General features: G+C 44.5%; 3 protein-coding genes, 1 long non-coding RNA gene, 3 other non-coding genes and 1 pseudogene across 16 annotated transcripts; 3 read left to right on the plus strand and 5 right to left on the minus strand.

Annotated features, from left to right (window-relative positions):
• Positions 1 to 14789: 14789 nt before the first annotated feature.
• LOC141503877 (U4 spliceosomal RNA) lies at positions 14790 to 14930 on the minus strand. Its single transcript, XR_012473159.1, has one exon. It is a non-coding gene; the product is annotated as a U4 spliceosomal RNA (small nuclear RNA).
• Positions 14931 to 19441: 4511 nt separating this feature from the next.
• Positions 19442 to 19582, minus strand: LOC141503878 (U4 spliceosomal RNA). Its single transcript, XR_012473160.1, has one exon. It is a non-coding gene; the product is annotated as a U4 spliceosomal RNA (small nuclear RNA).
• Positions 19583 to 22365: 2783 nt separating this feature from the next.
• Positions 22366 to 25320, plus strand: LOC141496975 (NAD-dependent protein lipoamidase sirtuin-4, mitochondrial-like; annotated as a pseudogene).
• A 10193-nt stretch (positions 25321 to 35513) lies between these two features.
• Positions 35514 to 35654, minus strand: LOC141503879 (U4 spliceosomal RNA). The gene has a single exon (XR_012473161.1). It is a non-coding gene; the product is annotated as a U4 spliceosomal RNA (small nuclear RNA).
• Positions 35655 to 37359: 1705 nt separating this feature from the next.
• On the plus strand, positions 37360 to 50503 carry LOC141501733 (NAD-dependent protein lipoamidase sirtuin-4, mitochondrial-like). Of its 4 annotated transcripts, none has more exons than XM_074206002.1 (4): positions 37360 to 37411; positions 42433 to 45574; positions 45746 to 45960; positions 48942 to 50503. In XM_074206002.1, exons 1-2 carry the CDS (start codon positions 37383 to 37385, stop codon positions 42914 to 42916), a joined length of 513 nt encoding a protein of 170 aa, XP_074062103.1. In that variant the 5' UTR covers positions 37360 to 37382; the 3' UTR covers positions 42917 to 45574; positions 45746 to 45960; positions 48942 to 50503. The 4 variants fall into 4 exon arrangements, with proteins under 4 accessions (XP_074062103.1, XP_074062104.1, XP_074062105.1 ...); XM_074206003.1 differs by having other exon boundaries at positions 42433 to 45556; XM_074206004.1 differs by having other exon boundaries at positions 42433 to 45418.
• Positions 50504 to 53695: 3192 nt separating this feature from the next.
• On the minus strand, positions 53696 to 58016 carry PLA2G1B (phospholipase A2 group IB). The gene is made up of 4 exons (XM_074200907.1): positions 57909 to 58016; positions 55483 to 55642; positions 54268 to 54395; positions 53696 to 53915 (listed from the first exon to the last, which is right to left on the minus strand). The coding sequence occupies exons 1-4, from the start codon at positions 57985 to 57987 to the stop codon at positions 53797 to 53799; spliced, it is 486 nt and encodes a 161-aa protein (XP_074057008.1). The 5' UTR covers positions 57988 to 58016; the 3' UTR covers positions 53696 to 53796.
• An 8743-nt stretch (positions 58017 to 66759) lies between these two features.
• Positions 66760 to 99261, minus strand: MSI1 (musashi RNA binding protein 1). 7 transcript variants are annotated; one of them, XM_074206006.1, is made up of 16 exons: positions 98785 to 99261; positions 97499 to 98676; positions 97300 to 97340; positions 96627 to 96708; positions 96435 to 96519; positions 92977 to 93018; positions 90570 to 90662; positions 84260 to 84308; positions 82827 to 82909; positions 82357 to 82474; positions 79584 to 79664; positions 78799 to 78855; positions 70432 to 70500; positions 69955 to 70142; positions 69481 to 69546; positions 66760 to 68543 (listed from the first exon to the last, which is right to left on the minus strand). In XM_074206006.1, exons 2-15 carry the CDS (start codon positions 97555 to 97557, stop codon positions 69505 to 69507), a joined length of 1089 nt encoding a protein of 362 aa, XP_074062107.1. In that variant the 5' UTR covers positions 97558 to 98676; positions 98785 to 99261; the 3' UTR covers positions 66760 to 68543; positions 69481 to 69504. The 7 variants fall into 7 exon arrangements, with proteins under 7 accessions (XP_074062107.1, XP_074062110.1, XP_074062108.1 ...); XM_074206009.1 differs by lacking the exon at positions 97499 to 98676; XM_074206007.1 differs by lacking the exon at positions 98785 to 99261 and having other exon boundaries at positions 69955 to 70109; positions 97499 to 98764.
• On the plus strand, positions 97710 to 105954 carry LOC141501737 (uncharacterized). The gene is made up of 5 exons (XR_012472298.1): positions 97710 to 98961; positions 103100 to 103276; positions 103851 to 104558; positions 105062 to 105249; positions 105889 to 105954. It is a non-coding gene; the product is annotated as an uncharacterized LOC141501737 (long non-coding RNA).
• Positions 105955 to 142820: the final 36866 nt, after the last annotated feature.

Below are 142820 nucleotides of genomic sequence, written 5' to 3' on the forward strand. Positions count from 1 at the left end.
ATGGGTGTACAAGAATATTTAAAATGGCAAAGATCCTACCTTCTAGGAGCTTACAGCTCTGGGGTGGGGAGAGAACCCTTCCTTCTGGAAAAAGACCATGACACCAGGGGAAGTGATGCCATGACAAATACATGTATTGGATTTGAGAGAGGGGCTTCTGTGCTAAGTTGCCAGCCTTGCTTTTTTCCTCCAGAGCCATCTGGGTTCAGTATAGCAGTAGATAGGTAAAAGGATACAGAAGAGGTAGGGAAAAACCAAAAGGATTCTAAGAAGGGAAAGAATATTCTGCTTTTCCATCTTGAAAATGAGGAAAAGGTGTCTAGAGATTTCCCTTAGATGCTCTGCAAAATCCCTTCCATCCCTAAGAGTCAATGAGTTTATGAATCTGTGATTCATCTTCCTCCCCAAGAATTCAAACCTCATTAAGTCATTTGAGCTCGATCAGGTGCACATGCTAATGAGATTAAGAGAGGGCCTGGATACTGCCCAACTCGGGGCTCACTCAGACTGGGTTGGCCATGCTGACTTCTTAGTTGGTCATGCTGACTTCTGGGTCTGGCTATTCATTCCTTCTCTAAGGAGACCTAGATTGTGTGATTGGTAGGAATGTGGAACAAAGGACCTAGAGAGGAGTCTCTGCTCAACCCACTTCCTTCTGACCCCCAAGTCTACCAGGTTCATTCACCAGACCACCAAGGAGAGGAACATCATCCTTGCCCTATCTTCTCTGCCCCACATGGTGACCATTTTGCCAAGGGGAGTTCTAGGCAGGCAGATTAACAACTAGGGATGTGATTGGAGTTGAAATGAATTTTTTTTTAAGCCTTTTTGTTGTTTTTTTTTTTCAAGGCAATGGGGTTAAGTGGCTTGCCCAAGGCTACACAGCTAGGTCATTATTAAGTGTCTGAGGTTGGATTTGAACTCAGGTACTCCTGACTCCAGGGCTGGTGCCACCTAGTTGGCCCTGAGCTCTATATCTAAAGAGGGCTAAAGATACATTAAATTTACAAACCACAGAAGATTTAAGATTTCTTTCTCTGCTTGTTGAGAAAGAAGCTATGGAGGGAACTGCATTGGCAGAGAATAGTTTGTGTGGTGATTCTACCACAAAAAGTTAGTAGCACTGGTTTTCTTGGTAATGTGTTCTCTGGTTACACATGTTCTTCATTAGGTAGTGGTGGTAACCTGTGGGAGGAGACCTTGGTAGAAGAGAAATCTTGCAATTTATTTTTGCCATGCTTTTTTATTATAAGCATCTTTTGGTTGTTTGTGTTCTCTCTTTAGCCTTTTAAAATAACCACATCAGTAGGGGCTTGTAGATTTGCAGTGAAAATACACAGAAATAACAGAAACCTGGGGAGGTGGACGCCTAGGTGTAAGGGGCAGCCCCACTTTACTTTTTAATTTGATACCAGTTAGGCCTTGTTCTGGTCACTGATTCTCACCTCTGCAGGTTCACTGGCTGAATTATGGACACGCATTCACAGAGGGTGGTATTACAAAGGATAATGGGTCCAGGTTGCCATGTCTTAGAAGTAATGACATTGGACAGATCACCTCCCTCATTTGTAAAATAAGGATAAGGAATTGGATAAAATGATCTCTAAGATTGATTCTATGAACAGAATTTAGGGACTGAGTCCCACTAATCAGACTCATCAGAGACTGACTAGTAAAGGGAAGAAGACTGTGATTTTACTCATTTTCACTGAGGAAATACGGATTAGGTAGGCTGGTCAGCATGTTTTTGTCCCCTGGAGAAAAGTCTGTTTAAAAAAACAAAATTACATCAGAAATTTAATCCATTCTTTAGTACCATAGACTGGGTAGATGTAGACTAGTTTTAATCTTGGGGTTGGTCCTCCAAATCATCACTTGAGTTTCAGAAATACAACTGAACCATAACATGTTATATTTAACCCTACAGTTGAGAGTACAAGGATCCTGGGATCCTGTTCCAGCACTCATTGTAACAACAAACAAATTTAGTATAAGAGCGCTTACAGACTACCCCTGTAGAAAATACAGAAAATAGAGTTAGCCACTAATCAATATAATCACTATGAAATTATACTCATTTGGATACTCTCTTGTTTCTTGTAACTCCCCAAATTTGTGAGTTTGTAGCTTTGCTACTTAACTGCAACCTTCTATGACTCAGTTTCCTCATCTGTAAGATGAGAAGATTGAATAAGATCCTCCTGGTTACTGACATCTAAATTGCCTAATCTGTCTAACCCCCATTCAGATAACTTCGGATTGTTCACCTTAGTTCTATAATTCTGATTTTGGAAAACTGTATCTCATGCCGGATGATATCTGCTAATCGCTCTGCGTCTCAGTTTCCCTTCCTGTAAAATGGACATGATAGCTCTAATTCCCTAGGTTGCCTTGAGAACCTTTCAATCTTCATTTTTGACTGACTTTAATCACCCTACGAATGGGAGTTGGGTTGGACATTTCGTCCTTGTTTATGTGGTTTCTTCTCAGTTTCTGTTTCAGAGGAGGCATTTTTTTGGATCAAATTTGGGTTGGGAAGGGGTGGAGTATCTTAAAGGGAAGCCTGCAGACCCCTCTACATTTGCCGTATCCTTAAAGTTTTCCGAGGAAGAAATGCAGGTCTGCTGTATCCATCCATCCATACTTCTCACTCCATGAACAGTGTAGCTAAGAATGAAATCCAGATGTCCCCCTGACCTCCCAGCCTGCCTCTGAAGTGGCGAGGTTAAGCCGCCCTCACAGCCAGAGGTTGTGGTTGATGCCACAGAAAAGCCCTTGTTTCGTGGGCAGAGTCTACCAGCTGTCTCTTATTCAGAGGCTTGGTCTTAGTGATCTTCAGCTGGTTTAGGGCAAATGACCTGGAGGAGGGCAGAGACTTCAGATTTTGGTTGGTTTCTTTTCTTTTCTTTTTTTTTTTTTTTTTAGGTTTTTGCAAGGCAACGGGGTTAAGTGGCTTGCCCAAGGTCGAGCAGCTAGGTCATTATTAAGTGTCTGAGACTGGATTTGAACCCAGGTACTCCTGACTCCAGGGCTGGTGCTTTATCCACTACACCACCTAGCCACCCCGGTTGGTTTAAGAGGGGAACAAGGCGGGGGGGGGGGCAGCTAGGTGGTGCAGTGGATAGAGTACTGGTCGTGGAGTCAGAAGGAGCTGAGTTCAAATTCACCCTCAGACACTTAATAATGACCTAGCTGTGTGGCCTTGGGCAAGTCACTTAACCCCATTGCCTTGCAAAAAACTTAAAAAAAAAAAGAGGGGAACAAGGCTCCTTGGATCAGATATTTTATGACCAGGTTGCAGCTCCCTTCCAGGTTCAGTCTAGTGGTGTCGACCATGAGACTTGCCCTAGTCTTTCCAGTTGCTGGTTGATTCTCTTCCACCTTTCTCCCCCATAATTTACTTTGAGAGGCATCATAAGTAGCTGGTGATCTGGTCTCAGTACCTGGAAGACCTGGACCCCAACCGTGTCCCTGACCCATTCCCAGCCATGTGACTCTAAGCAAGTCACTCAGGGTAACTCTCTAAGGAGTCCATTGTGGGAAGGGCTTTCTTCGCCTGGGAGTTCTCTCTACTCTATGAAATCATAACTCTACTTTCTAGCCTTATTTATTTTTGCATAACAGTACCTACATCCCAAGGTTGTTGTGAGGATCAAATGAGATAATTTAAAAACCGTCTTAGTACAATGTACTTTATAAATGTTAGTTACTATCAATCTTATTTACCTTATATATACTTCATGGTAGACTTGGGTTTCTAGATCCAGGGCTGGAGAGTGCCTCAGAGACCTCTCCTTTTACAGATGCAAAGGTGCAGAGGTGCAGAGAAGTTAAAATAACATGCTCAAAGTCACACAGACTATAGGAGCTAGAGCAGCCAAGAGGTCTAAAGTCATGGAAACCACATAGATTGGAGCCAGGATTTGGGTCTGAATTCCAAGTTTTGCTACTGGCTTCCTCTGTGACATTGGGGAAATGACTTATTTGTCTGGACTGCCATTGTTAAATGGCAAGATTGGATGGGTTGACCTCTTAAGTCTTTGCCAGTCCTAAATCTATGACCATATGACTCTTTTTTTTTAATTTATTTTTATTAAAGATATTATTTGAGTTTTACAATTTTCCCCCAATCTTGCTTCCCTCCCCCTACCCCCCCCACATAAAGCACTCTGTCCATATGACTCTTAAATCCAATGGTTCCCCCACTAGACCATGGTCACCTTTTCAGTCTCTCTTCCCACCCCAACAAAATGTATTCTCTTGGAACACAGTGTTTCCTTCTTGTCTTCATATTGTCTTCTTCATATCAATCAATAAGACTGGATTCTCTCTGAGGCTCCCCTCCAGCTCTGTGATCTTCTGAGGCTAAGAATTGAGTGGGAATCCTACCTTTGATATCTTCTGGCTCTTAACCCTGAGTAAATCACTTAACCTCTTACTGATTCAAGCAATTCTCTTAAGATAGAAACTGAATGTGGAGCAATACTGATAAGCAGAATTCTGGGCCTGGTGTAAGGAAGATCTGAGTTCAAATCTCTCAGATGCTTTTTTCTTGAATTTTTCATATTATGATGATAGCCTTGTTGTAAAAGTAAACAAAATTTCCCCCCCACACACACACACACAAAGATGAAGAAATCTCAAGAAAAATAAAGTGAGAGGAAAAAAGTGTACTTCAGTCTGCGTTCAGATACCATTGACTCTGTCTTTGGGATGGATCACATTTTTTGTCATAAGTCCATCAGAGAAGTTGCTTCAATATTTATTCCCACAGTTGCTAATGCTAGCTGTGTTTCCCTCCATCCTGTTCTCTCTACCCCCATTTATTCTGTTCTATTTCTCCTTTTACCCTGTCCCTCCTTAAAAATGAGTTGTATCTGACTCCCTTCTCCCATGATCTTTCCTTTTTTCTATCACCTACACCTCTACCTTTCCCCCTGTCCCCTTTCTCCCATCCCTTTCCTCTAGGGTAAAATAGATTTCTATACTCTATTGAGTGTGTATATTATTTTCTCTCTGAGCCATTTCTGATGAGATTGAAGGCTCCCTCATTCTTCCTCCCCTTCCCTTCTTCCACTCCATTACAAAAGGGTTTTTTTGCCTCTTTTACTGAAATATATTAGCCCATTCTACTTCTTCTTTCCCTTTCTCCTAGTACATGCCTTTCTCCCCCATTAACACCATCTTTATAATATCTTATAACCTTCAACTTCAATTCCCCCCTTGTGCCTCATCCATATATACTTCTTCTTCCTGCCCTAATAAATGAGAAGGTTCATATGAATATTATGTGCATCATCTTCCCATGCAGGAATACATGCAAATCAGCATCATTAAATCTCTCATCATTTGCTCTTCCCATCCACACTTTCTATGTACTCTACCAGAGTCCTCCACTTGGAGATCAAACTTTCTGTTCAGCTCTGGTCATTTCAGAAAATTTGAAAGTCTCCTGTTTCATTGAATAACCATCTTTTCCCCTGTAAGAGCATGTTCAGTTTTGCTGGGTAGTCGATTCTCGATTAAAATCCAAGATATTTTGCCTTCCGGAATATCATATCCCAAGCCCTATAAGCCCTTAATGTAGATGCTGCTAAACCCTGAATAATCTTGACTGTGGCTTCCCAATATTTGAACTGTTTCTTTCTGGCTGCTTGTAATATTTCCTCCTTGACTTGGGAGTTCTGGAATTTAACTGAAATATTCCTGGGAACTTTTATTTTGGGATCTCTTTCAGAAAATGATTGGTGAATTCCCTTAATTTTTATTTCACCCTCTGCTTCCAGGTTATTAGGGCAATTTTCCTGGAGAATTTCTTTTTTTTAAATTTTATTTATTTAAGGCAACAGGGTTAAGTGACTTACCCAAGGTCACACAGCTGGGTCATTATTAAGTGTCTGAGGCTGGATTTGAACTCACGTCCTCCTGACTCCATGGATGGTGCTCTAGCCACTGTGCCACCTAATTGCCCCTGAGAGTTTTTTGAAAAATGAGGTCTAGGCTCTTTTCCTGGTCATGACTTTCAGGTAGCTCAATCATTTTTAAATTATCTTGAATCTTGGACCTGTTTTTCAAGTCAGTAGACCTTCCCTCTTAACCTCAGTTTCCTTAACTCAGTATAATAAATAGCCCCCATTTCCTAGGGTTGCTATAAATATCAAATGCAATCATTCTTGTAATGTGTCTGACACTAAGTAGGCCCTATATAAATGTTAGCTATTTATTGGTACTTATAGGAGTTCCCTCACCAGGCTCTTCCTTACACTAATAAAATCAGATCCACACCCCAGTACCCAGCAGAATCCTTCCCTATATTAATGCTGGTTGAATCGAATTGACTTGACTCAACTCAAATTGAATTAAACTGAATAGAATTGAATTGACTTTCCACTGGCCTCCGCAGGTTTAATTCTCTTGGCTAGGGGAGAATTTCATAAAACTAAACTCTTGGGAAAGGTTACCAGAGCCAAGATGCCTAGGCTCTTGGCAGCAATGGATGACCCGGCTCTGTCCAGAGACAGACACCTACCTAGGCCCCCAGGCAAGGCATATTTTTAATCCAAAGAAAGCCTGCTTTGACTCCAGATAATGAAGGGATTGTTATATGGCTGGCCCCTCCTCCTCTCCCTCCCTGGGAAAGGCCACATCCAAAAGCAGATCTCACTTTCTCCAGGGCCAGTGGGTTCACCCAGACTCTCTGGATGGGGGTTCGAGGGGAATTGGCTGATGCTTCCAAGTAAAGATATGGGGAGGGAAAAGAAGGGGGAGCTTGCCCAGCCCTGGAGGCCCATGATCTAAGAAATGGATTATCTCACTCTGATCCCCTGACCCAGTCCAGAGCCAGCCCCCCACCCCACCCCACCCCATTGCTTCAGCCAGAAAACAAGGAGGGAAGAAGACTTGGCCAGTTGTCTGGAAGAAATAATTTCTAAGATTAGAAACTCAAGCCAGCTCACCCCAGGATCTGCAGAAAAAAGGAGTGGAGGCAGCCAGTGGTCTCCTAATCCCAATATTTCCATTAAATTACAAAAAGGAATCGTGGTATTGACCTTTGAAATGATCCTCTGAATATTAAACATAAAAGGATAGTGGAAGGGTGACTTATCCTGTGACCAGTTTTCTGTTGAATATTTTTTAAAAAGTTGATATAGGAGCGGCTAGATAGTACAGTGGATAGAGCACCAGCCCTGGAGTCAGGAGGACCTGGGTTCAAATGTGATCTCTCAGACATTTAATAATTACTTGACTGTGTGGCCCTGGGCAAGCCACTTAACCCCATTTGTCTTGCAAAAAACCTAAAAAAAAAAATCCCAGCTCCTCAAATTACCTCTGTGACCTCTTCTAAGTTACTCAGCTGCCTTGTGTCTCAGTTTCCTCATCTATAAAATGAATAAGTTGAACTAGATTCCCCCTTCCAGGTCTAAATGTGTGATTTCCAAGTCCTTTAATCTCCCTGAGCCTCAGTTGCATCACGTGGAAAATCAGAAGATTGAACTGGATGGTTTCTAAGGTCTCAGCTCTCCATCTGTGATCTTATGAATTCTTCTGGAAGAAGATAAGCAAATGGTATAATAGATGTCAAATATTTTACAAACCTCAGAGGTCTAGGCGATCTTATTGTTCCCATGTTTCAATCGTGTCAGACTCTTTGTGATTTCATTTGGGGTTTTCTTGACAGAGATATTGGAGCAGTTTGGGGTTTCTTTCTCCAATTCATTTGATGGATGAGGAAAATGAGGCAAACAGGATTAAGTGTCCTGCCCAGGATCATTCAGCTAGCAAGTGTCTGAGGCCAGATTTAGCCTCAGGTCTTCCTAACTACAGGCCCAGCACTCTAGTCTAGGTTCCTCTATACAAATGTTAGTTATGTTCATTATAATTATCATTATTATTAGTAATTAACTACTGAAACAATTCTAAAACTCTTTGGGAGGCACCTAAGACTCAGACTACCCAGAGCTAGGACATATGCCAATGAAAATGAGCCCTGACCCTCCCACACACCAGACAAGGATGAAATAAATGATAAGAGTAATTACTGATTAATGTAGATTATGCAAGGAAATGGTAGAAATTGTGCAACATATTTCTGACTCAAATGGATAAAGCTCAGGGTCTGGAGTCAGAAAGACCTGAGATCAAATCTGACTTCATGGGCCGCTAGGTGGCGCAGTGGATAGAGCACCAGCCCTGGAGTCAGGAGGACCTGAGTTCAAATCCAGCCTTAGACACTTAATCATGACCTAGCTGTGTGGCCTTGGGCAAGCCACTTAACCCCATTTGCCTTGCAAAAACTAAAAAAAAAAAAAAAAGATTTAGCAGAAGAGACCAAAGTCCCAGGAGAACAGGATTACATCCATGTCGATTCCCATCAACCTATCTGCAACTAGACACAGCATGTTTTAATCCATAGAAAGCCTCCACTGACTCCAGATAATGACTGGATTCATGCGGAGCTGACGGTAGGGGATCTCGCGTTTGAATCCCAGCTTTGTCTCTCTGTGGCCTTAGATAAGTCACTTCATCTTCTCCAGACTCGGTTTCCTTATCTGTAAAATAAGTGGGTTAGACTCCTGTCTTTTTGGTGATATGGTCCTCTGCATTCACCCTCTCCTCCATGTGTGGAAAACTCTTGGGAAAAGAGAAGGGGTTACAGAAATGTGATTTTTTTTTCCCCTTAGGAGGCACCTGGGATCAGACTGCCCACAGCCGGTGAGCATGCCAGCAAAGGCACCTCCCATGCTCCCACACGCCAGACCCCAATGCATCCTGTTCATCAGATTCTCGCTCCTTCAGACTATTCCCTTTCCCCTCATTAGCCTCCTGCTCCAGCCAAATACCACAGGGCACCAGCTCTTCCTTCCTGAGTTAATGGATACCCACCTACACCCCCCCACAGATGTGTACCCCACTTGTGAAGCGAGAGCTGAGAAAGGTGAGAACACTCCTCTCTACCAAACTCAGCTCCTCACTTCTCCATTTCCTTCTCTAGGACTCAGTTTTCTCAGTAATTAAAAAAGGGCCTAGATTATCTGTATGGTTGCTTCCATCTTTAAATCTGGGATAAAAATAAATTTTAACAAATTGTGCAATAGTTTGCAGAACTTAAAACAGAATGCCACCAGGACAGCAACTGGTCCTGGATCATTTTTCTACCTGAACTCCATTGAATAAGAGAATAGCTAGCAATTATAAGGCAAGTCAAAAAGCTATTTAGTAAATGATTCTATGAGCCAGATAATGTACCAGCAATATAAAGAAAAAAGGGAAGTCCTCAAGGAGCTTACATTCTAACAAGAGGCCATTGCCTAAGAGGAAGTTGAAGAAGACAGGGGTGGAGAGCTGATGAAAGTGCCCTTCCTGGAGCAGGGTGGAGAGAGTCCGGTGGTCTTGAATCTGGAGGGCAGCCCGGAGAGGAAGGAAGTCTTGGGTGACCCATGCCACCTCCTCAACCTGGAGGTTCTGGGAGGAACCTGAGAGAGGTCATAAGGCAGCTAACACTTCCCAGTGTTAGAAGTGGTCTAGGCATGAGGTAAGCTTCCAGGATGAAGAGGTTTCTATAGACTGATAAGACAAAGACAGGAGATGAGTCAACATTAAAGCTTGGAGAAGAATGAAGACATTCTTATATGACATTATTTATAATGGATGAATTATTTTTAATAACAACATCATTTATAATATTAATTATTATTATCATAATAAAAACTGCTGACTTTTATGTTGTGTGTTGAAATTTCCTTTTTTTTTTTTTTTTTGTAAGGGAATGGGGTTAAGTGGCTTGCCCAAGGCCACACAGCTGGGTAATTACCAAATGTCCGAGGCCAGAATTGAACTCAGGTCCTCCTGACTCCAGGGTCGGTGCTCTATCCACTGTACCACCTAGCCACCCTGTGTGTTGAAATTTCCAAAACAACTTACATCATCTCAATTGATCCTAGACAATACACTTAGCGGTCTCTCTCAGTTTTCTCATCTGTAAAATGGGGGTAATAATAATAATAATAACACCAGGGGCGGCTAGGTAGCGCAGTGGATAGAGCACCAGCCCTGGAGTCAGGAGGACCTGAGTTCAAATCCGGCCTCGGACACTTATTAACTACCTAGCTGTGTGGCCTTGGGCAAGCCACTTAACCCCATTGCCTTGCAAAAACCTAAAAAAAAATAATAATAGTAATAATAATAATAACACCTACCTTCTGGAATTATTGTTAAGTGACTCTTTTTAGATTTTTCAAGGCAATGGGGTTATGTGACTTGCCCAAGGCCACACAGCTAGGTCATTATTAAGCATCTGAGGTCAGTTTGAACTCAGGTCCTCCTGACTCCAAGGCCGGTGCTCTATCCACTACGCCACCTAGCCGCCTACCTTCTGGAATTATTGTGAGGGTTGGATGCGATATTTATAAAATGTTTGTAAACCTTAAAGTTCAAAATAAATTCTAATTATAAAGATTATCCTAAGCAGCTCACTAAGTAACTACTATTAAGCATTTGTCCCAAATGTTGGGGAGGATAAATGAATGAATAAATGGATAGATGAAGGAAGGAATGAACAAAAAAAGCATGTATTAATCATTTCCTTGTATTAGGGGCTCTCCCCTCAAAGATTTTACATTCACAGAGGGTAAAATAACACACAGAAGGGGTATGGTTTGGTAGGCTCTTTGTGTCCACAAGGGTCTAAATGTGGTAGGGAGGAGGCATGAATAGATATTTATAGAGTATTTTCACTTGCCTTTCTCCAAAGGAGACTTTGGATTCCTGGCAGGAAGGAGCCATAGGGTGGTCACTCAGCTCTCCCCAGAGAGAAGAGGTACTGGATTAAAATAAATTGTCCCTCCCACATTGTGGCTTTCCCCATCACAGTTTCCATATTTCATGGGGTGGTGTAAGAAATTAACTGGAAATTTGGGGGGCAGTTTTGTGGAAGCTGCAGATGACATGCAAAGGCCAACAGATGACACAGAAACTGTGACCAAATACTTAACCCAAATTTTACAATAATATCTTGTTTATACACTGTAAAAGAAAAAGAAAAAAATTCATACTTCTCTGGTATGAAAGGAAGGTCAAAAAAATTTTACGCAAATTTTTCAGATCAAGGGGTGTGCCCCTAACCCCTGAGATATGGAAGGGATAATTAAACATCTGTTCCCTTAAATATTGTCAGTCTTTGGGAAATAATTTTTAGGTTCAAGTTGAGCTCCTGATTGCTATTCATTAACGGGGAAGGAATGCCCCAAGCTAGTGAAAAATCCAAATCTTGGCTTCCTTCCCCACCAGAAACCAGTTTGACAAAGAACATGGGCAGCAAAGAGCAAATAAAACGATTTATCCAGGTGAAAGCAAACAGAAGTCAGAGAAAGTGTCCAGATGAGAATATATAAGAAATACACAATAAATGAGCTTTCCCATTGGGAAGAGATATCTTGGTTTAAGTCGAGAGAGAGAGAGAGAGAGAGAGAGAGAGAGAGAGAGAGAGAGAGAGAGAGAGAGAGAGTCCTAGATCTCACACTTCAGGAAATTCTCTGAAATCTCTAGAGTGATAAGCCAGAGATAGGTACATAACTGGAGGCAGCTAGATAACTCAGTGAAGACAGCAACAGTCTTGAGTTCGTAATCCAATCTCAGACACCTAGTTGTGTGACCCTGGAGAAGTCATTTAACCCTGTTTGCCTTAATCCACTGGAGAAAGAAATACCACTCTAGGATTTTTGCCAAGAAAACCCCATGCCCAGCATTGATTGGGGTACCATGATCCACAGGGTCATGAAGTTTCAGATACAATAGAATGAGGGACATCACTCCCCTACATACTGGCTTCTTCCCAGGCTTTCTGGACCATTGGGGCCAATTTAATGTCTGTAGTGTGTCAAATGATCTCTTGAAATTGGAAGCCAAAAGAGCAGGTGTGGAGAGCCTGGGAGCATTGAATGATCGATCTTTCCCTATCAGAAAAATCTCAAATATGTTTAAAGATACTCTCAAAAGAGACAGGTGTCCAGGAAGGGGTATTTGGATTTGAAAAGTGACTGGGGTGGGGTAACTGGAACTTTAGAGAATAGACTGACTCACTCCTTCCCTTTTCACAGATTTATGGAATTGATTCTGGTTCGAGAGCTGGAAGGGGCAGGATAGACAAGGCATCTACCTGGCTACAAGACAGAAAGAAGATAGACCCAGGGGAAGTGGGAGCGTGACTGGACCCAGTTCAAGAGAATGAATGGGCCATGGGAGACACCCACCGAATCTCCAGAGTTGGAAGGGACCCCAGAGAGCACATAATCCAACCCAGATTTGGCCAAGAATTCCCTCTACAACATATTTAACACATAGCCGTCCCCCCTTCATTTGAAGACCTCCAGAGAAGCCTGCTCCCACCCAAGGCAGCCTATACTATTTTGGGAGGGCATTCATTGTTAAAACACTTTCCATTGCCGGTTTGGTCTCAGTTTTTCCTCTTTGCAGCTTCCCCCCACATTGGGACTGGTTCTTCCCTGTGGGATTAAGTTGAACAAGATTTAGCCCCCTTTTCTAAGATAGCCCTTGAAATAACGGAAGACATGGGGTGGCTAGGTGGTGCAGTGGATAAGAGCAGCAGCCCTGGAATCAGGAGTCCTTGAGTTCAAATCTGACCTCAGACACTTAATAATTACCTAGCTGTGTGGCCTTGGCCAAGTCACTTACCCCTACTGCCTTGTAAAAGCTTAAAAAAAGGAAAAAGAAAAGGAAGAGTGGAAGACAGTCCTCATTGCCCCACTACCACTCCTGTGTCTACTTTTATGGTTATCCATCGTTTGAACTGTTTTGGGCTGTATCGCCCAACTCAAGGGCCTCATCCAGAATTTAATGTTTTTACTGATTACAATGTAACCCACATTACCAATGAGTATAATGATAAAATGTGATGTCCTAACAAAAGTCGAGCTTTTAGGACTGTGGGTTGGATGCATCTGTGAGTCAACCAAACGTCCCTATTTCACTTCAACCAGTCCCTCCTATGGCATGAGTGGAGGTCCTTAAGACACCGGTGCTGTCTTCATGGGCCTTCTTTCTCAGGAATGACTAAAGTACCAGATGCAGCCGGAGAACAATTTAAGACAAAATACACCAATGTTTGTTGGGTGGTGGTTTCAGTGGCATTTGAGTCTTCGGGATCCCATTTGGGGGTCTCCTTGGCAGAGTTGCTGGGGGGGGATTTGCCCTTTTTGCAGATGAGGAAACCAAGGCAAATGGGGATAAGTGACTTGTCCAGAGTCGCACAGCCGGTGTCTGAGGCCAGATTTCAACTCGGGTGGACGAGTCTTCCAAACTCAGAGCTGCACGCTATGGTGCCACCTAGCTGCCCCCTGTATGTTTGCATGAAGTCTTGCCTTGGAGGGGAGCTCTTTATTTTACAGATGGGGAAACCAAGGCCTGTAAAGATTAAATGATATGCCCAACGTCCTAGTATGCCAAATGCAGTTGTCGCCCTAGTACAGTGAGGGATGATGGGGGACCACGATGGGGAGGGAAGCGGAGGACGATCTCTGGATGCCCAGAGCTCACAAGGAGGAGGCGTTCAGGCCCCTCTCCTGGATTTCTCCGGCATCTCCGGCTGCAGCAGGGTCCTTATCCAGGGCCAAAACATCACCAGAAATCAATTTTTGGCCATCAGGGGAGTTAAAAGCCCCATTCAGCTTATTCCGAATGTAAGCAAGGGCATTTCCTTAGGACTGGACTTCATTCTCTGCAAAACGTGAGGGTTGGGCAACATGATTTCACTGATACCACGCACACCCTGGCTTTATCTGGACAACCGAGCAGTCTCCTAAGCGGTCCGGGGGGCATCGGCTGAGGGTGCAAACTCACCTGGGATGCTTCCTCTATCCGACCGCCCAATCTAATCTGGCCTCGCTCGGCTGCCCGGCTGCCCTGGCCCCATGCACATCCCCATCCTTTTCTAGTCTTGTTCTAGAGGCCAGGATGACGGCTACTGCCAGGACACCTGGGCCTGCGCTCTCAGAACCCGCAGCCCCCAGACCCGCACTCCCAGCGGGTGCCGCGCCGCCTTGTTCCCCCCGCTTTGTATTTCTTCTTCAGCACTTCGACACACGCTGGGCGCTTATTGCACGCTTTTCTTTCCTTTCCATGGTTTAATAGTTTTTATTTTTCCCAACTCCATGCAAAAACCATTTTAACATTTCTCCAACTTTTGAGCTCGACTTTGTCCCTCTCCCCATCCCCCACGATCCCACTCAAGTCCAGCAGCGTGGCGTGGGCTGTGCAAGCACGCTCCCCTTCATTCATTCACCCAGGCCTTGAAGCGAACTAGCGGAAGGGGCCCGTAACGCGGCCTGGCCCGGGCCACCCTCGTCCAGAAGCGTCGGTGGAGGCACAAAGGCCTTCCCTGGGGACCCTCGCCCCGCGTTCCCGCCAAGTCCCCCTTCCTCACGCCTTTTGAAATTCCCGTTGCCGCAATGTCCAGAGACCCACGTGGTCGCGTGTCCCGGCGGCCTCAGTCCGGGCCCAGGGCGGCCGCAGCGGCGGCGCCGAGGCCAGACGAGCTGGGACCCGGGCCCCGCGGGCCAGAGCGGCACCAGCGGCGGCGCCGAGGCCAGACGGGCTGGGACCCGGGCCCCGCGGGTCAGGCGACAGAAGAATCCGGAGCGCCGAGAAAGCACACAAAAATCATGCCGCGCGTGCATACTGAATCCTGAAGTAGAAAATTACAAACACCAACGAAAAAGCGTAATAAACAATGAATTGTTCAAGAAATTCCTGTTTTTGTCACACGAATGACTCAGTCTCCGTAGAGACTGTCAAAAATTGCCAATGCCGACTATATTTCAAGTCGTCATGGCGGGGTATTGGGAAAAGTTTTCAATTAGCAATAATCGCGCCTCGGATAAACCTCATTGGCTACGATACTGCCACTGCGCAAAGCTGACGAGAGCCGGCTTGGGCTCCGGTCCCCCACAGCTGGTGACCGCCTTCACAGAGAGGGTCAGAAGCGGACCGCCGCCGCGTGGCTCCTGCCGGCTCTTTGTTGGGGTTCGCTCGGATTTGGGGGCTACGGGTGCGGGAACTTTCTGTTCACGGGCACATGAGCATTTAAAAATCGAATTTGAGCGAAAAGCGGGCCGACGGGCGCGAAGGATTCTGGGGACTCTATGCAAATGAGGATGACGCGTCCACCCTGCCCGCGCCGTTTGAGCTTCCCTCGCCGGAGTTGAGCCTGGAGCGGGGGCCGCCGGGGCGAAGACGCGGAGCATGCTGGGAAGTGACCTGGGGGCGGGGGGGGGCAATCAATGCAGTAGGGTCCAAGGGCAGAGGTGGGGGGCAAACCTGCGCAGCCACGCGGCCTCCTTCCCTTCCCCCACCCCAGCCCCCCAAACCCGAGGCCCGAAGCCAAGCGCCCACCCGATGAGCCGGGCTTCGGCCAGGGGGCTGCAAAGCGGCCATCCTGGGACAACCTCCACCTCAGAACTAAAATTAAATCAGTTCTTTTTTTAATTTATTTTTATTTTTTTTTTAAATCAGTTCTTTATTCTCCCCATGACAGACCACATGTATCTAAAACTAAGTTAAATTTTAGTTGGCCTCCAGTCCCCCCACAGCAGGTGACGGCCTTGACAGAGAGGGTCAGAAGCAGACTGCTACAGAGGGGCTCCTGCTGACTAACTAAAAAAAAAGTTATAATGACTTAAATTAACCTTTCGAATTCAGATTACACAGTTCTCTGGTATGTCATGCAAAAAGCACTGATTATGTTTATCTTTTTTTTTTTAGGTTTTTGCAAATGGAGTTAAGTGGCTTGCCCAAGGCCACACAGCTAAGGTCATTATTGTCTGAGGTCAGATTTGAACACAGGTCCTCCTGACTCCAGGGCCGGTGCTCTATTTGCTGCACCACCTAGCCGCCCCTATGTTTATCCTTCTTTTTCAAAGACCATGACATTTGGGAGGTGATGCCATGACATGTGTGAGTCGAAGTTAAATGAGGGGGTGCTGTGCTAAGTCACCAACCTCACTTTTTCCTCCAGGCATCAGAGTTCCCTGACCTGGTTCAAGATGACTGAAGATGGCCCTGGATACAGTAGGAGACCTTGGTCCTTTAGAGCTAGGTCTTTTCATCAGCACATTTTGATTGAGTCAAAACCCATCCAATGATTAAGGTTAAGTAAGAGAGAAAGGGGCAGACTATTGGGACTAGTAGCAATAATTACACATCAGCTGAACCTCATTGGCTTGATATTACCAGTACAAAAATTTAGGTTGATTTTATTGTTTGGGAAATGCACTCCAAAAAAGGAATTATTTTATCTCAAAATGCACCCAACTGTCATTATTGGTAATGAAAGCTGAAAATTATGGTTAACATTTCTTTTGAGTTTATTTTAAACATTGGGATAATGAAGCAAAGCCTTATGAGGGAAGTAGCATGTTAATCAAGTTCTCAGAGAAAAGCCACAAGGGAAATATGCCCACTGGAAGCTTAGGGAAAGAGCTTTTGGTGGGACCTTGCAATTGGGTTGATTTGAGTTCCCTCTCTTTCTTATAGGCCCTGATTCTAGAAAGCTAGGTGGTGCAATGGGATAGAGCATCAATGATGTAGTCAAGAGGCTGCCCACTAGCTAAGTGAACATGGGCAAGTCATTTATTTAATCCTAATAATCTTGTGTCAAGGACCATGTCAAGTCATCCCAACTCATATTTGGCCATTGAATCCAATGGCTCCAGAGAGGACTGAGCCCTGCCTTCCCTCACTCAAATACAATCCACATGCTTGTCATAGCATCACATCCCTGATGACATGTACTTCTTTGAGAAGTGTAAACCCTAAAATTGTAAGAAACTTAAAAACATAGGCTTAAAATAACAAAAAAATATAGATTAGACATGAAGTTTTGTTCTTTAGAATTTACCAGTAAACCCATTGGAGACCATCCAAGATGATCATAAGAAACTGAGGGAGACATAGGCAAAGAATATGGGAAAATCATTCACTCTCCTTGGTGACTGAACCATGGAAGTTGCATGATATCTCTGCCAAGATGGCTCCTAAAAGAGTATCATCTTTGTATAAATCTCTTGCCTCTTCCTGTGAGGATGGTCTTGCATCCTGAGTATTATCCTTCTAGGTTTATGATTAAAAAACAAAGAGACTTTTGGAGTCTTCATTTTTAACTTGGGAGCAAGATGACCCAGATAAGCCTAGTATTCTCTAATAGAAATTAATCTTCTATCATAATATAATTTTTTTAGGTTTTTGCAAGGCAAATGGGGTTAAGTGACTTACCCAAGGCCACACAGCTAGGTGATTATTAAGTGTCTGAGACCAGATTTGAACCCAGGTACTCCTGACTCCAATGCTGGTGCTTTATCCACTATGCCACCTAGCTGTCCCTATCATAATATAATTTCGAGAAATTATTATTCTTTTAAGGAAGAGAGGACAAAGATCATCATGGCTCCTGATTCTAGAGCAAGAGGGGGCTTTATCGAGGTTGCTGAGGTCCCTTCTAATTACATATGAGGAAATATCTATCCAGGCAGATGTTCCAGAAGTTTTAATGTACAAATGTGGGCTTTAAGAACTTAAAAGTTTTGGACCACTCTATAATGCAATTGCATAGTAAATTTTTAGCCATTTTTGGCATTATAAAATACTCTAATGTGGCAAAAAAAGGACGCAGGACCTGCAGGCAGGAAAGTTGGATTCAGATCCAGTCTCAGATCCTTAAATGCAACCCTGGGAATATTTGTTTCATAACTGCTCAGAGGCTCAGTGTCCTCATCCGGATAATGGGGACGATACCCAATATTGTCCTTGGAGATGTGTACCCGAGGACTGGGATGAGACAACACTGGTAGAGAAGGCTTGGAAAACCTGAAAGGAATGCCCTTCCTAAACCTAATTTCAGCCGTCTGTAAATAGGGCCGGGCGAGAAGAATATTTACTTGATAGGGTTAGTACGAGGAAAGCCATTTTACAAACTGGAGACTCTACAACAGTGAAAATTAGGGACAGTAATAACTTAGCTCGACTTTTCTCAAGGTTTTAAGGCTCAGAGTCTCCTTATTTGTAAAATGGGAATAGTAACAATACATGCATGACCTACTGGTAGAAGATGATAAGGAGTCAAAGAGGGAGGGAGAGGCTCTAGGACCATCCATGTGTTACAGATGAGGAAACTGAGGCAGGCAGCAGTGAAGTGATTTGCTCAGGTCACTGACTTCATGAACAGGAGCGGAGATCTGGACTCTGGACGTCCTGACTCCAGACCCGACACCTGAACTCACTGCGCCACATCTGATGTGTGCTGATGGCCAGGCTTGTCCCCCCAAACAGCTGTTCCATGGGATATAATACAATCAAATTAGATTCAAGGTAATTCAGTCTCAGATGGAATATGTCATATGATGTAATAACGTAATACACTATGATACAATTCTGTATTAGATTTGACACATCATTAACTACGACACAGCACAAGACGAAACTTCACGCAAAGTTTGTGTTCTCCCAAATGCAACTTCAAGGTCACATGCAGGTGATGGGGCCCCGTGGGCGCCCCTCATAACGGATCTAAGCCCAAACGTGAGACGCAGAGAAGCGGGGCGGTCTGGGCTCCGAAGCCCGAGCCGGGTGGCCCGCTGGCTTCTGGGAGTCGTAGTTTCGCGCCCGCGGCCCCCCACTCGGTTCAGGGGTTGGCGGACTACAAGTCCCAGGAGGGGGAGGGGCGCCCTGGGCGGTGCTGTCCCGGGCCCGAGGATGCCTGAGCGGCTTTGGGCCCCCGTGTGGAATGGAAGCTCCTGGAAGGAAAGGCCTCCCCTCCGCTGGGGGGCGCTGGGCCGCCCCGGGAGCCCCCCGCAAATGCCGGGGACCTCGGCATAGGAGCCGCAGGACGTGCTTTTAGCCCCAGAGAGACCCCGGGGCCCGACTCCGCCTTCAGTCCCACGAGGCTGACAAGGAGGGGAGGGGTCGGGGTCAGCTAAGCCCGGGTCCGTGAAAATAAAATGGGGGGATAGGGCGCATGGGCGCAAAGGCTTCTGGGGACTTCTAGGCAAATGAGGGCGAGCGGCAGCCCGGCGCGCGCCGTTTGACTTTAAGCAGAGGAGAGCCGGGATGCGGCCGGGGGGCGGGGGCTCTCCCTTCCCCCACCCCAGCCCCCCAAAGCCGCGGCCCGAAGCCCAGCACTCGCCCGGCGAGGCGGGGCTCCTGCGAGGAACAAAGCACCCCCGAGTCTGCGGGCGCCCCTGCGGATGGGGGGCTGCGGCCGGGCAGCGCCCCCACCCCGCGCCAACCTTTGCCAACTCGGGGAGGAAGTTTGGAGAAGACAAACTCGCGGCACCCCAGGCGGGAAAAAGCTGTCTGCGCAAGTGATACTTCGGAAAACGCGAGATCGAACCAGAATTGGGAAGTCAAACTCTTCTTTTCGGACTCAGCAGCCCAGTCTCCGTAGAGACTGTCAAAAATTGCCAATGCCGACTATATTTCAAGTCGTCACGGCGGGGTATTGGGAAAAGTTTTCAATTAGCAATAATCGCGCCTCGGATGGACCTCATTGGCTACGATACTGCCACTGCGCAAAGCTGCCCTCCCTGCGCTCGGACCCGGGCCCACTAGCGCGGCCGGCGCTCTAAGTGTAGGCTGAGCTGCGCCTGCGCGCCGCGCACCCCCGGACCCCCCGGCTCCCCGCCCGGGGCGCACGCCCGCTCGGGGCTGCGCCCACGGGGGGGGCCGCCCTTGACCCTGGCCTCTCCGGAGCTCGCCCGAGGCCCCGGGAGAGCGCAGCAAAGCCTTCTGGGGGAGGCGGTATGCTAATCAGGCGCCCAGGGAAAGGGGCCCGTCGGAAGCCCCTGCCGTGGGCTCCGGCTCCCGAGCTCTCCCTTCCATTTACACATGAGGAAACTGAGGCTGGGGGCACCGTTTGGGGGTCCAGGAGTTGTATGCAATGGTGGACTTGAACTTCGAGCTGCCCTAAAACTTGGGGATCACTCTGCATGATGTCATCGCACTGTCCCCTTGCAGTCCTTTTTGGCACTTTCCGCAGGAGTATAATGCCACACACAAAGCCAGGCCTGCAGACGGGAGAGCCGGGGCCACGTCCGGCCCCAGACCCTCCATGGACTTTGTGGGCGCCGGAATGTCTCCTAGAACCTCTCTGAGCCTCAGTGACCTCGTCTGGAAAAGGGGATAACTACGTCACTCTTGGAGGCCTACCTGGAAGGAGAGGGATTTGTATAGAGGCCTTTCAGACCTGAGAGCACAACCCTTCCTTAGCCTTAACTTGGGCAGTCTGTCAGTACCCACAAGGAGAGTCTTGATCTGCTGTGCTTAGTATGAGGAAATCCATGTAGAAACCTGAAAGACTGAAAGTGTTCTCTCCATCCTTCCCCGGGTTCTGACGATCTGAGTTCAGGGTCCTCCTCTGCAAAATGGGAATGCTAGCAACACCCAAACAGCCTACTTTGAAGAGTTTGCTATGAGGACCAAAAGAACAATCCTGGGAGACAGATGCTATATGATTACCTCTTTTAAAGAGAAGGAAACTGAGGCAGGCAGCAACGAAGCGATTTGTTTAGGGTCACAGAGGTAACAAGCATGAATCCACATTTGAACTCTGGACTCTAGCCCCAACGCTGTACTCATTGTTCTACATCTTATATGTTCTCATTGAAAGACTTGTCCTATAGAGCAGAAATTTCTCATAAAATATATGATATGAAATATAAATATGATAATATGAGTAATGTAGTACACTACTATTCAACATAATTCAATACAATACTATACAATCTAAATAGAACATAAATCAATGATACAATGCAATACAAAATAGAATAATATATGTTATTATAACATAATATCTTAGTTTTGTGAGACCTCAGTGTGGGTAGCCCTAAAGCAGGGGATCCTAGAAACCCCTAAAGCCAGCATAGACTCTGTCACCACTTCATAAACCTAAACACAAAAACTACAAACTTTCAGGTAGCAGAGAGGTAAGACAAGACTGAATTCCTAAGCCCACTGACTTCTGGGAATTGTAGTTTTCCAGTCCTGTCCCCTTCTTGGTTCAGTGGTTGTTGACTACAACTCCCAGGAGGAGGTGGGGACCACCCGCCCAGCCATTGGCTTGATGCTTGGGGCAGTAGATGAGTGTGATTATTGCTTTGGAATTTTGTGTTTGTCTCATAATATTTAAACTATTATGCTTGAGGTATCCATAGATTTCATCAGTAATTCAAAAGGGTCCAAGACACACAAAACTTTTAGGAACCCCCATGGCGAAATAGATTACAAGACAGCTCAGAAGTCTCATAGTTCAACTCTGCACTGAGAGTCTTAAGGCCACCTTCTAGAGTTACATACACATATACAGAGGTAACATATTTTCTGCTATATTATACTGCTGTATATCATAATTATTATAAAATTGTCAAATATTATGTGGTATGTGTGCATCCATTAGAGCAAATGGTCAAATAACCAATAAGCATTCATTTTGTCCCTACTGTGTACTAGGAGCACAAAGAAAGTCAAAGGCTCTCAGGGAGCTCACCATCTAATAGGAGAGACATGCAACCAGTTATGCAGAAGATGCTACACACAGAAAAAAGATGTAGATGATTGAGAAAAGCTTTCCATAATTTCAGTTGCAATGACAGAATCCTGTTTTCTTCATTTTAAAAGGAATAAATGTCTCTAAAGTAAAGAAAAACAAATTGATATGGACAAGAGGAGCTGAATCCTTAAGAAAAAAAATTGAATAGTCTCCCAGAATGAGTGCAATTTCTCATCCTCTCTCTTGCCACCTCCAGCCTCTCCCCCAGCCATTTCATGGATGGATTGCTTTCAGAGTCTCATCAATTTTACCTTCCCCAACCTACCAGGTTTAGGAAGTTTTCTTAGAATCTTTCATATTTCCCAAACTGTGTCTAATGTGTTTTCTCTCTCTCCCTAGAATGAGCAGGAGCCCCCTGAGCATCTTCACCTGTGGAGCTCCCACACAGCAGTGGGCACTTTTGTACCCCCTTGTCCTCCCTGGACCAGAGAAAGTCAAAGAGTTACAACACTTCATCTCCCTCTCCAAGAGACTCCTGGCAATGATCAGAGTTGGAATCTCCATTAAGTCAGGTATCCTGGATTACAGATCCCGGATTATACTACTTACAGAATGGTAGGGGCTCTATGCCCGGACAGACAGGCGCCCCATCCAACATGTGGATTTTGTTCAAAGTGCTAAAATCCACCAGTGTTACTGAGCAAGAAATTTTGTTGGCTAGCCTTGGTTCTCCTCTCACCAGCCTCATGCTGCGCACTGGGCCTTGAGCAGCTGGGAGAGACTTGGAAAACTCTAGTGGTTGGCGACCCAGAATGTGGATGCTCAGCAACTGCAACAGGTCTAAATCTAGAATCTAGAATCCAAATCGAATAGGAAGTGGTTTAAATGTCAGAGAACTTTCCAAAGGTGAACCTTAGTTTAGTCCTTCAGGGGATAGAAAAAAAGAGACCATCCTCTAATAGATCCATATTTCTCTGCCCCCCCCCACCCCAACCATTCCTCAAATACCAGGGGAAAGAAAATGTTCTCATTTATACCAAATGGTTCTCTTTAAGCATCTCCTGATCACTCATAATTCCTTCACCTAATGAAAAGGACTTTGTCCTGACCCATCCCACCCATCTTTCCAAGGGGCTTTGTCTAAGAGTCTCATCACCATCACTGCTACCATCACAACCAACCATCATCTTTATCATATCACCATCTTCATCATCACCATCATAATAATCACAGCTTGTTCCCCAGTCTCAGTGTCCTCCTAAATTACTTTATTTATTTTTTTTTTATGTTTTTGCAAGGCAAATGGGGTTAAGTGGCTTGCCCAAGGCCACACAGCTAGGTAATTATTAACTGTCTAAGACCAGATTTGAACCCAGGTACTCCTGACTCCAAGGCCGGTGCTTTATCCACTATACCTTCTAGCCGCCCCTCCTAAATCACTTTAAACTGCACTAAGATTTCTGGAAATCTCTATATGCTACTTCAACATTTGCAAAGTAAATATAGGTTATATTTCCTTTTAATTCTCACACTAAGCCAGGGAGATAACTGCTAGTGTTAACTCCATTTTACAACTTAACCAGGGTGACACAGAGTCAGAAAGATTAAAAAGGAATTTTTAATAGACTTAAACAGCATCCCATTGGTCAGATGAGAAAACTAAGGCTGTTTTGCCCATTACATAACTAATAACAAGGATTGGTTTGAGGACCCAAGTGGGACTCTCTTCTGCTTGACTGACCATGTCTCAAAAGACTTTTGCTTTTCTTTCTTTTTCTGGGATGCCTATATGTAGAGGATTGGAGGAAGGTAGAATATAATTGATTGCACCTCAAACAAGGGACTGCAATTTTAAGTGCTTTTGGCTTGCTTGGTTAAAGCATTTCATTTGTCCCAGAGGTCCTACCAATAGGAAGGTCTCGAGTAGCCTCCCATTAGGGAGGCTCAGCTCTTCCAGGATCAACCCCAGACCTGGGACAAGCTCATTTATGTAAATATCCAAGGAGTTCAGATCTTGGAAGAGGAAGAATATATATAGATCTGAAATTGTGTTTTATTCTAGGGAACCCAGTCTGTATTTTAACATTTTCTTATTCAAAACTCCTTTAAATATTTTTTGGGGGTAGTCCTCTCTGAAGGCAGGGGGGATTATGCTGATTTGACTGGTTCTTTCCCTCTTTTTCTTAATCTCTCTGTCTCAATCTCTCTCTATTCCTATCCCTCAATCAATCTCTCTCTCTTTATCTCTCTCTCTCTCTCTCTCTCTCTCTCTCTCTCTCTCTCTCTTCTCTTCCTCCTCCTCCTCTCACCTCCCCAAAACTAGAAATAGATTGCTATATTAAATAAAGTTGTTTCTGGCAGTCTGGTGCCTAATTGTGGACTGTGGTTTGGCTAATAATAGGTTTTTCTTCAACATCCCCTACTCACAAGTCTGTGAGGAGAATCATTTGAGATAATCTGTGCAAAGCCCTATAGAAATGTGCACTATTAGAAGAGTGGGCTAGCCAAGGAAAGTGAGAGGCACTTTGGTTTGAGAAGAGTCAGGGAAGCCAGGAAAGAAAACATATTGAAGAAGGAAACCTCTGCCCTTCAGAAGCTGAGTAGGGGACAGGATCATACATAGGGAGCTCCCAGGACCTTCCAGTCCCGGAGAGCTGCCTGTAGATTTTGCTAAAGATAGTGACACAAGAGGGTCTGAGGAGCTGACATCTGAGTGAATGAGCTCTTTCCAGTGGTTCTGACCTCCAAGAGCTGTAGCTAGAGTGAGACCAAAGGGACTCTGTTCCAGGGCACCTGCCTTGTGGGGGGGAGAGATGTGCTGGGCTCCTCCCCCAGGCTTCCCCCAGCATCACGTCACCATGGCATTCCTCTTCCAGAGCTGCCTTCTTCCCTGTCCTCCAGAGTTGAAAGCTGCCCCTTTTCTTCAGAGGAGGACTCAGACTATCTCTGGGGTCACCTGGGGCATGTCTTCCAGAACCAAATTTTCCACAGGTCCAGATCCATCGAATTAGTGAACTTTCCAATGTGAATCTCCAAGTTTGCTGCTTCTGTCTCTCATCTAGGGTTCTCTTTTTGCATTGTGGAGAACAGAGGTGCTGCAGGTCAGATTTGAAGCCCTGAACACCACCTGGTGGGGCTGAGGCCCATGGGTGGCTCCAAATGGTGACCCCCTAGGATGTCTTCCTGACAGATGAACAGGTACAAAGTTTCCAAGTCCCATCCTGTACCAGGTGTGGAGGACCTCTGAAACCAGATGTTGTTTTCTTTGGGGACACAGTGAACCATGACAAGGTGGACTTCGTACACATGCGTGTGAAGGAAGCCGATGCCCTTCTGGTGGTAGGATCTTCCTTGCAGGTACCTTGTGTCTCCCCTAGGGTCAGTCCGAGGGGGATCTGTCAGTCCCTGGATAGGAAAGCCTGGTTGGGTTACCTAGAAGGTAATTCACCTACTTTGACTTTATTTCCTGCCTCTAGCTAGAGGACATCATCATCAGCTGTCCCCTCTGCATCTTCTTCTCTCATGCAGGTGTACTCTGGCTACAAGTTTATTCTTGCAGCCCATGAGAAGAAACTTCCCATTGCAATACTGAACATTGGACCCACAAGGTCAGACCATCTGGCCTGCCTGAAGCTGGATTTCCGATGTGCAGAGCTGCTGCCTTTAATAGCCCCACGCTGACCAGGGCTCATCGCTCCTCACCCCCAAGGAGGACCTTTATTACTGGACCTGAGCTACTGAAGGTAAACCCTTTTATAGGTACTAAGTGCAAGGGAGCATTAAAGGAGCCTGGATTGAGGACTTTAACCCCATAAGTTAAATGCAGAAATAATGAGGTAATGAAGTGTAGTGGCCTGAGGTAGGACATCCATTCCTGCAGCTAAGACCCTGGTAGCTAAATGTTAGAGTGGATAGAATATTGAGCTTGGAGTCAGAAAGACCCAAGTTCACATCCAGTTTTAGATATTTCCTAGATGTGTGACCTTGGACAAGTCATCTAACCCTGTTTGCCTCAGTTTTTTCTTCTGCAAAATGAGTTAGGATAGGAAATGGCAAATTACTCTAGTGTCTTTGCCAAGAAAACCCTAAAGGGAGTCATGAAGAATTGGATACAACTGAACACCAAAGGCAAGATCTTGGTCACTTTGGTTCTAGAGTCAGTGAAAAGTGCTCTCTGATCTCAGATCTCCCCTTTATTTATGATCTATGTCATCTTGGGTTTTCTCATCATTTAAGAGGCTACACTCATTGATCTGTGATTCTATGATCCCATGATATTTATTTTTGTTGTTTTTCCAATATATTTTTATTTCATCAAATATTTTTAATTACATTAAAAATTTTTTAAACTTAGAAAAAATTTTGTTTAAAGTTCTCTCCCTACCTGCCTCCTTGAAAAGTTACTTACTTTTGGGGTGGCTAGGTAGCACAGTGGATAGAGCACTAACCCTGGAGTCAGGAGGACCTGAGTTCAAATCCAACCTCAGACACTTAATAATGACCTAGCTGTGTGCCCTTGGGCAAGCCACTTAACCCCATTGCCTTGAAAAAAAAAAAGAAAGAAAGAAAAGAAAAGTTCCTTACTCTGATATAGCTCACATATGTGAAATCATGTAAAACATATTTCCATAGCAGTTGTGTTGCAAAAGAAAGTACAACATAAAAAAATCCCAAGAAATATAAAGTAAAAGAAGTATGCTGCAAACTGCTATTCTCTCTCAATTTCCAATTCATTGCAATCACACAAAGAGCTGCTAGAAATATTTTTTGCAAGTAGATCCTTTTCCCCTCCTCCCCCCAAACTCTTTAGCCTACAGATCTAGTAATGATATTAATAGCCAGGTCAAAGAATAGCCACCATTTTATAGCTTTTTGGCATAGTTCCAAGTTGCTCCCCAGAAAAGTTGGATTAGTTCACAATTTCACCAAGAGTGCATCATTGTTCCAATTTTTTCATGTACTCTCCAATATTTCTTTTTTTTCCTTCTCTATCATATGGTATGAGATGGTATCTCAGAATTGTCTTAATTTGTATTTCTCCAAATAAGTAATGATTTAGAGCATTTTCTTATAAGAGTAGAGAATAGCTTTGATTTCTTCTAAAAACTGTCCTTATTCTTTGACTATCAGTTGGGAAATGATTGTATTTTTATAGATGTGACTCAGTTTTCCATCTATTTGAGAAATGAGGTCTTTGTCAGAGAAAGTTGATTTAAATTTTTTCCTCTGCTTCTGCTTTTCTTCTAATCTTAGCAGCATTGATTTTGTTGTACAAACTTTTTTAATTTAATAAAATACAAATTGTCCATTTTGCAATTTTTTTCTTTCTCTTTTTGGCCATAAATTCTTCCCTGATCTATAGATTTGATAAGTAAATTATTCCGTGCTCCCCAAATTTGCTTATGGTATCACCCTTTATGTCTAAATCATTTATCCATTTTGATCTTACTTTGCTATACAGTGCGAGAATGTTGGTCCATACCTCGTTTCTGCCAATGTGCTTTCCAGTTTTCCCCAGTAATTTCTGTCAGTGATTTCTTGTCCCAAAAGCTTGGATCTTTGGGTTTATCAAACCCTAAATTACTGTGGTCATTTCCTACTGTCTCTTGTGTATCTAATCTATTCCACTGATCCACATCTCTTTTTTCTTAGCCACTACCAGATTGTTTTGAGGATTACCAATTTGTGATACAGTATGAGATCTGGTAGTGCTAGACCCCATGGCATTTATCTACTAAGGCTGAAATAGGCTGCAGTGTACAATAGTGGAGGAAGTTTCCCACTCTGGGACTATCCTGGGATGAGGAAATGACAGAATCCTTTGAATATTCCCATGTTGATAGGGAAACAATTCTAGATTCTGGTAAAATGTTTTGTTAAAATTTTATTTATTTAAGGCAATGAGGTTAAGTGACTTGCCCAAGGTCACTCAGCTATGAAATTATTAAGTGTCTGAGGTCACATTTGAACTCAGGTCCACCTGACTCCAAGGTCAGTGCTCTATCTACTTCGCCACCTAGCTGCCCCCTCTCCTAAACTCCTAAACTTTTTTTTTTCTTTTTTTAGATTTCTGCAAGGCAAATGGAGTTAAGTGGCTTGCCCAAGGCCACACAGCTAGGTAATTATTATGTGTCTGAGGCTGGATTTGAACCCAGGTACTCCTGATTCCAGGGCCGGTGCTTTATCCACTGCGCCACCTAGCCACCCCCCTCCTAAACTCTTTAGTCACATTTCACTATTTTCATCTAATAAGGCTAGGTTTTTTTCATTTATAGTTGACCTTTCAGGCCATAGTGGATAAAAGATTACTTATTCCAAATAGTGGCATTAACTGTGTTAGAATGACTTAAACTACTCTGAGGTTAGAAATAACAGTGGCTTCTAAGGCCCCTTCTTAAGGATCCTATCCACAAGTCCTGGTTCACCCTGGTCTTGTCTCTTTTCAGAATTCCTCCCAATGTGTCCTTCCTACCACAATCCTGACCCCAGCCCCACCTCAAAATGGCAGATGTTGTTTCTCAGCTAATAGGGGCAACTCATGACCACATTCAACCCTCCTGGTTCAAACCCTGAGGGCCAATACAATTGGGAGGCTGTATTCTCTACCAGTGACTTGGAAACTCCATGTTGTTTAGAGACCGGACACAAGGAACAGCTCCATGCCCCAGCAGCAGTAACTGAATTTAAAGTGGACAACTCTGGTTGCAAAATGCACCCCCTTCTCAGAGCTGACCTTTTTCATTCTGGGTTGGCAATGGCTTACAAGCTTGGAATGGTCTCCGTGGGGATTTGGGCAGTGGTCTTGCTGCCCCTTGAGGCAAGGGTAGGTTGAACCCTAATTTAGTTTTATTACCTCAAATAGTTAAAATTATGTTTTAACTGCCATTTCAGCTCAAAGATATTTATTGGAATGGCATAGCAAGCAAAGTCATTACAAAACACCTTCCCCATAAAATCTCATTATCAAACTCCAGCTCTCCTGCAGATGCACACAGCATCCTTGGGACGTGTCAACAAGCAAAGCATACTCCTTACCAGGAAAAATGTCTCTGATGAATGAAGATTGTTATTCTGCTGCTCCACCAAGCAGTGTACCACTTCAGTTATTGGCCTAGTGCAGCTCCTGTGCTTGTATACTCTTTTTTTTTTAAGTTTAAAAAGGTGTCATTATGAAAAAAGTTAGTACAGTAGTCATAATGGAATGTGCCTTTTCAATCAATCAATAAATGCGCCATTTCAATCAATCAATAAAATTTTTAAAACTATCTTTAAGAAAGCAAAATTTAAAGATTCAAAAATAGGTAGATGAATTTTTCATTAAATAAGGAATAATGGAAAATTCTTTTTCTCCAGCACATCAGATGAAAAACATTTATGGGATTGTATTGTATTTCAATCCTTAAAAAGAGAAGATTTGTCTTTGGTCAGAGACCAGGGTCAACCACCTGCCTTCAACCCCCCAACTGCAGGAGGAGAAACAGTGAAATTCCACTTGGGCACTCATGTTCCTTGTTTCTGCTCAGAAAGCAGTGAACCTTCTCAGATCCAGAGAATCAGTGGGGACAGCTCAGACTTTCTAAACAATCTAATCAGCAAAGGAAAGAATCCAGGCCTCAGTCTAAATGGAAGTCTTCTGTCTGAAATGAGGGCAGGCAATCTGAGCCTCTTGGATGCACACCTGGGAAACCATGTGCCTTTCCTGAGATCACCAGTTTTTCAGAAGCACACTGAATGTTTTACCCAAACAAGTGAATATATTCTACAGGCATCGAATGAGTAAATGTCCTGGCAGCCCATGCAAAGTGTGGCTGTTGGCAAGCTGCAGTGTAGCCAGGCTGAAGTTGGGGAAGGGAAGGGAATGCCGAACTCGGAATGATTGGACAATGAGTCCACAAGAACAAAATGATCATAATTTAGGATTCCTGGGTCCTTCTATTGTTGTTGATACAGAGAGAATAAAACTTTTCCTTTTCACCTCTTTATCTGCTGGATATTATTTTGTTAAAATCCAACTTGACTTTCTGATATTTAGAAGAATGAGCCAGCATTTTAACTGGTCAACAGAGATCCACCTTGAGTTGGTAAAGAGGTGGATCTAGGGTAGAGCTGCTCAGAAAGCAGAGTTGTCAGGGAGACAAGGTAGGCTCAAAACCTTAAAGGCTGCTCTTTTGAGTCACAAAATGTGAATGAACCCTATCTTAATCTCTGTTGAATATTTCATCCTAAAATGTAAATTAAAAAACATATTCTTTGAAACTATCAAAATCCATCATCCTGCCACCTTCTTCCCTTCTCCATCAAGAAAAAGAAAAGAAATTCCTGTTAAAAATATAACAGGGGGCAACTAGTTGGTGCCACGGATAGAGCACGGGCCCTGGAGTCAAGAGGACCTGATGTGGTCTCAGACACTTAATAATTGTCTAGCTGTGTGAGCTTGGGCAAGTCACTTAACCCCATTGCCTTAAATAAAATATTTAAAAAATATGTACAAATAAGGGGGAAAAAATTCCCAAATCAGCCGTGTTGTTGTTCAGAGCTTTCAATGATGTCTGGCTCTTCATAATCCTATTTTAAGGTTTCCTCGGAAAAGATACTGGAGTGGTTTGCCATGGCCTTCTCAAGTTCATTTGACAGATGAGGAAACCGAGGCAAACAGCGACTTCCCCAGGGCCACACAGGTAGGAGCTATCTCCAGGCTGGATTTGAACTTAGGAAGGGGGGTCTTTCTGACTCCAGACTCTTTCCAGTGTATGGGGCCCCCCAAAAGCCTCAGTCTGCACTGAGTCTCATTGTTTCTCTGCATCCACTGTCAGCTTTCCCCAACAGGCAGGGGCTCCTCTCTCCAACGCTGTGCTGGGAGCCCTTTCTGGGCCTTCCCTAGGCCAGCGGAGACCCCTGGATGTTGCTCCTTCTGTCCCCTGCCCTCCCTCCTAGGTAGGCAGCAGCCAGGCACGGGTCGGGGAGCTGGCACGGCCCACTCGGGAGACAGAGCACCCCGCATTACCCAACCTAGCCACAAACTCAAATTCCTTCTTGGGGGGAGACTGGTCACTTGTTCATCTCCACCACAAACAAAACAAAACCAAGTTTTAAAGATCAGCTCTTGGGGCGGCTGGGTGGCTCAGTGGATAGAGCCCCGGCCCCGGAGTCAGGAGGACCCGAGTTCAAATCCGGCCTCAGACACTTGGCCGCCCTTTCTCTTCTCCCCTCCCCCACGCCCAGAGCCCCTCGGGGAGCCCCCAGGCCCCTGGCGCCCCCTGGCGGCCGCGCGGGGCTACCACGCTCTCCTAGGAAGGCCTGGCTGCGGCACAAACCAGGGATAGGAAGGGCATGCAGCGGGCGCCTAATCAATGCTCCCCGCGTTGGCGGGGGCGGCCCAGGGACCATCCGGGTCATAACTCCGCAGGGAAGCCGAGGCCGGCCTCCAACCCCCACCCGGAAGGTCCCCGCTTCCAGACTCCTTGCTCCCGGGAGCAGCGCCTTTTCTCTGCGCCTGCGCACAACTCGAGCTTCCCCTCCCCCTCAGGCCGCCACGGGGGATCCAGGTCATGTGACGCTCCTACCTGAGGAATTAAAAGTCCTGCTTCCGCGAGGTCTGAAGAGGCGGAGGGGGCGGGTGAAACAGCCCACCAATAGGAAGAAGCGACTTCGGCCACGTGAGCACGAGCGAACCAATAGGTTTCCTTGGTCCCCGCCCACTCCCTCCAGAATCGCGCGCACGAGCGGGATCACGTGTCCCGGGAAGGTAAATATCGCCACGTGGCCCCCCTCCCGGCGGCCCACCTCCCTCTGAGCTCCGCCCCCCCATCCGGCCCTGTCTTTGGAGAGCCGCCCCTAAATGGCCACAGTCGCCCCAGGGCGGCCCCCAGTGATTCTGTTCACAAAGCACCTTAAGGTTCGCGTAGCAAAATGATCTCGCTGGATCTCGCCCTCCCGGGTTGGCAGCTCCTGAGCCCTCCACCGCCCTTTCTCCTTGGCACGACGTGGTCGCGGGGGGGGGGGGGCGCAGGGCAGGTAGAGACCCCGCCCGGGGGTGGGGAGCCGATGGTGGCGTCACCCCGCCCCCCCAAGAAGCCTCCGGGGTCCCCGTTGCCCCTCGAGTGAAAGGGAGAGGCCTCCCTCTCCTGACACGAGGACTGCGCCTCTGTGAGGGCGGGCATGGTCCAGTGGCATCGAGGCTGAGGTCAAACATAGACTCGGGTGGTGGCAACCAAGCAAAAAATGGCATCAGTGCCATGGCATAGCATTGTGCTGCGGAAAATGATGGAGGGTCGCAAAAGGCTGGGCAGATGGGGCGGCTAGGTGGCTCTGTGGATCTGGAGGCAGGAGGACCTGAGTTCAAAGGCGGCCTCACACACTTAATAATTCCCTAGCTGTGTGGCCTTGGGCAAGTCACTTCACTCTATTTGCCTTGCAAAAACCTTAACAATAAAGTCTGGGACGACACTTGTGAGCTGATGCTAAATCAAGCAAGCAGTGTTGGCCACAGGCCTGGGTTTCTCTCTTGCCCAGGGGAGCTGGTTGAGTATGGCTTCAGGGGGATCTTTTTTTTTAATTTAATATTTATTTATTCTCATTTTGTACAAATAATGTTTTTTTATACATTAATAAAATATTCTTGTTTAAGAGTAAACATAATACCCCCTCCCCCCAAAAAATAGAGACTCGCTTGAGTGATAAAGTAAAAGGGAGAGGAAAAAATTAAAATTAAAAAAATAATAGTAATAATTGTAGGTATGGCCAGGTGGCACAATGGACAGAGCACCAGCCCTGGAGCCAGGAGCACCCAAGCCCATATCCGGCCCCATACACCCAACAATCACCCAGCTGTGTGACATGCAAGCCACCCCAACCCCACTGCCCTGCAAAAACCAAAAAAGGAAAATAAAAAGACCTAAAATAAAATAAAATAGAAATAATAGTATGAGCGGCTGGGTGGTGGACAGAGCACTGGTCCTTGAGCCAGGAGTACTCAGGTTCAAATCTGGCCTCAGACACCCAACAATCACCCTGGTATGCGGGCCCCAGGCAGGCCACCCAGCCCCATTTGCCCTGCAACACCCCCCCCCAAATAATAATAATAAAAAATGTGCTTGAGTCTGTGTTCCAACACCACCAACTCTGTCGCAGGTGGATCACATTCTTTATGATAAGTCCATCACAAACGTTAGTTCTATATTTTTCCACCATTGCCACTGCTGGTCGCAACTCCCTCCTTTCTTATTTCTCCACTACCATGTACTATATTTTCTCTCTCCTTTCACTGACTCTGCTGTAGGGTCGCTGAGTGGCACAGCAGACAGATCCCCAACCCTGGGGCCAACAGGCCTCCAGCCCCACTACCACCCCTTAGGCCCAGAATCCACCTGGCCCTATGGTCCTGGGCAGGCCTTCCAATCCCAGCCCCTTGCAAGAAGTAAAAAAGAAAATGTGTTATATCTGACCACTCTCCCCCCATGGTCCATCCTCTCCTCCTTCATTCACATCCCCCCTTCCCCCTGTCCCCCACCTCCTTCTTACTCCAGATGCCTGTACCCCATTAAGTATATATGCTGACTCCTCTCCTAGCCTCCTCTGATGAGGGCAAAGATTCCCTCATTCCCTTCAGGGGGATCTTAACTGAGAAAAGGAATCTTAAGCTCCAAAGGGCTCTCAACCTCCATGGAGATCCCAATTCATAATCTCCATGGAGACCCAAAAGATTCTCAATCCCTTTGGAAATCACAACACACTCTGCTTGCCTATAAGCACATACACTAATAAAAGGTATGCTTCCCTGCAAGCAAGTTTAAAAGAAATGTAGTAAGTTAGGGAACAATGTTTACAACTAGTGTTTCTGACAAAGAACTCATTTCTAAACTATATAAAGAATTGTCAAATTTATAAAAAACAAAGTCATTCCCTGATTGATAAAATATGGAAAGGTAATTCTCAGATAAATAAATCAAAGCAATCTATAGTCACATGAAAAACTGCTTTAAATCATTATTAGAGAAATGCAAATTAAAACAAACGAGGTACCACTGCACACTTCTCAATTTAGCCAATATGACTAACAAGGAAAATGATCAATGTTGGAGGGGATGTGGGAAAACTGGACACTGATGCATTGTTGGTGGAGCTGTGAGCTGATCCAACCTTTCTGGAGGGCAATTTGGGACTATACCTAAAAGGGCAATAAAAAGTGCATACTATAGCAATGCCACTCCTGGGTCTATATCCTGAAGAGATCATGAAAAAGTATGAGGGACAGCTAGGTGGTGCAGTAGATTAAGCATGGACCAGAGTCAGGTGGACCTGATTCAAATTCAGCCTGATACTTTAAATACTTACTTAGGCGTGTAACCTTGAGCAAGTGACTTAACCCCATTGCCTTGCCAAAAGAAAAAGGTAAAATTCCATGAGTAAAAAAATATTCATTGCAGCTCTTTTTTTTTTTTTTAGTGGCAAAGAATTGGAAATTGAGAGGATTCCCATCAATTGGGGAATGGCTAAATAAATTGTGCTATATATTGTGATGGAACACTATTGTTCTATAAGAAATCATGAGGAGGGTGGCTAGGTGGCACAGCAAATAGAGCACCAGCCCTGGAGTCAGGAGGACCTGAGTTCAAGTCTGCTCTCAGACACTTAACAATTACCTAACCCCATGGCTGAGCACAAACTAAAAACAAGAACTCATGAGGGATGGGATTTCAGAAAAGCCTGGAAAGACTTGCACAAACTGATGTTGAGTGAAGTGAGCAGAACCAGGGGAACATTGTACACACAACATGGGGTCAAGATCAACCATGATGGACTTGCTCATTTCATCAGCACAATAATCAAAGACAATTTTAAAAGACTAATGATGGAAAAATACCATCCATATCCAGAGAAGGAATGTAGAGTTTCAATGCAGACCAAATTATCTTCAATTTTTAAAAGTTGTCTTATATATGATGTTGGTTTTTTTCTTTCTAATGTTTTCTTCTGTTTGGATTTGATTCTCCCCTCACAACATCATCAGTATGGATCTATGTTTAGCATGGTTCTAGATGCAGAGCCTAGAACAGATTGTTTTCTGTTGGGGGGAGGGAGGGAAAGAAGGGATGGAGAAAAATGGAAAACCTAATAGCCTTGCAAAAATAAAATGGTTAAAAACTACTGTTGCATATAATTGGAAAAACAAAGTATTTAAAAAAAAAAAGAAATCATAAGGGATGGGAGACCAGAAAAGCCTGGAACAACTTAGATGAACTGATGCTGAGAGAACTAGAACATCATACACTCTACCGGGGCGTTGGGTGATTTGTTCACTTCAGCACTGCAATAATCTAAAAGAATTATGATGGAAAATGCCAACCATATCAGAAAAACTGCATTTTCCATTTTTATAAGTTGTTTTATGTAGTGTAACTTCTTTTCTCATGATTTATTTTCTTCCATTTGGATTTGGACTCTTCTTTCACAGTACTGATTACTATGGATGTGTGTTTACCATGATGGCCATGTAGAGCCTATGTTGGATTGCTTTCTATTGGGGGAGGGGAGAAGAGAAAAAATGGAAAGAATCTAAAAACTTTACAAAACTCGTGAATTCTATCGGTGCAGAGTGTTACAAATAAAAATATTAATTTAAAAATTGCATCCACAGAATCACGTTAGTGACAACTTAGGAAAGGAGTGACTCCAATGTAGTGATCCAGCCTTTCCACACCCAGTTTTTTTGGGTCTAGTGAAAGCTAAAGACTTAATATTATCGGATCACAACAGAATAAAAATAGCTTAAAAGTTTTGAAAACGAAGTAAGAAAACATCTCCTACCATTCAAGCTTTAAGACTATCGGTTGTGAAACCTTGACAAATTGAAATGAGCCTATGACTCTTCCACGTGAAAAGCTGATTCAAATGTTCATTTCAAATAAAGCACAACAAAAAAAATAGGAAGAAGACCTATTTTTCAAACTGAAGATCGCAGTCTCCGTAGAGACTGTCAAAAATTGCCAATGCCGACTATATTTCAAGTCGTCACGGCGGGGTATTGGGAAAAGTTTTCAATTAGCAATAATCGCGCCTCGGATGGACCTCATTGGCTACGATACTGCCACTGCGCAAAGCTGCCTTCCCTGCGCTCGGACCCGGGCCCACTAGCGCGGCCGGCGCTCTAAGTGTAGGCTGAGCTGCGCCTGCGCGCCGCGCACCCCCGGACCCCCCGGCTCCCCGCCCGGGGCGCACGCCCGCTCGGGGCTGCACCCACGGGGGGGGGCCGCCCTTGACCCTGGCCTCTCCGGAGCTCGCCCGAGGCCCCGGGAGAGCGCAGCAAAGCCTTCTGGGGGAGGCGGTATGCTAATCAGGCGCCCAGGGAAAGGGGCCCTTCGGAAGCTGGGGAGCTTTCCGTGGCCCCTGCAGTGGGCTCCGGCTCCCGAGCTCTCCCTTCCATTTACAGATGAGGAAACTGAGGCTGGGGGCACCGTTTGGGGGTCCAGGAGTTGTATGCAATGGTGGACTTGAACTTCGAGCTGCCCTAAAACTTGGGGATCACTCTGTATGATGTCATCGCACTGTCCCCTTGTAGTCATTTCGATGGACTTGTCTTAAAGGAGTTCCCAAATAATAATATATTAGAATTATATTATATATATATCATATTTTGCTGAACTTCTCTTAAAGGAGTTGCCATACAATAATATTTTATAATTATGTTTTATATATATATATATATCATATATATGCTGGACTTGTCTTAAAGGAGTTCCCATCTAGTTATATTAGAATTATATCATATTTTGCTGGGCTTGTCTTAAAGGAGTTCCCATACAATATTTTATAATTATATACGTCATATCTTGCTGGACTTGTCTTAAAGGAGTTCCCATAGAATATTATATTATCATTATTTTATATTATAGTATATCATATTTTGTTGGACTTATCTTAAAAAGAGTGCCTATATAATAATTATCACATTGTAGCATATCGTATTTTGCTGGACTTGCCTTAAAGGAGTTCCCATATAATAATGTTCTATTAGAATTATCTTATATCATACGCTAACTATATTCTCTATAATTAGATCATGAGATAATATGCAATAGATTTCGACTGAACAGAATTCAGGAAGAAGCTAGGCTTCTAGGAACAACGTGGAATACAACTCAATCCAAGCTTCGACATCATTCAGCCCACGGGACGAGTCAGTATAATGAGCACAGAGCAACAGGGTGCGGGACAAGGCGACGCAGCAGGACGCAGCGGGAGCGGAGGCGCGCCACGGAGGTCCCCCTGTGATGCCCACTCTGTGGCTCTCATTCTCTGACCCCTTAGGGCAGGTCCAGCAGCCGGCCCGTCAGCCGTGGCGGTGATGGCTCTGGACTCGGGAGTCCGGCGTTCAAGTGCGGCTTGGTGCCTGCCAGCTCCGTGAGCCGGGCGCACCGCGTCCCCGCGGCCTGCCTCAGTTTCCCCCGCTGTCAAACGCGGCGGTCACCCGGCCCCTGCCTCGCAGAGTGGCGGTGGTCCCCGAAAGGCGAGCGTTCAAGTGCGGCTCCTGACGCTGACCCCTGATCCCCAAAGCCCGGGGAGGATGGAGCGAAGGCTTTACCCTTCCCGGGCCCAGAACCCTCCGAGCGCGCCCCGAGCCCCGCCCGAACCGGACCCGAACCGGACCCGAACTCCACCCACCGAGCAGAGGGGCGGGGCGGGGCGGGCCTGACTGGGGCAGGGGCGGGGCGTCCCGCTGCCTTCTGGGAGCTGTAGTTTTCCGCCCGCTCCTCCCGTCCGGGCTCAGGGATTGGCGGACTACAAGTCCCAGGAGGGGGCGGGGCCCAGGCAGCCCCGGCCTGAGCTGTCCATGGCGCCGCTGGTCCCGGGCGGCCGCAGGTGAGTGGGACGGGGCGGAGGGCGGGTCTGTGCACGCGTGGAATCATGCTAAGCCTGTTTCCACCTGGTGAACGAGCGAGGGGGGCTTCCTCCTGAGCCGGGGGGCCTGCAGCTCCTCCAGATCCGCGCAGACAGCTGGGGCTCCGGGGGCGACACCCCTTACCCGCCAGGAGGCCTCCTGACCCCCAGGAGGGGCTCCGGGAACCTGGGGGACATTGCAGCCGCATTCCTGGGGGGCCAAGGTGGGCGGAGCTGGGAGGAGCAGAGCGGGGGGCAGGGTCAGACCGGCTCCCTGGGGACTCTGCGCAGTCCCTCTGTCTCTGTCTCTATTCCTGTCTCTCCGTCTCTTTCATATTTTATTTTTTCTCAATCACATGTAAAAACAATTTTAAACAACTTTTTACGTTCTAAATTTTCTCCCTCCATCCCGCCTCTCCCTTCTCAATGAAAAGGCAGGTCACTAGTCACATGCAGTCATGCTAAACCTATTTCCACGTTGTGAATGAAAACACAGACCAAAACAACAGGAAAAATTAAAAAAGTTTTAAAAAATAGTCTTTATTCTGTATTCAGACCCCAGTTCTTTCCCTGGACATGGACAGCATCTTTCATCATGAGTCTTTGTGATTGTCCTGGATCATTGTATTGCTGAGAAGAGCTGGGCCATTCACCAGTGAACCATCTCATGATGTTCTTCTTACTGTGCCCCATGTCCTCCTGATTCTGTTTATTTCATTTGCACCAATTCATAGAGGTCTTTCTAGGTTTTTCTGAGAGCATTCTACTCATCTCTTCCTATAATACAATAGAATCTCATCAAAATCATATACCATATACTTTATTTTTCTTCCTTAAGGAAACAGTTTCTCTTTCATCACTATACCATGGAAACAATGTAAAGACTAACAGACTGCCTTCTGTGGGGGTGGGGGAGGGAAGCAAGATTAGAGGAAAAAATTGTAAAATTCAAAATAAATAAAATCATAAATCATGACCCTAACTGATAGGCACCCCCCCCACAATTTCCAATTCTTTGCCATCACAAAAACAGCTGCTATAAATACTTTGTATATATGGATCCTTTTCTCTGCACTCTTTATTTAAGGTTTTTGCAAGGCAATGGGGTTCAGTGGCTTGCCCAAGGCCACACAGCTAGGTAATTATTAAGTATCTGAGACCGGATTTGAACCCAGGTACTCCTGACTCCAGGGCCGGTGCTCTATCCACTGAGCCACCTTAGCCGCCCCTCTCTGTACTTTTTTTCAAGGAAAATGCTACACCCAAGCCATATGGAGTAATAGATAGAATGTATTCATCTTGAAGGTACAATTTCACAATTGATTATTTTATTACAAACACCTAGCAAGGAGCTGCCCAGATTTACCCACTAGTATAAATGCCTGTTGACTGATTTGATTATTGATAAGATCAAAGGTTTAAATCAGAGGCTCTTAATCTAGGTTCCAGGAACTTGGCTTTTTTTTAATATATATTTTGATATCTATATTTTTAATAGAATTCTTTCCTTGGTAATCCTGTGTATCTGTCATTACATTTAAAACATTATGCTTGAGGTATCCATAGATTTCACCAGTATTCCAAATGGATCAAGGCACATAAAACTTGACTAAATAGATACAAGGTAGCCCCAAAATCTTAGTGGGGTATTGAGCTTTAATATTCAACTCTGCCTTTATATACATATATGCTTATAAACACACATTGCATAATATAATTTTATATAATTATGTGTTGAAATATTATGTGAGTATATATGTATTAGATCAGTCAACTGGCCAACAAACATTCAGCCAGGAACACAAAGAAAGACAAAAGTCAGTCCCTGTTCTCAAGGAGTACACAGTCTAATTAGAGAAACATGTAAGGGGTATCTAGGTGACACATTGGATAGAGCACCGGCCCTGGAGTCAGGAGTACCTGAGTTCAAATTTGGCCTCAGACATTTAATAATTACCTAGCTGTGTGACCTTGGGCAAGCCACTTACCCCTATTGCCTAGCAAAAACTAAAAAAAAAAAAAAGCAAAAGAGAAACACAAATAGCTATGTATACAAAGTTAAATACAGGATAAAATAGAGGAAAGCTTTCCATGTTAGGGACTGTTGTGTATGGGAGCACTGTAAATTCTCTTCACCTGGTGTCCTTGAGCGCTAGGGCCTTATCTTATTAAGTGCTGTGAGAGTGGATTAGAGACTGGGGAAGTATTTAAGCACTGGTATTTGGTTCAATAAACAGACCTTGGAGACCTTGGTGTAAAGGAAACATTTGTCTTCCTTGTCTCCAGCCCTTCCAATGTTCGCCTGGGGAAGATTGAGAGAGAGAGTCCAGAAAAAAGGACTCAACATTTCCTTAATCTAATTCCAGGGATGGAACCCTATTTGTCCTGCATTTTAAAAGGAATAGATACCTATAAAGTAATGAAAAGCAAGTTGTTCTTGTCAAGAAGGGCCAAACCCTTAAAAAAAATTTAGAATAAGAGGACTTGTCTATCCTCCTTTTTGCTACTTTCTGGGTTAGAATATCACGTTACAAGAAGTGCCCAACCTCAGTTCTGCTGACATGGATGAGAGAGAATGTAAACTGTGTTTTTGTATTTGCCTTTCTTACTGCCCCCAGTGACAGGGCCTGGCACCTCATAAATGCTTACAGATTGATTTTTTTCAGAACATTTTAAGTTTGTAAAACTCTAAAGAGTTTGTCTAGGGTGAACAAGTCCTTGAGTATTAAGACTTGTGGGGGCCGCTGATAAAGCACCGGCCCTGGAGTCAGGAGTACCTGGGTTCAAATCTGGTCTCAGACACTTAATAATTACCTAGCTGTGTGGCCTTGGGCAAGCCACTTGACCCCATTTGCCTTGGAAAAAAAAAAAAACCTTAAAAAAAAAAAAGACTTGCAATAGTGAGATTCCAAATGACTGAAATTCGTATCTGTTTTCTAGGGTACCCTTTCACGAGAGTGAGAACACTGAGAAAGCAAAACAAAATTTTGAAATAATTTTATTGATATTTTTAAAAATAATTACCTCTGCCAAAAACTCATCCCTTATAATAAAAAGGGGATCAAAGAAAAAGGCATCAAAAATAATAAGAAAATTCAATTTTTAAAAAATTTTATTTTGTTGTTGTTCTTACATGGGACTAATTATCTTTCTGTATCTCTTCTGTTCTTTTTCTCAGAGAACCATCCCTTATAATAGAGAATTCTTTAAAAAAAAAAAAAGAAAAAGTGGAGGGAAAAAGGGGGGGGAGCAACAAACAGTGATCAATACAGGGAAATTCCAATTTTTTTTAAGGTTTTTTTTTTGCAAGACAAATGGGGTTAAGTGGCTCGCCAAGGCCACACAGGTAGGTAATTATTAAGTGTCTGAGACCAGGTTTGAACCCAGGTACTCCTGACTCCAGGGTCAGTGCTTTATCCACTGTGCCACCTAGCAACCCCTCCAATTTTTTTTTAAATAAAATTTACAGCTACTTTTTGTTTTTCCATTTTCTCTATTTTTACCTATATCCCTGTCCTTTCCTTCCTCTTAACTTGTTTAATCAGTTTAATATTTGTACTTTCTTTTATATCATCACTGCTAAATGGAAGATGCTAACTATTCATTTTGGTGAAATGGAGAACCACCAGGCCTTACCATTTGCTCTGATAGCTGACTAACCCCTGCACTGTCCTCTTGGCTCTTCATGTAACCTAAAGGACCCTCGAGCCTGGCCCCGGATTTCCCCTTGTATCCCCAGTAATTACTTCCTCTGGGCTTTTTTTAATCCTTTCTCCTACTAATTTTTCTTTTACATACTATTTCACCCAGTAAGATTGTAAGTTCCTTGAGCACAGTGCTTTTTTCTATATGTTTTCCTGACTATGAACATGGTACTTGGGGCACAGTAAGCATTTTTCATTAAAGGCTTTTTCATTCACCCATCCATCCATCATATGTTATTTTAGCTAAAATTTATAATTTGTGTCTATTTCTGAGTTAACAGTTTTCCCCCATGGATTCTCCCTTCTGTTGACTCGGGTAGGCATCTTGATTCTATTGGTAAACTGTCTCTGAATCTCCAGGGAGGGTGGTTTCCTTCTGGGAAGCTTTCCCCTGGACAGATAGCTCAAGACTCACAGATGGCTTTTCCTAGTCTCTTCCTAATCTCATTCTAAACTTTTGGGTTCAACTTACTTTGGACCTTGTAAAAATGTTTACACATTTTTGTTCTTAGGAGTTAGAGTTAGAAGGGACCTTAATCCAACCCTCTCAATTTCTAGAGAAAATGAAGACTTCTAAAGCTCCATGACTATTCCAGGGCTCCTCAAGTAACAAGATTAACAGAACTGGTATTTGAACTTGTCAACCAACAATCATGACTCTTAAAAAAGACATTTGGATTAGTTTTATCACAAGTAATTTGTTTTATTACAAGAGAAATCAGAAAAATATGCATGCCAGGTTCCCTCTTGTACAGAGTAAAAAGGAAGCCAGTGATAGCCTTCAGTATTGAAGGTTACACTGGGAAGGGCAGCCCCCCCCTTCCCCAAGTGGACATGGCATGGGTGGGGAAAGGGATCAAATATGGAAACAGATTCTGTTTCCATTCCAAATCCAATGGTTTCTCAAATCAAAAGTTCCTAATCTGGAGACATATATCCTCCAGGAGTATGAGAAGTTTATCAAAGCAATATGAACCATTAATAAACAGTTAGTCCCTATTTTTTTTTTGTAAGGCAATGGGGTTAAGTGACTTGCCCAAGGCCACACAGGTAATTATTAAGTATCTGAGGCTAGATTTGAACTCAGGTACTTCTGACTCCAGGGCCAGTGCTCTATCCACTGTGCCACCTGGCTGCCCTCAGTCCCTGTTTTGTGACTTCACTTATTAATTCACTGATTAATTGATTTCAGAGTCTCATGGATTTTACCCTCCCCAACCTGTCAGCCTTGGGAGGCTTTATTTGAATTATTTGTATTTCCCAAACTGTGTCTAATGTGTTTTTTTTATCTCTCCCTAGAATGAGAATGAGCCCCCTGTGCATCTTCACCCCTCGCATTCTTCACCCACGGGGCTCCCACACAGCAGTGAGCACTTTTGTACCCCCTTGTCCTCCCCTGGACCAGGAGAAAGTTAAAGAGTTACAACACTTCATCTCCCTCTCCAAGAGACTCCTGGTAATGACCGGAGCTGGAATTTCCACTGAGTCAGGCATCCCAGATTACAGATCAGAAAAGGTGGGGCTCTATGCCCGGACAGACAGGCGCCCCATCCAACACGTGGATTTTGTTCGAAGTGCTAAAATCCGCCAGCGTTACTGGGCAAGAAATTTTGTTGGCTGGCCTCAGTTCTCCTCTCACCAGCCTAATGCTGCACATTGGGCCTTGAGCAGCTGGGAGAGACTCAGAAAACTCTATTGGTTGGTGACCCAGAATGTGGATGCTCTGCATAGCAAAGCGGGAAGTCTGCGACTGACTGAACTCCATGGATGCATGCATAGGTGAACTTGGGCTGGGCATGATCCAGGGCTGGAGAGTCACTAATGGAAGGCTATTTGAGACCTTCCTATTTGTGGGACCTCTGGGACAAAAGAAATCTAGTTAATCTCCCCCACATATACCCCAGAAAAAGAAAGGGAAAAAAATAGTCTTTTAAGACATAGTCAATCAAGTAAAAGATTCCCAGTTTGGTCCCCAAACCAATCCTTGTTATTAGTTATGTAATGGACTAGTCAGCCTTAGTTGTCTCATCTGACAAATGGGGTGTTGTGGAAGTCTATTAAAAATCTTTTTAGGGGCAACTAGGTGGCACAGTGAATAGAGCACCAGCCTTGGAGTCAGGAGGACCTAGGTTCAAATCCAGTCTCAGACACTTAATAGTTACCTAGCCGTGTGGCCTTGGGCAAGCCACTTAACCCCATTGCCTTGAAAAATCTAAAAAAAAAATCTTTTTAATCTCTCTGATACTAGCTATGTGACCCTGATCAAGTTGTAAGCTGGAGATAATGGCAGCAGTTACTTCCTGGGTTGGTGTAAGGATCAAAGGAAATATAGCATATAAAGTACTTTGCAAATCTTGAAGCATTATATAGAGGGTCCCAGAAATCTTAGTGCAGTTTATTTTTTTAAATTTTATTTATTTAAGGCAGTGGGGGTTAAGTGACTTGCCCAAGGTCACACAGCTGGGCAATTATGAAGTATCTGAGGTTGGAGTCCTCCTGACTCCAGGGCCAGTGCTCTATCCACTGTGCCACCTAGCTGCCTCCTTAGTGCAGTTTAAACTGATTTAGGAGGGCACTGAGACTGTGGGGAGTAAACTGTACTAATGCTCATGATGATGAGGACAATGATGAGGATAATGATGAAAATGAAATAATTCTCTTAAAAAACCCTTTCCTAGGGCCAGCTAGGTGGATAATTACCTAGCTGTGTGGCCTTGGGCAAGCCACTTAACCCCATTTGCCTGGAAAAACCTAAAACAAACAAACAAAATGACTCCTAAAAATGACTCTTGGGAAGGTGGGTGGGATGGATCAGAGTAAAGTCCTCTTCTTTAGGTGAAGGGATTATGAATGATACTTAAAGAGAACCAATTGGTTTAAATGAGAACATTTTCTTTCCTCAGATATTTGAGGGGTGGGGCAGAGAAATATAGATCAATCATACCACAATCTCTTTTTCTGCCCCTGAAGGGACTAGACTAGAGTTCACTTAAATTACCTCCTATTTAGGGGCAGCTAGGTGGCATAGTGAATAAAGCACCAGCCTTGGAGTCAGGATTACCTAGCTCTGTGGCCTTAGGCAAGCCACTTAACCCCATTTGCCTTGCAAAAACCTAAAAAAAAAAATTACCTCCTATTTTATTTGGATTATAAGAACTGTGGGTGGGACCTCATTGATTCCTGGAGGAAGAAGATAGAGATATGGTGTTACAATTGTGTCTGTATGCTAAGGAATCCAGGCTGTATTTTAAGATATCTTTTTTCTTATTCAGGGACAGTCATCTCTGAAAGCAAGGGGAAGTACACCAATTTGGCAGGCTCTCTCCTGTTCTCTATATCTCAATCTTTCTGTCTCCCTTAAGTTTTCTCTTTCCTCTCCCCAAAGCTAGAAATAGATTGCTATATTAAATAAAGTTGTTTCTGGCAGTCTGGTGCCTAATTGTGGATTGTGGTTTTGTTAATAATAGGTTTTTCTTCAACATCCCCTACTCACAAGTCTGTGAGGAGAATCTCTTGAGATAATCTGTGCAAAGCCCTATAGAAATGTGCACTATTATAAGAGTGAGCTAGCCAAGGAAAGTGAGAAGCACTGGTTGAAGAGGTTTGAGAAGAGTCAGGGAAGCCAAGAAAGAAAACATTTTGAAGAAGGAAACCTCTGCCCTTCAGAAGCTGAGTAGGGGACAGGATCACATATAGGGAACTCCCAGGACCTTCTGTTCCACATCCAGTCCCAGAGAGCTGCCTGGAGACTTTGCTAGAGACAGTGACACAAGACGGTCTGAGGAGCTGACATCTGAGTGAATGACCTTTTTCCAGTGGTTCTGACCTCGAAGAGCTGTAGCTAGAGTGAGACCAAAGGGACTCTGCTCCAGGGCACCTGCCTTGGTGGAGAGAGATGGCCTGGGCTCCCCCCCACCCCCGGGCTTCCCCCAGCATCACTTCACCATGGCATTCCTCTTCCAGTGCTGCCTTCTTCCCTGTCCTCCAGAGTTGAAAGCTGCCCCTTCTCTTCAGAGAAGGACTCAGACTATCTCTGGGGTCACCTGGTGCATGTCTTCCAGAACCAAATTTGCCACAGGCTCAAATCTATCGAATTAGTGAACTTTCCAAAGTGTATCTCCAAGCTTGCTTCTTCTGTCTTCCATCTAGGGTTCTCTGTTTGCATTGTGGAGAACAGACTCCTTGAGAGGTGCTGCAGGACAGATTTGAAGCCCTGAACACCACTTAGGGGGCTGAAGCCCACGGGGTGGCCCCAGATGGAGATGTATTCCTGACAGATGAACAGGTATGAAGTTTCCAAGTCCCATCCTGTACCAAGTGTGGAGGACCTCTGAAACCAGATGTTTTCTTTGGGGACACAGTGAACCATGACAAGGTGGACTTTGTACACATGCGTGTGAAGGAAGCCGATGCCCTTCTGGTGGTAGGATCTTCTTTGCAGGTACCTTGTGTCTCCCCTAGGGTCAGTCCAAGGGGGATCTGTCAGTCCCTGGATAGGAAAGCCTGGTTGGGTTACCTAGAAGGTAATTCACCTACTTTGACTTTATTTCCTGCCTCTAGCTAGAGGACATCATCATCAGCTGTCCCCTCTGCATCTTCTTCTCTCATGCAGGTGTACTCTGGCTACAAGTTTATTCTTGCAGCCCATGAGAAGAAACTTCCCATTGCAATACTGAACATTGGACCCACAAGGTCAGACCATCTGGCCTGCCTGAAGCTGGATTTCCGATGTGCAGAGCTGCTGCCTTTAATAGCCCCACGCTGACCAGGGCTCATTGCTCCTCACCCCCAAGGAGTACCTTTAGTACTGGACCTGAGCTGCTGAAGGTAAACCCTTTTATAGGTACTAAGTGCAAGGGAACATTAAGGGAGCCTGGATTGAGGACTTTAACCCCATAAGTTAAATGCAGAAATAATGAGGTAATGAAGTGTAGTGGCCTGAGGTAGGACGTCCATTCCTGTAGCTAAGACCCTGGTAGCTAAATGTTAGAGTGGATAGAATATTGAGCTTGGAGTCAGAAAGACCTGAGTTCACATCCAGTTTTAGATATTTCCTAGATGTGTGACCTTGGACAAGTCATCTAACCTTGTTTGCTTCAGTTTTCTCTTCTGCAAAATGAGTTGGAAAAAGAAAAGGCAAATTACTCTAGTGTCTTTGCCAAAAAACCCCAAAGGGAGTCATGAAGAATTGGATACAACTGAACACCAAAGGCAAGATCCTAAGCTTTTTTTTTTATTTTTATTTTTAGTTTTTGCAAGGCAAATAGGGTTAAGTGGTTTGCCCAAGGCCACACAGCTAGGTAATTATTAAGTGTCTGAGGCTGGATTTGAACCCAGGTCCTCCTGACTCCAAGTCAGGTGTTTTATCCACTATACCACCTAATTGCCCCCTGAGACTAAGCCTTTTAAGGGTGTCTGGTCACTTTGGTTTTAGGGTTAGTAAAAAGTGTTCTCTGATCTCAGGTCTCCCTTATTTATGGTCTATGTCAGACTTCTCTTCTCTTTTCTCATTATTTAAGACTCATTGACCTCTCTCAGGTTTCTTGTATTTCCATGATCTATGATCCTGTGACATTTATTTTGTTACTGTTTTTCCCAATATATTCTTATTTCATTAAATACATATAAAATTTTTTAAACTTTTAAAAAATTTTGTTTCAAATTCTCTATCTTCCCTCCCCCTCCTCAAAAATCTAAGCATTCTTTTATACCTTATCCATGTTAAGTATGTGAAGCTTATTTCTGTGTTAGTCATATTGCAAAAAAAAAAATGTAAACCAAGAAAAAAGTCCCAAGAAAAATAAACACTGCTTCAATCAGTGTTCAGACTCAACAGTTTTTTTTTTTTTTGGAAGTGGATGGCATTTTTTATCATGAGTTCTTTGGAATTGTCTTGTATCATTGGTCAGAGTGGCAAAGTCCTTTACAATTGATCTTCATTATAAATGTTGCTGTTACTGTGGGTACTGTTTTCCTAGTTCTGTTCACTTCACTTTGTATCAGTTCATGTAAATCTTGTGAGATTTTTCTGAAATTATCCTGCTCTAAGTATTTTATCACAAGCTCATATCACAACTTGTTCAGCCATTCTCTCTCAGTTTTCAATTCTTTGTAATGACAAAAAGAGCTATTATATTTTTGTACAAATAGTTCCTTTTCCTTTTTTTTCTGGACTTTTTTGGGATACAAATCTAGTAATGATATTAATAATTGGATCAAAAGGGCCACTAGGTGGCGTAGTGGATAAAGCATTGGCCTTAGAGTCAGGAGTACTTGGGTCCAAATCAAGTCTCAAGACACTTAATAATTACCTAGATGTGTGGCCTTGGGCAAGCCACTTAACCCCATTTGCCTTGCAAAAAACCTAAAAAAAAAATTGGATCAAAGGATAGGCACCATTTTGTAAACCTTTGGGCATAATTCCAAATTATTCCTCATAATGGTTGGATCCCAATTTTTCCATATCCTCTCCAATATTTGTCTCTCCAATATTTGTCTTTTTCCTTTTCTGATAGAATCTGATAGATTCTGGGGTTAGAAATAATAGATTTGCTAATCTGACAGATGAGGTGGTACCTCAAAGTTGTCTTAATTTGCATTTCTCTCATCAGTAGTGGTTTAGTGCATTTTTTCATATGACTAGAAATAGCTTTGATTTCATCTTATGAAAACTGCCTATTCTATGACTGTTTATAATTGGGAAAATGATTTGGATTCTTAACACTCTGACTCAGTATGCTCTCTATTTGAGAAATAAGGTCTTTATCAGAAAGAGTTATTTTAAACTTTTTTCCTCCAGTTTCCTGCTTTCCTTCTAACCTTGGCCACGTTGATTTTGTTGTACAAAGCCTTTAAATTTAATATAATCAAAATTATCGATTTTGCAATTTTTTTCTTTCTCTTTTTGGTCATAAATTCTTCCCTGATCCAAAGGTTTGACAAGCAAACTCTTCAATGCTTCCCTAATTTGCTTAGGGTATTACTCTTTATGTCTAAATTATGTACTCGGGGTGGCTAGGTGGCACAGTGGATAGAGCATCAGCCCTGGAGTCAGGAGTACCTGAGTTCAAATGTGGCCTCAGACACATAATAATGACCTAGCTGTGTGGCCTTGGGCAAGCCAATTAACCCCATTGCCTAGCAAAAACTAAAAAACAAAACAAAACACCTAAATAATGTACTCATTTTGATCTTCCCTTGCTATATAGTGTGAGATGTTGGTCCTTACTTAGTTTCTGCAATCTGCTTTCCAGTCTAACCAGTAAGTTTTGTCACAGAATGTTTATCAAACACTAAATTATTGTGGCCATTTTCTACTCTTTTGTGCATCTAATTTATTCCACTGGTTCACATCTCTTTTTCTTAACCAATATCAGGTTGTTTTGATGATTACCAATTTGTGATACAGTGTGAAAACTAGACACTTAACTACTAAGGCTGAAATAGGCTGCAATCTACAGTAGCAGAGGGAGTTTTCCCATTCTGGGAATTTTCAGGGATGAGGAAATGATAGAATCTTTTGAATATAACTATGTTGACAGGGAAACAATTTTAGATTCTCCTCAACTCTTTATTATATGTAAGCAGGTTGTGTTTTTTTTTTTCATATATATTAGAAAGATATTATATCTTTCAGGTCACAGGGGATAAAAAGACTACTTATTCCAAAGTGTGGCACATCTATATTTCAGGTTAGAAATAACAGGGTACTATCCGGTGGCTTCTAAGGACCTTCTGTCTTTAAACATGTGACCCTGACATCCTTTCCAAGTCCTGTCTCACCCTGGGGTTTTTTCTCATCTTTTCAGAATACCTCTGGAATACCTTCCAACCACCTCAATATGACAGATCCTATTTCTTGGCCAGTAGGGGCAACTCATGACCATGCTGATCCCTCCTGGTTCAGACCCTGGGGGCCAATATCCAATTGTGCGGTTGTATCTGCTACCAGTGCTTTGGAAATTGCACATTGTTTGGAGACTGGACATCAAGGAACGTCTCCATGTACCAGCAGCAGCTGAATTTAAGGTGGACAGCCCTGGTTGCAAAAGACACCCCCCCCTCAGAGCTGACCTTTTCATTCTGGTTTGGCTATGATCCTAGTACAAGCTTGGAATGGTCTCCATGGAGATTTGGGCAATGCTGCCCCTTGAGGAAAGGGTAGGATGAACCCTAATTTAGTACTACTACCTCATATAGTTAAAGTTATGTTTTAATTGTGCCATTTTAATCAATCAATAAAATTTTTTAAAATCTTTAAGAAAGTAATTTTAAAAATTAAAAAATGAGAGCAGATGAATTTTCATTAAACAAGGAATGGAAGACTCCTTTTCTCCAGCACACCAGATGCAAAGCATATAGGGGGTCATATTCTGTTTCAGTCCTTAACAAAAGGAGAGTTTGTGGTGGAAATCACCAGAGATTTCTCTTTGGTCAGAGACCAGGGCCAACCACCTGGCTTCAACCCCCAACTGCAGGAATAGAAACAGTGAAATTCCACTTGGGCACTCATGTTCCTTGTTTCTGCCCAGAAAGCAGTGAGCCTTCTCAGATCCAGAGAATCAGTGGGGACAGCTCAGACTTTCTAAACAATCTAATCAGCAAAGGAAAGAATCCAGGCCTCAGTCTAAATGGAAGTCTCCTGTCTGAAATGAGGGCAGGCAATCTGAGCCTCTTGGATGCATACCTGGGAAACCATGTGCCTTTCCTGAGATCACCAGTTTTTCAGAAGCACACTGAATGTTTTACCCAAACAAGTGAATATATTCTACAGGCATCGAATGAGTAAATGTCCTGGCAGCCCATGCAAAGTGTGGCTGTTGGCAAGCTGCAGTGTAGCCAGGCTGAAGCTGGGGAAGGGAAGGGAATGCCGAACTAGGAATGATTGGACAATGAGTCCACAAGAGCAAAATACCTGGAACCTAGGATTCCTAGGTCCTACCACTGTTCTTTTTTCTAAATTTTATTTATTTATTTAAGACAGTGGTGGTTAAGTGACTTGCCCAAGGACACAGGTAATTATTAAGTGTCTGAGGCTGAATTTGAACTGAGGTCCTTCTGACTCCAGGGCTGGTGCTCTATCCATTGAGCCACGGAGCTGGCCCCCTACCACTGTTCTTGATATAGAGAGGATCCACTTCTTTATCTGCAGAATATTATTTTTTTTAAAATGCAGCTTGACTTTCTGATATTTGGAAGAATGTGCCAGCAATTTAACTGGCCAACAGGGATCCATCTCCAGTTGATTAAAAAAAAGGTGGGTCTCAGGTAGGATTGCAGAAAGCAGAGTTGTCAGGGAGACAAGGTAGGCTCAAAACCTTAAGGCCTGGCCCTTTGAGTCACAAAACGTGGCTTCTGACTACCTTGGAATATTGACTTGACTATATTGGATACTTCATCCTAAAAACAAATTTTTAAAAAATACATATTTTTTTGAAATAAGAATTTTTTTGAAAGTTTTTGAAATTGAAAAATAGAAATATTTTTGAAATAAATTTTGAAAAAAAAATCCAATTTCTTTTCACTTGCAAATTCTTATCTGAGCCATGGTAAACCATGATTCTAGAGGACCAACTGGGAAATTTGCTGCCCACTTGCCCAGTGACTCCAAATATAGAACCAAGACCTAAGTTTTGGACAAGGTCAGTGTGAGAATGAGTTTTGCTAGCCTGGTCATTCTTGTTATGAGGTCCAGTTTTTGTTGGTGGTGGTAATGGTGGTTCAATAGGAAATAGGGAGAAGGAAAAATAAATGGCAACTATGAAAAAATAATAAAATTAAATTTCTTTAAAAAGGAGGGGACATAACCTCTCGAGGTGGGGTTCATTTTAGTCTTGTCATTCCCTGTCTGGTGCCCTGGGAGGTCAATAATCATTAGGTCCTGGGGATGCGAGGAAAGCCCTAATCCTGGGCAGGAGTTCGCCCTTTAATGGAGGCCTAACAGTAATAACCAATATTTATAAAGTGGTTTAAGGTTTGCTGTTCAGTCGTGACTGCCTCTCCATGGGCCCTTCGGGGTTTTCTTGGCGGAGAGTGGCTTACCTTTCCTTTGCATTTGACAGAGGAGGAAACCGAGGCAGAGGGTGCAGTGACTTGTCCAGGGTCACACAGTGTGAGGCTGGATTTGAACTCGGGAGACTGCCTGGTGCTCTAGGCGCCCCCTAGCGGCCGCTGGTAGAAATAAGAAAGGAAAAGGACACGTGGTGGGCGCTTAGTGGGAGATTCCGCCGTGATCCCGGGGGGCAGCTGAGGGCCGCCGGGGTCACGTGAGGGGCAGTACCCTTTAGCGGGAGCTGCCACAGCACCCAGCCCCCCCATCACCCCTCCCCCGTCTCGGGCGCGCGCATCTGCTCCCTGCGCCTGCGCACAGCTCACGCTTCCCCCTCCTCGGGCTGCCCCTGGGGAGCTCGGGTCACGTGGCCTCCCTACCGGCGGAGTAAAAGCGGAGAACCCCAGCGGTCCGAAGAGGCTGAAAAGACGGGCCAATAGGGAGAGGCGTAGCGGACCACGTGAGGAAGAGCGACCCAATCGCCTTTGGAGAGCCCCGCACGAGATTGGATCACGTGGTTCGGGAAGGTAAATATCGCCACGTGGCTCTCCTCCCTCCTCCCCCCCAGCAGGTTCTCCTCTCATTGGACGCCGGTCCCAAGGTGCCCCGCCCCCTCTAATTAACATTCACCAATCACTTCAAGGGTCCCGGGCCGGAGCCCCGAGTCCCCCCCGGGCCGGAGCCCCGAGCGCCGCCGGGCTGTTCCCTTGGGACGTGCTTGCATCTTGTCCCGTTTGTCATTCAGTAGCCCCCCCGGGGGGGGCAGGAGGGAGCCCCCCGGCAGGAAGCTTCTGGGGCTCCCGGGGCTCCCGGAGGGCTGAGGGAAGCCTTGCCTGGCCTTTCTTTATCACCTGGCTTCATCCAGGCCTGCCCTCCTAGGAGACGGGCCTGCCTTGACTCAGCAATATCCGTCTAGGACCCCAGAGGAACCAGTAATCTAGATGTGTGTTCATAGAAGCTCCGATCCCTCTGAAATAGGAGGGAGAGGCAGGGTGAAACTGCGGCTTTTCTAGGCTGACCTTGGGCTTCCCGAGGAGCATCATGTTACATGACAACAACCATCTTGCACCAGCCCTGGGGAAAATTTGCCTTCACCCTGGGAAAGTGCACCTTTCTGTGTCAACCTTGAGCTGATCAAAGCATATTGGGGGGGGATGGCTAGGTGGTGCAGTGGATAGAGCCCCGGCCCTGGAGTCGGGAGGACCTGAGTTCAAATGCGACCTCAGACACTTAATAATGACCTAGCTGTGTGGCCATGGGCAAGCCACTTAACCCCATTGCCTAGCCAAAAACAAAAGAATCAGCCTGTAACTGCATAAAAATATTATTTGTCCCTTATATTTCTGAGTCTTGAGTCTTTCTCGAAAATTCATTCAATACTGGAACCCTAAACTTCAGCAGCTCTTTTGGCAACAAATCAGAAACAGGGGATCCCTCTTTTGGGAAATGGCATGATTGTGATGGAATACTATTGTGCTGTTGAAAATAAAAGAAGATTCAGAAAAACCTGGGAAACACAATAGTATTCCAACGCAATCATTTTTTGGACATGGACCTTGTGTTTGCATCATTGAATGTTCCTTTTAAGGGCTTAGTGTTTCTTGGGGACAATATTCAAAAAATCACTTAAATTTGTCTTGACTAAAGTCCAGTTTGATGGAAACAAAGAGTTCATAAAGGTAAGTGTGGAATGAACCCAAAAAGGTGAATGGGAGCCATTTTGGAATTGGTTTTGAATGTCAAGGTGAAGGTTTTGGAGAATAGAGAGGCAGAAGCAGGAGAACTGAAATTAAGGAAGATTTTTATACCTGTCAAAAGGATGGATACTAATCGAGAACCAGATTGGAGGCTCGGAGACTGTTAGCTTTGACATTGGTGTAGTTTAGAGGGGATCAGGGCCAGAAATAAGGTAAAGACTGAGAAATGTTATTAGAACCAAGAAAGACAGAATTTGATAACTAATTGGGTGGGGATGAGGCCAGAGAGTGGGATGAGCTAACTTATTTCAGATTTTGAAAAATTGAAAAGATGTGAGACCCTTGGACATCATGGTTATAAAGTATCATGAGTTATCAAATATTCTTCTTTTTTTTTGCAAGGCAGTGGGGTTAAGTGACTTGCCAAAAGTCATACAGCTAGGTAATTAAGTGTTTGAGGCTGAATTTGAACTCAGGTCTCCTGACTCCAGGGCTGGTGTGATATCCACTGCACCACCTAGCTGCTCCTCAAATATTCTTTCTAACATGTTTTCTCATTCATTCATTCATTCATCCAGCTCACTCTTCAGATGTCACTTTTCCCAGGTGGAAACCAAAATTAAAGGATGCTCTCAGTTGCTAAGGCTGGTGCTCTCTACAGCCATGTGGGTAAGGTCAATGTTAACACCATCCCCCCAATTCTACCTCTTTGAGATGTCAGAACCTACAAAAGACTGGGTGGCAGCAAAACCTTTTGAGCACAATTGCTATGGGTCTGTGGGTCAGAGGAGGGGAACAAAGGGCTAGAACACAGGAAGCCTGTCAAGAAGTTGCTTTAATGAAGGTGACCATGTGTGGCTCTGAGGAAGGCGGCTGCCCCTGACGGGCTGGGGAAGGCGTCGAGTGTTTCTGGCCAGTCTAGCAGTATTTCTTGGTATCCAGGTCCTTGTTTTCTGGGTTGTATGGTGCCTTGGAAAAGCAGTTGGCAGCATTTCGGTCACAGTTGCAGATAAAGGTCTCACATTCATTATTTTTGCCTGGAGAAGGGAACAAAGAAAGAGCGCTGAGGTATCTGTCAAATGAACCAGCATGCTCTCTGCACTAAGAACCTGGAGGGGCCTTAGAACAGGGAAGGTCAGAGTTCAGGGGGGTTTTAGAATAGGAAAGTCAGAGATGAGGGGAACTTGGAACTGGAAAGGTCAGAGATAGGGGGGTCTTAGAACAGAGAAGGTCAGAGATGAGGGGGGTCTTAAAACAGGGAAGATCAGAGCAGGACAGGGCCTTGGAGAACATCAAATCCTGCCCTCTCAGTTTTGGAAATAGGGCTCTTTCTCCCCCATGGAAAGTGGCCGGGCCCTCAGAGGTCTGGCAAGACTTGGGGGTACTTACTGCTACAGGTGATCTGATTGTCAGAGCAGCTGTAGGAATACATCTCAGTGTAGGGGTTATCAAGGATGAACCTGCAGTCCTTCAGTTTCTTGGCTTCAGTATAACATTGATCGTGCGTCTGGCAGCACCTGAAGGGGAAAATGAACACTCGGTGCCAACCCAGGAGTCACAGGTATAAGCTGGGGGTACCTAGGTGGCCACTTTTCCCAGGCCCTTGCCCTAACTTCATAGGCCCTAGGAGCCTGTAAAGGCCATTCCTCCAGACACTCTGTAATTCCATGCCAAGACCCTTTGCCTTTCCTCTTTGCCCACCCAGGGTTCTGGCTCTCCAGTGGGCCATCCCCTCCTAGCATTTTAGCGGTGGCAGCTACAGAACAGAGAACAATAGATTGGAAAGATGTTAATTCCTGGGGGCTGGAGTGACCTAAGGACCAGACCACAGGTGAGCAGGTAGCAGTTGAGGGTTAACTCTCCCCTCTGTTTGAAAGGAGCTCATTGATTGAATGATTGGTTGATTAAGCCACTCTTCCCCAGTGGCCAACCTAGTAATACACCTATCAGAATTTAACTGTTGATCTTACTATTATCTTATTTTTATATATCAGGAAACTGAGGCTGAAGGAGGTTTAAGTGACCAGGATCATAGCACTAGTAATTGTCTGAGAAGGGATTTGAGCATCTGTCTGCCTGTCTTCAAGCCTTTAGTTGTCCCACCACTCTACCTGAGCAGGGATTAAAAAGCAAAAAGTACAAAATCTTGGGGCAGCTAGGTAGCACAGTGGATAGAGCACCCGCCCTAGAGTCAGAAGGACCTGAGCTCAAACACTTAATAATTGCCTAGATGTATGACTTTGGGCAAGTCATTTAACCCTGTCACCTTAAATAAAAATTTTTTTAAAAAGTACAAAATCTTAATCTTATAGCTGGGGGGGGGGGCAGTGGATAGAGCACTGGCCCTGGGAGTCAGGAAGATCTGAGTTCAAATCCAGCCTCATTAATTATTAATTAATAATTACTCAGCTGTATGACCTTGGGCAAGTCAACTTGACCCCATTGCCTTGTAAAAACTAAAATAAATAAATAAATGAACAAAAAAAAATCTTATAGCTGGAAGGAACCCAAGATTGGAGCAGTTCAGCTGTGATCCTGTTTACTGACTCCAGGGCCTGAGACCTGAAGCCCATCCATCCTCCTTCTCTTCCCCTGGCTACTCACCTGTCCAGTTGATCCACAGGGGTACCGCTCCCTCCCAGGCCACAGTAACATCCATAATTGTTGTAGTCCAGCAAGGGGTTACTGCTAGGAATGACACATTTGATCATATTTCGGAACTGCCACAATGCCCGGCTTCTAACCTCATAGGCAGCGGTGCCCACTGAAGAAGAGAAGATACAAGAATAAATCATCCTGTTAGCTTGACAGCAATTGAGATCAAGGTCACTGATTTAGTCCATAGGATCATGAGGCTTACAGCTGAAAAGTCATCCTAGAAGCTACTTATAAAGTGGCTTTAGAACTTTAGGTATCCATGAAATTATTGTGGAAAAAAAAAACCCAAACCAAAAAAGTCAATTTTAATAACTATTTCAACAGAATCAGTTTCCCTTGAAATCTTTTATATTTTATTTTGTGCATTTAAAAACATGGTTCTGATGGGATGTCAAGGGGATTCTCTAAATTGGGACTGGCCCCCAGTCACACAGCTAAAGGTGCTGTTTGGTATATCGAAAAGCTTATTGAATCCCGAGTCAGGAGCATCTCAATCCTGACCACCATGATATGGTTGCTTAGTTGTATCCAACTCTTTGAGACCTCATTTGAGATTTTCTTGGTAAAAATATTGGAGGTGTTTGCCTATTTCCTTCTCCAACTCATTTGACAGGTGAGGAACCTGGGGCAAATAGGGTGAAGTGACTTTCCCAGGGTTATACAGCCAGACTGACTTGCACTTAGATTATTATTATTATTATTATTTTAGTTTTTGCTAGGCAATGGGCTTAAGTGACTTGCCCAAGGCCACACAGCTAGGTCATTAGGAAGTGTCTGAGGTCACATTTGAGCTCAGGTCCTCCTGAATCCAGGGCTGGTGTTCTATCCACTACACCATCTAGCCACCCCAGATTATCTTGACACTTAAGTTAGCTCGCTACCCACTATATCCACTGCCTCCTCCCAATTATTTAATTATTCAGATGCATACCTATAGCTCTTATTTCTTTTCTTTTTTTCCTTAGGTAATGGGGTTAAGTAACTTGCCCAAGGTCACACAGTTAAGTAAATATTAAGTGTCTGAGGCCAAATTTGAACTCAGGTCCTGACTCCAGGGCCAGTACTCTATTCACTGCACCATCTGGCTGCCCCCAATAACTTATTTCTACTGTACTCCGAAGTTTCCAAAGGTAATTTGACTTTCCTCACAATTGCCCTGTGAAGTGGGTTTTGCAAATGTGATTTTTCACATTTTTATGTTACAGAAGAGGACAATGATGTTGTGAATGTCTTAGCAGTTCTCAGTATTTCAGTGATCCAAGACAAATTCAAAGGACCAGGATGAAAATTGTATTCCCCTCTAGAGAAAGAATTAATGGAGTCTGAATGCAAATCAAAGTTGACTTTTTTTTTCCCACTTTGTTTTGGGATTGGGTATTTTGTTTTGTTTTTTGGTCTATGTTTTCTTTTACAATGTGGCATGACCACACATGTATAACCTATATCAAATGGCTTGCCTTCCTAGTGAGGGAGATGGAGAAAGAGGGAGTGAATTTGGAACACAAAATTTAAATAGGAATTCTGAAAATGGTTTTTATATAAATGAGGAAAAATAAAAGAATTTTTAAAAAGGGCAGAAAAGGACATTGAAGGTCAGAGAGATTATGGGACTTTCCTGTGGTCACATAATTCATAAGGTCTGAGGTAGGGTTTGAGCTCAGGTCAAAGGATGATGATGATGATGATAAAATCTAATAATTATATGATACTTAAGCTTCATAAAGCACTTTACAAACATCATCTAATCCTCCTGATGATTCCAGAATTGGAAGGGACCTAGAGATCCTGATTTTACTGGGAAGGAATCAGAGGGAGGGGACATGAGTTATCCAAGGTAAATGAGTCAGATTGAGCCAAGATTTGCAGGTGTTCCTGGGATCATTAGGACCTGGAGCTGGAAGGGCCCTACATGATAGTCTAGTAACTCTGGATCAGAAGACTGGTTTACATCCTAGAGCTGCCACTTACTCTCTGCATGGCCTCTCTAGCCCTTGGTTTCCTCATCTGTCAATAAGTGTGTTAGCTTCAATAAGGTCTCTTCCTGCCCCAAGTCTGTGAAGGTGAAGAAATTGGGGTAAAAGAAGCCACAAACCAGTGCCAAGAGGTCCTTCTCCCTCTCTCTGCAAATTTTGAACCCTTTCCCCTGAAAACCACTTTGTCTTTGTTTTTGTTTTTTTTAATAAGGCAAACGGGGTTAAGTGGCTTGCCCAAGGCCACACAGCTAGGTAATTATTAAGTGTCTGGGACCGGATTTGAACCCAGGTACTCCTGACTCCAGGGCTGGTGCTTTATCCACTATGCCACCTAGCCTCCCCTCACTTTGTCTTTGGACCCAGCCAAGGTTCCTGGGGGGAGTTGATGCAATGCCTTACCTGACAGGAGAACGGCCAGGAAGAGGAGTTGCATGTTGTTCTCAGGTAAAGTGAGCAAAAATGAAGACCTGTTTGCCATGGAGCCTGCCTTCTTATAGCAGATGCCCCTCACCCCAGTGATAAATGAATAGTGTTTATTCTTCTCTCTGCCAATTCTTTTTGCTGACCTTGACCAGTTCTTCTGGGAAATTCTTAAGCCAGGGTCCAGGCTAGGCTCGATTAAAAAGAAAAATTACACATGCAATCAATATTGGTAGATCCTGGTACTTATCTATAACATATATGTAGAGATACACATGTATATGCCAACAGGGATGGGGATGGCACTAGACCTGGAGATTTTAGTGCAGAGAGAATTAAGTCCCTTTGCCCCTGCAAGCCAAAGAGCATCTCTTTCATAGAGAACTGACCTATCCACTATAGCACTTACTCAGGTTTTACACACTACCTGCCTCTAGTTCACAATTAAATAAATTTTAAAAATAAAATGAAAATAAAATGCATATCGAGACCTACAGTTTCTCATAAAATCTCTTTTTTCCTGTTCCATTATGTATATGGAGGAACCTGTTTTGTTTGGTGTTTTTCAAATTCAGGAAAAAAAATATTTAAATTAAAAACAAACTCAATGCCAATCATTTTGGAGAGGGAAATTACCTATATGAAATACTCAAATAGCCTCTCACCATCCCCCTTCCCTCATCTTTTTCTGACTCTCAGCCCTTTTTCCATGAGAGGACTCTAGCCTCTGAGCCTTGAAACTTGGCTCCTTATAGCCTTGAGAAGACTAATTTTGAAGTAGCAAATACCCTCCTATCACATCCAGAAAAAGAGAAAAAAAACCCCAAAACCTCAGGATCCCCAGGGAACCCTGGAGAAAGGCATTTCCCAGAGGCCATTTTAACCATGCCCCTTTCCATCAAAGAAAAAAGGGTGAGATGAGATCCTTAGAGTCAAAATGCAAAATCTAGGCTCTACTACAAGTCCCCTTCTCTGCCTTGGTCAAAGAAGAAAAGTCTTCCAGTTTACCCCGATTGAAAGAGAGCTGGGGACAGTTAGGTGGCACAATGAATGGAGCACCAGCCCTGGAGTCAGGAAGACCTGAGTTCAAATCTGCCCTCAGACACTTACGAATTGCCTAACTGTGTAAACTTGGGCAAGTCACTTAACCCCATTGCCTTGCAAAAACCTAAAAAAAAAAAGGAAGGAAGGAAGAAGGAAGAAAGAGAGTATAGAGCTGGAAGCAGTGTGTTCAACCAGAGAGGAAGAAAGGACCAATGACTTAAGCATCTAGAATTTCCCACTTTCAGCTCAGATTCTCAACAAGGGTTGGATTCTAGGTCTCATGATTACAGATTGGCCAGAAGGAGAAAATACTCAAGGAGGCTAGAGAGCCTTTTAGAACAATGAGGGCTTGTCTGGACAGCCCAGTCCCTTTAGAGAACAGTCTGGGAAAGTTTCTATGATGCAGCCACATTTGTGGGGACATCAGGATGGTCCTGTTCTCCACATTTCAGCCTGAAATCCCCACATTCACCTGTTCCCAGGACCCCTAGGACTCAAGACCAGGGTGGACCTCAAAGGTCATCTAGTCCAGCTCCTTTATTTTAAACACTTGATAACTGAGGTCCAGAGGGGAACATGGCTTGAAAGTTTTCTGCCTCTGAAATCTAAGACCATTTAGATTCAACTCTAGTTACCTTAATGTTCATAAAACCCTTTACAAATATTATCTGATTCAATCCTCCTAACAATTCTGTGAATTGGTGTTATTATCATTATCATTTTTACAGATGAGGAAGTTGAAACTAAGTGAAGTGACTTGCCCAGGGTCACACAGTTAATAAGTCTTTGAGGTTAGATTTGAACTCAGATCTTCCTCTATCAGCAGGCAATCTCTCTGTCACAAAACTTATGTGAAAACCAGGTTTATTACAAGAGGAATGAACAAGCATGTGGAACCCAAAGAACTCACAGTCCTTAACACCTGACTCAATCTATCAACATTTATTAAGTGCCTACTGTACTAGCTATTACTAAGCTCTCTAGGGATAAAAAAGAGGCAAAATACAGACCCTGGCCTCAAGGAACTTACAATCTATTGGGAGAGAGACTACATGCATAGAAATATATACAAAGCATATATGAGATAAAAATAGGAAATCATTAATCAAGGGAAGATAGAATTTTGTTTTGGTGAGGCAATTGAGGTTAAGTGACTTGCCCAGGGTCATACAACTAGTAAGCATCAAGTAACTAAAGTCACATTTGAACTCAGGTCTTCCTGACTCCAGAGCTGGTGCTCTATCTACGCCACCTCTACTTGTTCCAGAAGGCTGTAGAATTAAGAGAGTTTGGGGAAGATTTCCTATAGAAAGTGGGATTTTAGTTAGGGCTTAAAAGAAAGTCAGGGAGGTCAGTAGGATGGGCTGAGGAGAGAGAATATTCCAGGCTTGAGAGGCAGGCCTTGCTTCCAGGCCCAATGCTCTCCTCCCTGTTCCACCCTTTGTCTCTATCTTTCCTTGGGGGGGGGGGGGAAGATATTAATAAGCTTTTTCATTTCTCTGTAAATATTAAGAAATATTTACTAGTGAATGATTCTCATTAATATTTTCTCTCAATACTCAGAAAGACTTGTGAGGCAGCTAGGTGTCTCAGTGGATAGAGCACCTGCCCTGGAGTCAGGAGGATCTGAGTTCCAATCCAGCCTTAGACACTTCATAATTACCCAGCTGTGTGGCCTTGGGCAAGTCACTTAACCCCACTGCCTTGCAAAAGCCTAAAAAAAGAAAAGAAAACAAAACAAAACAAAAAGAAAATTGGATGAAAATTAAGAGTCTAAAATTAAAATTTGCAACCAAATCATCTAACAAATAGTGACTTGTGTCTTCTTTCCTATTGCTTGCTGAGTTTAGCATCATAATAAGAAATGGTAGTTCCTTCCCTCTGGGACTTGCTAAATTAAGACCTCCTCTCTGCTCAACCCTTAAGAGGTAGATTTAAGGATTCACCCTTCTCTATTAAAAAAAGGATTAAGATGCCCTTGTTTTGGGGAGAGATGTCTTTGTTTATTCTTGTAGAATAGTTAAGCAAAATATGGTCCAGAAGGGAATGAGACAGCATCTAGACAACTATTCTGTGATGTTAACCTCAATATCTATTTTTACATATTGTGATTCCTAAGACCAATACCAGTCCTGGAGTCTGGAGGACCTGAGTTCAAATTTAACCTCAGATTCTTACTTGCTTCATGACCCTGAATGAGTCACCTAACCTTGATTGCCTCAAAAACAAAAACAAAAATAAAAACAAAACAAACAACATAAGACTCCAAAAATCATTAACCCTATCTGTTTTGGGGACAAGAGGCATCAAAAGGCTCCAAGGAGGACTTCTCTTTAAGCCAGAAATATCTTGGATATGAATGATAAATATAATGATTTCTGGCAGACTTGAGCCTAAAATGGAAAGTATTCATGGGTTGTGGGTTTTTTTTTTTTTTTGTATACTCTGATGTTCCTGAGTCTCAGTTTTCTCATGTATAAAATAAGGAGATTAGACAGGTAGGTCTCCTTCCCACTAAACCCCTGGGATCTAGGGATTGATGATGTTTGTCCTTCCTTCTTGAATAAAGACCATGATATCAAGGAAGAGGACAAATAAGTGAATTGGATTTGGGGGGGGGGGGCTCATTTTTTCCTCAGGAGGCACCTGGGTCCATTGGACAGATATGAATCAGGATGACTGGAGATGACCCTGGATAGGAGGCAATCAGGGTTAAGACTTCTAGTAAGTATCTGATTCTGGATTTGAACTCAGGTCCTACTGATTCCAGGGCCAATGCTCTGTCCACTTATAAGATAGGCAGATCAGAAAAGTGAGACTCTGGAGGGGAAATGGTCAAGAAACAGATTCAGGATTTGAACCCACGGCCCTTGGAGATCAGAATCTCTCTGGTTAGTTGCACAATGGAATATACTGGGAGTGAGGGCAGGGTTGCACCTTCAGTTCCTCCTTCCAACTTCTGCCCAGCCCCACCTTGGCCCTCCTCAAAACAGGTGTTTTGACACCGAGTCTCTCCCAGCCTGGGAAGGACAAAGTCTTTAGTGGAAAGAACAGCTAAGGACAAGCTTATTACCCTAACCAGATGGTGGTTTACCCATGCCCCCTCCAAGGTCTCAGTTTCATGGACTCAAGGTAGTTACCACTAAGAATTTTTTCTTGATTGCCTCATTGTAGATAAGCTTTGACAGCCTTAGAGGTGCCTTCCAACTCTGAGCTTCTGGGATGTTCTGGCCCCCCAAATACACATAGATCAGCACAGTATTATGAATTGTTGTTATTATTAAAATATCAATAATTGCTCATTAATGGATGGGTACTGTATTGGGGTCAGAAGACTTGGGTTTGAATATCTACTAGGGGAAGGGGAATAAAATAAGATTTATATAATATTGACTGTATGTGGGTACTTTTTGATTTTTTTTTTGGCAAGGCAATGGGGTCAAGTGACTTGCCCAAGGTCACACAACTAGGTAAGTATTAAGTGTCTGAGGTCAGATTTGAACTCAGGTTCTCGACTCCAGGGCCAGTGCTCTATCCCCTTTTTACAAATATTATTTCATTTGATCCTCACAACAAAGTAAGTGATTTATAATGCCAGTTTTACAACTGAGAAAACTGGAGCAAACCAAGGTGAAGTAAGTAATTTGGCCAAGGTCACAGAGTAGATAGTAAGTTGAATTCTGATGTCAAATTTGAATTCAGGACCTATCTACTGTGTTGCTTCTATCTATCCTCTTTATTACCAATGGGAACTTGGGGAGGTCAGCTAACCCTTCTATGCCTCCTCTCACCTGTGTATTTATCATTCATATCCAAGATATTTCTGGCTTAAAAGGAAGTCCTGCTTGTCAGAATTCCAGTGGGTCCATATACCTGAGGTCTCTTCCTCACACCATCCTCCACTCAGCTGTTCAAGTCATTTATCTAAAGTTCAAGTCTGTCCCTGGCCCTACCCTGGCCTCCCCCACCACACAATAGGGCCTAGTGGCTCCCCATGGCCTCTAAGATCAAGTATTCCCTCCCATCTAGGACCATCTCCAGTCTTCCTGATTCATCTCTGGCCACTGGACCCAGATGGCTCCAGAGAAGAAAGTGAGGCTGGAGACTTAGCACATCCTCAATCAAATCCAGTTCACGTACTTGTCATGGCATCACCTCCCTGATGTCATGGTCTTCTTTGAGAATGAAGGCTAAATAACAAGATCAATTATAAAATCCTGTTTGGCATTCAAAGCCTTCCTAACCTGGGACAGCCCCATCCCCCAGTTTTCCACAATCCCCGCCTTCCCCTATCATGGCCTCTTTGGTCCAGATACTGGAGCCCTTGGCTGTTCCTCCATGACACACCTTTCAGTTCCAAACATTTTTACTGCTTTTCTAGAATGTTTGGAATGCCTCCCCTCCCTATCTCTGTTCCTTCTTCCCTGGCTTCCTTCAAGTACCAGGCTCAAATGCCATCTTCTACAAGAAGCCTTTTGCATCCCACTTGATTGTTGCTCCTTCCATCTGTTATTTCCAATTACTTCGCTGTCTTGTTTGTTCCCAGTTGTCTGTCTATTTCCCCCATTAGACAGGATCTCCTTAAGGCTAGAGATAGTCTTTGTAACTTTAGGCTTAGCACAATCCTGTGCTACATATAGGAGCTTTGGCATACAGTAGGAGCTTAATATGTTTTTGACTGTTTGCAGAAAGGCTGTGTGTCACAGTGGGTTGTTGTTTGTCCTTTGTTCTCAGTGAGGACCATGACATCGGGGGGTGATTCCATAACAAGCACATGAATTGGATTTGAGTGGGGGGGGGCTGTACTATGTCACCAGTCTCCTTTAGAGCCATCTGGGTCCAATGGCCAGATACGGATCAGGACGACTGGTCCATCGACCTGGATACCATGGGAGATCTTGGCCTTTTTAAGTTAGGCCCATTCGACGAATAAAGTTGAGAATTGACCTCAAAGCCAAATCTTGCCCCTCTTACTTCCTGACAGTGTGACCACTCTCAGAGTGACTTACAGAGAAGATACTTTCTTTGGTGGAGGGAATCTCCCACCTGGGAGTTCCCAGTACCTAACAGTTTGTTATTTAATCGATTTACCTTGCATTGTAAACTCCTTGAGGGGCAAGGCATTTTTTTTAATTTAGTGGTTTTTCCTTGTGTTCACCAAAGAGCCTGGTATATGTTGTAATAGACAAGATTAAGGTAAAAAAAGGTTTATTTAAGTATTGCTGGGGCTAGCATAATGAAAATTTTTGTCTTTCATTCTTGAAAAAAACCATAACATCAGGGAGGTGACTCCATGAAAAGGGGTGTGTTAAGTCACCAGTCCCACTTTCTCCTCCAGAGCCATCTGGGTCCAGTGACCAGATGTGGATCAGGACGACTGGAGATGACCCTGGTTGTGAGGCGGTCAGGGTGAAGTGACTTACCCAAGGTCACACAGCCAGTAAATGTCTGAGGCTGAATTCAAACTCCCATCCGCTTGACTTGCCAGTGTTCTATCCACTAGCAAAAGCTAAGGAAAAGAAAGAACAATAGCACAACAGCAGCCAGTACGAGTAGTAGGGAGGGATACAAGGTGCATGAGAGGTTATCTAGGGGATCATGCTCCCCCAGAGCAGGCTGTCCTCCCAAAAGAAGATGAGCCTGTAATAACAGACTTTTTTTAAGTTTTTTTTTTTGCAAGGTAAATGGGGTTAAGTGGCTCACCCAAGGCCGCATGGCTAGGTAATTATTAAGTGTCTGAGGTCAGATTTGAACCCAGGTACTCCTGACTCCAAGGCCGATGCTATCCACTGCGCCACCTAGCCACCCCCATAATTGACTTTTAATGAAGAGAGTGGACTTGGAATCTAAATCTAGGAAACCCAAAAACCAAGCCTCATGTTGGTGCCAGGGTTCTAGGGCCTCAGGACCATTTGCTCAATCATTAAAGGATTCAAAGTGAATGGTCAGGAGGGAGAAGGTACAGGCTCTCCCTAGAGCCTGGAGCCCTGTTATCTGCTCTGACGTGGCAACCCTCAGCCTCTAGCTGAAGAAGAGCCAGAAAGAATTCCGAAGGGAAATGAACCCAATAACCTTCTGATCAGGAATGTCAGCAACCTAGGAGCACCTTATCATGCTGCCCTTAACAAATGTTTATTGGTTGATTGTTCTGGAAGACCTCTAGGCACTGACCCCTTCCACCAACCAGGGCTGACAAGTCCCTCCTTCTTCCCCATAAGAAAATCAAATTGATTCTCTTCTGTATAACTACCAACATTTTGCATAGCCTCCCGAATTGTTTGTTTCTGGAAAAAAAAACGTTGAGTTTCCTTAGAAATCCTTTAAATTTTATTTAAAGATCTCTATGCCACTAGCTGCCCTTGAAAAATGAGAAGAAATCTCATCCTTCAAGGACACGGGGCGGGGGAGGGTATGGTCTGTTATCTCTACAATACCAGCTGTCCAAGAAATTTTGATCTGTTATAGCTGTGGACACCACCATTGAGTCTTCCATAGCAACAAGATGGAAGGTGGTGTTGTTGCTAGCCTGGCATTCCGATTTCCAGCCAATCAGATCATTCCCCACACCTAAGCTACTTCTGACTCTGGAACCATTCATGCTGTTTTCCCTTTCTCTGATACCACCTTCTAATTTTGGGATACTCCGGTTGTCCATAAAATAGTCTGTCCACCTTTATTCAGGTTTGCTGAGGAGCTAAAGACCCCACTTTATTGATAACTGCCAGTCTTAATGATAAATTGCACACAATCAGAATTTTATGCCTCAGTTTACCTAAATTTCAATCTTGATACCCATCACTTGGGAGCTCCCTAGTCAACAAAGACTTATTGAGAGGAGAGACTGTTTTGTTTTCAGTACAGGGTAATGGACAGAGCACTTGAATTTGGAATTAGGGTCCAAAACTCCACCTTGGATATTATCACTGTGATTCTGGGCAAGTTACTTTAAAACTCTCTGGGCCTACCTCAGTTTCCTCCCTCATAAAATGATGGCATTGGACTTGATGTCTTTTTTTTTTAAGTTTTTTGCAAGGCAATGGGGTTAAGTGGCTTGCCCAAGGGCACACAGCTAGGTAATTATTAAGTGTCTGAGACCAGGGACTCCTGACTCCAGGGCTGGTGCTCTATCCACTGTGCCACCTAGCTGCCCCCGACTTGATGTCTTCTAAAGACCTCCCATATTGCTCTAAATTTATAATCCTAAGCATCCCTGGGGTTTGATACAGCAAAGGATGCACCAGCCGGCTCTTAATAAATGCTTACTAAATGAATGAATGAATGAATGAATGAATGAAGTCTGCTCTCTGGCAAGAAGCTTCCTGGATGATTGCAGCTCTGCTGGCATCAGAGATAACTCAAGAGAGCTTCTCAACCCCAAGCCCTTTGGGTCCTCTCTGGATTCAGAGACACTGAGGAAGAGCAGGTGGTCCCTGAGGAACCCTTTTCTAAATCCATGTTACACAGAAGAACCATAGTCATAGATCGGCACCATTTTTCAAATAATTTATTAGGAATTTAAAACTGAAAAATCTTGGAAAGAGGGTTACAGATGGGGAGAGAACAGATACCAGAGAGTGGGGAATTTACTGGTTTCAAAACACCACTTAACATCTTTTTAAAAAAAAACCAGGAATGAATCATAGAACAGAGTTCTGGCCCCAGCCCCAAGCCCTAAGGAGGAGAGGGGAACAAAGAGGACAGGGGGTAGGGAAGGATGGGGAGGGGGGGAGGTAGAACCACTCAGGGGCTCCCCTCAGACGTGTAGAAAATCAAAAATAAAAACCAATAAAATGTAGCTTCTCTTTTATTAGGAAATATTTTTTTTTTAAAAAAAAGACATACAGCCGCGCGTCTCAGTAACAAAGATTATTGCTTCGTGATCTCAGCACTGACAGGTTAAGCACCTCACACTGATAATTAACTCTCCGAAGGTAGTTGGGGGATGCTGAGAGGGAGGGCATGGGGGATACCCCTAAGCCTTGGACCTGCCCAACCCCCTGGGGTGGAAGTTGGGGTGGGGGCAAGGGGAGGGGGCAACTGGCAAGCCCCCATCCACCCACCCCAATCAGGTCTTTGGTTCATGGAAATCTAGACCTAGATCCTCCCTCTCTCCCTGGTTGAGGTGCTGGAGTGGGCACCAGGGTAAGAGTGTGAGGTGGGGGTGGGGAGGCCCAAAGGGCTGCCAAGGGGCTCCGACCATGACCTTGGAGAGAATGGCCACATGGCCTGTCCAGGTGGGAGGCTGCTGTGAAAGAATGTGGGGGATCCCTGAGAAGCCCTTTGCTTGCCCCTGGAGTCACCCACCCATACCCCTTCCAACACCTACCTCCCCATAGTGAGCCCAGGGCAGGAAACATGAGGGTCCAGCCTATTGAGGGATTGGAAGATGGGGGGGGAAGTCCTTTGGAGAGTTAATTCCTTTCAAATGTGTTAAGGTGGGAAGTCCCCCCCCCACTTCCATCTGAAGTTGGGGTTTGGGGCAGGGATGGGGGGTGAGTAGCCCACAGGACTCCCCCTGGGGCTCCAGGGTGAGAGAGAGGGGTACCTCCCTTTCCCAGGCCAAGTGGAGGCCCTAACAAAAATCTTACAGTAACCATGTGGGGAGGGGGTTCACGGAGGGGCCCGTTGAGTGGGGTGAGGTGAGGCCCCTCCCCCACCCTAGCAAGGAATACAAAGGGGGATGAGGGGACGGGGGGCTTCACCTCATAGTATTTACAATATCATACAGGAGACAGACATCTCCAGGGCTATACCTGACCCCACAGCCCAGCCCTGCTCGGCCAGAACCTGGGCTGCCACAGACCAAAATATACACTTGTTCTCTTGTCGGTGTGGGCACCCTGGCCCCCACCCTGCAGCCCGGAGCTTCACATTCACAAACTGAGAAACAATTTTAAAATGTCTCTCTCTCTCTCTCTCTCTCTCTCTCTCTCTCTCTCTCTCTCTCTCTCTCTCTCTCTCTCTCTCTCTCTCTCTCTCTCTCTCTCTCTCTCTCTCTCTCTCTCTCTCTCTCTCTCTTTCTCTCTCTCTCTCTCTCTCTCTCTCTCTCTCTTTCTCTCTTTTTTATCAAAAAAAAGGAAAAAGAAAAAAGGAAAGAGATTAGAATAAAAAAATTAAAAAAAAACTTAATAAAACAAAGACTGGAGGGAGGCTTGGGCCCCAAAGTGGACCCTGCACATCTCCCCACCATCATCCTAGCTAAACACAAGCACTTGAGCCATTTTAGGAGACCTACAGGATGGGGTGAAGAGAGAAGAAGGAAGGGAAGAGGCAGAAAAACCCAATGGGAGAAAACCAGGAAGCTACCATCTACTCCAAAATAAATAGAAGCCAAGGGAAGGGTATGGGATGGAGGGGGAGAGGTGGTTAGTAAGGGCAGTGAGATGATGTCCATGGGATGGGCTGGGAGGCAGAGGTGGGAGGGATGGGGCAGGCGGGGAGCCTGGCAGCCTGCAGGCAGTGTGCAGCTTGGCGAGGGGTTGGGATGATGGGCCGAGCCTCCTTCCCTTTTCCCCTTTGGCTGGGCTGGTCCTGCAGCTCACTGTCCTCAGGCAGCTGCCGGTGAGGGCTCTGGGAGATGTACAGCAAGAGAGTAGGGAAAGGAGAACCAGTTACACCCTATCTCCTCAGCAATGTCTCTCCAACCAGTGGTCTTTTCCTACCTTCCTTTCTTGGGGCCCAGTTCCCCCCTTTCTAAATAGCAACACATTTTTTAGCCTGTCCTTGTAATCCCTGAATTTCAGATTTTAAGACTATCCAAAGTCATAACTAGGGCTGGGTGATGGGGCTTTATCCCAGAATATTGAAATTTATTAGGTGTAAAGCTTCTATGTCACCATAGGAACAAGATATCTCCTGCACAAGTAAAATTGTCTTTATTAAGATATTACTTCTATTTAAGTTATTACTTCTGATATTATTTTCACATCCTGAATTATAATGCTTGAACAGTGCTCTCTGCCTCTGACATCAAAATGACCACTTAGGACTCTAAGATTATCCTCACATTTCTCTTTTTCACTCCCCACATTTTCCTTTCCCCCAACTCTCCAATCTTTCCTCACAAGCAGCCTATAGTTGTACTCCCTGTTCTTTTTTTTTGCATGGAAATGGGGTTAAGTGACTTGCTCAAGGTCACACAGTTGGGTAATTATTAAGTGTCCAAGGCCGTGTACTCCCTTTTCTGTCAACAACTGACTTGTATGACCTTCCAGCTTCAGATGGATGTTCTAGCTTCAAGGTCCAAAGGTTTTTCCATTATAACATCCTTCCTACTTTCCGCCCCCTCCCCCAGGCATCCTCTGAGCAAGAATCATTAACTTTAAAGCTGGATGACAAAATATTAGAAGTAGATGCCTGGAAACATGCATCTCACTCTCTATATCTCTGCGGGTCCCTTCTAAATCTGACACCCTCTGATTCCAGGCATCCCCCTACTTCTTCCAAGCTCTGTTCCTTTGCCCAGACTCCCACTCCCCAGCTCTGTATTTCTTCACAGGCATCTTACCTCCTGCCTTCTTGATCCCCTGACTCAGTGGTACCCATTGGTGAAAGCTGTTGCAATCAAGGGACCCTAAAAGAGAAAGAATCCAAAATTCTAAATGCGACAGACTGAGAAAGTTAGAGAAGAATATCTCATGATGCCCTCTTTCCTATGATGCTATTTCAGTAATGATTCATTTCTTTTTTTAGAGGGGATAGAGGGCATGTTTCATTAATTTGTTTCTATTCTATAGTCCTTCCCAAAGACTACCCTCCCTCCCTCCCAAAGAACCTTCCTTTATTATAAGTCGATTAAACAAAAACAAATCAGCATAACCAATAGAGTTAACAACAGCATTGCCCACCCCAAAGAGCATAATCTACCCTTAATGGATTTCTAGCTCTTTCTTGACCATGGAATTCCCCTTTTCCTTCAATTCAAGTAGGATCCCATTCCCCAGAGCCCCCAATAACACTAGAACCAACTCAGAAGACTCACCCCAAGGCTGTGGCCAAAGCCAGTGCTGGGGGCAGGGCTAGCGGCACTGATGTAACTGCTGACCCCAGAATCTTGGTTGGCCGCCCCATAGAGCTCGGCCATGGGGCCGGGGCTCGTGGTGCCCAGAAAGCCCCCCGTACGGCTTGGTGTCGAACCTGGAGGGGGAGCCAGCGCCCAGGGGTGAGATCCTGACAACCCAGAGAAAAGAGCCCAACAGGCTAGCCCCTTCCCCAATACACCATGCCTGCCCACCCACCGCCCACACCACCCACTGCCCACTTCTCCCAGAGGAGAAGTGGGCCCCAGACAACCCAAAGAATAGGGTTAATGCCTCTTGCCCTTCCAAGAATGGGAAGGAAAACACCTCCCCCCTCCCCAGGAGAGAATTACACCTCTCTTTTTGTATCCCTCACTCTTGCAGTGAGTGTTTAATAAATGCTTCATTCATTCATCCCCTACACCCAAAGTTGGTCTCACCTGTCCCTCGGACAACAGCAGCTGCAGCGGCTGCGGCGGCCATCGGTCCATAAGCAGTGAGCGGGATTGCTGGAAAAAAGAAAAGACACCATTCCCTGAGACCGCTCTTCTTCTTCAGAACATCATCCCTCCAGAGACCGGGGAAACTGAGTCCCAGTCTGGCAGGGTCTTGGGCAGCTGCCCAGGTCCTGGCTGGGGAAGAGCAGAAATGGAAGGAGAAGCCGTATGATGGAAGAAAGAGAGAATTCCAAGAGTCACTCCGTTAAGGGGACACATGGAAATGGCCATCTCTGTTCCCAGAGAGGAGTCTCCATTTTTTTTCTAGTGTGGAGAAGACACAAGTTACAGATGCATCCTAGCCAGCTCCTAGAGAAGGGTCCACAGTAATCTCTTTTGGCTTCCCAGGTGGTGTAGTAGATAGTCAGGAAGAACTGAGTTCAGATTCTGTCTCAGGCATACCTATGTGACCCTGGAGAAGTCACTTAATTGCCATCAGCCTCAGTTTCTTCAACTGTAAAATGGGGATGATAATACTACCAATCTCTTAGGGTTGCTGTGAGATAATATTTGTCAAGTCCTTAGCACAATATCTAGTACATAGTAATTCTTAATAAGTTCTTATGCTCTTCCGATGGTCTCCTCTCTCTCCCACGATGCCTTATGATGCCTATGCTTCATAGATCACCTCCTGCCCTGCCCTGTTCTGCGGGCTTACCTCATCTTCTTCACTAGCCAATAAACTGCCCAGGGACAGGTCTGTCTTTTAAATCTCAGAGCAGGAAGGAACCTAGAAGGTCATCAGGGAAGACGGCAGGAGATGATGGAAAGAACTCTGGATTTGGAGTGAAGAGGTGGGTGTGGGTTCTGATCCCCACTCTGCCACTTACTCTGGGCAAGTCACAGCCTCCCTGGGACTCAGTTTCCATATCCATAAAATGAGAGGGGGTTGTGTTAAAATTTCTTTTTTTTTTTTTTTAGGTTTGTGCAAGGCAAATGGGGTTAAGTGGCTTGCCCAAGGCCACACAGCTAGGTAATTATTAAGTGTCTGAGACCAAATTTGAACCCAGGTCCTCCTGACTCCAGGGCCGGTGCTTTATCCACTACGCCACCTAGCCGCCCCTGTTAGATTTCTTTTAATGGTCATTCTGGCTGTAGCACTCTGCCCAACCTGACCCCTACCCAACTGAGCAATGTTTGAACTATTCTCTACACCCCATATCAAGTTGGATACATAATAGGTATTTTCTTTTTTTTTTTCTTTTTTTCTTTTAGACTTTTCCAAGGCAAATGGGGTTAAGTGGCTTGCCCAAGGCCACACAGCTAGGTAATTATTAAGTATCTGAGACCGGATTTGAACCCAGGTACTCCTGAATCCAGGGCCAGTGCTTTATCCACTGCGCCACCTAGCCACCCCATAATAGGTATTTTCTATACTGCACACAGTAGGTGCTCTAGAAAGATTTTGGCTGAATGGTTTGAATTGTGGATTTTAAATTCCTCTGCAAATAATATGGCACCAGGGGAAGAGACTTAACTATAAAGAGGGTTCTATGTCGGCATCTGATCCTTTCCCATTTGGATCTGAAGTCAGAGGAATCAGTCTTTCACTTACTATATGTGGGGCCATGGGCAAAGCCCTGAAGCTTCCACAGTCTCAGTTTCCTCATCTGTTAAACCAGATGGCCTTTGAGCTCTTCCTCCCACCCAACTCTTGACCTGGGACCCTATGAAAGCCACTTCTTGGCTTGAGTTTGGGAGATGCCCAGTGTTGACTGAGGCACGAGTGCCCTCTGCTGCCCAAGCCTTCCCCCTGCAACTTCTAAACATTTCAAACTACACAAGACATGGCAGTGAGACTGACTCATCTGTTGAATGGGGAGCATCCTCCACAGGGCTCGGGTACAATTTTTTGCCTCCTTCAGTCCTGGCTCTCACATCTAATAATAACAGTCACATCGATAGATGGATATATATCTACCTCACTGGAGTCTTATGACAACTGTATGAGATGGGCATTACAAGTATCTATTGTGATCCCCATTTTACAGATGAGAAAACTGAGGCAAAAAGAAGAGTCTGATTTCAGGAGTTTTCCTGAGACTAGGACCAGAACTCTATCCACTCCATCATCTAAGCTGTCTCATGAGTTGCCAAGTTCCTCTAAGTGTGAAAGGTGGGGTTTGAACCCAGTCTCTTTCCTAGTACACTGACTTCTTCCCTGTTGCCTACAAACCTACGCACATAGAAAACCCTCAACTAGATCATCCCGGCTAGCTCTTGTCACATAACTCTCTTCTCTTTTGTGCCTAAACTCTTGGGGGAAAGCCATAGAAACCTACTACTTCTTTCTTTTTTCTTAAGCAATAGGGAGTAAGTGATTTGTCCAGGGTCACACAGCTAGTAAGTGTCAGAGGCCAGGTTTGATTTTAAGTTCTCTTGACTACAGAGCCAGTGCTCTACCCTCTGCACCACCTAGCTGTGCCTCCTCTTATTCTCTTCTACAATCATTGTGGTTTGGCTATTGACTTCATTGTTCAACTGCAAAGTTACTAAGGATCTCTTTGTTGCTAGTCTGAAAGACCCGTCTCCATCCTCTTTCTTTGATCTGTGCAGTCTTTGACAGGGTTGGTTGATCACCTTCTTTTCTGAGATATTCTCTTCTCTCTAGGTTTTAGTGATTCTTTTTTTCCCCTCCCATTTCTTTTCCTATCAGTTGAACTGAGGTTCCTCAATCTCTTTTGTTGCTTCTTCCTCCAGATTATGGCTCCGGCGGTTGGCACTGTCCTGGGACCTCTTCTCTTTTCTCTTTTGGGAGTCTGTTTGAGTGGTTTCCATGTATTCATTTATCAGTTCAATGGCAATGATTCCCAGATCTATGTATTCACCCTACAGATACATGTCACCAACTGTCTCCTGAACTTCTCAAGCCACTGGGCTTCCAAGATGTCCCAGAGGCTTCCAAAACTGAATTCATTATCTTTCCTCCAAAACTCTCCCCTCTTCTACATTCTCCATTACTGTTGAAGGCCCCTTTTCCATCTCAGTCACCCTTGGCTCACAACCTCAACGTAAATCTTGAGTTCTCAGTTTCAAACACCTCACATATAATAGCAACAATGATGATCATGATAATCAGAATTACCATACAGATAGCTCTATTCATATATTTGCATATGGAATATAAAATACTTTATAATTTGCATATATTATATAGTATGTAGACTATTTTAAAATGTTATTTCATCTGCTTTTCACAAAGAGCCAAGAAGGTAGATGGTATCATTATTCCCATTTTACTAAAGAGAATATTTAGGCAAGTAGAAGTTGAGTTTTCCAGGTCACACAGGGAGTATCTCAGGCAGAATTTGAACTCAGATCATGCTGATTCCTCAGTCTACTCCTCTATCCACTATGCCACCTACCTGCTATATATCCAATAAACTGTCATATCTGGTAATTTCTATTTTCATAACATCACTCCTTTATTTCATTGTTCTACTCACACAGCCACCACCTTGGTTAAAGCCCTAATCATCTTTCACCTGAATTAATCATTAGTCTTCTATTTGGTCACCTTGTCTCCAGTCTCTCCCTACTTCAATCTGTTCTCCACACTGCTGCCATGGTTTTATTCAAGTGTAGTTTATACACTTTCTTTAGGACCACCACTGGCTCCCTATTATTTCCTGCTGAAATGTAACGCTTTTGTTTGGCATGTCAAGTTCTTTATAACTTGGGCTTCTCAATGGCGCAGTGGATAGAACGTGGACTCTGAAGTCCAGAAACTGAGTTCAAATCCATCCTCAGACACTTACAGGCCTTGAGACCCTGGACAAGCTGCTTAACCCTGATTGTCATACATCCAGGGTCATCTTCAGTTTTCCTGATTCGCATCTGGCCACTGAACCCAAATGACTCTGGGGGAGAAAGTGAGGCTGGTGACTTAACACAGCCCCCCCCCCCATTCAAATCCAATTCACGTATTTGCCATGGTATTACCTCCCTGATGTCATGGTCTTCAAAAAATGAAGGCCAAACATCATCAACACGGCCTCCTGCTAACTTTCCAGGCTTTGTAGTTGTATAATTGCTTTTACTTTCTCTCCCATCTACCTCCTCTATGACTGGTATACTCCCAACTCTTATTTCCTTACCTTTGTAGTCACTCCCTGTCTCCCACACCTGGAATTCCTTCCCTTCTCACCTCAGACTTTTAGCTTCCTTGGCTTCTGGCAAGACAGCTCAAATCTCACCTCCCTCAGGCCTTTCCAGATGCCTTCCCCTTCTATCTACCTGGACCTTAGGGAAGTGATTGTTTTCATGTTGTCTACTCCATTAGATTTCAAGTTCCTTGAGGGAAGGGCTATTTTCTGCCTTTATTTCTATCTGTAGCGTATCAAATCCATTCAATTATTCTTTTTTTTTTAGGTTTTTGCAAGGCAAATGGGGTTAAGTGGCTTGCCCACGGCCACACAACTAGGTGATTATTAAGTGTCTGAGACCGAATTTGAACCCAGGTACTCCTGACTCCAGGGCTGGTTTAACCACTGTGCCACCTAGCCGCCCCATCAATTATTCTTTCGATAAACATTTATTAGGCACCTACTAGGTGTCCAGCACATAGTTGATTCATTGACGGATTATTATACAGTACAGTCCAATACTCAGGTCACTGGCCTCTGGTTCCAGGCATAGTCTTCTGCAAGGTTTTTCAAATCCAGCCCTGATGATGGGTATATAAAGATTAAAAGTCAAGTCCCCACAAGGGCACCAAATCTGGGGCTTGGATGAGTTTGTTTGTAATGCAAGTAACATTTTCTCTTCATGCCTTCTCATCTCAGATGCTGTTTCTGGCTTTCTTTGACTCCTCCATTGTACATTTACCAATCAAGTCTTCTTTGGGTTATTCCAATAGCTCGGAGGCACTATAATCCTAATTGATTGGTCCAATTCTTGTAGTCTTCTCATAAGAATGTCTTTGTAACTGTAGCCCTTACCCTAAGATCTTGTACATAATGGACATTTAATAAATGTTTGTTGAATCAAATTAGAAAGCTATCGGGCCAACATCCTTTTTCCAATAGCATGTCTTCCATGAAAGAGATGATCTCTTTTATAGTACCTTCTTATGAGCTAGTCTTCAAGGTTAACTCCCTGTATTCTAATTATAGCCACCACGTGCTTTCCCATAGCACTTTGGGTGACCTGTAACTTTGACTCATGGACCAGATTTGGAGTGAGACAGTATTGTAGCATCAGAACACAATCCAGGCTCTTCCAGCAGTGAGATGCTGAAGATTGATGAAAACACCATACACTTTCCCCAAAATGATTTCCTCTAACCTTCTTCCTAATCGTATTTGGGCTCTCAGCTCACTCTTGAAGCACCCATCCTTATTGTTCAGGAGGATGCAGATTTAAATGACTGCCCATTCAGTTGCACACCTACACCAAGGGAAAAAAACGCTTTTTTCCCCCTTCGACTTTTGTTTCTCCTACACGGATTGATAGATAAATCTCTTTTGTACTGCCATGAATTTCTGTGTATACTATCATGAGAGTATAGGCAGCTAGATGGCACAATGAGTAGAGCGCCAGTCCTTTAGTTAGGAGAACCCGAGTTCAAATTTGACCTCAACACTAGCTGTGTGACCTTGGCCAAGTCACTTAACTCTGAATGCCTGGCCTCCAGGGCCATCTCCAGCTGTCCTGATTCATATCTGGTCATCAAACCCAGACGGCTCTAGAGGAAAAAGTGGGGCTGATGATTTAGCACAATACCCCCTTACTCAAATTCAATTCATGAGTTTGTTATGGTATCATCTCCCTGAAGTCTTGGAATTCTTTGAAAATGAAGGACAAACATTATCATTATCATCAGGGTTCAGTGGATCCATATTAGTACAGTGTCATCTGTATAAATAGGAGTATTTAGAGTCTCCTTTTTTGGTTAGTTTTTGTAAGGCAATAGGGTTAAAGTGACTTGCCCAAGGTCACACAGCTAGGTAATTATTAAGTGTCTGAGGCCAGATTTGAACTCAGGTCTTCTTGATTCCAGGGCCAGAGCTCTATCCACTGTGCCACTTAGCTGCCCCAAGTCTCTCTGTCTCTCTCTCTCTCTCTCTCTCTCTCTCTCTCTCTCTCTGCTGTTCAGTCTTTTTTTCATTCATGATCGACTTTTTTTACCCCATTTGGGATACTCTTGACGGAGAAACTGCAGTAGTTTGTCATTTCCTTCTCCAGCTCATTTTCCAGATAAAGAAACTACGGCCTGTAAGATTAAGTGACTTGCCCAGTCTGAGGCTGGATTTGAACTCAGAAGCTGACCCCAAGGGCATCATTTTCTCCATTTCACCATCTAGCTCCCCTTAGAATCTTAGAGAATCCTGGTTTCATCTGGGTTCTGTATAGGATATCTTCCAGGACACTGGTAAACATTAGGATAGCCACCTCAGTTTTCAGCCTTGACTGATGTTAAAACCCAGTGGACTAAAGAACAAGGTTTTCATAGCTGCACCTCTCTTAAATTTTACTATATTTGTGGGAGGAATCTTGCCTGAAGGCTACATTTTGTTTTTAGTGGGTTACATTCTTATTTGAAAAACCCAACAAAAAAGAGACAGTGTAGCAGCATTGGGACCACAAAGATTAAGAATTTTCTTGATGGGGTGGCTAGGTGGTGTAGTGGATAAAGCACTGGCCTTGGAGTCAGGAGTACCTGGCTTCAAATCCGATCTCAGACACTTAATAATTACCTAGCTGTGTGGCCTTGGGCAAGCCACTTAACCTCATTTGCCTTGCAAAAACCTAAAAAAAAGACTTAACTCAAGAGCTTCCTTGGAATCATGAAGACCTAGGCTTCAGGTCCCACCTCTGACACAAACTAGCTAGATGACCCTCTAAGACTATAAATTTTATTGCGGTTGCTAATTTGTAGCACTAGAATTTCCTACTCTATTGAAATCCCATCCCCAAAACAAATGACACAAAGGGATCTTGCTTTCTACATGTTTTCATCAATCATATGATTTTAAGGATGTGGTTTTGGGGAAAAAAATCATCTGTGAAAACTTGTCTATCCCTTTGTCCCTGACTTATGTTTTCATCAAAGATGCCTCCTCTATATAAGTCTAGACCATAAAAGTTTTCTAAAGATGAGAAGACAAACATTATGGGTCAATACTGATGACTTCCCAAGGAGCTTTTCTATGATTGGTGATGGTGGTGGGTGAAGACATGGGTAAAAGCACATTTATAATTTCCTTGTAGAATAATATCTGAAAAAAAATCATTGAAATGACAATGATCTCTTTCAGGTAATGAATTCCCTGTGTTGGAAAAGGAAGGAAGAGCCTCAAAGATCATGCCCCTTGGTATGGGCCACTGCCAATCCTAAGGCTGCAGTGGCTGTATTTTGATTCTATTCACTTGATCATTTTTCACTCTCAAACTCTCTTTCCCATCACTAGCCCATTTTTTAAAGATACTTCTTGCTTAGGGGCAGCTATGTGGTGCAGTGGAATAGGGCACCAGCCCTGGAGTCAGGAGGACCTGAGTTCAAATCTGACCTCAGACACTTAATAATGACCTAGCTGTGTGACCTTGGGCAAGTCACTTAACCCCACTGCCTTGCAAAAAAAAATCAACAAAAAAGATATCTTAATAGATACTTCTTGGTTAAAGACTGCCCTGAGCACCCCAAAGCCTGGAGGAATTGAGCTGTGGAAGAAAGATCTCATCTCAAAGCAGCAGCCACACGCACAAGCTTCACACAGGGTCAGGGGCCAGGGAGGCTAGAGTTTTGTGAGGTATGAGGATGGGTAGGAACATAGATTGAGCGAAGAAGTCACCTGAATTCTATCTAGCCCTGGACACACACACACACACATACACACGCACATACACACACACACACGCCCCCTTCCTGGCTCTCCTTATCTCCCAGATCTCCAGATTAGGGATAAAGTCCCAAGGTTTTCTACTTCAGATGCTCTAGATGGAGTAATGGAATTTCAAAATCTAAAGCTCCCATTACCTTCCCTCTCCAGTAGGCACAGGCTCTATCCCTACGATGTTGAGATCTGCATAGAGCAGGTCCAGTTTTTCCTTGGGGAAAAGTTGGGTCACCCCCAAAGGCCATCCTCCTCTGGGAAATTTCTTGTTTTCTTTGCTTCTGGGTAATGCCTGTTCTACTAGAGCTGGGAGTAGAGTATGGGAGGGGAGAGTCCTTCCCCACTCAGACACTACTGGGTCAAGTAGATAAGGGCAGGGTTAATGTGTCCAGTCTCATTGCCTCTGGAATGGTCCCTGGGTTCCCTTCTTTCTCCCCATCCAGACTGTGAGGTGTAGGAAATCCAAGGGACTGACCTGTGAGCTCAGGGAGGACGGGGGCGCTCGGGAGAGGGGTCCGCTCTACACGGAATTCTAAAAGGAAATGTACAAAACAGCTTAGGAAGGTAGAGGGGCCTTGGGGCAGGGCCCGGCAGAGACACACACAAGGACATTCACAACAGCAAGACCAGTCCATGCACAGTGTCCAGAAGCCTAGGCAGGGGGAGGACTGCCCCCAAGCAGGCAAGGCAAGAGGAAAAAGACTGAGAGTAGCAGAGATGAGCACAGAGTTGCCACCTGCCCCCAGGCCTTAGGATGGATTTCAAAGCCCTAAGCTTAGGATCTCACTGGCCTTCAGTGAGGGAAGAATCAACTGGATATATCTTTAGCCAACAAGTCAGGAATGAAAAGCTACTTTCCCCTCCATTTGGGGGAAAGGAATCAAAGAAGACGAATAGTGAATTTCAGTTTGCAAATTTGTTCTTACAAATATATCCCAGCTCTGGGTCCAATATCCTGCTCTGGGGGAGGTGACAACACTGAATCCCTAAGACCCGGAGACAGGGGTACCATGCAGGATCACTACCATCACCACCCCTAGCATCCCAACCCAAGGACCCTTCTTCCCTAGATGGAAGACAGGGGTGTCCTTCCTCAGATATACCCTTCCTTTCAAGTTCCCAACAAGTAGGTCCCCAAACCATGCAACCCCTTATAATCCATCCAAGCTACCCTACCCTGGGGGATGGAAGAGGACTTAACCTCAGCAAGGAAGTTGGGACATGCTGGTAGAGGGCAGGGGGAGGTCAAATGAGACTTACCGGGGAACTGGTAGGTATAGCCAGGTGCAATGCCTGTGTAACTCCGGCTGGCATAGGTTGCAGCTTGGAAACCTGGATAACCTGCAGGTAAATTAGACTGAATCAGTCCCTGAATAGGCCCGCAGGATCTGGTCATTATTGGATCTGGTTGGATTAAGGTCCAGCCCAAGGAGCAGAGGCAGCATCACAGAATCTCTGAGTAGGATGAGATCTCAGAGGTTCCAGAGCTCAAACCACCTAACTGACCAGGTAATCTGGTCTCATAGTCTGAACATAAGGGAAGGGGAATCCACTTCTTCCTTAGACCTTGGGAGAGGGACCATATCCTCATTCCACTTAGAACTACATCTAACCATAAATAAGTTGGGTTTTTTTAAATCAAAACTAAATTGCCCTCTTATCACTTCTGCCTTCTGGGGCCAAACTGGACATATCTAATCCGGTATGAAAATTATAGACACCTCAGATACTGCCTCTACCTTCTTCAGTCCCTTCTTCAGATGAACTATCTTTGGTTCCTCCACTCCATCCTCAAACACAATGAACCATGTTGGATATCTCTCTCCTTAGACACTCTAGTTTAATAATATCTTTCATAAACATGAAAATATCAAGACCTGAACACAAGTCACCAAATGGGATGTGACCAGAGCCACCAATATAGAAAAGGGATGCCATCCATTCCTAGGCTCTCCAGCTAAAGGGAAGACTTGCCTAAATTGTTAATGTGTTCATGGCCATATTTGATCTCATAAAGATGAATCTGTTTTTTAAAGGTTTCTGCAAGGCAATGGGGTTACACGCCTTGCCCAAGGCCACATGGCTAGGTAATTATTAAACATCTGAGGCTGGATTTGAACTCAGGTATTCCTGACTCCAGGGCTGGTGCTCTATCCACTGCGCCACCTAGCCTCCCCCTAAGACGAAATCTTCTCGACAGCAAGTCCAGTCCTCTATTCACTTTGGTGCTATCTTGATGCCCATCAACAACAACACAGTTGTCAGAGATCAATGTTATCTACATTTATCTGGTCAAAGGCACAGTCCTGACTGTACTAATGGTCATATTTGTGGATGGTGATTTGTATTTTATTATCTTATGAAAAACAGTGAATTTCTGATGCATAATTCTAACAGGTCCTGTCTAGGATATTATAATTCTCTCATTTGACACTAGGAGGTGAAGGATATCATTACCTCCATTTTATAGATGAGGAAAGTGAGATAAATCAAAGGCAAGTGACTAGCCTAGGATCACATAGCTAGTAAAGCTCTGAGAAAGGATTTGAACTCTTCCTAATTCTTAAATTCAATTTACCAAGTCACCTTTAAAGCTTGTAATGCATCGCACAATTTTTACCAATTTCTTGCCTAATCTACATTAAGTTTAGAATGTTTTTAATGATTACCTAACAATTAATTGATTAATGATAATAATAATGAACTAAGATTTATATAGAAGAAGCTAAGCAACACAGTGGATGGAGTGCTGAGCCTGAAGCCAGGAAGACTCATCTTCCTGGATTTAAAACTGGCCTTAGACACTTCCTAACTGTATGAATCTGGCCACATCACTTAACTCTATTTGCCTTAGTTTCCTCATTTGAAAAATGAGCTAAAGAAATGGCAAACTACCATCTCTACCAATAAAACCCCAAATGGGGTCAAAAAGAGTCAGATCTGCCTGAGATCCAATAATTTTACAGATGAGGAAACTGAGGCACAGGGAGGCTGAGTGACTTACTGGAGGTCTCAAAGATATTTCAAGGACATAAGATTCTAATCAGCTTTTTCAAAAAATATTCAATAAAGGGGCGGTTAGGTGGTGCAGTGGATAGAGCACAGACTCTGGAGTCAGGAGTACCTGGGTTCAAATCCGGCCTCAGACGCTTAATAATGACCTAGCTGTGTGGCCTTGGGCAAGTCACTTAACCCCATTTGCCTTGCAAAAAGCAAGCTAAAAAAAAAATCCTAGTGGACTGGCTTTGCATCTCCAAGCTAGCCCAGTCCGTTGCCCACAGTAGGTGCTTAAGAAATCCTAGTGAATTGAACTTTTTGCTATCCTCAGTGTATCACAGCATCTGACCATAGCGGGTGTCTAGCCTATACATGTTGACTTTCTTTGCATCCCTAGACCCTAACGGCGCACAGTAATAAATGCTTGCTGATCTATTGGTGAGTGGCTTCTCTAGGATCAAAGCAGCAACCCAACCTAGTATTCCCGGGCTCTTGAGTCATCCAATTGGATGGCACTCTCTCCTAAGAAAGGAAAGTCATAAACAAGGCTAGTCCCTTCCCCCCAACCTGGGGTCTCCTACAGTTCCCTTCCTCTAGGACCCTCACAATGAAGAGGGAACAGGTGGCTTGAACTGAAGCTCTTAAGATGATCAGCAGAGGGCAGCATTGGCCCAACCCTCTATAAGACCATTTAGCTTGGGGCTAGACAGTGGATTACTGGCAGTTGGGCAGCTTGGCAGCTCTTACCCTAATGCATGATAGGAAGGGGGAGGCCAGCAAATAGAGGTCAGCCTCTGGCAGCTCTCAGGGAAAGGGACCCTGGATTTACAGTCATGCTACCTGGGTTCCAATCCCTACTGTCACTTCTCCATGTGACCCTGGACAAGTCAGCCGAGTTATATATTCCCTCTCTGAATCAAAAGGTGCCTGACCTGATGGTCTTGGAAGTGCCTCTCCAGCTCCAAATCCTCTGATCTTATGAAATCCCCCAAACCTCTTCCTGCCCAGAATTCAGAGAGTGAACATCCCCACTTACCCAACATGCCAATGCCCAGCATAAAAGCATCCATTCCATAGGGCATGACTCGGGACCTCCCCCTTGCAGAGCCTGTGGGTGACATCACCTCCTTTGGCTGGGCTTTCTTACATTCTACCTGTGATGGAAAGAGTCTGGGTCAATCCTCTCTCCAGTACTGATCTGTCAGGAGGCCCTACCTCCCACCACCAACCTCAAGGGCTACCTCTTACTTTGGCTCATGGAATTCTCTTCCCTATCACATAATACGGCCATCCCTACAGCTCCTCAAACTTGTTTCTTGATAGGTAGGTCAAGACCTGAACCTGAGACCCATAAGGGTTTTCTACATTTCTATAGGTTTGACTCGGAGCCTCTGTCCAGGCCTTTGTCCCTGACCCCGTGGTGCGTCCTGAGTGAGTGTCCTTTCAGAAGAACACCTGGCATCTCCCACTCTTAGGGGTCCTCCCACACCCCAAAAGTCAACTTGCCATCTTGTTGTTGATCTCGTGGAAGTGAATTTCACACACTTTCTCCACAATGTCTTCACTCTCAAATGTGACAAAGCCAAAGCCTAGAAGAGGGAAGCAGATAGCCCCAGGGATGGGGGAGTGACACTGAGATCAGAGCCCACATCCAGGGAAAGTGGGTATACTGTCAGGGTAGCGAGATGTTAGCAAAGTAACAGTCTGACAGGGGATACTCTAAAGACTCAACGGAAAAAAAAAAAGAATGAAAGAACCAATGAAAATCTATTAAGCATTGTGCAAGGTACTGTGTTAAGGGCTAGGAATACAAATACACAAAGCAAGGCAGGCCTTTCGAAATGCAGCCGATCCATTGCTTCTCCAGTGTCTTGACGGGACCAAAGCAGAAACCAAACTTAGGAATCCTAGGCTTGGAGGGAAACTTTGGGGAAGACAATATGGAGAGGGAAGTGTTGGCCAAAGATGGAGGTGTTTTGGGCAGGGAAGTGACAGAGTTGGAGAAGTAAAAGAACAAACCACACTGCTCAGCCTGTGATTTTTGCTTTCATGATTATCATGGTTAGAAAGGGCTTCAGAAGCCATCGTAACCCAAGAGGTCATGACCATCTCCAACAGGCGGTCAGCCAGCCTTGGAGTAATAATCCCTACCTTCTTCAAGAAGTTTTTTCCAAATTATAAAAGTTAGTATCTTCCTTCTGAAATTAGCCCTGGAAAGTTGCTTCCCTCGTTAGAATCTAAACTTCTCGAGGGCAGGGGCTGTTTCTGCCTTTCTTTGTAACCCCAGTGCTTAACACAGTGGCTGGCACATATTAATATATGTCGACTAATTGAAGACCTGAAAGGATGGGGAACTCACTCCTCCTCAAAGCAGTCCAGTGCTATTTGGGGTTGAACACAGAAAGTTACCACCCTGTTCTGTTTCCTGGACAACAGTCCCCCTTCCCAGGGGTCTGGCTGGATAAGCCAGCTTGGGCACTTCTCAGAAGGCCTCTGATGGTATCCTGAGAAGACAAGGTCCCTGGGTAAAAAGTAGCCCAAACCTAGTGGCTAATAGGGTTCAGAGGTCATAAGAGAGGATCCAGAAGGTTGAGTCATTGGAGGGGAAATGGAGTCAGTCCGTCCCCGGGGTGGCCCATCCTTGGGTTCAGATTACCAGGGACAAGGTAGAGGCCTCCACAGGCTGGAGCCATGTTGGGGAGCAAGGGCAGGGCCTGCTCCTCTCGGGTATCTGCAACCGCTCAGAGGTTTCTAGCACAGGAAACCGGGTGGACAAAAGGCCTCTGTGCTAGCAGGCCCAGGGAGAGGATGCAGATCCTGAGGGGTAGGATGTCAAGAGTAGAGATGAAAAGGCAGCTGTGACCTGGAGGCCCCTGCGATGACCATGGGGCCCCCTGACCCTAGGCCCTGAGAGGGTGGGGGAAGGGCTCAGGCCTTACCTCGGTGTCGATTGGTGGTTTTGTCAAACATTAGCATGGCATCATCCACCTGGAAGACACAGGAGCCCTTGAATATAGCTCCCCATTCCTTTCCCCCTATTCTTTCATCCTGGAGCATTTCAGATGGGTGTTTGGGCCTGGGGGTCTGGCTAGAGAATGGGTCACCCCCCCACCCACTCATTTCTCTACTTCCCTACTGGGGACCCATTCAATCCACTGGCCAGAGATGCTCAGGGGCATTGAAAGAGAGAGCCAGAAAGGGGCCCCTGGGAGCAGAGAGGAGAAGGGGGGTGGGGGAGAGAGGGCCTCATCCTTTGTAGCCGAAGGCTGGCAGCCCACTCCAACTAGACTCTGTTAGCAGGATACTTTCCTCTAATTGAGGTTTCCTCTTTGCTAGAGGCAGTAATTAGGGCAACTCCAGAGCAGAGATGAGGCTTCTGCCTCCCACTGAAAGGGGTTGGGGGGAGGGAGAGAGTAAAAGGAGGGGGGAGGGGAAGAGTCCAGGCTATCCATCCCAGTCCCAAGTTTCCATCAATAGGCCTTCCCAAGTCACCCCAAGGCAATGGTTCCTAACCTACAATCTGGGGGGGAAAACATTTTGATAACTATTTCAATAGACTTGGTTTTCCTTGTAATGCTATTTTATTCTTCTGCATTTAAAACCATTATTCTGAGAAAGGGTCCCTAGGCATCATCAGACTGAAAAAAAGGGGGCACACCACATTCATAAAATGTTAATAATCCCTGCCTTGAGACATTTCTTTCTATAATAAGGGGGTTATTTTCTCTGGCAGCCAAGTTTAGATTTTCTGGAGCCCCAATCACCCCACCCTGCCAACATCAAAATTCATAAAGAAATGAAACTCAGCTCTGAATCAGGAAAACCTGAGTTGTATTGTAACCTTCCCTATTCCCTAAAGGCAAGGGGGGGGGTCCCCATCTCCTTCTCTCACCAGGGGCTCACCAGCAATCCTCCCACATACACATTTCTTTTTCTCAAGGGTCCTGTAGCCCTCCCGCAGAGATATTTCCCCCTCTCCTCCAATACACGCATACTCATTCTAAACTGAGGAAGGACTCTATGAACATGACCCAGCTTTAGTCACAGATCGTTAATCATTCAATCCAATCATCCATCACTCCACATTTATGAAACCTGGCACAGTGCTAGATACTAGAAATACTAAGACATGAATGAAACAGCTCCTATCTGACCCCCAACACTTCCCTTCCCTCTATTGGAAAAATCCAGTACTACCCCCAGAGTTGCTAGACACATCAGCACAGAGGAACCCCCTCATCCCCAGGGAAATAAAGCGACAACCTAGACCGCAGGGACCTAAACAGACACACTGGTCAGTGCTTTTCTCCCCCAGGACACCATCTTGTAGTCTAATCCCAACACCAGCCAGGGAATCAGGCCCAGGGTATGAACAGGAATCAGTTTTAAGAACTGAGAGGTCCCTTAGGGTGACCTCCTTGGTTCTGCAGAAGCAGCAATTGAGGTGATTAAGGTTGCCCATTCAGTTAGTGGTAGACTACCCTCTCCAAAAAAAGGAAAAAGGCAAAACCAACTAAAATGTTTTTAAAGGCTTGGTGGCCAGTAGAATCCTTACTTGAATCACAGATTTCAAAACTAGAAAATGTAGTCCAACTGTGCTCATTTTTACAGATGAGGAAACTGAGGCACCTAACTAGAGGGTAGTATAACCCTGATTCAAATTCCAAACCCCCTGCCAGGCTCCCCAGGACCAAGAGGAGCTGTTGATTAGGACTTGGCTGGATTAGATGACTTCTGACATGATATCCAAATAGAGAAATTTGATGATTTTGTTTCTCCAAGTAATCAGCACCGCTGTCGTCTAATCAATACCGCTTTTCAATCTTGCCTCTGTTTCTTTTCTCTTCTCTATTTTCTTCTACTTTCTGTCTCTGTCTCTCTCTCCAGAAGACCCTTTGGGTCTTGATTATAGGGAGATAACAATAGCTATTTTTCTTTTAAGGTTTTTGCAAGGCAATAGAGTTAAGTGACTTTCCCAAGGCCACCCAGCTAGGTCATTATTAAGACCAGGTACTCCTGACTCCACGTATCCACTTCGAAGCTCCTAACAATAGCTATTACCTACCTATTGATCTTTAAGAGATTATCACTAATTTGGGGAAGGTCAAGTATAGAAAAGGGTGATTTAAGGAAGAACCTATAATCCAACCTCTCTTTTTCATTCAATTCAGTTCATCAGCTTTTAAGAACTCAGTGGGGGGTAGCTAGGTGGATAAAGCACCGGCCCTGGAGTCAGGAGTACCTGAGTTCAAATCCAGTCTCAGACACTTAATAATGACCTAGCTGGGTGACCTTGGGCAAGCCACTTAACCCCATTGCCTTGCAAAAAAACAAAACTCAGTGGGACAGGTCCCAGGACAGGGCTGGGGAATGGAGGACAAATGAAACAGTCCCTGGCCACAAAGAGCTATTTTTTTTTTTAGTAATTTGATACCCTTGAGACTTGCCCAAGTGTCCAACAGGGATATTTTTTTTTAATGTTGTTTTTGAGAGGCAATGGAGATGACTTGCCCAAAGTCACACAGCTAGTAAACAGCAAGTGAATGAGGCTGGATTTGAATTTAGGTCTTCCTAGAGCTCCCAAGACTTGTGCTCTATCCACTATGCCACCATCCAACAGGGATTGGAACCAGGATTCTAACAAAGGTTTTCTATCTCCAAATCTAATGACCTTTCTACTTGCTACTTCACAAATCCCCCAACAGTAAAGGGTCTCCTAGCTGTGTGAACCTGGGTAAGTCACTTAACTCTGCTCACACCCAGGGCTCTCTCCAGTCTTCCTGCTTCATATCTGGCCACTGGACCCAGATGGCTCTGGAGAAAGCTGAGGCTGGTGACTTGCACAGCATCTCATCACTCAAATCCAATCCACTGCTTGTCATGGCATGGCCTCCCTGATGTCAGGGTCTTCTTTGAAATAACTAAGGACAATCATTTTGGAGGGATAAAGAGCCAGGTTTGAAACCCATCTCCGTCCAACTGCCCTGATCTCCTAGGTTGGAGCCCTGGCTTTCCAATGTTTTCTTCTGTGATCCTAGGCAAGTCACCACTTGGAGTCTCCTCTATAACTGAGGGTTTTGGAACAGCTGACCAATTCTAAATCTCTCATCCTATAATCTCTCTTTTGCCTCGGTTTCCTCCCCAGTAAGAGAGGGTTGGGATAGATGACCTCTAAACTCTCCTCCATTGCTCCCCTGAGTCTCTTTCTTCCTCTGTCAGAAGAGAGGCTGATCTTTGGTTGTTTCTCCCAGGGGCAGGCCAGGACCCAACTCAGGAGATGGGGTTCAGGGGAATCTCTCTCCTGCCTCAGTTTCCTCCCCAGTTAGGAGAGGGTTGGCATAGATGATTCCCCCGGGGTCTCAGCTTCTCCCTCTGTCAAGGTGCTGATCTTTGGTTGTTTCTCCCAGGGGCAGGCCAGGACCCAACTCAGGAGATGGGGTTCAGGGGAATCTCTCTCCTGCCTCAGTTTCCTCCCCAGTAAGGAGAGGGTTGGCATAGATGATTCCCCCGGGGTCTCAGCTTCTCCCTCTGTCAAGGTGCTGATCTTTGGTTGTTTCTCCCAGGGGCAGGCCAGGACCCAGGCCGGGAAGTGGGGTGGGGGGGTGGGAGGAGGGGGTCAGGGGAAGTGGCCGGGTCAGCGGGGTGGCCTGGGGCCCAGGTCGAATTCCAAAGCCTCCCCGGGCCCCCTCCCCTCCCCCTCCCAGCAGGCCAGGCGAGGGGAGGCCGCGGGGGCTTCCATGGGCTTCCCAGGCAGTGTCCTTAATAGGCTCCGGTCGCCATGGGAACCGGGGGGCGGCGGGGGAGGGGCGGGCGGGCGCGCGGCCGCCAAGTCCGGCGGGCCCGGGGCCACTAAGCAAGATTGGCAGGCGTCGCCCCGCGGCCCATTGTTCCCCCCGCGGGGCCCTTGGCATCCCGGCCCCCGCCCCCCGCCCCGGCCCCCCGGGCCCGGCTCGCATGCCAGCGCCGATTTAGGGCCGAACAAAAGAGGCCGCCGCTGCCGGCTTCTCCCGGGGCCCGGTCGCCATGGCAACCCCGGCCCCGGGGGCGGGCGGCCTCCGCTCCCAGCTGCTGGATCCGATTAGCGCCAGCCCCGCCGCTCCGCGCCCAGACACAAAGACACCCCGCGGCGGGCGGCCCCCCAGGGTCACCCACCTGAAGCCCGGCCCGGGGCTCCCGCCCACCTCGACCTACCTGCTCGCCCCGGGCCACACGGTGGGGGCGCGGGGCCGGGCACAAAGAAAGGACCCGACCACCGAGGGGGGGCTTAGCATAAGGCCCCGAGGGGCCCGGAGGCTGGCCGCGCCTCCCAGGAAAGGCCAAGGACATCAAAGGGCCGGGCCAGGGAGGGCCTAAACCGGGAGGGCGGCCCTGAGGAGGGGTCTGCCAACATTCAGCTGGCAGAGCCACCTATCTGACAGATCAGGACACTGAGGCCCAGAGAAGGACTCGTCCGGGTTGGCCATCCCTTCTGGAAAAGGCCATGAGCATCAGGGCCAGAAAGGACCTTGAGGATACAGAAGGCTGCAGAACAGAATGTCAGCCCTAAAGAGGGACCCTCCAACATTCAGCGTCTGACACCATAGCTAGCAGAGCCAGAAGGGGCTCCAAACACCTATCTGACAGATCAGGACACTGAGGCCCAGAGAAGGACTTTTCCGGGTTGGCAATCCCTTCCAGAAAAGGCCATGAACATCAAAAGACCTAGGGCCTAGATTGGCACAGCCAAAGAGAACTTGAGGCTACACGGGGACACTGAGGCCTAGAGAAGGGAACAGACTTTTCCAGGTTGGGGATCCCTTCTGGAAAAGGCCATGAACATCAGGGCCAGAAAGGACCTTGAGGATACAGAAGGTTGCAAAATAGAATGTCAGCCCTAAGAAGGGACCTTTGAACATTGAATGATGCAGTAGCTGGCAGAGCCAGAAGGACACTAAGAGATCCAGTCCAGTCACCTCATTTGACAGATCAGAACACTGAGGCCTAGAGAAGGGAACTGACTTTTTCAGGCTTCCCACTCCTAAACTTCTGCCCTAAGAGGAGTCCTTTCTGCTGCCCCTTAGCCAAGAAGTTTCCTTCAGGGGGATTTAGGAGGCTGACAAATGGCACCCCATTGAGGACCACTCTTGATTGTTCCTTCTTGCCCTTTTTAGGGACCCACCAAAAATTATTCAGGTATAAGCCCAAAATATCCAGTAGCTCTATTCAAATCTTGTGCATGCAGGTAAAGGAGACCTCATAGCCTTTCCTCCGACCCTTCCGTCTCCCTTTCCCAAGCCCATGGCCAAGAATCGGTAAAAGTTAGGGACTCCGTGTTTTAAGAGTTAGGACGTCCTTATGGGTCTGATCTCGAAGAAGTCTATGCTTCCTCCTGCTAGCCTAAAAACACACACATACACCACACACTCACTCATAAACACTTATTCAATTTTAAGGTGAGTTCAATTTAAATTCATCCGGAAAGAACTTCCCAGGCTCGTTTGAGAAAGTAACTGGAGATCCTGCAGGGGCTTGGAGAATTGGAATTTGGGGCCAGATTAGGAATCAAGGATGCTCTTCAGCTTTTTAGAAAGTCAGGTCAGGGGGTTCCCCACCCTTCCTGACTGAGTGGGTGGAAGAGAGCAAAGTAATGAGTATAGTTATCATCACTAGGAAATATGTGTGTGTGTGTGTGTGTGTGTGTGTGTGTGTGTGTGTGTGTGTGAGATGGGGGGTGGTAAAAGACACAACTAGCTGGACAACAACCTAGACAGGTGTCAACTCCTAAGAGGGAGAGGAAAGATCACATTGAACCAGCCACAAGGCAATAGCAAAAGAAAACATGGGAGAAGATAAACAAGAGAAAAAGCATCGAGGAAGGACCAGTAATGGGAACAGCTATTGTGTGATATTCTCTCCCCAGGGAGATGTCCAGAGTTGGAGGCACAAAGAAACTGGCCTAGATCCCAAAGGGGCCCCTGCCCCTGGGAGGGGTGTGTGTGAGACAGGGATAAATACCTGGACCCTGCCTGGCTGGGGACTTTTCCATTCCTATTTCTAACAGAAATAATATTAACACGGTGGGGTCTCACCAGTCAGCTTAACAAATATTTCTTGAGGGTCTATACTGCCTGGTATCTCTACCCTTTCTCAACCAGAGCGCTATTGCCCTGGATGGCTAATGAGGATCTACTTCCTTTAGCTTTGAACCCCCTCCTCTTCCCCCAGTGACAAACCCTTTCAAAGTCCCTCACCCCAAGCATTCAGACCCACCTTCCCAAACTGCTCAAAATACTGCTTCACGTCTTCCACTGTGGTGTTCACCGACAGCCCCCCTACAAAGATCTTCTTGGTCCGAGTCACCATCTGTTAGGGGGAGGGGACAGGGAAGTGGGCATCTGAGTCGTTCAGCCCAGAGCCAGCAGCAGGGGTTGGCCCCCCTGCAGGCACAGCAGCTGACATTCAATAGATGGTCCCAGGCCACAGCATGCACCCTTGCCTCCCCCCCCAAAAAAAAAATTCACTTCAAGGCAGCTGCATATCCCAGTAGGCCTCAACTCTTTTCTTCCTTTCCTGTACCCGCCTAACGAACCGTCTCAGATGCTTTGCTCTCCCTGGCTTCCCTCACGGCTCCCAATTACCAGACCGGTATCCTCTCTTATAGAAGCCCAGCCCTGGAGGTTGCATCCTGAAGCTGCGTCCCACGGGGGTCTCACCAAGGAGATGGTCTATACCTAGGCCTACCAGAAAATTCTGAAATGGGAATATCCCTGTACCCACCACTGCCACTTCGGGGAGGGGGGGCCAAGACCCCTCTCAACATCCCCTCTCCACCAGACCCTCCCACGTTTCTCTCAGCCACCAACCTCTGGCAGCCCCTTGGCCCCAGGCCTGCTTCGGGAAGAACACATGGTCTTAATTACTCCAGAAGCCCATGGCTAATCCAAGACGGTTGCCAGCCAGTCCGAACTCTAAAGCACCTTCTGTCACTGAACTACTTAATGGAATTAACCCAATTCTGACCATGTGCTTGCTTCCTGGTGTGGCTAACCCGAGATACCTGCTCACTAACTGTTTTGAGTTTCTGGGCCTGCTCCCCTCCCAGACCAGTTCCTGGCCTGCTTCCAAAATTGCCCCCTTCTTTTTTCAGAGTGGAGCCTTCTCCCTGGCTCTCAAGGTATACTGGCTCCTAATGCAAACCCCCAAAATTAAAAAAGGGAGAAACTGGTGTTTCCAGAGAGGGTGTGACTTGCTCCAAGGTCACACAGAGAATTGCTAGTGTAGATACATATATGTAAATATATAAAATCACATATGTGTATATATATACATATATATATACACTCCTATATATAATTGGAATAAATATATATTTAAACATAAATATAAATAACTGGACTCAAAGTCAAGAATTTAGCTCAATTACTATCATGAGACCTCTAGTCTCAACCCACAAGTATTGCAAAGACTATAGAAGTCCTTAGAGGCCCTAGGAAAGGGAGGGATGATATAGGAGGGCATGGATGAATGGGGGCATGTGCTATTTCTTAATTCAAAAAAAGTTTTAAAAATAATTTCTTCCCAAAATATTAACCATCAATCCAATCAATTAATAGCAATTCCAAATTATTTACATTTTCATGAATGGGGGAAAATTATCAACCCATAAGGGTGTTCTTGCTCATATTCTATTTTTCATCTTTTATAGGTAGAGATTTTGAGGTTCTGTGCTTGTCAAGTCCAGAATTCCACATTTTCCCATTACCATCCTTATTCAAGACAGAAGGTTCTAGCTTCACCAACTCAGAAATCAGATTTTTACCCCCAACCCATCTCCTAATTCAGAACAATTCACCAGAGGCCCAGTGGAATGAGGACACCTGGGAACCGGGCCAAATTCACCTGAGTTGAAAGACAACAGGTGACAAGGTGTCTGGGACCCAGAAAGGGGTGGGATTCATTACTAGACTTCAGGCTACTCCTCTGCTTCATTCTTCTTTCTCCTAAGTCCTAACCAGAAAGATCAGTGGCATATACCTATACCCTATAGTCCAGAAAGCTCAGACTTGGGGTTCAATTGAGTCATACCTTTATCTACTAGTAATATTAAACACAAAACTCTCCAACCCCCAAAGTTACCTCATATCTGTCCTCCTTCTTACAATATAAATTTTTGAAGGCAGGGAAGGTTTGATATTTTTCTTTGGATCCCTAGCACCTTTCTTATTTATTCATTGATCCTAGACCTCAGTTTCCCACAAAGTATGGGCTTCTTCCATCAATCAAGCAAAGAATCTAGGAGGCATGGTGCCAGGCTTCAGAGACACAATACCAAAAGTGAGTCCCTCTTCTAATCCCCAAGCTTATTAGAACTCCATGGCACAATTTTCACCTGTGGCTTTCCCCCTATGTCAGAGAAAGAACAAGAATCCTTCCCCATCATGTTGGTCCATTCTGCCACATGGTCCATCCTAAGCTCAAAGGGTCGTCGGTAAGAATTGAGAGGAAGTCATAAGAAATATTCACTCCTAAGCTAAAGGACCATGACCCCCTATATCAAGACAAGAAGAAAGCTTCTTATGTATGGGGGAGAGGGGAGAAGGGAGGTATTGTTGAGCTCTAGTAACTGTACATTGGATCTGGGGGGATGTGTTCAAAGTCATGGGCCCACCCAACTTACCTTGGGTTGTGCTCGACGAGGGAATGCAACCTTGGGATCGATCTGAAACAGAATGAGAATATGAACCATGCTTGAACGTGAGGTCTCCAAGTAAACATACTATAGATATATGCGGCCATATGTCCGGAATCCCACAGGCAATTATTTCATGCATCACACTGCCCTAGATGCTAGTGACACAATGACATTGGTGGGGGGGGGGGAGGGAATACAAGCTATAGAATTTAAGCTTCTTGAGGGCAGGGACTATTTCCATTTGGGATTTTTGTTATCTCCAGTAACAAGTATGTAATGCTTTGGACATAATGGGTATTGGAAAAATATTGTCAATGAATGAATTATAAACCCTCTGGGAGGTAGCTGGTGATTCAGAGGGTATAGAGCTGCATCTGGAGCCAAAAAGACCGAAGTTACACTTAACAAATGTTTGCCTCAGTTTCCCTAACTGTAAGCTAGGGATAATTAATAACTCCGACTTCCAAGGTTATTGTGAGGAAAAATGAGATAATATTTGTAGTGTTTAGACAGTAACCAAGTAGGCTCTATGTAAATAATTCCCTTCCCCTAGCATGTCCCTCAGCCCCCTGGCTCTTTTGCTTTGAAGTATAATTCTACATTACACAGTCAATGCCTCTCCCCAGGCTTTCCCAATTCTACCTACAAACTTTCTGAGGACATGTCCACTTATTGCCCTGAGAAACCAACTACTATCCAAAATCTACTGCCTCAAATTTGATTTGGATGCCCCAAAAGAAAGCTTATTGGAGATTTCTAGGCATAGGCCTGGGAGCTGCCAGAGAATCTAGATTTCCTCCAAGTGGAGCTTAGCTCTCAATCCCACAGCCTTCAGTCCTGTTGAGCTATGGACGACTTTAACAGAATCAGTCACCTCTCAGATTTGTGCCTGGATAGGTGCAGTCAATTCTGGGGTTATATCCTAATTCAGCATAACCAGGACAAGAGAACACTCAAGGGAGGCCTAGCCCAGGCAGTATGGGGAAAGGAAGGGATTCACTTTATACACTTCTCTTTGGAATTCGTTTCTGAACACTATCTCCAGCCCTGGCACCACCTTTCAAAGCTGCTGATGGACATTGAAGGCCAATGAGTACGATACAGAATGAGGCAGCAGAGATAATGTAGCAAGGGGGCCCTCAGCAAAGGACTCTGCCTCTATTCCCTAACACAAAGAAGGAGGAGGGGTAGGTAGACAGCCCTTCGTCACTTTAAAATTCATAACTCATCTCCTCACATTATCCAGCCACAGGAAAGACTTCTTGCTCACACAGTCTAGACTTAGAAAACTCATTCCTCCCCAGCTAGAAACTTTCAGGCCCTGCAGAGAAGCCTGCCCAGAGATCACAGACTCTAGGGGCAGAACAGACTTTAGAGATCATCTGGTCCAACTTCCTCATTTTACAGATGAGGAAACTGAGGTCCACTGAGGGGGAAATGACCACTCAGAAAGGAACAGAGCTAGCATTTGAACCCAGATCCTCTGACTCCAGATCTGATTCTTTCCACCATCCTTCTCAACACAGGAGTCATCCATTCTCTTCCTACCTCCTACCCCCTGAAAGCAGATGCTTGGATGACCCATCTGGCAGCATTCCCACTAGCCCACTGGCCCAACTGGTCCCCAGGAAAAATGACAGCTGCCCACTTCCCCTCACTAGTATTGTGATTTCCAGCCTGGTTTTTCTCTGCCTCTCCTACTCCCTCCACCCCCACCCCAATCTCTCCCTCATCTATTCACTTGTCTGCCAGAACCAAAGGTTTACTGCCTAGATGTCCGGCTGGTACACCAACACACACACACACACACACACACAGACACACACAGACACACAGACACACACACACACACACACACACAGACAAAAACTACTTGGGAGAGTCACCCCTCTGGTACCATATACAAGCCCTTGAGCAGTCACAGATTCACAGACCTACTAAATACACACTCAGACACAACTCCACACCCCCTCTGACTCAGAACCCAGCAAACTAAATAAATTCAACAAGTAAATAAAAAGTGAAAGTCAGAACCCAAAATAAACTCCAGAGTAAACCTCTTCTCCCATCCCTTCCCCACAGCCTGAGGTCTCCAAACCAGGAGCAACTTGCCCTTCCTGTATCTCCCAGGGAGAGCCCTCTCATCCCCTTTCACCCCCTCTTGGCTCCCTAGGCCCGTGGCCACCCCCAAAACTCTGGCTTCCTGAATCATGTCGAAAGCTTCAGTGCATTTTGAGGACAGGGGACCGTAGGAGAGCAGGAGGCCCATGGAAGATAATAAGCAAAAACAATGACCCACTGTCTGTCCACTCCCAGCCCATGTCATTCAGACGCTGCCAAGAAGATGCCTTCGGAGCCCGCAAAGTTGTGGCCTGGCCCCATTTTCTCATTACTCTGAGAGGGAGCCACTGGGTAGAGATAACAGGAGTACTGGGGCTGGAGGGGACAGATGGTAATTTAACAAATTCTTCTGCACAACTAGTCATTGTTATAGGTAAACAGGAGCCAGTGGCTGACCCAAGCAGGGAGGCCCAGGGCTGGGGAAGTGGTGAGAGTGTGGGGGAGTAGGGGGAGAAAGCTCTAGAAGAGATCTCACTGTCCTGTCCTATCGACAGACAACTTCCACAACCTCCCTCAACACCCTTTCCCACCCCCCCATACTCTGCTACCGCCATAGGGGGCAACCCTAGGGCCAGGTTACCATCATCCACGTGCCCCTCAGCAGATCCAGGCCAGCAGGTCAACTAGACACTGGCAGAATGTTCCAGAAGTTTGACTTTTAAACAAAAAAGACCATGAGCCCCAGGTCCCAGGAGCCGGAGAGGCCTTCTCCCATGGGAGGTGATGGGCCTGGCTTTTGGTTCCACATAACCTATCACCTTGAGCCTAGGGTGGCTTTCCATAAACTCACCAAGAGTCTGAAGTCTCCAGACAAAGGGAGGAGGCCCGTTGGCCCAAAGTGGGGGGGAGAGGGGAATTCGAATTCAGCCTCATCACCCAGGGCCAAGAGGGGTTCAAGGAGGGAAACTGAGCAGAATGGGGCAGGTCTCATCTGAGCCAAATACTAGTTAGTAGGAGCCAGAGAGGTGCCACAGGGGAGGTCATTACCATCCTGACTCATCAGGGCTGGGCCCAGGGGGGAGGGTCCATCGAGTCTGACCCTAACCCCACCCGAGCTGCCTCCCCCCAACTCCACCCTCAGTTCCTTTCTGGTTCTCTGGAAAGTCAGTTCTGTTAGGGAGAGTGGGGGGGGGCAGTGAGAAACTGACCCTGATTGGATCTCGGAGTCTCTGGTCACTTAGAGGCCCAGAAAGGCCCTGGGCAGGGGGCAGGTGGGGACACCAAAGTCCCTCCCAACCCAAGGGCACCCAAGAGTTGAGAACAGCAGGGCGACCTCCCCGGGCCCCTTTGCCCCCCCCCCCATCCCCAGCACCCCTACTCACCGTTTTGGAGTCCAGCTCGTGTCTGGACTGGGCCAGCACTTTATCCACCCCGGCTTGATCCACGAAGGTGACGAAGCCAAAGCCCCTGGTCCGAGCGGGGCGGAGATGGAGGAGAAAGGGAAGAAAGAGCGCTGGTTAGGGCAGCGGCCGGGCCGGGGGGCCGGGGTGCTGGGGCGCCTGGGGGGGGCTCACCTGGATCTCTTGGTCAGCGGGTCCCTCATCACCAGGCACTCCTTGACTTCCCCGAACTGGCCGAAGTACTCGCGCAGGCCCTCTGCAACCACACACCCGGCTTCGGACCAGCCCGGGGCCCCGGGACCCCCAACCCGCCCCCCCCCCCCGCCCCGGCCCTCTCCCCTACCCGGGCCCGGGGCCCCGGCGTGGCTCCGGAGATCCGGCGGCGGCGGGAGCCGGGGCCGCGGGGCCCTGGGGCTCCGGGCTCCCGCGGGGTTCCGACCCGGCCCCCGCCGCCGCCGCCGGGTTACAAAAGTTTGAGCCGCAGGTGCGAGGGCCGGCGCCCGGGCGGAGTCTGCGCGGCCCGCCCCGCGCGCTGGAGCCTGAGCCCCCCCCACCCCACCCCCGGCCGCTCCGGGGCCCAGCTGCCCGGCGCGGGGTTCCCCGCCCCCCCCGCCCCCCCAGCCCGGCCCCGGCGGACGCCCCCGCGGGCTCCCTCGGGGTCTCGGCGCGCTGAAGCGGGGGGCGGGCTCGGGGGGGGGGTCCCGGTCCCCCGGGGTGGGGGTCCCCGTGGCGCCCGAGGGGGGAGGTCCCGGGGCGCGCGGGAGCGGGGGGCGGCCGTCCGCCCCGTCCAGGCGGGGGTCCCTCCCGCGCCCCCCCCGCGGCCGCGCCCCCCCCGCGCCCCGCTCACCCTGCGTGGTCTGCCAGCTGAGTCCCCCGATGAACATCTTGCTGCGGGAGGAGGGGGAGAGACACAAAGAGCCCGAGTGAGCGGGGGCCGGGCGCGGGGCCGGGGGCGCGGGGCGCGGGGCGCGGGGAGGCCCGGCCGGCCCCGGCCTCGGCCATGTTGGCGGTGGCGGGGGAGGCCGGGGGCGCGGGCCGGGCCGTACCAGGGGTCGTGCGGCGAGTCCGGGGCGGCGAGGCCGGGCTGGGGCGCGTCTGGCTCCATGGGGACCCGCGGCGGCGGCGGGGCGAGGGCGGCGGCGGCGGCGGGGGCGCTCGGCGCGGGCCGGAGGAGCGGAGCGGCGGCGGCGGCGGCGGCGGAGGGGGCCGGACGGACAGGCCATGCTGCCCCCTCCCCCGACCCCGCTCGGGCGGGCGGGCGGGGACGGGAGGGGAGGGCCCGGCCGGGGCCAACCTGCCGGCTCCTCCCCCCGGCGCCCCGCGCGCATAAAGCAGCCCCGCGCCGGCCTCCCTCCCGGCTGCCAGCCGCGGCCCGGGGGGCGGGGGGCGGCCCCCCTCGCCTGGCCGGTGTGTGTGTGTGGGGAGAGACTTTGCTGCCCCCCCCCGCCTCTTTGCCAGGTGGCCGAGGTCCCCCCCCCCGGTGCCGTGAGTGGCCCCCGGGAGGAGCACCCACAAACGCACCCCCCGATGCTGGGTAAGAGGCTAGAAACACCCCCAGCCACACGGATACACTCCGTCCGGGTCCCCCCCCCAAAAGAGGAGAGTGACAATACCAAGGGAGTCCTGGATTATTGGAACCCCCCTCCCCGAAAGCCAGCCCTCCAGGAGTTCCCTCCTGTTTGGAGACCCGCACCCATTCCCGGAGTCAGGACACTCCTTCCTCCCCCTCAGCCGCTGCCCCTGCCCCATTTCTGAGGCTGGGGCCGGCAGGGAAAGGGTTAAAACCCAGGCCACTTAGGTAGGTGGGGAGGGTCCAGGTTCCTAGCCCCGGAGCTGCCACCACCTGGTGAGGAGGAGGATGCCCGGCCCAGAAGTCCTTCCTGCCAAACTCCCTTTGGGCTGGCATTGTCCTCCAACCTCGCCAGGAACCCAGAGTGAACTGGGGCTCATTGTAACTCGAGTTAGGAAGCCAGAAACCGTCTGTGCAGAGAAGCAGGAGCCTGGACCTGGTTCTCCACCCAGCCACTACCTTGGACAAGTCCATGTCCCAGGAGCCTCTGGGGCCTGAGCTATGAAATCGAGGGTCCTCGGGTCCGGGCACTCCAAGTGAAGGGAATGGACAGGTTGAAAGGCACAGAGGTCTGGCTTTGGCCAGAGGCTCAAGGGACGAAAGTCCCTGCCCTCCGGAAGCTTCCATTCTTCTGGCTCCACTGTTCTGACCCACCTCAGTGGAACAAGAAGGTGACCCATTTCCTGCCCAAGTTGCCTTTTTTTTTTTCCCTCTTCCCCTCCTAGCCTTCTCATTATCAACCATCCTGAAAAACATACTCACCAGCTGGGACTCAGTCATAATCCCTTGATGCTAGGTTGCTTTGTTAACCCTTTTCTTGCTGTCAAGCTGAAATGCCCCGCCCCTCCTTTCCCTCCTTTCCCTCCTCTTAGGATTCCTAGCTTCAGATGGGAGACCACTCCACCCCAACTCCTTTGCAACCCCCTTATGGAATTACAGGTCAGTTTTCCCCAGGAGAAGATAAACTCCTCGAAGACAGAAATGGCATTTCTTTGTATATTCCAGTGTCTGATGGGATCAGATGCCTGATTTTCTTTGGATCTGAGCACCTAACATAATGTCTGACACACAGATGTTGCTTAACAAATGATTCCTGGATGGTTTTGAACCTGGGAATCTCTGGCCTCAGCTCATTCTATTCCCCTTGGCACACTCAATATTCCAGCCAAATTGGATGGCTGCCAACGGTTACCATTCTCCCCAGTAGCCAAGCCTTTGCCCTGACCACAACTTCCTCCCACCCAGGTTTAAAGGTTTCAAAGCCATTTACAAGAACTATCTCATTGAAGGCTCACAATGAGCCTATGAGGTAGGTACACATGCAGACATGATTATGGCCAAACTTTTAGATTAGATTAGGTGATTTTTCTCCAGAGTCACTCAGTGAATACCACAGGCAGAATTTGAATTCAAGTCTTCCAGATTCCAAGCTAAGTATCCTGATAGACTCCTAAGAGACCCCAACTTGCCAGTGTTACCCTCAATGCCCCTCTCTCTTGAGCTTTCTCCTCGGAACACACAAGTTTATTTCATCTTCTGCCTTCCATCCCAAACCAGGACAGCTAGATGAATGGAGCCCACTGACTTGGAGTCAGGAGGATGGGAGTTCAAATTCAGCCTCAGATATTTGACTCTTACTAACTGTGTGACCTTGGAACTCTGTCTCATATCCAGGGCCATCTCCAGTGGTCCTGATCCCTATCTGACTGCTGGACCAAGATGGCTCTGGAGGAGAAAATGAGGCTGGTGACTTAGCACAGCTCTCCCCACCCCCAGTCCAATTCACATGCTTGTCATGGCATCACCTCCCTGACCTCATGGTCTTCTTCAAAAGTGAAGGATGGGGTGGCTAGGTGGCACAGTGGATGGAGCACCGGTCTTGAAGTCAGGAGTACCTGGGTTCAAATCTGACCTCAGACACTTAATAATTACCTAGCCTTGGGCAAGCCACTTAACCCCATTGCCTTGAAAAATCTAAAAAAAAAAAAAAGTGAAGGACAAACATTACCTGTAGACTCTCCCTCCTCTGGCTTCCTTTAGGACTTCATAAAGCCTTGCCTGTTCCCCACCCCCTCCCTCCAACTGCTAAGAAGAAGGAATGCTATCTCCTAAAGCCACCTTGTGTAATTCTGTAATATAACCTGCTTATTCTCATAGGTGCACATGCTGTTTCCCCCATTAGAATGTAAACTTCTTGAAGGCAAGAACTATTTAATTTTTGTCTCTTATCCCCCCCCAACACTAAATATATACGTCATTGTTCAGTCATGTCCCTGTGGACCATAATACGCCAATACTACATGTAGGATTTTCTTGGCAAAGATACTGGAGTAATTTTCCATTTCTTTCTCCAGTGAATTAAGGCAAACAGAGGTCATACAGCGAGTAAACATCTGAGGTCAAATTTGAACTCAGATCTTCCTGACTTCAGACTTTTTGCTTTATTCACTGAACAATCTAGCTGTCTCCAGTATCGTAAATACTTCCTAGGTATTGGCTGATTGATTGGTCAAGGGAGGGGAAGTGACTTGCCTAAGGTCATACACCTAGTAAACCAAAATTCTCTGTAAGTCTTCTGCTTCTGTCTGGTGGTCTGGGCCCTGAACCACTGACTCCTACTACTCCACCAGATTTCTCTTTTGTTCTTGCAGATATAGATGACTAGAATGTTTACTTACGGCCACATCCCCCCCAGCCCAAGAAAAGGTAACACCCTCTAAGGGGACGGCCATTGTTTTGTTGGTCAAGCTTTGTATCCTCCTTGCCCAGCATATGGCAGGCACTTAAAATGCTTTTGGGGATTGAATTGGCCTTGCATACCTCCTTGGAGTGCTCAGCAGGGTTAGCCTGTCACCCTGGGCGATTGAAAAAGAACTTGCCCTTTCTGGCTCTTTCATCCCTGACTCACCCACACCCACCCCTTCTCCTTCCCAGCTTACCTTGGGCTGCAGCATGGGATTTAGAAATAGTCAGGAAGAGATGGGGAGGGTAGAAAATGATTATCTCACCAAACTTGAGCAAACAAGGACAGGACTTTGGTGGGTTCTAACCTGGTGTAGAGACAGGTGACGGGCAAAGGACATCAGTACACTGACTAAATAACCAGGTATTCCCCCTAAGCTCGAGATCTTCTGCTGTCTGAGACTGGGCATTTCCCTATGCCCACCTGTAAAATGGATTGATGATATCTCCCCCACTAAGGGTCAGAGAGCAAAGTTCTTTAAGAATAACTGAAGGAAAAACATAGGGACAAGTCACAGCTATAACAGTCATACCTGGTTTCTCTTTTCCCAGATCTCTGTGTCTTCCCCTGTAAAATGGGCTCATCTAGTCCACCCCTTTCATTTCACAGATAAGGAAAGTGAGACTAGGAGAGCTCCCAACTCTATCATGAACTGTATGACTTCAGACAAATCACTTAATCTCCCTGAGTCTTAGATTCCTCATCTGTGAAATAAGGTCGAACTAAATAGCCTCCAAAGTTCTTTCCAATTCTAGATTTAGGATTCTATAAAGTGATTTGTCACACAAGTAGTAAGGAATAGAATTGGGATTCAAAGTTCTGGTTTTTCAGAGCTCTTTCCACTACACCATCTGAAAAAGCTCACTATGATGCTGGGCAAGTCATTTTCTTTTACTGGGTTTCATTTTCCTTCACAGTAAAATGAAGAGGTGGAATTAGATCCTAGAACCCCAGAATCACAATCTCAGAATTTTACAGAATCCTAGGATTCTGTGAGAAGTGCTAAGTCTGTCCTTTCTACCCCGTGACAAGAAATTGTGGGGGGGGAGGGTAAGGAGAGAATCTATATAAGTAGTTCATTCTATCATTAAGCATCTTTGACCCTTAGGAAAAGCTCCCTGACATCACAAGTCTAAAAGTGGTCTCTCCATTATTCTACTCATTGCTTTTAGTTCTGCCTTCTGGGGAACTGGCCTTTTTTTAAAGAAACATATCTCAATGTCCCCACTTTATTCTCTCTCTCTCTCTCTCTCTCTCTCTCTCTCTCTCTTTCTTTCTTTCTTTCTTTTTCTTTTCTTTCTTTCTCTTCATTTTGCTACTCTCTTACTGAAAAGAAAAGGAAAAGTCCTTGTAAAAAATATGCACAGTCAAGAAAACCCCCATCTGAAAGACGGAGGTGAGGAGAGTGAGCACTAAAGAAGAAAGCTGGTCCTTTCTCTGAATCTTCTCTTTTTTAGAGTAAACATGCCCAGTTTCTTCAATTGGTTTTGATATGTCTTATTAGGCATCCTGGGTCCACCACCTTTCTCTCAAGAAGTGAATAGTGTATTTTATCATCATCTTATATACTTGTAGTTGGCCATTGCATTAGAGTTCTTGATTATTTCAATAATCATTATATACATATACAATAATATTATATACATTGTTTTCCTGGTTCTGTTCATTCATTTTACTCTGCATCAGTTTATTATATAATGTTTCTCTGAAGCAATATACTTCCTTGTTTCTTTTGTTTATTGTAAGGCAATGGGGTTAAGTGACTTGCCCAAGGTCACACAGCTAGGTCATTATTAAGTATCTGAGGCAGAATTTGAACTCAGGTCCTCCTGACTGCAGGACCAGTGCTCTATCCATAGCTACCCCATAGTTCCTCACTTCTTAACATCATAATATTCCATTATAATCATAAACACAAATTCGTTTAGCCATTCCTCAATGGATGGGCACCCCTTTAGTTTCCTGTTCTTTATTACTATACAAAAGGAGCTGCTATAAATTATTGTGTGGGCTCCTGGCTGGTATAGGGATAGCTTAGTGACTTTGGGGGCATCCTTCCAATTGCAATGAATGGACCAGTTCACAGAGTATGTTATATTCTACTGGAATGAGAAAACATTCACAGAGATAGATACAAAAATATATACAAAGTAATTGAGACCAAGTTGGGGAGGGAGTGTGTTAACACCAGCAGAGATCATGAAAGGTCTCCTGTAGCAGTTGGCTCTTGAGCTGAACCTTGACTAGAAGTATGGGTTCTGAAAGATGGAGGTGAGGACAGGGAGAGCACTAAAGGAGAAAGCTGGTCCTTCCTGAGAATCTTCTCTTCTTTAGAGTAAACATGCCCAGTTCCTTCAACCGGCTTTGATATGGCATGGACTCAAGGTCCTTCACCATCCCGATTGCCTTCCTCTGGACACTTTCCAGCTTCTCAGTGCCCTTCTTAAACTCTGCTGCCAGAAGTGAACACAATAATCCAGCTTTGATGAGAGCCAGAAAACCTATTAGAGTGTAAGTTCCTTTAGTCGGTATCATTTTACTCGTTCCCTTTGTATCCCCCAGCTCCAGTACAGTGCCTAGCATTAGGAGGCATCTAAGAAATATTTAGCAAGAGAAGTGAGTGAATTAATTTCTGAGGGGCCCTTCCAGACTTGAGAGTCTATGAATATTGATTCACGATAGCGAGATGTACCTACAGCATTCTAATTACTATTTTTTCTATTCAACTTTGGGACAATGAAGATTGATGTTGGTAAGTATGGGCTTGAGACTTGGCTTTTTGAAATGGAAAAGAAAGAAGAAAAGAAGAAAGGGCAAGGAAGGAGAGAGAGAGAAAAGGGAAGAAAGAAGGAAGGAAGAAAAAGATAGGAAAGGAGGAAGAAACAAGGGTGGGAAGGAGGAAGGAAATAAGGAAGAAAGAAGGAAAGGGCAAAGGAAAGAAAAAATAGGAAAGAGGGAGTGAGGGAGAAAAAAAGGAAAGAAGAAAAAGGAGGGAGGGAGGGAAGAAAGAAGATTGTGAATAGTAAAGTTCTGGTATTGCATTTTAATTCTTTGGAAACTGTTAATGACTGTCGCTTCATTGCAGCATGAAAGTGAACCTGAATTCCTGGGAACTGGAAGTTCTGGAAAGATCCTTGGATATGAGGGACTGAAGATCTGTGTTCCATGGACCAGTCTAACCAAATTAGCTATGACCTTGACACAATTTTGGGTGCTGGAAAATGATTATTTTTGGCCGTAGCAGCTCTCAAAGACTCTCTAGCAAGCCAGCAAGGGGCCAGAATGCCTAAGTTAGATGAATTTCCTCTCCTTAGCAAGGCTGTGTGGTATATTGGATAGAGGGGCTGAACTCAAAAGTCAAAGACACTTGGGTTTGAATCCCCTGTCTGGACCAACATTAACGAATAGGACCATGATTAAATGGCTTCATTTTTCTACTCCGTTTCCCATCTGGAAAATGGAGATAATAATACACATCATCCCGTAGTTCACAGGATTGTTGTAAGGTTCAAACAAAATCATGTACACACATTGGTATTATCTGTATCCATTATGTGAGTATGTATCAGTATATACAGATTTCTGTGTTTATCTTGTCTCTCTCTACCCAGTATACACACCTGGAAATGTAGGCTCTTTGAGGACAGGAAAACAATGCTTAACTCATTGCCTGGAAAATAGTAAAGACTTCAGAAATGTTTGTTGATTGATTATCCTTGAAGAAAACAGAAATGCTAACTATTAACCAGATTATTGATTTAGCCAACTCTTGCTGAGTTACAGAGAATGTACGGTAAGAGAGTTTGATTTATTGCAAACATTATCTCTTCTCAACAGTTACAGTCTACCCATCCTCCTCCCTTTCTTTTAAAGTTCTAATTTATTATTTTTTTTTACTGTCTCCTCAGTATAGGGATTCCTTCCCCAAAGCAGCTCCTAGCCTCAGGTCTCATTTAATTATTGCTTCTGACATCTGCCCTGGCTCAGGCACTATGGAATTAAATAGACTGACATAGGCACAGAATTTAGCAGGCCACCCTCCTCCCCCCAACCTGCTGACTCTCCAACTTTCTCAATCTGCACGTCTAATGATAGCCACGTTGGCTTTATAAGGCAGCTCAAAAGTCAATATTTTGGGGGGAGTGTATATTGGGAATATCTGAAGTTTCCTCTATGTGTAATTAAGCATTTTCCTAGATTTGGTCAATTAACAAACCCACAAATGTCTGGCTAAAGACAAGAGGAGCTAAAAATGTGTCTCCTTTTCTCTTTCTTTTCTCTTTCTTTTTTTTTCAGTGTTTATTTCTGGAAACTGAAAATGCAGACCTGGAGAATGTAAACCACAGGTCTGTAGGCAGCCCAGGGGTAATGCCAGTCAGTTGGTGGTGGCTTCCGGTTACACTTGTGCATGTCCCGGAGAAAAGGTGTTTTTACCAGCAGTGGATGCTGTGGACTTCCTGCTGGCCCCTGGGGAGGTTGTGGAGGTGAAAGCCTAGAAGCCTCTGTCCTTTGGGTTCCTCCTCCCTCCCATGGTGGCTCTGGGTAACCTAGGGTCACAGTTTTAGGAATCTGAAAAGAAAATATCAACTATCAGAAGGAGGAAGGAAGAGGGAATTCCCCATTCCTGGGAGATGTGGGCTGGGAAGGCTGAGTTTTAGGTCAGCTCAGATCAGTTTCTGGTTGTTTTTTGGATTTTTGCAAGGCAATGGGGTTAAGTGACTTGCCCAAGGTCACACAGATAAGGTATAAAGTGTCTGAGATCAGATTTGAACTCAGGTCCTCTGGACTCCAGGACCTGGTCCTCTATCCACTGAGATAACTAATTGCCTCTCTCAGATCAATTTCAAAGTAATTTTCTGCCTTTTCTGCCTTTCAGCAGTTGGTACCATAGGAGAGTCTTCTATTAAAGTCTGGGAAGGTCAATTTAGGATGTGCAAGGTCAAGGTTGCTGGATCCATCCCTGTGTAGGTCCTCATTGAACTCTGTCTCATTCAGCCATTACAGACAGTTCCCCTATCCTTCAGTTTACCCAATGCATACCATTGGTTGCAAAAATGAATGGGGAAACTGATATCATAGTGTCTGATCTTGCTATCTCTTATACTTTATGTTTCTTCTTTTAGGATATGATTTCTCTCTCATCACATTCAATTTGGATCAATGTATACCATGGAAACAATGTAAAGACCAGCAAATTGCCTTCTGTGGGGGGGGGGGGAAGGAAGCAAGATCAGGGGAAAAATTGTAAAACTCAAAATAAATAAAATCTTTATAAAAAATGAATGAGTGGGGAAGAGCAGAGATAGTTGACTGAGAAAAATAATAGAAAGGGATTGAAACAACCCAAATCTGGAAAAGTAACTTAGAGAGCAAAGACTGATATTAGAGAGTCATAGAACTATAGAATGATAGAGTGGGTACAACGTTTAGATTCATAGAATGTCAGAGCTGTAGAGATTTGGGGACAAAAGATGTCAGAGGAGAGTGTGAAGGAAACTTAGAACAGTGGATATCAGAACTGGGAGAAACCTTAAAAAAGAGGATGTCAGAGGTAAGAGGGACTTAGAGCATAGAATGTCAGAGCCAAGTATTAGAGTATTTTATTAGAGCCTATTAATGACTATATGAATATTAGAATTAGTAAGGACCATGGGCACCATCTATTCTAACCCCTTCATTTAACAGATATGGACACAGAGGAGTGGCTTCTATAAAATCACATAAATAGTAGGTGGTAGAGCCCACACTAGAACTCAAATCTCCTGACTCAAATTATATAAGGAAGGCTCTCCAACTTCTAAGGCACTGTGATCCAGGATGCTACTGGTAGATGAAGTCTGGGATCATATTTCTCCCAGACAGTTACATATGGCTCCTGTTGACCAAAAGTATGATTCTAGAGGGTTTTTTAAGTAAAATTTTATGGATACCTTTTGTTTGTATTTCACCTAAAGGTTCCTCTGTAGTTCTCCTCCTGTCTCCATCCCTTAGAATAAAGGCTTTAAATTTTAAAAAGAAAAAAATTTGCAAAATCAATTAATAAATTTAAAAAATCTTATATTACATGCAGTGGTGTAGATACATAGACTGTTTCCTGGCCCCAGCATTTTTTTTTGCAAGTCAATGAGTTTAAGTGACTTCCCCAAGGTCCTACAGCTAGGTAATTATTAAGTGTCTCAGGCCGAATTTGAACTCAGGTCCTCTTTACTCCAGGGCCAGTGCTCTATCTATCACCACCTAGCTGCCTTAGCCCCACATCTGTAAAGGAGTTGGGGTGGTGGTCTCTTCTCTTATCTAAACTCTGGGGTCAATCATTTATTTTATTTGGTTTTTTTTGTTTTTGTTTTTTTAGATTTTTCAAGGCAATGGGGTTAAGTGGCTTGCCCAAGGCCACACAGCTAGGTAATTATTAAGTGTCTGAGACCAGATTTGAAGCCAGGTACTCCTGACTCCAAGGCCGGTGCTCTATTCACTGCACCACCTAGCTGCCCCTCAATCATTTATTTTAAACAAATTTTATTGATTTTTTTGTATCAACTAAATTTCCCTTATATTTCTAATTTCTTTCTATTTCTTATAACAAATTTTTTTAAAAAGGAGAGAAACAAATTAAGCAAAATTGATCAATACATGTAAAAATATCTGTCATTATATGCAATTTTCACATTCATGCTTCCCCTTCCCCACTTCTGCAAAAGGATTAGAGGGGAGTATTATCTGATGTCTTTAATTTTGAACTGTGCTTGTTCAAAATGCTCATTTTCAACTATATTGTGGTTGTTCTTTTCATTTTATAGTCATTTTGTATATTTTTTTCTTGACTCTGCTTACTTTGCTTTGTATCAGTTCATGCAGGTTTTCCCATGCTTCTCTTTTTTATCACATTCATCATTTCTTATGGTTCAGTAACATTCCATTATATTCATTTATCCATTCTCTGATCAATGGACATCTACCAGGTCTGTATCCCAAAGAGATGATAAAAAAGAGAAAAAACTCACAAGTTCAAAAATATTTATAACAACTCTTTCTGTGGAGACAAAGAATTGGAAATTGAGGGGCTGGGGGTCAACTGGAAAATGGCTGAACAAGTTGTGGTATATGAATGTAAGAGAATACTATTATTCTAAAAGAAATGACAAGAAGATAAATTTCAGCAAAATCGAGAAAGACTTACATAAACTGATGCTGAATGAAGTGAGCAGAACCAGGAGAATATTGTACACAGTGATAGCAACATTGTTTGATGATAAACTATGATTGACTTAGCTCTTCTCAGCAATACAATGATCTAAGATGATTTATTCCAAGAGAGTCCTGATGGAAACTGCTGTCCACATCCACACACAGTAACTGTTTAAGCCTGAATTTGAACTCAGGTCTTCTTGATTCAAGGTCCAGAATGCCTTCCACTGAGCCACCTAGCTGCCTCCTATTCCTGCTCACTTAACTCCAGATCCTATCACTTCTCAGATCTTTTTTCTTTTTTTTCTGCTTCTTCTTTCACAACACAGCTAATATGGAAACATGTTTAACAGGATTATAAATGTAAAGCCTATATCAGATTGTTTGCCATCTCAGGAAGTGAGAAAGGTAGAAAAATTTGGGATCAAAATGTTATAAAAAGTGATGTTGAGGGGCGGCTAGGTGGCGCAGTGGATAGAGCACCGGCCCTGGAGTCAGGAGGACTTGAGTTCAAATTCAGTCTCAGACATTTAATAATGACCTAGCTGTGTGGCCTTGGGCAAGCCATTTAACCCCATTTGCCTTGCAAAAACCTCAAAAGAAAAAAAAAAGCAATGTTGAAAATTATCTTGATATATCATTGGAAAAAATAAAATACTATTTAAAAAAGTCTTTTTTTTAACAAACAAACAAAAAGGGTTGCTATAAATATTTTGATACATATAGTGCCTTTCTTTATGTTAATGATATCTTTAGGGTATTTGCCTCATAGTGGATTTCTGAGTCAAAGGGTAGGACCATTTTAGTCACTTTATTTGTATAATTTCATATTGCTTTCTGGAATGATTATACTAATTCATAGCTCCACCAACAATGCATTACCAGTGGATAAATAATCAAAGGATAGGAACTAAGAGTTCTCCAAAAAACTATTAAGAATCATATTCAAGAATGCTCCAAATTCCTAGCACTAAGAGAACTGTAAATCAAAACAAACTTGAGGTTTTACCTTTCATCCAAGAACTGGGACAAAAGATAAAATTGTTCAATGTTGGATGGGTTGTGGAAGACTAGGCACATCTTTTTATAGTGGCAAATATTTGGAAACTAGGGTCTGTTCAATTTAGGAATAGCTGAATACATTATGAAATCGGAATGCAATGGAATTCTGTAGGGTTATTTAGGAGATCTAAGGAGGTTTTGTTAAAAAAAATTACACAATGGCTGTCATATAGCAGTTGCTAGATAGATGCTTATTCCCTTTCCAGACTTCTATTATACAAGGTGTCCCAAGTCTTAATGCATTAAGACTTTTGAGACATGCTATATTATTCCCTCTCTACACCATATGGTCCAATGTTAAGGATTTTCTTTCTTGTTCTCCTTGTAAGTGGCCCCCTTTTCATAACTATGCTTTTATATTGACTGTCTCCCCAAACCTTGGATGCATTCTTTCCTCAACTATACTTTTTGGAATATCTGGATTCCTTCAAGAATCAGTCATTATCATTCCCATTTTATGGTTGAGAAAACTGAGGGTAAGTGACATGGCAGCAATTGTCTGAGGTCAAATTTGAACTCAGGTCTTCTTGACTCTAGGCCCAGAACGCTATCCACTCTGCCACCAAGCTGCCTGGATCAAAGTTGTGGAGAGCTTTAAAATCATTATAGAGTTTATATTTAATTCCAGAGGTGATAGGATCTGGAGTTAAGTGAGGAGGAGCTGGAGAAAGTTAGATAGCTCAGTAGATAGAGCTCTGGGTCAAGAATTAAGAGGACTTGAATTCAAATCCAACCTGGAGGAGAGATCTCACTGACTCTAAGTCTAACACTCCCTTTTAGCTGTGTGACCCTGGGCAAGTCTCTTCACTCTGTTTGCTTTAGTTTCCTCATGGTCAAATGAACTGAAGAAGGAAATGGCAAATCACTCTAGTATCTTTGCCAAGAAAACCCCATGGACAGTATCGTCCACAGTCATAAATAAGTTGATGTGACTGAATAACAAGAAGAAAGTGTGACAGTCATCCTTGTGATTCAGAAAGATCACTCTGGCAGCTTTTGGTGGGCCAGAAGGAGATGAAGGCAAGGGAAGCCAATTAGGAGACTTTCATAATAGTTTTGCTAAATTGTTTTTGGGGTTTTTTTTCAAATGCAAGGGAAAGCTGGAAGGAATGGTATTTTAGAAATAAGTATCTGAAGGCTAGCAATGTAGTACAGCAGAAAAAATAACAGCTCTCAAATCAGAAGGCTGGGGTTCAAATCCCAGCTCTGATGCTCAGTAATTGGTTGACATCGGCAAAAACCAATTTGCCTTTCTAGGTCACAACTTCATCATTTATAAAATGGGGATAAAGTTACTTTTTTTTTTTAGGGTTTTTTGCAAGGCAATGTGATTTAATGGCTTGCCCAAGGCCACACAGCTAGGTAATTATTAAATGTCTGAGGTCGGATTTGAACTCAGGTCCTCCTGACTCCAGGGCCGGTGCTCTATTCACTGTGCCACCTAGCCACACCGTTTCATCTTATTTTCATCCTTCCCCACAACCCTTTAACGTAGAAAATGTTATTATCTTCATTTTACAAAGGAAGAGATTGAGTCTGACAGTGGTTGAGTGATTAACCCAGGGTCACATAGTAAATAAGTTTTGGAGGAGAGATCTTACTGACTCTAAGTCTAACACTCCCTAACTTTATTGAAAAAAAATTTAACAAAGATAGGGACTACTAAAACAGACTATTTCATATGTTGTCAAATATGGGTCATGGGTTAAGATAGCTTTATTTATTTTTTTGTTCAAGGGAAGGGAGATTTACACTAATCCAGGGTGAGGGTGGGAAGTGAATGAATGAAAAAGCATGTGACTGCCTCTTTGTAAAGGACAGGGGCTTCAAAAACTAAAGGGTAGATAGGACTGATTGGCTGATCAGACCAATAGGAGCATACATCTTCCCAATTCTTTGACACTACCAAAAGAATTGTTATAAATAATTTTATACAAATAGATCCTGTCTCCTTTTTAATCTCTTTGGGATATAGAGCTAGTAGTGGTATTGTTGGATCTAAGTTTATATGCCATTATCTAGCCTTTTGGTTATAAGAAATTTAGATTATCATAGAGGAAGAGAAAACAGGTAGGCAAATGGTGGCCTTGGAAATGGTGTTTTGAGGGGCAGCTAGGTGATGCAATGGATAGAGCACCGGCCCTGGAGTCAGGAGTACCTGAGTTCAAATCCGGCCTCAGACACATAATAATTACCTAGCTGTGTGGCCTTGGGCAAGCCACTTAACCCCATTGCCTTACCAAAAAAAAAAAAAAATGGAAATGGTGTTTTGATTCTAGAGGTCACCAGAATGGTGAATACAACAATTGGATAGAAGATGAACATTCCTTTTCACTCTCTTATCCCCTTTTCCTTCATAGGTGGTTTTAATTTGACAATGCAATGGTTCTAAAATAGGGAAAGGAAAAGAGGATTCAGGAGGGGTTGAGGAGAAGATAAGTGAGAAAGTAAAGTTAATGCAGTTAGCTTGAAATAGTAGACATGGGAGCATTCAGTTAGGACCCTGAAAACATCTTATATAAAGCCAAAAACACTGGTAAAACTTATCTGGTGGAGTGGAGTATGGGGGGGGGGGGTGATACATTTGGAGACAGATTTATGGTCAAATCTCATTTGAAACCTAGTCAATTTATTTCACTTCATTGAACCTCAGTTTCCTTCTCTATAAAATGAAGGATTGAACTAGATGATTCCTAAAATTCCTTCTGCTATAAATCTTTAATCCTAAATATAGATAACAAATCTACATAAAATTAAATATGATGCCTAAATATAAGGTGGGCATCTAGGTTGGCCCAATAGATAGAGCTTGTAATCAGAAAGACTTCCATCTTCATGCATTAATTTTGACTCCAGACAGTTACTATGTAAACCTGGTCAAGTCACTCAACCCTATGTGCCTCAGTTTCCTTATCCATCAAATGAGCTGAAGAAGCCCATGGCAAACACTCCAGTATTTTCCCTAAGAAATCCCCAAATAGCATCACAAAGAGTTGGAAATGACTGAATAGCGACATATTCTTTGAGTTAACAGGTATAGATATAAATCCAATTCACCCCATCAGAATTATTAAGCAGGCACTTTGCTAATAATAATACAAATTTTATGTAGTTCTTTCCATGTACTGTCCTGAGTACTTTTCGATTATCACCTCATTTTATCCTAACAACAGTCCTAGTACATAAATATTATCATCATCATTACAATTTTGCAGATGAGGGAACTGAGGTAGTCAGAGGTTTAGTGATTTGTCCAGGGTCATAACAGCTAATAAGTGTCTGAGGTGAGGTTTTAACTCAAGTCTTTCTGACTTCAGGCTTGGCAATCTATTTGCTGTGACCCCTAGCAGTTTCATTTTGTCCCTTAAGATACATACAAAATGACATGGCCTCTTCCTCAAGAACCTTCCACTCTCGTTAGGGAGATAAATGCAATTGTTACATGCAAATTGTTGTTACTTTTCCTATTTCCATTTCCAGAATCTTTTAAGGTTCAGATCAAATACATCTTCCCTCAGCCTCCCCTGCCCTCTTTAATGTCTTGGCTGTTTGTATCAACATCTTACCTCCCCTCAGAATGAGTAATAGAGCCCCTGTCCATGGTGCCTAATACAGGACCCAGGATGTGCTTCACAGATCTATCTAAGATCACATAGCTAGAACTCAGGTCCCCTGGCTATGTGATCTTGGGTAGGTCATTAATATGTCTGGGCCCACATCGCCTTCCCCCTAAAACAAAGGAGACCTAGACAATGTCTAAGGTATGGGCTTGCTTTAAATTTCTATGACTCTCATAAACTCATTCAGGATAGGAACAATCTTTTGACTTTTTTTTTTTTGTATCTCATGTACTTAGCACATTGCCTGGAAAATATAGACACCTAGTAAACTGAGTTGAATTGAAGCAATCTCCAGATTTCTCTTTTCTCCTCACACCAGCCCTTTCCTTTCATACTTTCTCCATCTCCTCAAGCTGCAATGGATTGTCAGAAGTTCAAGTATGTTTGCCAAAAAAAACTATTTTATGGAGAATTCACACAGGGCAAGCACTCACAAGAGGGTCAGAAGAAGTAATATGGAGACACCCTAAAGGTCTCATTGAAGGACTTTAGAATTGGCTGTACAGCATGGGAGGCACAGGACCACCCAGCATGGGGTGCCCTCCTCAGTGAGGGGGCTGCACTCCATGACCTGGGGTAGAGCATTCCAAGCTCATAGTGGTCTGATCAGCCACAGTCGGACACACTATCACTTGTCTCAAACGTAGTGATGTCATTTTGCTCATCTTTGATAAGGAAGGACAAGAACCAACCAACCAAATTAATGATCCAGGCTCAGGATAAAATATAAGTTCCTCTGTTTTGCTTCAGCCAAAGTGAACTTCTGGCAGTTCTTTGCATTCTGTTTTTCCTACCTCTGTCTTTGGACAGGCTGAAATACACTCCCAGAGTCACAGAACTTTAGAGTTGGAGGGATACCCATCCTACCCATAGTCCAACCCATACACTAAGGAAATCCCCTTTATAACGTGCCCAATAATGGGCACATCACCTCCACCTCTTAGAATCCTGGTTCCTTCACAGCTCAGCTCAAACATCAGCTCCTCCATGAAAGGAACTGCAAGCATCTCCCCACAAAAAAATCATATCACATTCAGTTCATATCTATCTATCTATCTATCTATCTAAGTTGTTATTTGAAGTTAAGGTTTATCTTTGCATCTACAGTGCCTTGAATGCAGTAGGCACTTAATAAATGTTTGATTAATTTGAAGCCTTTCATGACCTGGTTCTAGACTTTCTTTACAGGTTCAATGCTCTTCTCCACTCAGCCAATCTGACCTATTTGCTGTTCCTGGAACATCATATTTCATCCCCAGCCTCCCTGTCTTTGCCCCTGCTGTCCCTCACCCCTTCCCTCCAACTTTGTTCAAAGCTCAACTCAAGTGTCTTCTCCCATAGGAAATTTATTCTGGTTTTCCTGTTTCCAAGTGCCCACCACCACTTCAAAATTATATATATTTGGATTTTCGAATGAGGTTAGGAAAAAAAAATCCTGCTGTTTAGGGCTCCACTTAAATTCTAGGATTCTTGCTCCCTATGGAAGATGCCCTCAGTGATGGATTCTGGTGTCCATAGCTTGGTTAAAAGCCAAACATAGCATGGGATTCCTTTCATCCCCAATGATTCCACTGCACAATAGACTTGGTCTCTTAGAAATGACAGAGGCCCAAGCAAAGAATGAGAGAACCAAGAGCAGGCCCTGCTAATTTATCTACTGTTGCCTTCCAGGCTTGGCTGTCCATGGAAGAAGGAATGAACCTTGGGCCCAGCAGCCCTCATCATGCTCTCTGGCTCTCCACCTGCTTCCTGATTCACCTGGGTGACTCTCTTGGCCCAGGGACTCACTCCTGCAGCTGAGACTGCTGCCCTTTGGTTCTTCCCCAGCTGTCAGGACTTAGTTCTCTTCCATCTCTTCCCAACCCCCACCCAAGGGTCCATTGCCACCCCCCACTCCATGAAATTAAAAACTATCAGGGAAAGTGATCAGGGGAAGCTACAGTTCCTCACTTCTGAATAACACTTTGCAAGTACAAAGTACTCAAGGATCAGGATTTTAGGATCCTAGTGTTGGGAGGAATCCCAGGAGCCAACTGGTCTAACCCTTTCATTGGACAGATGGAAAATTAAGTGAGATTCTCAAGGTTACAAATGTAGAAAGGGTCCAAGGTGGCATGTGAACCCAAAGCCAGCTCTCCTTCCATTGTCTCTCCAATCTTCACAATAACCTTCTGAAGTAGGGAGGGTTAAATAAGACTATTCCCATTTTTCAGATGAGGAAGTTAAGACTGAGAGAGTTAAAGATTGTAGAGGGAAGTGAGGTGGAGAGTGTTAAAAATAGAGGCTTATGCAAGGAGGGAAGTAAGATTAGGGGAAAAATTGTAAAACTCAAAATAAATAAATCTTAAAAAAAAAAGAGGCTTAGTGTGAGAAAATCAAACTGAGGAACAAATGCCTACTCTTTGTCAGATTCCTGAAAACAGTCTCTGCAAATGCACTGGTCTTGGATTCAGAATTCAAATTCAGCCTTGAACCTCACTACTTGTGTGAACTTGGTCAGATCATTTTAACCTCACTGGACCCCAGTTTCTCCCTGGTCTCTTAGGGCTCTTCCACCTCTAAATCTGTGTTACTATTGTTTAGTAGTCTCAATCACTCTTCATGGCCCCATTTTGGAAGGTTTGTGGCAGAAATATGGAGTGGTACAGCATTTCTTTTACCAGGTCATTTGACTGATGAAGAAACTGAGGCAAACAGCATGAAGTGACTTGCCCAGGATCACCTGGCTAGTTAAGTGTGTCTGAAGTCAGATTAGAATTCAGGTCTTCAGGACTCCAGGCCTGGCACTCTATCTATGGTACCACCTAGCTGCCCACCCCTAGATCTAGGATCTTATAATTTATCTACATAGTTAAATTAGGAAAACTAAATTTAAATCCAGTTTTTTGGACTCGGAATCTTGCTGCCCAACCAGTCCAACCTCCCTAGTCGTCCTCAGGCTCAAAGGCCTGTATTCCCTGGGCTTCTCCAGAAAGCAAACAAACCAGGGGTTTTTTCTTACCCCCTCCTTTCTTCCCCTCACTGTCTATTTGGGGGGCTGGAGCTTAAGCAAGCCTCTCTCTCCCACCCAGGCCACCCCCAGCTCCATCCCATCTCAGGGATCTGGGAAGGGACCTAGGCACTGGATCCCCCAAGAAACTCTTCATGTCTGCAGGGAAAGATGGAGGCTGATCCCAGATCTGGAATCACCTGCCCTGATGGCCCCCTCCCAGAAGGTGCTGGGACACACACACACACACACACACACACACACACACACACACACACAGGAAGGTGGGGCCTAGGGCTGGGCTTGCCCTGGGAACTCCTGCAAGGAACAAGGAACAAGAAGCTGGAGTGGAAGCGATTAGAATGAGAACAAACTGGCGGGTGAATGGAACCTTTTATTTCCGAAGGGGAGTCTTTGTTCCCCCAAACACATGTGACACACAAAAGCCTATACTTGAATTCAGGAGTCCTAATTGGTTCTCAGGTGGGGGAGGAGAGGGGTGTTGGGATTTAGGGATTCCTTAAAGAGACAATTCACCCAGGATGTGGGACTCGGGCTCCTTTCATTGTCTTCCCTAAAATGGGGGGGGGGGAGAAATGAGAGAGATAAGAGCAGTGGGGGCAGGGCAGCTGGGGAATGAAGAGGGAAAGGAGATCAGAGGGTCCCCAGGGCGAGACAAGGGGGGGAAGGAATGAAGGGAGAAAAGAGGATCGATTTCCCTTGAGAGGGGGATGGGCAGTAGGATGGGGCAAGGGCTGGGAAGGGGGCTCCTCAGGGCCTCTGGACCCAAGTTAGGGGCCCTGTTATCTGAGGACCTGGGGCCCCCCTTGGCTTTGGGGGAATTTGGGCAATATATCCTCCTTTTCTACTCCTCAGTTCCCAGCTCTATAAAATGAGGGGGGTTAGACCCCAAGGTGCCTCTTATGACTTGTGTGTCAGTCTCTTTCACCGGGTCCCAGTTTCCCCTCTGTAAGAAGGGATAAGGACTAGATGACCTGATGCTTCTTCCTTCTGTAACGTGGAGGTAGGAAGCCCTGAATCAGCCATCCCTGGTCATCAGTTGCCTTCTATGTAAAAACGAAAGGGTTGCATTAAGTGATCTCTAAGAGTCTTTTTTATTTTTTAGATTTTTTTCAAGGCAATGGGGTTAAGTAGCTTGCCCAAAGCCACAAGGCTAGGAAATTATTAAGTGCCTGAGGTCGGATTTGAACCCAGGTCCTCCTGACTCCCAGGCCGGTGCTCTGTCCACTGCACCAAGTTCAGTATGTTGTACCAAACGTATCTATCTCCCTCTCAAGCTGTATGTCCTATTCCCCAATATTCCTCTCCCAACTTTCCTCTAAGGTCAGGGTCCTTGGAAGTTAGTGTATTCCTAACGGCAATACCTGACTCTGGCTTACAGAGAGGTTCTGGGGCAGAAGGCAGACCCAAGGGCTGCAGATCCCCAAGGATGGAGTCACCTTCAATGAGTAAAGATGGAGGAGACCAGAAGTCCCCAAGATTCTCTCACCAGGGCAAGAGGGAGGACTGGTCCAAGCACGGTCTGCCTGGGTCACTCAAGAAGACTGGAGCAACTCACTGGAAATTGTGAGTGCCACCCCCATACTTCCAAGACTGGCCCTATCACCCTAGAGGTCCCCAGGCCAAAAATATCTCTCTGTCTTTCTCTTTCTCTTCTCTTCTCTCTTCTCCTCTCTTCTCTTTTTTCCTCTCCTCTTTTCTCTTCCTCTCCTCCACATTTCTTTCTTCTCTTCTCCTTTCTCCTTTTTTCTCCTCTCCTCGTTTTCTTCTCTCTTCTCTCTTTCTTCCTCCCTTCCCATATCTGTCTTTCCCCTTTCCTTTCTCTCTCTTTCCTCCTTCTCTCAGTCTCTATGTCCTTGTTTCTCTCTCTCTCTCTCTCTCTCTCTCTCTCTCTCTCTCTCTCTCTCCATTCCTCAGCATGGATTGCCACCATTCGGGATTCAAGTATCCCCACCCACCCTCAGATCTACACCCCTCCATTGGCCAGTTTCCCCTTCTACTTCTCAGCTCCTAGCTGGGCCCTGGGTGTGGGAAAGGGCAGTATCTCTTTAAGAAGGTCATTTCCCCACCTCCCTTCCAGGGCTGTAATTAGGCTGCAAAAGAAAGAGCCCAGGCTGAAAATGGGATTGTCCAAGGCCCATCTTTAGCTCTGGGATGAAGCCGGATCTAGGGCGATTGTTATGCTAATCACCTGAGCTCAGCACTCTACTGCCCTTTGGCCCTGCAGGTAGCTGGCCAGCCGGCCACTCCCAAGCCTCCTTCCTCTACCTCTCCTCCTCCACCGGCTGCTTCCTGTCTCCTGGCTGACTCCCAGCCTTTCCCATCTTCCCAAAGGGTGCCTGACCTCAGGGAGTCCACCCTTCCCATCTGCAGGAAACCTACTGCTCCTGTACAAGATCTCAAGGGCTGGAAGTGACCTTAGATTTGTTTCTACAGAAGAGGAAGCTGAGGCTCAGCTCAAAGGAGGACAGTGACTGACCCAAGGTCCCACAGCTGGTGGGGAATCAGAAAACTATTTGAACGGAATGGAAGTTCCATGCAGATAATGCTTGAATGGCCTGGACTTCCCAGAACAGTATCTTCTGGACAGGAGAGGCTTAATAAAACTTCTTGATAGCTTTTGAAAGTAATTCATGTTTCTATGAAAGGTTGTAAAGCACAAATGAGAGAATGTATAGAAAAGCTTTGCAAGTTAAAGTGTATCAATGTCTGTTACTATTAGGATGCCGACTGAATTTGTGATCTAACTAGAACTTTCACATGGGGAAAGTCCCTTTTCTAGTGCCAGTGGACTACCTGTGGCCTTAGGAGCCCATGGAGTGGGGGGGAGGCTTGGACCATCCACAACACTCCCAACTGCCTCCCTGAACAATTATTACAATTTAAATTTAACTGGAAAATATTGAATTAAATAAATACATAAATAGATAGATAGATAAATAAAAAATAAAATAAAATAAATAAAAATGTGATTATGTGGTCTTTCTCAGTCAAGATTTGTTTCATTTGAGTTTGATGACACTGGTCTAAAGCAATGTTAGAGGTTGAGACTTGCCCAAGGTCACACAATTAGGACTGAAATCCCAAGGCAGTCTTCTAGCTCTAAATGAATTAGTAAATAGAAAAAGACTTCGAAGTTGGCTCTCTATCTACTATAATAGTCTGTCACCCATATAATTTTTCATAAATAATGATCAGTGTAGGTTATTATAATTGTTCACAAAGAGCCATAGTGGAAGGCATGATTGGATTAATAATCAGAGGACCTGGGCATATATTGTGAGTCTCCAAGCCACCTGTATGACCTCAGACAAATCACTTCATGTAAAATCAGTGGGTTAGACTCATTTAAGATCCAAATATCCAGGGCAACTAGGTGGCATAGTGGATAAAGCACTGGCCTTGGAGTCAGGAGTACCTGGGTTCAAATCCAGTCTCAGACACTTAATAATGACCTAGCTGTGTGGCCTTGGGCAAGCCACTTAACCCCATTGCCTTGCAAAAACTAAAAAAAAAAAAAAAATCCAAATATCCTTCCCCTGTTACTAACTCCTCTTTTGTTTAAGAGTGGTGGTGCGGGAATTAGGTAGCACAAGTCATATATTTTGAGTAAGTCACTTAAACCTCCCTGAACCTCAGTTTCTTCAACAGTAAAAATGAGGGAGCTGGACTCTGTGATCTCAACAATCCCTTCCAGCTCCAAAGCTAAGCTTTTGCTATTGTTTCTGCTCTGCCATCTCCCCCCACCTTAGCCCCTTTCCGTCCTCAGGCCCTGGCTGCTTTGCCCACCCTTCCTCCTCTCCTTCCTCCAGACCAGACAATCCAGTGGGGACGTGCCTCTCACCCTCCCTTGCCTGGTTCCAGCCAAGTTGGGAATCAGAAGACAGTTGGAACTGAGCAGTTTTCCCCATCCCCCAGTCTAGGCCCATGGCCTGCCTGGTGAACAGCGAGGCCTTCCCCATGGGCCGCCTTCCCCATGGGCCACCTTCCCCATGGGCCGCCTTCCCCACGGGCCACCTGCCCTCTGTTTTCTCCCATGAGGGGCAGGAGCCCCCCAAAGCTGGCTGCGAGGGGGATGGGGAGGCAGAGGAGGGGGCTCTGGGGGCTCTGTAACTTGGAGGGCCTGGGTTCTGAGGCCTGGCTTAGGGAAGTCATTCAAGCCAAGCGACGCTTGGCAACAAGGCCCACACAAAGGGAGTGCAGGAGGGGGAATCTTTCCACATGCTTGATCAATGGGAACAAGGGAGACGTCGGGCAAACAGGGGCTGAGAAAGAGACCCAAGAAGAGGATTGCTTTTCTCTCCTAAGTTCCTTTCATTTATCACGGCCCTTTTGTGCAGCCTGTGACAACAGGGGCCCCGGGGAGGCGACTTTCAGGGAGTTTGCTGTTTCTCATTAGGGATGGGGAAGGCTATCCAAGGAGGATCCTGGCTCTCCCCCTGCCTCCCCCTCTGAGTCCTGGCATTACCCCACCCCCACCTCCTTGGGGAGATGGATGGGGCCCATGGGATGGTCAAGACTTCCGGGGGTACCCCTAAGCTCCTCTCTACCACCCCTCCATCCAGACAGAACTGTGGACCACAGGATCCCAAGACAAGGGCTTCCCTCCCCCCCCCTCAACTCCATTCCTTGGCCAAACTCCAGAGAGGGGGCTGGGCATGGGACCCCACGGTGCCAGCCAGAACCTGCCACCACAACTGCCCGAAAAGCCCAGGGAATGAATCATTAGGAGAAATCTATTCTCTCCTCTACCCAGGGCGGGCTTAGACAAGAAAGAAACCCTCAGAAGAGCAGCTTTAGTAATAATAATAATAATAATGAGGATTATAACAATAACATTTCCATTTTTCTAGTGCTCTAAGAACAAGCCAGGATTATCATCCTTCCCATTTTCCAGATGAGGAATCTGAGACCAAGAACAACCTGCCAAAAGTCCCAGGGAATTGACTATTAGGTCTGACTCCAAGCCCCAGAATCCTTTGATGGAATAGAAAGATGGCTTTTGAGGCAGGATGGGACTGCCCAGGGAACGCTCAGGTCTTATAGTCTTGGGGCAGGGGCTGAAAGAGAGAGAGGTGGGGGGCGGCGGGGAGCGGCAAAGGTTTGAGGAGCACAATAGCATGGGAAGAGCTTTGCATTTGGAGTCCAGAGACCGGGTTGGAAAACTGTCTTCTACCCCTTGGGGCTCTGGGACTTGGATGAAAGGAAGGAAGGAAGGGAAAAAAAAGAAAAAGAAAAAAGCATATAGAAAGTTAAAGAAAGAGAGAGAGAGGGAGGGAGGAAGAAATGAAGGAAGGAGGGAAGGAAAGAAGAAAGGGAAAAAAGAAAAAAGCAGATAGAGAGAAAGATAGAGAAAGAAAGAAAGAAAGAAAGAAAGAAAGAAAGAAAGAAAGAAAGAAAGAAAGGGTGGGAGGGAGCCAGAAATAAAGGAAGGAGGGAAGGAAGGAAGAAAAAGAGGACAGAATAAAGAAAGGAAGGAAGGAAGAAAAAGAGAAAGGAAGGAAGAGGAAAAAAAGGCAGGAAAGAAGAAGGAAAGGAAGGAAGAAAGAGAAAGAAAGGAAGAAAAGAAGGGGAAAAAAGAGGGAGTTGGACTAAATGACACTGAAGTTAGAAGCTTCCTCCAGTTCTAATCATCTAGGGATCTTTGCCCAGTGGTCCAGCTTCAAAGCCTCCTCAAAGTTAGAAGGAATCTCAGGGTTCTCTAGTCATTGTGGAGCCTCTGCTTGAAAGCATAATGAGGAGGAACCCAGGATTTAAGCCATTATACTTTTGGACAGCTCTAATCCAGCCTCAAGACATTTGCTGGCTGTAAGATCTTGGACAAGTCATTTCACCCTGTTCCTCAGTTTCCTCCTCTGTAAAATGGGTTGGAAGAGAAAATGACAAACCACTCCAGGATCTTTGCCAAGAAAACCCTAAAATAGGGTTGTGACTGAACAACAACAAACAGAAAGTATTTTCTAATGTGAGTCGGGGTGAGCGGTGGGGGTGGATAGAAGAAAAATGGTCCAGGTTTGGGTGAGAATTTCAGTTGTACTACTTACTACTTATGTACCTTGTATAGGTCACTTCCATAGAGTCTCTCTAGGACCCAGTTCCCTCATCTGTAAAATGAGGGGTTTGAACCAGATCTCCAAGGGACTCATGGTTACATTTCAAGGGGCCCATGAACTTGTATAGGAAAAAAAAAATTACAGTTTGATTTTCTCTCTATTTAAACATTGGCATTTCCTTCCATCATGAATGCAGAACACAAACAGGATGAGGAGCACAGGGGGCCATAAGTATCACCAGACTGCCAGAGTTGGCCATGTATCAAAGAGACTCAGCCCCCGGCCTTGATGGTCTCTAAAATCTCTCCAGCTCTAATCTTCTATGAGCTCATGATCCTAAATCTGCCCTTTCTTGTAACTGCTCCTTAATGCTTCTATTTCAACTTGGGGGAACCAAGGCTTGATGCCTTATTCTCGTGCCAGCCCTTCAAAGACTGGCATCAAAACAATACTAACAGCTAGCATTGTAAGGAAGGCAGGCTACTTTTCAGTTTATTCCTTTGCCTCTCATCACAGCCCTGTGAGGCAGGTGCTATTACCCCCATTTTGCAGATTCATACATTGAGGTTTGGAAGCTATGGAGCCACCCCATAGTGAGAGGCTTTCTCCAGGTTTTCTCCTTCTGCTTATCCTCATATGACACAGAACAAGGCCCTTCCCTATCCCGGTTTCCCTCCCCTGGACGCTGTCCAGCTTATCGCTGTCTTTCCTTAAATGTGGCGCCCAGAAGGGAATGTGATACCCCAGATCTGACTGCTTCAGGGAGCCTCCTCCCTGCCTCCAGACACTATCCCCAGCCTACAGAGAGGCCTCTGCTCAGTGATGGCCTGAAAATCCAGGCCTCCTGGGAGGCTAGGAACAGTGACCACAGCTGAACCCAGGAGCCTCTGCTCTCTATGGACGCTAAGCAGGCCTGGAGACTTATGGGAAATGTTCCATTTCCCCTAGGGGTCAAGTTTAGACTGGCAAAGGCAGAACACAAAAGGAGAAAACTCTTTGTGGAAGGGGCTTTGGGGCTCAGCTGTGGAAGCTACTTATCCAGGCCCAGAGGGGCCCTGTCCAGGGCGGCCAGCCTCAACCCGATGGAAGGTATTCCAATGAGATAATATTTGTCAAAACATTTAGCATATGTTTAATCCCTTCCCCCTTCCTCTTTTCAAGACCAATACATCAGTTAACTAAGAAACATTTATTTGTTCCACTAAAGATAAACATGAAGCAGAGTCCTTAATTTTCAGAAAGCTCCATCATTATGGAAGGCGTCCTGGGCCTCAGTTTCCTCATCTGTGAAATGAGTGAGGACTAGTTGGCCTCTGAGGTTCCTTCCAGGTCTGTAACCCTATAAGTAATGTAACAGAAGTATCTTTTCTCTCACTGGCATCACTAGACAGTGGGAGGTAGTGTACTAGAATTGAAAGAACATCCCATTCCAAAGACTTGGGTTCAAATCCTGACCAAGTAGTGTTTGTCCTTCTTTCTCAAAGGAGATCATGACATCAGAGAGGTCACTTGACCTCTCTGCCACGACAAGCCAGTGAATTGGATTTGAGTGAGGGAGGGCTGTGCTGTCACCAGTCTCACTTTCTCCTCCGGAGTCATCTAAGTCCAATGACGAAAAATGGATCCAGACAAATGAAGATGGCCCCGGGTATGAGACAGAGTTAAATGACTTGACCGAGGTCACACAGCTAGTACATATTAAGTGTCTGAGGCTGGATTTGAATTCAGGTCCTCCTGACTCCAGCATCAGTGCTCTATCCATTGCCCCACTAACTTCCCCCCCAGGAGCTCTCATTTAGGACCATCTCCAGTCCTCCTGATCCATATCTGGCCACTGGACCCAGATGACTCCAGAGGAGAAAGTGAGGTTGGTGACTTAGCACAGCTCCCCTCGCTCACATCCAATTCACATGCATCACCTCCCTGATGTCATGGTCTTCTTTGAGAATGAAGCAAACATCATCTCCTCTCCTCTCCTCTCCTCATTCCTCTCTTTTCTTCTTCTTTCTGTTGTGTTCTATTCTATTCTATTTATTGAGGGCAATAGAGGATAGACTATTGGACTTAGGAAAGCTTGGGTTTCAATCCCATCTTACAGCTTTCCTTGCTGTGTGATCCTAGCCAAGTCATTTAACCTTTGATTCTCCATTTCCTTTTCTATAAAATGAAAGAAAAAACTTCCTCATAGCGTCCTTGTGAAGATTGAATGAGACAATATGGAAAGTGTTTTGCATACATATGAAAATATTTATGTCTATAATATGTATATTTTATCATATATATTTATATTAAAATGCATATGTCTATATAAATGATTAAATGAGGAAATATGTAAAGTGCTTTGCATATATTAAAATATTTATATATTCTATATAACTGCATATATCTGTCTATATAAATGATTAAATAAAATATGCACAGTGCTTTGATATACAACAATATTTATGTGTTATATATCAATGCATACATATGTATAAATGACTAAATGAGATATTATGTAAAGTCTTTGCATTATATATAAATGTTTATGTATTTTATATATAAATGCCTGTGAATATCTACATAAATAAAAAGTGCTATAGAAATGCATACTATTCATTGGGTTGTGGTGACCTGGTCTTATTGAAAGGACAACATAGTTAGCTCTGCCATCTCTTCGCTTATTATGTTTTCTCCTCCTCTTCACCAACTGTGTTTCATCTCACTCTTTCTGAAGATTGTTTTCCTTGGCAGAGAAAGAAGCCAAATGAGAGTGGAGTGATTCTAAAGCCCTGTTTCCATTCACCAGCAATGTTCGTTGCTCAGTCCTCATGAATGAACAGTCCTGATATTCTTGAATCTTCCTCACCTAAGTCCAGCATGGCTTTTGCCAAGGCTCAGAACCTTGGGAGCTTTAGATCTCTTGACATTGTTCTTAGAAGACCCTTCCTCATTTTTGTATTCATCTTCCTTACTTTGTTGCCAAAGCAAAAAATCTAACTTGGTCCATGAGCTCTATGTATGTCCACGTGAATTTCTATAACTCCCCTTTTTACTCACCAGAATCATATGTATTTTCATGTAAAACCTATTCAAATTGCTTGCCGTCTCAATGATGGGTTGGAAGTTGGGGGAAGGGAGATAATTTAGAATTCTAAAAATGTTAAAAATTGCTTTTAATGTAATTGAGGGAAGTAACATGGAAAATACATGTAGATAGATAGATTAGATAGATAGATAGATAGATAGATAGATAATAGGGCAGCTAGGTGGTCCAGTGGATAGAGCACTAGCTTTAGAGTCAGGAGGACAGGAATATAAATTTGGCCTCAGACAATTGACTCTTACAAGCTGTGTGACTTTAGGCAAGTCACTTAACCCTGACTGGCTTGCATCCAGGGCCATCTCCAGTTAGCCTGATTCATATGTGATCACTAGATCCAGATAACTCTGGAGGAGAAAGTGAGGCTGGTGACTGCACAGTCCCTCCCTTACCCCCACTCAAATCCAATTCACTTGCTTGTCGTGGCATCACCTCCCTGATGTCCTGGTCTTTGAAAATGAAGGTCAAACATATTAGATACATAGATGGATGGATGGATAGATAGGAAGGTAGATAAGAAAGTAGGTAGATATATAGATAGCTAGGTAGATGATAGGTAGCTAGATAAATAGGGAGCTGGGGGCACAATGGATAGAATGGTAGACCAGGAGTCAGGAGGACTCATCTTCAGTTAAAACCTGGTCTTAAACACTTACTAGTTGTGTGACCTTGGGCAAGTCACTTAAGCCTCCATTTCTTTTTCTGTAAAATGAGGAGATTAGAAAAGATTAGCTTTAAGAAAGTTACCCACACTAATGTTCTGTGCCCATATATGTTGTCTCTGCCTTTGACATTGAAGATATCTGATCATTTTCCTCCTGACTCAATCACCAGAAGGCTTTTGTGTTAAATATGACTTCTTACAGAGTAGGCATTCAAAAGGAATTTGATGGATTGAATTGAGGTCTTTCTCTTTCCCCATCCTTTCAGAAAGATATGATACTCCCTTATCTTCATTCAGATCAGTTAAATTCCATTTAGTAAGCAATTAAGTTCCTACCTTGGGCTAGGTAATCAGGACAGGACAGGGAGAGGGAAGGGGTTTATGATTTCACTGGCAGAAGAAATCTCTGTTGCGAAAACTCTTTCCATCAGTGTAGGTCAGCACCCTTTCAGCAAATAATAGTATTAGAAAGATGCTTAGAGCAGGCAGTCTTAGACTTTTTGGTCTCAAAGCCCGCTTTACCCTTTTAAAAATAATTGAGGCAGGGCAGCTAAGTGGGTAGAGCACCTGCCCTGGAGTCAGGAGTACCTGAGTTCAAATCTGGCCTCAGACACTTAATAATTAGCTGTGTGGCCTTGGGCAAGACACTTAACCCCATTTGCCTTGCAAAATTCTAAAAAAAAAAATTAAAAATAATAATAATAATTGAGGCCCCCAAAGACCTTTTGTTGAAACCTATGTATTTATATCTATTTATGAATATGTATCTCTATTTATATTTATTTATATCTACATCTAATCGATAAACTTACCACAATAGAAATAAAAACTGATAAAAATGTTAAATAGTTATTCATTAATCCATTTAAAAATAACAACAACCCCATTACATGTTAACATAAATAACATTTTTATGGAAAAGTAAAAATATTTTTCCCCAGCAAAAAAGATTTAGTCAGGGGCAGGTAGGTGGTGCAGTGGATAGAGCACTAGCCCTGGAGTCAGGAGGACCTGAGTTCAAATCCGACCTCAGACACTTAATAATGACCTAGCTATGAGCTCTAGCTTGGGCAAGCCACTTAACCCCATTGCCAAAAAAAAAAAAAAAAAGATTTAACCAGAAAGGTGGAATCTTTGCAGATGATCTTTAGTGTGTGAATTAAGAAAAGATAGCTGGATTTTCCTATCTACTCCTCCTTTCAATCTGACACAATTGGGTTGTTTTGTTTAAAATATCTGAAGAAAATCTCTCCCGATACAGATATATTGTTTGAAAAGGAGTGTTTTAATAAGCAAATGACATCCTAGAATTATTATGAAAATTGTTTTCATCTTGCAGACCCTCCTCTGACTACATTTGAAAATTGAGTATGCTTAAATCTTAAATAAATATATAACCTATATCAAATTGCTGATCTTCTCCATTAGGGGATGGTGATGGAGAAAGAGAATTTGGGACTCAGTTTTAAAAATGAATGTTAAAAATTGTTTTTATAAGTAATAAGTAAAATAAATGAATAAATGAAAAATAAAATATTAAATTCAATTTTTAAAAAATTTAGGAAGAACATCTATGTTTTCTTTCACAATGTGACCAGATTGGAAATGTTTTGCATGACTACACATTTATAACCTATATCAAATTGCATGCTTTTTCAAAGTGAGGGATTGGGGAGCGGGGAGAGGAGAGACTTTGGAACTCAAAGCTTAAAAAAATGAATGCTAAAAATTGCTGTTTTGCATGGAACTGGGAAAAATAAATGACTAAATAAATTTATTTTTTAAAAAAGAAGAAAAGTGAACTCAAGAACACTGTGTAAAAAAGAAAAAAGAACACTGTGTGCTTTAACCAGGGTCACACAATTAGCATTTGCTAGAAGTTGGTCTTAAAACTAGGTCTTCCTGGGGCAGCTAGGTGGCACAGTGGATAGAGCACCGGCCCTGGAGTCAGGAGGACCTGAGTTCAAATCTAACCTCAGACACTAAAGGACTACACTAGGATGATGGCAGGGAGAGAAAAGGGAAAAAAATAATGTTGTGGAGAAAGGATTGAAAAGATTTGACAACTGATTAGATTTGTGGGGTGAGGGACAATGTAGAGGAAAGAAAAAGAGGGAAAGAGGGAAAGAAAGAAAACAGAGAAGGAAGGAAGGAAAAAAGAAGAAAAGGAGGAAGAAAGGGAAAAGGAAGAAAAGAAGAAAGCAAAAGAGGAAGGAAAGAAAGAGAGAAAGAAAGAAAGAAAGAGAGAGAGAAAGAAAAGAAAAGAAAACATGCTTCAATTTGTACTCTGTGTCCATCAGTTTTCCATATGGAGGTGGAAAGTAGTTTTCATCTTGAGTCCTCTGGAATTATGGTTGGTCATTGTATTGATCCCAGTTTCTAAGTCTTTCAGAGTTGACTCTTTTTACAATATGGCACTACCATGTAGTTTGTTCTAGGTATTCTGCTTGCTTTATTTCGCATCAATTCATCAGTCTTCCTAGATTTTTCTGAAACTGTCCCCCTCATCATTTCTTCTCACTCAACAGTATCCTATCTCATTCATATACCGTAAATTGCTCAACCACCCTCCAATTGATGAGTATGCCCTCTGTTTCCAATTTTTTTTACCATCACAAAAAGAGTTAATATAAATATTTTTGTATACATTGGTCCTTTTCTCCTTTACTTGATCTCTTGTATATATATAATTTAATAACTTTTGGGGTACAGTTCCAAATTGCTTTCTAGAATGACTATACCAGTTCCAGTTTCACCAATAGAACATTAAATGTACCTGTTTTCAGGGTGGCTAGGTTGCACAGTGGATAGAGCCCGGGACCTGGAGTCAGGAGTACCTGAGTTCAAATCAGACCTCGAACACTTAATAATTACCTAGCTGTGTGGCCTTGGGCAAGCCACTTAACTCCATTTGCCTTACAAAAACCTTAAAAAAAGTAACCATTTTCCCATAATCCCTCCTTTTCCTTTTTTTCCTCCACTTAACCAGTCTAATAGATGTGAGGTGGCACCTCAGAATTATTTTAATTTACATATCTCTGATTATTAGTAATTTAGAGCCTTTTTCATATGGCTATTGATTGCTTGGATTTCTTCCTCTAGAAACTGCCTATTCATATCCTTTTACTATTTTCCAATTGGCAAATGGTTCATAATTTTATAAATTTGAATAATGCCCTTACATATCTTAGAAATGAGATTTCTAGTCTACAAAGATTTTCTTTTTTTTAAAATTCTTTTTTTTTTAGTTTTTTGCAAGGCAAATGGGGTTAAGTGGCTTGCCCAAGGCCACACAGCTAGGTAATTATTAAGTGTTTGAGACCGGATTTGAATCCAGGTACTTCTGATCCCAGGGCTGGTGCTTTATCCAGTGCATCACCTAGCCGCCCCTCTGCAAAGATTTTCTCCAAATTTCCTGCTTTTCTTTTAATTTGATTTGCATTGGTTTTGTTTCACAAAAACTGCTCAGTTTTATACAATTAAAACCATTTCACCACCTGTGAACCTCTTTATTTCTCATTTGGTCATGAACTCTTCACTTATTCACAGATCTGACAGGTAATTTCTTCTATTCTTGAAGACATTTCTACAGTGTTTACAAGACTTACTAAGCTCTTTCTTCTTAACAGCTCTCAGAAGCTTTCTCATCCAATTTCATCATTTTACAGATGAGAGAACCGAGAACCCTGGAAATGAAGTGACAAGTGCCCAAGACACACAGATTTGAATTTAGGTGTTCCCTGATTTCATATTTGGTTTTCTTTTTATGCAAATTAGATGGAAAGATAAATAGAGAGAGAGATGTGGATGGATGCACAGATAAATAGACAAATAACTGAATGTATAGTTTTGAAAACATATTCCCTAGAATGACCTTGTGGCTGTAAAAGTTTGTAAAAAGCAATATTATTGGCATAATGAAAAGAACAGGCAGTTTGAATGAGTGCTAGGTCTGGAGTCAGAAGACCTGAATTCAAATCCAGCCTCAGACTCTAGATAATTCACCTTATTTGCCTCAATTTCCTCAACTATAAAATGAGCTGGAGAAGGAAATGGCAAACTGTTCCAGGATCTCTTCCAAGAAAACCCACAAAAATGGCATCAAGCAAAATCAGACACAACTAAAAGGACCCAATGGATACATTTTTTTTAAATCTCAAAGGTTTTTAAATTGAGGGCAGGGTGGTACAGAGCCTGGTTCTGGTATCAACAAATCTGAATTCAAATTCTCTGCTTGGTCTCTGTTTTTTTCTCTGTTTACCTTAGGCATGTCAAACTCATTAGCCTGAATCTCAGTTTCCTCAATTGCAAAATTAGGTTATTGGACTGGGTGGTCCCTGAAGACCATTCTAGCTCAGGATCCTGTGAATACTGAAGCTGGAGTCTGAGGGTCTGGGACCCTGATAGTTGTTTCTTGCCTGTGTGACCTCGGACAAACCACTTATGATTTCTTCTAAAGATTTCAGTTTCTTTATCTGCAAAATGATGGCATTGACCTAGATAATATTGAAGGATTTAAATTCTAGACTCTATGACTGTTGTTGCTCAGTAGTTCCAGCCATCCCCACTCTTCATAACCTCATTTGGGGTATTCTTGGCAAAGATGAAGTGGTTTGTCATTTTCTTCTCTAGTTCATTTTACAGATGAGGAAACTGAGGTAAAAATGGGTACAGTGACTTGCCCAGGGCCACATAGCTAGGAAGTATCTGAGGTCGGAACCCAGATCCTCCAGACCCAGCATTCTATCCATTGCACTGCCAAGCTGCTCAGATTCTTTGACTTTCCATCCTATTTTTATAAGTGAAGCAACTAAAGCTGATATAAGTCCATGGGTTCAACTTTCTATCTCTCTCTCTGTAGGTATCTTTCCCTTCATTTCTTCATAACAATCTCTTTACTCCCTTGGTTGCTTTCTATCACTCCCTAGGAACTGGAGTCACAATTCTATTACTTGAGTCAAGGGTGAGTTTTGCATTTAAAGAGGGTTAGACCTGAAACACTCTTCTCCCATCCCTCCCTGTAAATTCCTCTGTCTCCCATGCCCAGAACCTCTGTGAGACCAGCCTGGGTGATGGGTAATTAGAATCTTTCTCTAAGCTGCAGGGCCCTGAGGCCCAAGGAGACAGCCGGCAGGAAGGAGGCAGAGAACTGGGTTTGTAGGCCCAACCATTTTGTTCCCCATGAATTTTTCATAGAGGTAGAAAACAGAGCAGCAGCACATTCCATCTGCTTGCCCCACTGCTGGGCAGATTCAGTCTCAGCTGCCCTTACCTACTCCATCATCGTGATTTTCTCCTATCCAGTCCTGAATGGAATCACCTTCCAAATGGACAATGCAGAGCCTATGTTGGAAAGGGACAGGGGTTAAAAATAGGTTTTCAAAGAAGAGAGAAAGGTGGTTTCTATTTCTTCTCCAAGAACTCCTCAACAAGAAAGGAAATCTCCACTCCATCGAGCTAACCCCCGAGGATGAGTATTTAGTGCTAGAAAAAGTTATTGGGTTTTTTTTACTATTTTTTCAATTAGAAAATTAACTTAATCCTCCCTTAACAACAGCAACCCACCAAAAAAAACCCCCTAATATGTGTATATGTGTAACAAGTATACATGCAAAACAGATTCCCATATTGACCAAGTCCAAAAACATAGCTCTTATTCTGCACCCTGAATTCATCTCTCTCTGACAAGATGGAAGGTTTTGGTTCATTAGTTCTACTGGTTCTTTTCCCTTCACCCTGCATCAGTTGAAACAAATCTTTCATCTCTTTGAGATTACTTTATCCAACTCCAATTCAATCCAATACAATTTCTCAAGAGTAATGGAGTGGGGGGGGGAGGGTTGGATTTGGAGTTGGAAGATTTGGATTTAAATACCAGCTCTGCAATGGATACCTTGTATGGAATTTTGTAAAATCACTTCACTGGAAATGTTTACATAATTTGAGGAGGGAGAAAGGACTAACACCTAAACAAATCAGGAAGGGCTTTCAAAAGGAGAAGCAGCCTAGGACAAAGGGAGAGGCTGAGGTGAGAAGGGAGAGCATTGTGGGTGGGGATAGCTTATGCAAAAGTGTGGAGGTTGGAGATGAAGTGCTGAGTTTAGGGGACACTCAATTTCTCTTGAATAGAGAATATGAGACTATGAGAGGAACGTACACTGAATGTGGAAAGACAGACTGGATCCAGATTGTCAAGTCTTCAAATGAAGCCACTGGAAGGGAGGATGACCAGTAAATTTGTGGCCTGAAGCTCTAAGATCAAAGAATTTAGAAGTGCAAAAAATTTAGATTTTTAGTCTAAATCTGTCATTTACAGAGGAGAAAATGGTGGGGAGGATTTGCCAAGGTTTCCCAGCAAGTAGGTACAAGGGCTGGATTTGCATCCAGGTCTTCTGACTCCCCTATCCTGTGACCTTTCCAGGACAAGAGGGTGGCTCTTTCCTCATGCTCTTGGCAATTAAACTTCCACATTCATATATTCATTCTGGATTACAAAATTCTGGATTACAACCAACCTGCTTGGATCCTCACAGAAGTCCAGTGAAATATGCTGGTCAGATAGGAGTAGATCCATTTTGCAGATTGAAGAAACTAAGGTCAAAAGAAGGTCTTTTAGTTAATAAATGACAGAGCTGGGATTCCAGGTCTGAGTTTCTACTATATCAAGAGGATCTTTTCACTATGAAGGAATACAAAACAACTTGAAGCTCGTGCTTCTAGAAATTTCTTTTTTCTGGACTAATTTCAGTCATAGAAAGAGTTGGTAGAGTAGTGGTTAGATCATTGGCCCTAGAGTTAGGAAGATCTGGGTTCAAAACTAGCCTCAGACACTTATTAACTGTGTGACCCTGGGCAAGTCACTTCACCCCAATTGCCCCTCCTCCCCCCCCAAAAAAATTCAATCAACCTGTAGCCAGCCTCAAATTTCAGAGTTGAACCTCTCTCATCAGAGGTAAACTGATCTTTGCATAGCCCATGACTGGACTAGTTCTCAAAACCGTGCCAGTTTGGTTGGACCTACTAAAGACCATCCAGGTAACCAGGGTTACCTACACCCCACTTTGCCTCCCTATAGCTTTCTAGTGGAAGCCTATTCCAATGGAAGTGTTAAATTTTGTACTTGTACTTAGTGGCAGATAGGTGTAGTAACTTTTTCCCCTTCCTTTTCTTTCCTTTCTCTCACAGAGACATATCCAGTATTTAGATGTGTGTGCCTAGATATTCCTCCTTCATCACCCTTTTTTCTCTTTTTGCTAGTGCATTTCCTTCTCTCCTCCTAGTCTTTGCCATCTTCCATCAGCACAATTTTCCATAGCAAAATGAAAACAGTTGAGCTTAGAGAATCAGCATCCCTGGCCTCTGACACTTAACTAATCTGTGTGAGCTTGGGCAAGTCCTATTCCCTCTCTGGAATTTAGTTTCTTCATCTGCAAAATGGGTGGAGGGGAAAGGTTTGGATAGATAACAATGACTGACATTTGTATAGTATTTCAAGGTTAACAGAGTATTTTAGGAACCTGATTTTATTTGATCCTCATAAAGAAACAGAGGCAAACAAGGTTATTTGCCCAGGGTCACACAAACTAGTAAGTTTCTGAGGTGGGATTCCAACCTTCATGACTCCCAAGAGTTCCATAATGATGTCTCTGGGGTATCTCAAAGGGTCTTCTAAAGCCACATGATCCCCTACCCCTCCTCCTTCTCCTGGTTTCTTTCTTCCTTCCCTTTCTTCTCCTCTCCCCTCCTCTTTCTAAACCATGGAATCCTCTGGCAGCTTCAGGCTGTTGCTGAACAGGCATGGAGGCTTCCTCTGGGCCAGACACACTCCCTGCCCAGGCATGTGGGTGCTTAATAAGTATATTTTCTTTATGACAGACATACAGGACGCAACCCTCAGGGATAGGCAGGGGGTCAAGAAGGGGAAGCAGAGGTGAGGACTAGAGATTCTAAGACCCTTCTCAGGTCCCTGAGGTCTATGGAAAGTAAGATTGTCACCCAAGAGAAGGAGCCTGTTGGGACCCTCCCTCCCTACTGTCCCATTCTCTTTCCCTGTTCCCACCATTTCTTCTTGCCTAAAGGATGGGGCTGGACCCAGTGACATCACAGCCTGTTACCATGGGAACACCTGTTGCTCCCCTCCCCCCCACCCCAACTAGTTCTTGCCTAGGAGATGAAGGGGGAGAGGGAATTGGTATTTAAGCTAGCTTGCTGGGGAGCCTCCAGCTTCAGTGGGATTACTTCCAGACCCCTTTCTCTTGGGAGAAAGGAGGGATGGGCAGGAAGAGGGAAAGCAGTGAAGAGAACTTCCTGAGCTTTGGAAACCCCTGGGAGCTCCTCAGAGGGCCCCAAGAGCCTAAATGAAAATCCCACAGAATCAGGAGTCAGGAGAGGGAGGATGGTACAGTGGGCAAATCCCTGACTCCAGCATCAGAGATGAGTTCAATTATGCTTCTCGTCTTCTTATGAGACCTCCCTAGGCCTTAGTTTCCACATCTGGAAAATGAAGGGGGTTGGCCCTTTAAAGTCCCTAGCAGATGTCTATGAACCTATAAAACCTGATAACCCAGTCCCAGCTTGAACAACCACTTCTGTGCCTGAGTCATTTCCCTTCTGGGGCCTCAGTTTCCTGTCCTGTAAAACAGAGCAATTGGACCAGAATTGACCCAACTAGCATTGAATTGATGACCTCAAAGTGCAATTCTAGCTCTAATGGTCTATGAGTCAGTAACCAAGGGGTACATGAGCAGGGGGGTGGGGAGATGACAAAGCCTGCCAAGGTTTTCAGAAACCAAGAGACATAGAAAAAAGAGGGACTTCTGTTTCATCTTCACCCCTCCCAGGCAAAGCCTTGCAAAACCACAATCCTCACTCTATATAACCCACGGCCACCCCAGGAAGATGGTGGCCCTTTTATGGTTCCCACTTCCCCAGATGCAGGGATGGGAGGAGGGATGGGAGGAGGGCAGCATAAATATTTTACTCCTCTTTTTACATCCTTCTCAAGCACCTGCCCCTCCTCTGGAGAAGGGAGGACACAGCATTATAAGAGTCCACAAGGACCCTAGAACTACCCCTTGATCTTTTTTCTCAGGCAGGTAGTGGCCACTGTGGGTCATAGAATCAGGAATCTCACAGGACTGAGCTTGGTTCTTCACTTTTCTCAACCTCAATTTCTTTTATTGTAAAATGAGAATAGTAATAACTCTGGTATCTTCCTCATAGGGTTATCCTAAGGCTCAAATAAGTGTGTATGCACAGATATATAATGTGTTATGTATATAAAAATAATAGAAATATATAAATTTTAATAATTTAAATATTGATCGTATTGCCATTTTTAACATGTTTTCTGGAATGAAATCTAACATTTATATAAGGCTTTAAAGTTTGCAGAGTGCACATATATGTTTAATATACATACATATGCAGACATACATGTGTGTATATAGAGAGACACACACACATACTTCACTTTTTAACAGATAAAGAAACCAAGTCTGAGAAAAGTTTGGTGATTTGCCTCAAGACTTCCATATAATAATAAGAACCTAGATTTAGAGTTGGAACTTTAGAAATCATCTAATTCAACTTCTTTTTGTTTTGTTTTGTTTTTGCAAGGTAATAGGGTTAAGTGACTTCCCAAGGTCACACAGCTAGGTAATTATGAAGTGTCTGAGGCTGGATTTAAACTCAGGTCCTCCTGACTCCAGGGCTGGTGCTCTATCCACTGGACCACCTGCCCACCCCATGCCACCTAGCCGCCCCTCAACTTCACTTTATAGACAAGGAAACTGAGGCTCAGTGAGTGAAGTGACTTGCCAAGGACATAACAAGAGTAAGCAGAATGGATCATAGATGTAGAGACAGTAGGGACTTTCCATTTCCTTCTTTAACAGATGAGGAAACAAAGGAAGAATGAGGTTCAAAGCTGAAAGGGTGCCTTGGAAGCATCTAATTCAACTTTATTTTATATAGAAACAAACAGGTATAGAAAGGGGAAATGACTTGAATAAGGTCTTTCAAGTGGTAAGTGGAGATCTACATACCATGCCTCCAAATCTAGTGTTCTTTTGGAATTTCTGGTTACTCCACCAAATGACTTCCTTCCACCAAGCTTCCCCATGCTCCCCATTCTGGGTTGGGCTGGGGGGGGGGGGAGATACCCTTCTTTTACATTTCTTGCCCCATCCCCCGCCCTGAGACAGAGTTGCTCTGGCTAAACAGCCTCTCTCCAGTCTGTTCCCCTCCTCCAGGGAGCCTCTCAGCCTGGGCGAGCGGAGCAGGGGGGCTCCCAGCCTGCTTTCTCTAGGAGTAATTAAAAGTGAAATCCTCCCCTCCGTGACCCCCAAGCTCCCAGCTCATGGTGATTTACACATGAAAGGAACACACAGGGCCGGGACTTTCTCCCTTTCACATTCACAATGAAGCAGGCCCTATAAATAAAAGCTCTCTGAGAAACAAGAGGTTTCAAAAATGTCTTTGTGTGAGAGAGAGACAGAGAGAAAGAGAGGGAGAGGGAGAATGTGCGTTCGAATATGGGAGACTGCGGGGCTGTGGAGGGAGTGGGGACCATGGAAGGGTGGCTACTGTGGGAAGGAAGTCACCGTGAGGATGCTGCCTGGCTCAGGGCTGGGACAAGAACAGGAATTCGAATTAGCTCATTTTATATGATGCAGAAGACCTTCCACCTCCATGATCTCCATAGTTTCACCCAGTCCCATTTTTGTTCTGGCCTCCTCAGCCCCAACACAGCTCACAAAAGCTTGGAAAGGAGCAGAATGAATGTAAATCTTATTATGCCCATTTTACAAAGGGGCCTCTGAGATCCAAAAAAGTTTGGTGCCATATGCAATTAGAGGTTTAAGAGAATTTAGAAGTCTCCAATCCGATCCCATTTTACAGATAAGAAATCTGAGGTGCAGAAAGGAAGAGATGACATAGCCAAGGCCATACAACCAGAACTCCAATTATCTCTATATTTTCACCCAGCCCCATTTTTGTTCTGGCCTCCCAGCCCCAAAACAGCTCACAAAAGCTTGGAAAGGAGCAGAATGAATGTAAATCTTATTATTTCCATTTTACAAAGGGGCTGCTGAGATCCAGATAAGAAATCTGGGGTAGAAAGGAAGAGATGACTTATTCAAGGTCATACAACCAGAACTCCAACTATCTCTATAGTTTCACCCAGTCCCATTTTTGTTCTGGCCTCCTCAGCCCCAAAACAGCTCACAAAAGCTTGGAAAGGAGCAGAATGAATGTAAATCTTACTATGCCCATTTTACAAAGGGGCCTCTGAGATCCAAAAAAGTTTGGTGCCATATACAATTAGAGGCTTAAGAGAATTTAGAAGTCTCCAATCCAATCCCATTTTACAGATAAGAAATCTGAGGTGCAGAAAGGAAGAGATGACTTAGCCAAGGGCATACAACCAGAACTCCAACTTGAACTTAGGTCATCACACTTCCCTTTATCTTCCCAGGCTTCAGCCACCCTGTGGATTATAAAGACAAAGATTTATACAGTCATAAAGTTTTGCATCAAGAGTGTATTGGGGGGGCAGCTAGGTGGCGCAGTGGATAAAGCAGCAGCCCTGGAGTCAGGAGTACCTGGGTTCAAGTCCAATCTCAGACACTTAATAATTACCTAGCTGTGTGGCCTTGGGCAAGCCACTTAACTCCATTTGCCTTGCCAAAAAAACCCTAAAAGCAAACAAACAAACAAAAAAAGAGTATATGGGAAGCAGCTAAGTGGTGAAGTGGATAGAGCATTAACCTTGGAGTCAGGAGGACCTGAATTCAAATCCAACCTCAGATACTACTTGTGTAGATTTGGGCAAGTCAACCCTGTTACTGCAAAACAAACAAAAAACAACAACAAAAAAAGAATGTATCAAGCAGGAAATGTCCAATCTGTAAAGATATTAAACACAAAGGTGTATATATATACACAATGCTCACCAGACTGTTGGGGGAAGGGGGGTGGGAGGGGGATGGAAGGGAGGGTGGAAGGAAATTATGTAACTTATAAATAGGCATATGCATGTGGATGAATGCTGAAAATTTTTCACAACATATAATTGGAAAAATAAAATAAAATATCAATTGTGAAAATAAATAAATTAATTTTTTTTTCTTCAAAAAGAGTGCATCAGGAATCCGGGTAGGCTATGAATATATAAAGATAAAGGGTCCTGTCCTCAAGGAAGTTACATTCTATCAGGAAGACAACCTGATAATAAATGCAGGATAATTGAGAAGAGTAAGCATTAGAAGTAGGTCGGTATCTAGAAAAATCCAGAGTTGTTATATATATACCCATCAGCAGATTTGAGGATGGCTGTTGTTCTATTGTTTTCAGTTGTGCCCAACTCTCCATGACCCCATTTGGGATTTTCTTGGCAAAGATACTGGAATGGTTGACTTTTTTCTTCTCCAACTCATTTTACAGTTGAGGAAACTGAGGCAAACAGGATGAAGTGACTTGGTCAGGGTCTTGAAGCTAGTGAGTTTCTGAGGTCTGATTTGAGCACGTGAGGATTCATCTTCTTGACTCCAAGGCCAGTGCTGGCTCTCTCCCCCCTGGGCCACCTACTGCCAAAATGATGGCGATGATAACAACTACATGCACTATGGCGCCACCTAGCTGTCCAGATTTGAGGGTAGAGGTCATTATGCATTGGGAGGACAGGACTTAGAAGGAACCTCAAAGACCATCTAATTTCACACCCCTCCTACTTTTAAATTAAATTTTATTTTATTCTAATCCATGAAAATTTATTTTCTCTTCCTCTCTCCTTTTCCTGTTCCTACTGAGAAAGAAAAATTCTTGCTACAAAATGTATAATCAAGCAAAATAAATACCAGAGTTGACCACTTCAAAAAAAATAATAATGCCTCAGTGGGCCCTGTGAGGCCCTGTATCATCCAGAGTCCTCAGGAATTGTGGCTGTCATTGTGTTGATCAGATCTAAATCTTTCAAGGTTGTTTGTTGCTATAGGGTTGATGTTATTGTATCTGATCTTTTCCTGGTTTGACAGGCTTCACTCAACAACAGTTGAAACAAGTCTTCCCACATTTCTTTGAAATCAGTCTCCCTCCCTCCCTCCTTCCTTCCTTCCTTCCTTCTTTCCTTTCTTCCTTCCTACCTTTCTTCCTCTCTCTCTCCTTCCATCCCTCCCTCTTTTCCTTTCTTCCTTTGTTCCTTCCTTCTTTTTAAATTAATTTTTAAAATTGTTTTAATTGTTTTTCATTTTGAATAACATTTTATTTTTGAAACCCTTCATTTTTCTTCTAGCACGATAAAATTTCATCACATTCATACACCATAACTTGCTCAGCCATTCCTCAATTAATGGACACACCCTCAGTTTTCAATTCTTTGTCATTACAAAAAGAGCTGCTACAATTTTTTTAACTTGATGATCCCTTTCCTCTTTCTTTGATCTCTTTGATCATTCCCCACCCTCATTTTGAAAATGAGGAAAATGGGCCCAAGGATGTTAACAATAACTTGCCTTAACTTGTTAAGATGCTTATTCCTCACACACGGAGCCAGCATCAGAGACAGGATTTGAATCTAGGACCCAATTTCAGAGCCAGAATACTTTCCACTCTATGGAATGGCTTAGTATAAAAGAAAATAAGATGTGGATTTGTGTGTTTGGGAAATAAGGTGAAGGGGAGGAGAAAAAGGCATGAGAATGAAAGCGTGGAGGTAAGAAAAATAAATGGGCCTGATGTCAACAGATGTGTTGGGCTGCTTGGAATTTTGAGTTTGATTGAAGTCTGGCTGTTAAGACAGTGCATGGGAAAGAGAATCTTGATGAGTGCTTATGTCTGAGTGTGTGTGTGTGTGTGTGTGTGTGTGTGTGTGTGTGTGCTCTCTCAACAAGTGAATGATGAGGACCATCAAAAGAAAGAAAAGATCTCTCCTGAGAAAGCTGAAGCTGGGGCCCCAGAGGGAGGAGAGGGAGTACAAATGACTTAACCAGCCAGCCCTTAGGAAGAGAATGTTCTATTAGAGAGAGAAGCTTTCAAACACTACCCACCTTTTCCTATCTGCCCCCAAAGCACCCCAAGGGAATAAGCCCCCAGTTAGCTTTTCAGGGGCTTGGAGCAGGGGAAGTGAAAAACAACCATATCTAGACACCAGAAAATACACAGTCAATAGATAGATAATGAGAGACCATAATTGGAGCATTGCAGCTGCCCCTGGAGTTGGTACATGCCTGTTGGAATACACATACTGGGGAATGGAATTTTAAAAAAATCAGGTTAGTTCTCAGCAGGGAGATAGGGGTGCTGTGTGGCTTCCCAGGATTTGATTAATCTGAGCATTTTGCACGCTGGGGACCCCTTCAGTTTCTGTATTAGAATATTTGGAGATTTAGAAATGGCTATGGGGTGTCCTGGGGAGACTGCTGAATTTGGATTAGAAAAACCTGAGTTCGAATCCTGTCTCAAACACTTGCCTCGGTTTCCTCCTCTGTACAAGGAGCCAATTTTAGAACCTGCTCCATGGCGTTGTTGTGAGCATCAAATGCAAACACGCATAAACATTCAAAGGTTATATAATTACTAGTTATTTTTATTATTATAGAGACCTTCCGAATGAAAGGGATCTGGGTTTAAAGCCTGCCTTGGATATTTACCAGTTTTGTGTCTTCAGGAACTCATTTAAACTCTCTAGGGTCAGTTTCTTCCTCTATAAAGAAAGAATTGGATTGGATAGTCTCTGAAATTCCTCCCTTCCAACTCTAAACTTTTATGGCTATTGCCATTTTTCAATTATCCAACTCTTCATTGATTCCATTTGGGGTTTTCTTGGCAAGTGGTTTGTCATTTCTGTCTTCAACTTAGATAGATGAGGAAACTGAAGCAAACAGGGTGAAGTGACTTGTCCAGGGTCACACAGCTGGTAAATATCTGAGGCTGGATTTGAACTCAAAAAGATGAGTCTTCCTAACTCCAACCTTGATGCTCTGTGCATTGTGGCGCCACCTAGCTGCCTTGGATCAATGATTTATGATCAGATTTTAGAAGAGATTAGCATAAAGAGGGCATAGGATCAGAAATTGAAAACTGAAAGGAACTTCAATCTCATCTTATAGTTGAGGAAACTGAGGCCTAGGTGCAAAGTCACTTGTCCAAAATCACAGAAGTAGCCAAATCAGGATTTGAAACCAGGTCCTCTTACTACAAATCTGGTGCTCTTTCTCTGTTCCACAACATGATTTATTCTTTATTTTACAGAAACTTTTGGTTAAAGGTGTTTTTAATGGAAATCCTGATTCACAGAATTAAGAACCATGAGAAGCCCTAGACAGGTGGAAGGTGTCAAGAAAGAAAAGAAAGGGGCAGCTAGGTGGCACAGTGGATAAAGCACCGGCCCTGGAGTCAGAAATACCCGGGTTCAAATCCAGTCTCAGACACTTAATAATTCCCTAGCTGTGTGGCCTTGGGCAAGCCACTTAACCCATTGCCTTGCAAAAAAAAGAAAAAAAACCTAAAAAAGAAAGCAAAATTAAATGGAAACAAAATGGGGTGCCTGTCATCCCTGTTTGCCATTAATATGAGAGCCTTTCTATAGGGAAAAGGAGTTTAAATTATAATACTCCCACTTAATTATAAGAAAGGAATCATTTTTCCCACCTGGACAATGGATCCTTGAAAGATCAAATATGAAAGAACAATAGAGCAATAGGGATTTGTCCCCAGTGGTTTCTAGTTCATGGGAAAAGAAGATAATTATGAGAATGATTGACATGTTTAAGGTTTACAAAACATTTCATATCTATTATCCATGAGTGAGAGGCAGAGTCTGGCATAGTGAATGGAGAGCTACTTTTAGAATTATTTTGTTAAGTGTTTCCTAATTTTATATATTTATATTGCCTCCAAAAGGAGGCAATCATACATGATTAAGTGACTTGCCCAAGGTCACATAGCTAGCAAGTGACTGAGACTGGAATGTTGGGGGCCCTTTTTCTGACACCTCTGCTCTAGGGCTTCCTAAGATTATAAAATGGGGCAGTTAGTACATAGAACACCCATCCTGGAGTCAGGACTTGAGTTCACTCCAGCTTCAGATACTTAACACTTACTATATATCGATATCTATAAACACACACACATATATCTTTCTATATATGATGTTTGTCCTTTGTTCTTGAAGAGGATCAAGACATCAGAGAGGTGATGTTATAACAACCAAATGAATTGGACCTGAGTGAGGGGGGCTATGCTAAGTCCCCAGCCTCACTTTCTCCTCCAGAGCCATCTGGGTCTAGTGGCCAGATATGAAGCAGAAGGACTGGAGATGACCCTGGATTCGAGGTAATCAGGGTTAAATGACTTACCCAAGGTCACAAAGCCAGTGTCAAGTATCTGAGGTTAGATTTGAATGCAGGTCCTCCTGACTCCAGGATTGGTCTCTATTCACTGTACCACCATATATACATATATAATATATATATATATATATATATATAAAACATATACACACATAAATGTATGTCTGTATCATATTTATATATGTAGTCATGTATTTATATATATAAACACACACATACACACATATAACATATATATATATATATATATATATATATATTATCATTTCTTCTTTGATTGGACACTGAGTTGTCTAGTCCTTTCCTGCTCTAGGAACATAAGCACATCACTGCCCCTGGGCAACAGGACAGGATTCTCAGTGGAACCAAATTGTGGAAGGCTGAAGTCACTTTGAATTGGGCCTTAGTGTTTATTCTTACACACATACACAACATACATATTAATTTACATTTGAGGACTTGTGTTTCATGGCAGGGACCTTGGTTCTGTCAACATTTTGACAAGGAGACTACTATAATCAGGCCCAGAGTCTTACTTTAGGTACCAAATAATTATCTTGCTTAATAGAAGGTTAAACAGGGCTCTGATTCATGCATTTTAAAGTGAATTTTCTCTGCTATGGTCATTAGAGTTTGTTTAGCAACAAACATCTCAATAACATTTACTTCAAGTAGGTTACGTAGTAGCCCTGTGCTAGATGCTAGGGAGGGAAAAGTTCAAATACACAGCAGTCCCAGACCTCAAGGAATTTCTAGGTATTTAGGGGCATAGAATATATACACAGAGATGGAAATATAAGGTAACTGAAGAGGGAGGAAAGTACTAACAAGTGGGAGCTTCAAGGAGGAGATGGATGAATGAATGAGTAAATGCATAAATGAATTGAAAACTTCATTTTTAAGTATTTAATATTTCTTTTTTTTAAGGTTTTTGCAAGGCAATGGGGTTAAGCAGCTTGCCCAAGGCCACAAAACTAGGTAATTATTAAGTGTCTGAGGTCGGATTTGAACTCAGGTCCTCTTGACT

The sequence above is a fragment of the Macrotis lagotis genome, chromosome X (assembly GCF_037893015.1).
Source record: "Macrotis lagotis isolate mMagLag1 chromosome X, bilby.v1.9.chrom.fasta, whole genome shotgun sequence".
Classification (NCBI taxonomy): domain Eukaryota; kingdom Metazoa; phylum Chordata; class Mammalia; order Peramelemorphia; family Peramelidae; genus Macrotis; species Macrotis lagotis.

Excerpts from the sequence above, each read along its gene's own strand:
- LOC141501733 (XM_074206001.1), top strand. The coding sequence starts at position 37,383 with ATGGCGCCGCTGGTCCCGGGCGGCCGCAG. Across the intron at positions 37,412-42,432 it reads CTGGTCCCGGGCGGCCGCAG|AATGAGAATGAGCCCCCTGT; the intron begins GTGAGTGGGACG and ends ATCTCTCCCTAG.
- MSI1 (XM_074206006.1), bottom strand. The coding sequence starts at position 97,557 with ATGGAGCCAGACGCGCCCCAGCCCGGCCTCGCCGCCCCGGACTCGCCG. Across the intron at positions 84,309-90,569 it reads ATTTTGAGCAGTTTGGGAAG|GTGGATGATGCCATGCTAAT; the intron begins GTGGGTCTGAAT and ends TGTGTCTTCCAG. Across the intron at positions 70,143-70,431 it reads TGCTGTTGTCCGAGGGACAG|GATCTCACCCCTGGGCGCTG; the intron begins GTGAGACCAACT and ends CTGGGTTGTCAG.
- PLA2G1B (XM_074200907.1), bottom strand. The coding sequence starts at position 57,987 with ATGGCAAACAGGTCTTCATTTTTGCTCACTTTACCTGAGAACAACATG. Across the intron at positions 55,643-57,908 it reads CCTGGCCGTTCTCCTGTCAG|TGGGCACCGCTGCCTATGAG; the intron begins GTAAGGCATTGC and ends TCTCTTCTTCAG. Across the intron at positions 53,916-54,267 it reads CAATCAGATCACCTGTAGCA|GCAAAAATAATGAATGTGAG; the intron begins GTAAGTACCCCC and ends TCCCTTCTCCAG.